This window comes from Parasteatoda tepidariorum, chromosome 6 (assembly GCF_982258835.1).
Source record: "Parasteatoda tepidariorum strain Cologne lab strain chromosome 6, Ptep-v5.0, whole genome shotgun sequence".
Classification (NCBI taxonomy): Eukaryota; Metazoa; Arthropoda; class Arachnida; order Araneae; family Theridiidae; genus Parasteatoda; species Parasteatoda tepidariorum.
The window spans coordinates 15,043,617-15,187,795 of NC_141760.1; the positions used below are offsets into that span (position 1 = coordinate 15,043,617).

The window sequence follows — 144,179 nt, forward strand, 5'->3', positions numbered from 1 at the left end:
CACTTTTATATTTCTGAAGTATTAAATGTTCGTTCTAACGAATTGGAAGTAAAAATTTTAAAACGAGTAGGAGCAAACAAATGTTCACGGAAATGAAATTTCAAATATTTTTTTGTCGGATGTCGAATGCAAACACCCCCAACCATCTCCACAGATGGATAAGAAAGACAAATAACTCAACTAAGTTTTCAAGTTGATTTTAATTCATACAATATTAAATACATTTTTATTTCTATTTAAACTTTTCTATTACTGAATGTTTTCTAAATTTGTAATATTTTTATTTGTAAATACTTCGTATCGTTAAGTTAACCGTTACTACTTATCATCTTATAAGATAAAGTTGAATGACAAGGAATTTAATTAATATGCAATACAGTAAATAAGCGAAGAGATATTTTATAAAAGTATTTAATGAAAAATAATAACAGCGAAAATATATGCGTTTGCGAAGCGTTCTATTTACATATCTGAATGTTGCCACCTTTTCATATGAAAGTTAAACTATTCTCTGCCTTAATAAAATTAGACTTATGCGAACCTTACATTCGGCCCCGCTCAATGCTAAATGTAGATATTTACATTGAAGCGTAAACATTAAGGTTCTAGGACAGATTTTCTCTAATAAGTCTTCCAGGCGGGCGTCGATTGCGTCGCAGATCATAGCGGCTCGATATGATGTTCGGGTAATTTTCAGAATCCTGGATGTTTTCTACTGGATGTAATTCGGAAACTGATTCTTCCTCTTCTTCCGAACTGGATGTAATTCGGAAACTGATTCTTCCTCTTCTTCCGAGCTCCCTTCTTCCTGAGTGACTGGCGTATCTCGCATGTGGTATGGACGAAGATGTTGTACGTGAACAACTTTCAAAAGATTCTTTCTTTGATCCATAGACTTGATCTCGTAGCATACGGCCCCGACTGGACGAACAATCAGAAACGGTCCTCTATAAATGGGAGAAAGTTTATGAGCTCCTTGTTTAGGCCAGTCGTACAAGACGAGATCTCCTGTCTTAAATGAATGTGATCGACGATGAAGATCGAATCTGCGCTTATTATCTAGATGTTTTTCGTACACATTATTTACGGCTTCGGCCCTGGCTAAAGTAAGAAGGTCAAGTTGATCTTCACGTGGCGTGTCATCGATGAAACTTGCAATGTGCAATTCACGTGGAAGGCGTGGTTCATATCCATGAAGCAAATAAAATGGGGATCTTTTAGTTGAATTTTGTCGTGTGGTGTTGATTGCTAGTAAAGCGTTAGGTAATAATTCATCCCATTTTTCTGGATGTCCATCAATTATTTTTCTGAAAGTTGATGCAATGACACCATTGGCGCGTTCAACAATGCTATTAGCTTGTGGTAAATATGGTGGTGTCCTGGACTGTTGTATTCCATACTTTTGTAAAAAGCGCTGCGTGTGGCGCGCTGTAAACGCAGTTCCTCTGTCTGATAAATACATGCTGAGCGGCCCATATCGAAGTATGATGTTGTGATATAGTGCGTCAGTCACTGTATGAGCAGCGAGAGAAGCAGAAGGTGTCGCAATTACATAGCGTGTGGCATGGTCAATCTGAACGAGCATGTTGGTGTTACCAGATTTGGATTGCGGTAAGCAAAATATGTGATCAGCAGATACAATTTCCCATGGTGTTGTAGGAATCGGCAATTGCTGTAATAAGCCATAAGCGTTGGCAGTTCGACGATTAACAATTTGACATTTATGACAACTTCGAACATATAATTTGGTATCCTTTCGCATTTGTGGCCACCAATAGCGCTGCTGCAAGTTGTGAAGGGTTTTCTTGGCATCCATATGTCCGACATCATCATGGCAAGCAATCAATGTTCTGTCTTTCATGGATTTCGGTATTACAACAACAGATTTCAATCCATTGTCTTTAAGTCTTACAAGCGTATTGTTCTCAATCTTGTAATTGGATATAATTGACAAAGTCTTTTTATTAGGGTTATCTTCTTTGAGTAGGCGAAAAATGTACTGACAAAAGTCATCTCTGTTCTGTTTTTCACAAATCTGAGATTCACGGCTTGCAGTAACAGTTACACAAATAGCTGGTTTCGGATAACGTGAGAGATGATCGGCAATAACATTTTCTTTTCCAGGTCGATGAATAGTTGTAAAGTCAAATTGTGCAAAGTCCACCAAATATCGAGCGAATTTCCGATTGAGAGATGATTTCGTAACAACATATGCTGTCGTATAGTTGTCTGTTATCAGCTGAAATTTGTGACCAATAAGATATAGACGAAATTTTTCAGTAAGTGCCCAGTGTACAGCAGCACACTCCAGCTCATTGCTGTGGTAGCGTGTTTCAGCATCTTTTAAAGTCCGTGATGCATATTCAATGATACATCGTTTTCCATTTTGCTCTTGAGATAAACATGCACCTAGTCCTGAATAAGATGCATCAGTTTCTACAAAGGTTGGTAGTCCTTGTTTGAAGTACGCAAGAATAGGAGCGGTAGTGATCTTGGTTTTCAAAGTCTCGAATGTTCGATGTTGGTCATCAGTTAAAGTGATTGTCGCATTACTTGTCTTCTTTTCTAATCCTTTAAGAATATTTGTGAGCGGTTTTGCAACAACAGCATAATTTCGAATGTGCTTTCTAAACTGATTGGCAAATCCTAGGAAACTGCGGACTTCATGAATTGTTTTTAGAGTAGAGTAACGTTCAACTGCTGCTGTGCGTTGTGGATCAGGGCGTTCGCCATCTTGGGAAAGAATTCGACCAAAAAGAGAAATTTCTGATACAGCAAATTGCGACTTTCCTGGATTTAGCTTGAATCCGGCTTTACGAGTAGCTTGAAAAATATTGTAAATAACTTTAAGGTGGTAATCAAAATTATCATGTGAAGTTGAAATGTCGTCAATATATGTATTTACATTATGTTCAGCAAGGTGGTCGTATGCACATTTTATTGCTCTTGTCATCGTAGATGGGCCGTTAGTGACACCAAATGGCATTCGAAGAAATTCATAATGTCCGTCAGCTGTTACAAAACCAGTTTTGTGGATGTCAGATTCTCTGATGCGAATGGTATTGAATGCGGATTTTACATCCATTTTAGAATTAAAGCGTTTTCCTACTGTTCGTTTAATCACATCTTCCATCTGGTCGATTGGGTGCGGATCAATCTTGGTGATGGAGTTGATAGTGCGTGAGAAGTCTACAACAACTCGTCTTGGAGTGCTTTCATGGAAGGGCTGCTCAACGATGAAGGCAGGGGCGGCGTAAGGCGAGTTAGAAAGACGACAAATTCCTTGTTTCAACCATTTTTGAATTTGAGTGTTCATAAATTGGCGATCTGGTTCTGTAAGGCGATATGGACGACAACGAATAGGCTTGTCATGTTGCAATTCTATTTTGAATTCCACATACGGGCATAGTCCAATATTGTCATCGTCAGAATAAAATATGTCTGCAAATTGTCCAATTATAGCATCAAGTTGAGTTTGCTGAAGATCAGATAGTCCTGCAGATTTTGGAATAAGTTCAATTTGAGGAGGATGTTTACTTGGTTTAACAACGTCGTCTAATGATGGTACTGAGAGTTCTCTGGAAGCAATGCAGTTAATGCTAGGTTTCGAAGAGTGAACACATTCGTATAGATGGAGTGCAGACGGCGTAGAAATACATAGTGAACCATTAGAGTCGTAAGTGCATCTAGCTTGCACTTGGTGTAGCCAATCAAATCCCAAAATGAGCGAAAATGGAAGTTCGGAGCAAATTCCAACCTTGGTCATTAGATGGTCAATGTTTCCAACCTTTATGTTTAAAGAAATCCATCCAATAGGGTTTATTAAATGGTCGACGACTTGAAAATGTCCATCAGTCCATGGGTGAATAACAGCATTAATAGAAACGCAAGAATATTGAATAACGGTAATATCTGCACACGGATCACAGAGGGCTTGAATTTCTGTATTATTGTCAATAGTAACAGGTATTAAGGCACGCTTATTTGTTAGAGTTTTAATACAGTTTATAGAATGATCATTTTCATTTGCAGGCTCAGATCTTGTGGGAGGAATGTTGCGATTTGTGTTGCGACGTAAATTTGGATAATTTGAACTGGTGGAGCTGCGTGGTTCATTATTAATGGAACTAAGTGAGTGTTTAGTTGAAGGGAGCTGAGTTCTCGGTTTGTTGTGGGATTCTTGAACGGATCGTGAAGAATTTCGTGATTGAGTTGTAGGTAAATTTCGTTGAGGAGGAGGTAAACTGCACATAAAAGAAGCATGACCTTTTTCTCCGCATCGCCAGCAAGTAATATCTTGAACATCGTCAGTAGCAGGGTTATATTTACGTCTTTGTTCAACGTGCGAAATGAAATTTTTTGACTGATTTTTAGGTACTGAAATTAAATTGTTAGCTGATTGGCGTGACATATTTTCTTGTTTGAAACTTCGAATTGCATCAAGTGCGGCAGCTCTGTCAATTAATTCTTCTACAGTAAAGGAATTCTGAGTAGCTAATGCAATCTGCCATTTTTCTTCTGTAATATCTCCAATTATCATAGAAATGCGATCAGCTTGTGATATAGTAAACGGAGCTTTTTCAAGAAGAGCATCCTTAGCATAAATATAATCAACTAAACTTTCATTAATTTTTAATTTACGAGCGCTCTGATGAGCTAAAAATTCTTGCATTGTAATACGCCTTTTAAATCTGGCAGCGAGGGCAGTTTTCCATTCTGTCCAGTCATTATAAATTTTACCTCGTGTCATTTGCCAATTTTTTGCAGATCCAGCGAGGCGAGAAATAGCATTAGTTAACTTAAGATCATCTGACCAATTAGCTAGTGTCGCAATTCTATCTACTTCTTTTATCCATTCAGAAGCATTATCAATAGCATCTCCTTTAAATATTGAAATGGAATTTGCGGTATCATTAGTGGATGTAATTTGAATGATATTTGGTTGATTTACTTGTCTTCCCAGTAATTGTTTTTGAGTCTCCATAAATGTAGTGAGAATCGCTGCAATATTAGAATCAGTTTGCGAGAGAGGAGGTGAAGGGGGGAGTTGACGTTGACTGCTTAAAAATTCCACTTGTTTCTGAAGTAATTCAATTTTAGTCAATAATTCTGAGTTATCGAAGCAATTTTCTTCGGAATATTGTATATTGTTGTCATTATTTGGCGATTGCATGCGAAGAGTTAAAAGTTCATCTAAAGTTCCATCATCTGTTCTTTTTATATTATCATTAACTATACGCGATATTAAGTCATTTTTATTTCCATTGGGCGAAAGATTTCTTAAACGCAAGTCTGATTTTAACTGGGCGACAGTTAAATGAGTCAGTCGTTCCACATTCAAGGCATTCAAAACAGAATTTACGTCTGTTGACATCTTGGCGGGAAAAGTGCAGCGAATCTGTTTTGGCGATGTATGTTTGGCGAGAAGAAATCAGTATATAATGGAATCCAATTTTCAAATCTTTTTTTCGGTTAAATATGTTATTTTTTGTCAAAATAGGTTTACCTGAGCGAGTTTCAGCCAATGATGAATACTTTTTTGCTTCGTTGGCAGTCAAAATTTCATGGAAAGAATTTAAAATGTAGTGATAGAAGTATTGATGTAGATGTGTTAATAAGAAAGAAAAAACATTGGTATTTACATATTTAGAAAATCTGGGAGCACATCAGCACTACTAATTTAACTTTCACCTATGAAGCCCGTGCTCTTTATTATTTTTATATATATTATGATCATCGTTCCATTTTGTTTCTTTTTGTAGTATACTCAATAAACCATTAGTTTAACTTTGAGATGTTATGTTCAGTTATTACTTGCATAACTCAATAATTTCTACAGGTTATGGGCCCAGCACGCTTCCACTGCGCGTATGCCAAGTCAGGTCTAGTGCCCATCATAAGATACATTAATGCACCGACAGCTTCACGATAAGGAAATACTGTTTTATTTTCTTCTTCAGTAGTGCATGTTTCTTCCTCTTTCAAAATGGGTGTATGAACTGGCCTACAATTACTCATACCAAACCGCTGTAGTATCTTTGTGGCGTAAGCTTCTTGTCCAATTTTAATGCTTCCATCATCAAGTCTATAAATTTCTACTCCTAAAAAATATGATGCTGGCTTGCTTGTAATTTTGAACTGAGCTTTCAACTGATTTATGAAGTCTCTTGACTCTTCTTCGTGAGTAGCAGCAACTAGTCCATCATCTACATAGAGAGCTACGAGTAGCTTTTTATCTTCTTTCTCCCGAATGAACAAACACTGATCCGCTTCATTAACTTTAAAGCCAAGGTTTAACAGGAATCTACCAAAACATTTATGCCAGCAACGAGGAGCTTGTTTAAGGCCATACAAACTTTTCTTGAGTTTGCATACATCGTTGGTGCCATTAGTGTAACCTTCAGGCTGATACATGTAAATGGTTTCCTCTAAATCACCATATAAAAAGGCAGTTGATACATCAAATTGTGTAAGATGCATGTTCTCACAAGCTGCAATACTTATTATTGAACGTATAGTTCCTAACTTAGTAACTGGACTAAAAGTTTGATTGTAATCAATACCCTTTCTTTGATTAAATCCTTTAATCACAAGTCTTGCTTTATACTTATCTATAGTACCGTCAGGATTTTTCTTGATACGAAACACCCACTTACAAGGCAAAGCCTTAGCTTTCTCTGGTAAAGGTGTTAATATCCATGTTTGGTTTTCTTTTAGTGATTTGATTTCCGCATCCATTGCTTTTATCCAACAATTGTGTTCTTTGCAATTGATAGCTTCTTCGTATGACTCTGGCTCATTTGAATCTGATATGAAACTTTCAGCTGCCATCACATAATCTTCAAACCTTTTTGGCTGTTTTAGTTCACTGCGATTTCTCAGTTTCATGGTAAATAAATTTTCTCCATCTTCGCTTTCATTTTCTGAACTCATTTTCTCTTTTAAGTAATTTTGATCAAGCTTTCCCTCATTTTCAGCTTCTGTAGGTAACTGACTCATTGTATCAATCAAAGGTATTACTGCAGAATCTTCACAATTAGTTAGAGGTTTCTCATTAAATATTACATCTCGAGAACAGATAACATTATTGTTTTCCTTTATCCAGATACGATATCTTTCATCACCATCATATCCCAATAGATAACCTTTTATTGCTTTCTTATCCATTTTTCTACGCTTCTGTCTTGGTATATGGACATAGCATGATGATCCTACTATTCGCATATGTTTTATTCTGGGTCTTTGCCCCATCCATAGTTCATAAGGACTTATGTTTGGTAATGAACTTTTTCCTGTTCTGTTTAATATGTACACAGACGTATTTATCAGTTCTGCCCATAATGATGAAGGAAAATTTATTTCTGAATTGGAATTCCTCAAAGTTCTTGCCATTTCTACTAAAGTCCTATTCTCTCGCTCACTGCCGCCATTCTGCTGAGGCGTATAAGGAGCTGTTAGTCTTTGAATAATTCCACCTTTATGCAAGATTCTTCTCACATTTTCATTATCGAATTCTCCCCCATTATCACTCAAGATCTCCTTGATATTGTGCCCTAGATTTTTGGCATATGCTAACATATTTTCAAGAGCTTGGGTAACTTCTGATTTCTTATGAAGATAAAATACATAGCGAAATTTAGTAAAATGATCTTTAAAAACTACAAAATAACGATACTTTTTAAATGATTGATCAAAAGGTCCACAGACATCTGTTGAGATAAGCTCTCCTGGGCTTTTGGTCTTCTGTCTATTACCAAATTTTAATCGATGAGCTTTACCGTATATACATGCTTCACAGAATTGATTGTTAAATTCAACTTTAAGTTCCATTTGCTTTTCAAGAACATTCTTTACATGGCGTTTGTCTTGGTGTCCCCAGCGCTCATGATATAATTGCAGAATAGAATCACTTGTGGTAACTAAGTTCACTTCCACTGGATTGTTTGGAATAAGAACTTGCATATGTGCTTTATTTAAACCACCTCTTACATTTCTTGTACCATAGAGTACAGTTTTGTTACCAATTTTTAGCCAACATTCTTCCGTTGTTGATACGAATTTTCTGTTTTCGTTTCTATCCTGTGCTGCTAGTACTGAAAATAAATTTTTCTTAATATCTGGGACTAACCAAACTTCTTTAAGTTCTTTAAATTGTCTCTCACCATTAACTTTTGTCATAATCTTTAAAGTGCCTCTGCCTATAGCTGGTAGTACCTTACCACTTGCAGCAGTAATCCCATGCGGGGATTCAAAAACTTCAAAATCGGCAAAGAATTTACTATTATTGGTGACATGTTTTGAAGCACCATTATCTATAAACCAATCGTAGCTGCTTTCTTCAAATGAAAAAACTTCTTCGTGAAGAGCTAATAATGAATTATTTGCTATAACATTATCTCTATCTTGAAATTTCTCATTTTGCTTTGGCTTAGCTGGCCTACCATCGGCAATCCACTTTCGACAATTTTTCACCCAGTGACCATTTTGATGACAGTAGTTGCACTTTCCAATTTGTCTTCTACTTTTAAAAATCGGTTTGGCTCTAGTTACTTTTGCTTCTAATGCTTCTTGATTTAATGATTCACTAAAACTTGAATCTTTCTTTATCTCTCTTTCATGAGTACACAACTGTGTTGTTAGTTCATCTAGAGTTCTTTTTTCATCATTCAAAAGTAGCCAACTAGATTTAAAGGTGCGATAATTGAGAGGAAGAGTGTCCAAAATTTTGCAAATTAACAACATTTCTGGTAACCGGTTTTCACTTTTACTCTCAAGACCACTATTCAAATCATTCCATAAATTTTTGAGCTTTGATAAATGAGCTGACATATCATCATCTGACCAACTAAATTTAAAGAATTGAAGACAAATGCTATAGAGCTGGTTGTCAGAAGAATCTTCAAAAATTTTCTGAAGTTCCAGCCAAACTTCTCTTGCGCTATTAAATCTCATTACCTTTTGTAATGTGTCTTCTGTCATGGAGTTGGTTAACACCATCATCGCACAGTTATTTGCCTTATTAAAATCTCTGAGATCATCCTTATTTTTCTTTTTGATAGTTTCAGAAGCTGTTGGCTCAGGCAGTTCTGGCTTGTACATCTTTCCTTCAACAACTTCCAGAGCATCTGCATGATAATTCAAAACAAACTTAATTCTGTATTTCCAAATTGCCCAATCACTTTTACCACTCAATGGTTTCACTTGGATTTTTCCTTGATCCATTACTTAAACTAACTGCAATTGCTGACTTTCGGAATATGAATTAACTTAGCACTAACACTTCCGCTTAACTATCGCCAAACTCAATTATTTCATTATTTTAACTTCGCGTAAATAGCTTGCTGGAGTCCATAACCTGTAGAAATTATTGAGTTATGCAAGTAATAACTGAACATAACAAGCTTACTAATAACAATGTATGTGAAACATCAGCACTACTAATTTAACTTTCACCTATGAAGCCCGTGCTCTTTATTATTTTTATATATATTACGATCATCGTTCCATTTTGTTTCTTTTTGTAGTATACTCAATAAACCATTAGTTTAACTTTGAGATGTTATGTTCAGTTATTACTTGCATAACTCAATAATTTCTACAAGAAGAAGTTCGATGTTCAAAGAAGAAGTTGTAGAAAGGTTCTTTTTTAAAAAGACGGCTGCGCCATATAAGATAAAGTTGAATGACAAGGAATTTAATTAATATGCAATACAGTAAATAAGCGAAGAGATATTTTATAAAAGTATTTAATGAAAAATAATAACAGCGAAAATATATGCGTTTGCGAAGCGTTCTATTTACATATCTGAATGTTGCCACCTTTTCATATGAAAGTTAAACTATTCTCTGCCTTAATAAAATTAGACTTATGCGAACCTTACATTCTGAATCAAAGTCTAACTAATAAAGTATTTGATAAATATGACCCGTTTATCCCCATCATTGGGATGAAAGGGACAAAATACATACTTTTTAAGGGGTCACATTACCCAAAAAATGACTAAAATATCGAATTTTTTTAATTGCAAATATTAAAACTTCAAACATTTTCACATACATTGTAAAAATTTTCATTGCGCTATCTGCATTATTAAAGCAGTTATTAACGATTTTAGGTAACGCTAGGTGTCAAAAATGGGCAGCAGGCAACTAGTTTCGGTTTTCGTATAAGTTGATTCGATCCAACCAATTCTGTCCAAAAGTAATCTAGATGATAAGCCTTACATTTGTTTCAAAAATAATAAATTGATTATCAATTGCACTTCCAATTTCCATGATTTGAAGTGTAATAATCTGCTACATTTCTATCAATTGATCGCGTGATAATTATCGTTTGCGTTTTGTTTACATATTTTATCCTTAAATTTTTTGAATATTTTGGCAAAAAAAGGTCTTTTTTAAAACCATTCTGTTATTTATATTTTAGTTAACTAGGAGGCTTCGCCCCCTGCTCTCTGGCGCTCAACAACCCCCGGAACTGCTTTCACAGTTCATTCCGGATTGCTACGCAATCCAATGCTTGCTTTGCTCGCTCATTGGATACGTTCTTAACGTCTAGTTTTTGTATACTTTTTTGAATACTGAAGTTCCCAAAACTTTTCACTGTAGAAAATTCTTAGCCTGTACATTTCAATATTAATTTGAAATTGCAAACAGTTCACATATTTTTCTTAATCACACTATCCTAAATTTCAGTTGTTGAGAAAAGTAACTGTTGTAAGTTTTGTTTTAAAGTCTTTCCCACCAGAGGGCTAAAGCCATGTGTTGTAAAACAATATGAAATAGTAGTCTGCCACTGAACGCCGGATGTAAAGCATCGGCTTTGATGAAGATAATTTTGTATTTTTAATTCTCTGAAGGGCGCCACCTTAATAATATGGAATTTGTAAAATAAATGTATATATTTTTGATTGTTAATGAAGCCCATCATTTTGTTTTCATCAGTGTTCAGAAGCAGAACAACTATAAGTTTTTTATTTTATCACAAAAAAATAAAATTTATAAAAAACAAAGAAAAGAGTAAGAAAATGAGTATAGTGATAGAAAAAGTTAAAATTATGATATAGTATTTGTCAGTTAAAATAAAACTTTTTGTTTGAGTCATTGCTAACAATTCAAATTTCTCCGAGGCAATTCTAAAATATAAATTAAGGTAGTATTGTTAAGTTGAAACACAATATTTTTAGTTTTGATGCCAACAATACAATTCAATTTTTCACAAAAACGATTGTTTCCATTGTTAAGTTCAATGTCAACAATTCAAATTTTACTGAGGCAACTCTTAACCTCTAAATATTTTTTTTTTTTATGTACACATTTCTAAATCTCAGCATTCAATCACAAAACAAATTAAAGTCCTCAAATTTAGCATGAAGTTGTAAAATGTAATGAAAGAGGGTCATAGCAATAATGAAAGTAGAAGTAAAGTTAGTACTGTAAAATTAAAACAATATTTTTAATCAATGAGCCAAGTTCTTCAAGAAGTAGTTGTAGAAGTAGGTTGTTTATTTAAAACTTTTTATAGAATTTCTTTAAGAACACAATCGTTAATTTGGGCATTTGGCGATACAACACTTATAGAATTGAAGGATTTGTTACGTCAAGCGCTCGGGTATCATAATTTTGATCTAGTTGCGCTCATATGTCATTTTGATTTATGTTGCTAAGTTAACTTTCAAAAAATTCTATGGCTGGCAACAGCATTTTTATTTTTTAAGTTGTTTATTTTTATTTCTTTTAGAATTCATTATTTTTTTAGCGAAATTTTTTTAAACCTAACAGAATTCTTGGCCGACTGTTTTCTCTATGAATGAAGAAAATAAAGTAAATATTTAACTGTTGTGAAAAGAATCTTATTTAGTTGTACAAAAAAACTTCAGCCAAAATTGGGGAGCCACGTAAGAGAATTATATATATTAGATCAGAAACACATCACTAAAAGGCAGATTGCTTTGGTGTTTTCAAAACAAAGCAAACGTTGCCACCGGCGGAAAGAAATGCAGCCAAAATTTGGGAGCCACGTAAGAGAATTATATATAATAGATTATTATATATAAGTTTTAGTTTTTTTAATTTTATTTGTTGAATTGATTTTTTGGCATTATATTACAATGCCAAGGCCTAAACGATCGCGAGTGATTGCGAAGCAAAAAGCTTGCAAACGTTGGTGTCCCAATCCTGATTTATCAGTGGAAAGAAATTCCCCGGACCCTAATAACGAACAAAATAAGAGATAGTCACATTTAGAAGAATTGTGTGAATCTATAATTGTACCTAAGAATGAAGTTTCTGTTCCTCAATATGCCATTGTTGACGTTCACCAACTTTCACAACTTTTTGAAAATGTGTTGTGTAAAACTTGTACGAAACCATCCTTATCTGTTTCATATGGAGAAAAACTTGAATTATCTGTAAAAATAGATCTGTTTTGCCCAACTTGTTGCACATCTAATAAAAAGATATCTTCATCAAAAGATATTTTGCAAAAAGGAGAAAAAGTTATCGATATAACAAGACGAATGGTGCACTCATTTTTGAGTATTGGGAAAGGGTATGCTGCCCTTAGACAATTTTGTATGCATATGAATTTGGATATAATGTCGAGTAGAGCTTTTAATAATCACACGAAAAAGTTGTGCAATTCTAACCGCAAACTTTTCAAAGAACACATTAATAATGTTCATGCTCAAATCAAAGAATCTTATGGTAGTAGAAATTTAGTAAAACCTCTTGACATAGCTGTTTCATTTGATGGAACGTGACTTACACGTGGACATACGTCACAAATTGGAGTTGGTTGTGTGATTGACATTTTTACAGGCTTTGTCATTGACAGTGAGGTAATGTCAAAACGATGCCTTGAACGTGAAAAAGCATGCAATGAGCTCGGAAAAAAGTCATACGAATTCGATTGATGGTATTGTGGTCATCAGGATCAATGTAGTATAAATCATCGAGGCTCTTCAGCAGCTATGGAGCAAGAGTCTGCATTGTTATTGTTAAAAAGGTCAAAGGAAATTGGCTTTCGTTATGTTTATTTTCGATTCGTTTATTTTCGTTAAACGATATAAGAAAACTTAATAGTTGGTCGGATGATGTTGCTTTGTTGTTTTTAAAATCAAAGCTTACTGGCAATGCCAGAAATTATTTTCAAACATCCCCAGAATTTAAATGCGTTAAGTTAGATTTTATTAGGGCTATTGCATCATCTATTTTTTCAAATGAGGATGATCCTTCAACTAATCTATTGACTCTTAATAATAGTATCCAGTTATTGCCGGGTGAGAGCATTAAAAATTTTGGCCACACATTAGTATCAAAGACCTACAATTCTGTCACAGATCCAATAGCTCTGAATCAAATGAAACCCCCACAACTCTTGAATGCCCTACCTTTAAATTTAAAAGAAAAACTTATGCTTCAGAAAACCGACTAGCGCTTTGCTCCTTTCCGTGTGCCTTCTTGGCGTCAGTCGAGGAAGCCACCGTGAGAGAGAAGCATTGCTCTCATTTGTTTAATAACTTCAAGGCGCTTGCCTTCCTGCTCAGCGATTGTCCCTTTTTTTTTACAAGAAATAATTATGGGGACTCATTACGTTAAAATCTAATCAATTAATTTCAAGACACTACCACATTCCATTAATATAAAGATGAGGCTTGGCACGTGTTTCTGTCACCAATGATTTGGCGTGATTTCTATAGCCATGTTGTGCATGCGGCACAATTTAGATGATTTGATTTTCTAAGAACTGGAATTCATCTCCTTTCGAAAGGAAAGTTTTTTTTTTGTCTAGAATTTGACACTTTACCCAGGAGATCCCTTATGTTTCAACTTGAACCCATGATGAGAAGTAAAAACAAAGTTTTTAACATTTCCTGAAATGAACTCTCTTCAATTATTCATATCCCTCATACAGCATCAGACCAGTTACGAAACCTGGAGATCCTTCTGGAACGAAGGATCAGGTAATTAATTTGAACAGTGTTTTGTTTAATGATACGATCACTCTTTTATGTTTTCATTCATTTATTCTAAATTTATTTAAATCGTAACAATACGATATATTTTTGGAAATTGGAAGGAAAACAAAGGAAATTGGCTTTCGTCTTAAACAAAGTTTATGGGGATTTTGAAATAAAAAAAGAAGAGTGTGTTAATCACATAAGTAAGCGACTAGGGACCTCGTTGAGAAATACTGTGAAGAAATGGCGAAGTAGGGGTGTAACCCTATGAGGAAAGTCTCACGGCAGTGTGAAAGACGAAACGATGAAGAAGTTAACCAGAAAGTACAAAAATGCTATAATAAGAAACAAAGGCAATATTGGTGCTATGAAAACCGCAATTTATGCTACACTTTATCATAGCATCTCAACTGACAAAAGGCCGCAGCATTCCAAATGCCCAGCTGGTGTGGACTCTTGGTGCTTCTACCAAAGAGTTATTGCTCGAAACGAAAAACCAGGTCCTCACAAAAAAATTTTTTAACACCCCACTGAACGAAGCTCAACGAAAGCGCAGCCATATCTGCGTGTGAAAAAGATCGGCAATGTGAAGTGTTAATGATAGGCCTCACTGTTCATCCGGGCATTTCATGGCTTGGATACAGTCCACATGGTTTTGTAATGAATTCTGATTTAGTTTTAAGGGGAATAGGCACCTTTAAAAGGTCAAAAAAATCGTAATTTTTTTAATTTCACATTTAAAAAATTTAGATATTTCTGAATCGTTTAAAAAACCACATTAAAAAATTCCCATTAGAACTTGCATAATTCCTTTTTTAAAATACTGAGACAAGCAGGTTTCTGCTATTCGGTTTTAGTTTCTGTTTCATCCACCCAGTTTCTGTTTATTATTTGGATCGTATGAGTGACGTCACGCGTAAACTTAATATTTTTTTAGGGATAATAAAGAAGTATTTTTCAAGGAATAAAAGATGAAGAAACTGGCAGACGGAACCTTTCTTTTCCAGCAAAACGATTGTTTGCAGATTTCGATTTGTTTACATTTGAACGCGTGTTTGTTGTTGAGCTATAAACCGTTGTTTTTCTTATAAATTGTTGCTTAGTAAATTTCTTTTAATAGACCTAGAAAACAAAGGTTTCGTGGAAATCAACACACGAAGATTGCAAACAAAAGTGCATCGAATCGTAAGTTGAGAAATTCTTTTCAACCAGAATCTAATTGTGAAAATTTTGATGGATATACGATCCTAGATAAAAAGAAGTTATACAAGAATGTGTTTCTTGTAAAATTTGTGGTGGTGATGTTGTCATCAGTTCAGAAGTTGTGGCTGGACTGTCAGAGAAAATAAATGTTAATTGCAAAACTTGTGGCACAATTTGTTCTACAAGAAATTCTGTCATTCAAAATGACAAAAAAAAATGCTCCTGAAATAAATATAAGATTTATTTATGCTATGAAAGCTATAGGCTAAGGTTTGTTTGGAGCTAAAACATTTTGTGGCATAATGGATATGCCTCCACCTGTGTCAGAAACTGCTTACAAGAAAATTCAAAAAAATCTTGTGAGTGCAACTTTATTATCAGCTAATAAAAGTATGTCAAAAGCTATTAAAGAAAAGATTCAAGCAAATCCAAATGAATCAATCACCGATTTAACTGTTTCTGGAGATGGCACATGAAAAACGCGTGGCCATTCTTCATTAGTTGGTGTATGTACACTGATTGGGGCATCTTCAGGTAAAGTTCTGGTTATAGAAGTGTTATCATCAACTTGTAAAGGTTGTTCTGCGTGGCAAGGTTTAAGAACTGGAGAGAGTTCTGAAAAGTGGAGAAAAGAGCATGAAAAAATTTGCCGGAAGAACCGCGCAGGATCTGCTGGCATGATGGAAGTTGTCGGTATGCAACGAATGTTCGAAAGATCGGAAACAAAAAACAATGTTCGATATGCAAATTATATTGGTGATGGTGACACCAAAACATTCTCAGCGATAGAAAAACATGAACCGTATGATAATTTTAAAATTTCTAAAATTGAATGTGTAGGACACACACAGAAACGTATGGGTTATAGACTGAGAAGGGACGTTTGACAGATGAAGTTATAAACAAACTTACTATATATTATGGCAATGCTATCAGAAATAATGAATCTTCTGTAAGAGATATGCAGCGGGCAATATGGGCCATATTTTATCACAAAAGATCCAGTGATAAAGAACTTACACATGACTTTTGCCCACCAGGAAAAACATCCTGGTGCGCTTATCAGAAATTGTTGGCCGATAGCAATAATGTACAGAACTTTACACATAAAAATTCAATTCCGGCTCCTGTAATGGAAGCCATTAAAGACATTTTAAAGATTTGTCTATGCCGTCTTTGTTAAAAAGATGTTTAGGAGGGCATACGCAAAATGCAAACGAATCATTCAATGCTTTAGTATGGAAAGTATGCCCGAAGGTGTCAGGTTCGGGCCCAAATGTAGCAAAAATTGCTGCTTATGAAGCAGTTGTGGTAATATTTTTTTTTCATCTTATTTTAGGACAAGTACAATAATCAAACTTTAAGAATTTCATATTATCAAACATTTTACTATTGAAGTGATGGCAACACTATGCTCCAAAACTTTGTTTTATCAAGTAGCTAAGAACAGTGATTAGGCCTAGTTTTGGAACAATTTTAAATGTAAGTGTACACTTTTCTTATATTCATGTTATATTTTAAAGTAACAAACATATTTTCTCAAAATAACTTTATTAAAGCTTAGAATATTTCGAAACTATGATTTCATTTAAGTTTAAATTAACAAATTTTGTGGTAGTGTCAGTCACAGAAAAATGGTATTTTTCTTTTTATCTTCAATTTAATAAAGATTTTCAGTTTAAATTACATCTAGTTCCTGACTATAAGGAATAATATGTCTCATAATATGGATAGAATAAAAATCTATACAGAAATTTATACATTTCTGAAGGATTTTAAAATGTAGTGTCAGTCACACACATATTATCTATTTACTTACAGACTTAAAACAAATTTATTTATCAATTAAATATTTCATTTTAGATGGGTAAAACAGCTGCTGAAAGAAAAAAAGGAACAAATAGAAAGATTAAAGGCTAGTGGAAAATATGAAAATTTTAAAGAAAGGGAGAAAAACAAACTAAGAGAACGGCGCATCCAGAAGAAAAAAACAAATGACTATCGAAGAAAAAGAAGCTTCAAAAGCAAAGAAAAGAGAGGAAATGAAGAAATATAGAGCAAAAAAAGCTCTAAAATTATTAAAAACTAATGATGCAGTGAGTTCTGAATCAAGTTCACCATCGAAAGCTTTTCAGAGTCCACAGTCCTTTGGCAAAGCTGTTTCGAAAGTAAAGAAAAACTTAACCAAGAGTCCAAACAAATGTAAGGCAGTCATTAATAAGTTAGCACAGCAAATTGTGCCAAATATTGTGCAAGCATCTTTGCCAAAGTCGAGAATTTCAAAAATTGATGTAAACAATGAAGAACAAGTGAAAGCATTTTATGAAAAAGATGGCATAAGCTACCAAGCCCCTGGTACTAAAGACTTTGTTATTGTTAGAGATTTAGAAGGTAAAAAAACAAAAGTGCAGAAAAAATATTTATGTACGACTCTTGGAGAAGCTCGTGAAATGTTTAAAAATGATAATCCAGGTATCAAAATTGGTCGCTCCAAATTTAGTGAATTACGCCCTTCGTCTTAGGCATGAAACTCCAGCTAATTTATGCTTATGCATTTATCATGAAAATGTTCGACTTTTGCTTGAAGGAATAAGTTTTTTTTCCAAAGAATCTGATTTTATTAAGTGGACGTTGGAATATGATGAAAATGACAACTGAAAAAAAAAATCGATTTTGAGATTTTTACAGAAATTCAATATTTGCCTTATTATCTTTACAATAAAAAAAAAATTATTGATTTTCGATAATTTTTTACGAAGTTATTGACAATTTTCGAAACCAACATTTCAGCTTGAACGCTTCTAAAGCGAAACTAACTTTTTATCCATCCATTTGATACGTGAACTTGCGGCATTATTTACTAGAATATACAAGCTAGTTACTTCTAAACTGCAAACAGTTGGCGTGTGAATTGAGATATTTGTTGCGATTTTTTATTAGTTTCGGTTTCACCTTAGAAAGAAAACAGCTCTTTTTAGAACTATTATTACTTTTCATCGTTGTTTGTCGCATTTTATTTCGCCACTTATTGCTATTTATTTCGTTATTTATTGCTTTTTATTTCGTTATTGTTAAATTTTACTCTTGTTTCATTTTGAAGCATCGTTTTTGTTGCTTGACAGACAGTGAATTATGCATAGCATAAACAGACGGTGGCATAAGCCAACCTCTCGCAATTCGAAAAAAAAGCAGGCTGCTTTAGCCAGAGTTCAAAAGCATCGGGGCTCAAAAGAACTGGAAAATAGTGTTAAAATTATTTCAAATGAAGCTGTTGCTGATCCTTCTTCATCAACAAATGATAATGTAAATAAATCTGTCAGTGAAAATAAATTACATTGGGTTGAAAATATTACTGACTTATCAATGATTAGTCTTTTTTTTTTAGTGGCTGGCGCAGTATAGCCATGTCTGGCTCTTCTGCCAATAAACTTTAATCAGCCAACCAATGATTAGTCAAGAATAATCATATGTGTTGATGAATACTGCAATGTGGGACAACTTATTTGCTAATATAAAATGCGATGAATGCAACTTGAACTCTTTGACTATTATATCACATAATCCATTTGGATATTCTACAAAACTAGAACTGCGGTGCAACAATTGTCAAAAATTGTTTGGCAAAACTTTTTCAAGTCCTCGTGTTGAGGATTCGAAGAGTTTTGAAGTTAATAAAAAACTAGTCGATGCTTTTCTGCAGATTGGCAGAGGGCATGCTGCTTTAGAAACCTTTTCAATAATCATGGGTATACATGCAATGGATAAGAAAACATTTAACAATTGTCTACAAAAAATATTTCACGAAAAGCAGCATGTAAAAAGGAATATTTTGGCACTTACTAGAAAAATTGTCAGAGAGAAACATGAGGAGCTCAATCCAGAACTAAAAAACCAAGAAATTTTAAACATTTGTGTTAGCTATGATGCATCATGGCACAAACGTGGTTTCACGTCATTGTATGGAGTAGGAACAGTTATCGATGTCTTGACTGGTCTTATCAACGAGCCTTATGACTGGTCTTATGACGAGCATTATATCGGATGGGGATTCGAAGACATTTCTTCATCTTGAAAGTTGTAAACCGTATGGGTCGGTTATAAATATTACCAAAGAAAAATGTTTGAACCATGTCGCCAAAAGGTTAGGCACTGGCCTCTGCAATAAAGTGAAGAATTGGCGGTGCAAAGGTATTACAATCGGAGGCAGAAAAGCTGGGAGCCATAAACCTATAAAAAATAATATACCCAATGTTGATGATATGAAGACGGCAATTTTCGCCTCCCTTATGCATTGCTCCTCGACTGATAGTAAACCGAAGAACACCAAGTGCCCTAAAGGCGAGAAGCCACCCTATCAAGAGAAATTAATATAAGCAGCGCTGAACAATTCTCAAAATCAGCAGAACAAATATGTAAGAATATAACTATATTATATATTCCAGAGTCCAAAATTCATGCAGAAAAAAAAAATCACCTAGATGAACTATGTTGTCCAACAGGAAGTGAAATATTCGCAATTCCTAATACAAGAAAATTTCACTCTTTTATAAAAATTTATTACATCTTACAGGCATCCAACGTAAGTTTATAAAAATAGGCAATTGGATACTTGTTCCATTTTCTGGAAAATGTAAAGTGAAGCATCTTGCTGGTCAGGTACTAGATAAAGAAAAAAATTGAACTAAAGTGAAATTTTGGCAAAAAAAAAAAAAGGAAACTGTTTCATTTGGCCACTTAAGGAAGATATATCATATATAAATCTTGAAACAAACACAAGAATACTGCCTGAACCAAATTTTGATCGCAGAGGCTGTTTCACTTTCGATAACTTTGACTTTTCAAGCTTTAAAATTGGTTTATTTTTTTTCATTAGCTCGTGAAAAAAAATTATAATGTAGTGTCTGTCACAATCTACGTGTAGTGTCAGTCACAAAGAATAAGTGAAATTAAAAATAAAGAAAAAATTCTTAAACAATTTTGCAATTTATTTTCATTGACTACAAATACTTTAATAAAATTATGTTTGAGAAATGATTTGCTTTCATAGTTTAATCAGAAGAAATTTGAGTTTAAAAATTTGTCCAAAAACTGGCTTCCATACTTGTAGTGTCAGTCACACTTACTCAAATATTGTTATAATTAATAAAATTAGGTCCCTAACAATACTTTGTTCTAAAATTTATTTACATTTTTAGAAAAATTTTGATAAAATAAAATGTTTAGCTGTAAAAATATTTCTTTAATGTATCTATTCATCTGTGAAAAATTGTCTGATGTAGTATCTGTCACACGTGGAAATAGCCAAAACTCAAAATGAGAAAGCGCAATTTTCCATGTTTTACTGCAGAAAATATAATGGTGACATCAAATTAATTATAAAATATACTAGAAGTCATACTGCGAATTAAGAAGCATCATGCTTTAAGCTTCCCGTTTAAAAACTTTTATTAGAATTTCGCTCTTGAAATCGATACAGTCTCGTAACTTTAAACAGAGAAGAAGAAAATAAATTCCTTAATTTTAAAAAATAAAAGTTAATATGCTTACAAATTCTTCCAATTTCATACTATATCTTTTAATGTCATTGTTCAAAATATTTATATGTTTTGACTATAACGCCTTGATATTAAATATTTATAAGCAATTTGTAATAATCCTATTACAATATGCCTAAAAATCATTTTTTTAGTAATTAGCTTTAAAGGTTTTTGTCTCCTAGTATTAATGTATAAAAAATTTGCTATTATATATATACTATATATTAAAATTAGGCATCACAATTAATAAACTATTATTATCGAACAATATGTAACTCTAATATGTAACAATATGTAAAAGTACAAAAAATAAGATTAGAAAATGATAATGAAACGATGACGACAGACATTGATAAATTTTTCTAATTTTAAATTGTTATCTTTTAATACCAAGAAAATGTAGGAATACTATACTTCTGAACAGAAATAATTTGTTAGAAGTTTTGCAACTATTATCAGTAAAGTGTCGAACATTCAATAATTGATGTAATTGTATGTTAGAAAAATTCGCAGCGGCAACTTGGCACTTTCAAGATAGTTTTAAACAACAGCTTTGATCTTGGAAGCATTACAAAAATTAACATTACAAACTATTTAGAACTAACAATTAGCAGTCATCTTATTTAACACATCATGAGTATATAAATAATAAAAAATTAACTATAATTTCTAATAGTCCAACTTTTTAAACAAAATATAAAAACTACTTTAAATAAATCACATACAGTTTTATGAAAAATACCGATTAATACAATTTTAAAAGCAATAATTCTTCTTAATCAATTTAAAGTACAATTAGGAGGAAATAGGTTTAGAACAATTTCAGACAAAAATGTTTGGTTTAGAGACAGATACGAAGTAGAAAGTACATAATTAAAATTTTATCTATTTATGAAATAAATAGATAAATATAAATCAGTGTGTTCATTCCTTATATTTTACGGTAAATTAATTTTAATAATTAACTTCATTAATAACAGCTATTTTAAATAAAGGCAGGTCTTTTTGCAATCCTGATATGTAGGATTATATATTCAGTTGTTAGTTATTTTTAATTGATCACCATTTCATTACTTAAAAGTGTTGTGAGAGCCAAGTGAAGTTTTGAACATAAATTTAATGCTACTTCAATTACTTGCTTCAAAAGATTGATGGTAGAGAGATCTATTTGGCTTTTCAGCCGAAACCCATTTTTACATAGACGTGTTTGTGAATACACAGAATTGCCCATTTTAAGCAAAGGAAAATCTCGAAACATCATTATATTAATTCGCCAAAATTCCCAGTATTGGCTACTATTTCCCACAGTGGCTCTTTAATATAAAGAGGTACTAAATTACTTAACCTTTGTTTCTTTGAAATTGTTGTTTTTGAAGTGTAACAATGTCCTAGAATTTTCTCCCTAAACTTAAAATTAGGGTAAATTATTTCCTCCATTTTATCGAAATTTTACAACATTCACTATATGTGATAGTATAACTTTCAAAAAGTTTCTAAATTATTTTTTAACTTGAAAGCATTATGTTCACTTCTCAGGTCCATTTATAACAATTTTCCCCTATGATACATTGATAGATTATATCTATAATATTAAATATATCTTTGACACATTGATGGATACCTAGAATTCATCCTAGTCATTCATAACAAATCATGCAGGGTTGGCAGGTTTTTGACATGTGACAGTTTCTGACAGTTTAAACCATGGTTTAAACTGTCACGTCAAAAACCTCACTGTCAAAAATGTCAAAAACCTATATTCATATGTGAAATTTAATTAATGCATAAAATTTATATATTTTTTATAAAGGATAGTGTTTCTAAATATGATCTAGAAAAAATTTATTTTAAATTTTGAAGAAACACTTATATTTTAAATAGTAACCAAAATCTTGTACTTTTGAAAACTCACATCTTTTGTAATATTATGTATTCATTTTCATGTGTTATTGAAAATCTGCAGTGATATTATTAAGAAATTTATTTATAACCAAATTTAGTGATTAAATTCCTTTTGCTGAATACTATATAGTTTTGTTGAATATCTAAATATTCAGCTGTTGAATAAGTACTTCTTGCTTTCAAGATATACATTATTTGTATTCTTAATACAAGTGGAGAAAAAAAAATAAGAGATAAAAATTGTTTTAAAATGATAAGTGTAATAATTATAAATAAATATAATAAACAATATGAATTATATTTATCATTATTCATAAATATAACTACTTTTAAATTCGAATTAACATACTGGATAATAAAGATATTCGGTCTAACATTAAAAAAAAAAATTTTATACACTTGTATCAAGTTTGAATTTATACAACATAACTTGTAAGTTCCTTATAAATATTAGTTATATGTTCCTTATAGGTCAAAAATGCATGGTAATAAACTTTTAATTTTCTTAAATATCAAAAAAAAAAAAATTTTTTTTTTCATAATATATAAATTTTTAAACAATTTTTGTGCAAAATTTTTCTGCACATGCATTTGAATATTAATTTCTGAGATTTTAAATCTGTTATTTTACCTTAATTTTAATTAAAAAATATTTTAAAGCCTGCTGATTACCTATAGTATAATTAAATTTCAATGTAATGCATGGCAACTGTTGGTAGTTTTGAAGTTTATATATTTTCTTGGCAAACTTCAGTTTTTGACGGTTTAAACCAGTATTATACCCTTGTCATGTCAAAAACCACTTTTTGACGTCAAAAACCCAACCCTGAAATCATGTGATCTAAAAACATTAAAATATTTCAAATTTAATTGATATTAAAAAATAATTATAATCAAAAACTAGTGTATCGAAGAGGTGAAACCATAGGTTACTCTGAATTAATTCAGTTTATCATGTCTTATTATATTGTCAAAACAAAAAAAAATCTCACTGGGGTACCTCGGGAGTGTGATACCCGTATTTACCAAAAGGTAAACCCCCTGAGGAATTGATTAATACAGATAATAGAAAAATACATTCTCACAGTAAAAAAAATAGAATATTGAATGCACTTATAGTTTAAAATACTATAAATCTTTTACAAAAATACTTTTTTTTTAAAATAAATTTAATAAAAATATATACATGGTATCTGCTACATTTTAGATTTTTAAATTCATGACTTTTCATGACTAATTCCAAAAAATTTTCATGACTTAACGAAGTTACTATTTTCTCCAACAAAAACACAACAATAAATTTAAAAAAGCATAAATTCATAGAAATGATTGGTATAACCATTACATCTTCATATTTATAGATTTTAAATTAAAAAAACAGAGCAATGAAAGAGTTGAAGCAATAAAATAGCTGAAAAAAATACAAGAGCGAATTTTTCCTTTTCTTTTTTTCTGCAGAATTACATTCTAAAGATACTTTTCCTGTTCATCGGAAAGGAAAAAAATATTCCTGATTTTTCTGTTCTCATTTTGGGATAAAAAAATTCGCCAGTGACTGGCTTGCCTTCAGCTAAAATTTTAAATTGAAAAAATTAAAATAATAACAAAAATTCTGAAATCACAGAAGTTTAAAAGATAATTCACTCTAGAAATGATGTTTTTTCTTTCATTTTTTGAAAGAACACCATAATTTTTAAAGAACACAATAAAAACACTTTATATTTTAATCAAATATGACTGTGAGTGGGGATTTTGTTACAAATTCAGATTGATTGAATGTAGGGTTTAGTGGCACAAGGTCCAAATGAGGACATGCTGCTCCAAACAATATGGTGAAACAGTTCAAACGTCTAAGTCCATGCAAAATGTTAATTGCAGCACAATTAAAACTGATAAAAACTGTACAAAGTGAATAAAACAAGATAAAAAGTATGAATACAGTATAAAACGAGCTTGGACGAAAGAAGATCCATTTATTCTGCAAGCTAGGCATCTAAGCTGTTTATTGTGCAGCCCTGGAGAATGATGTACACATTATGGCATCGGAGTAATAAATTTGCCCGTTAATTACATTAGAAACATCGAACGCCACATAAAAATCAAACAAGTGTACTCTGACTGCGATTCCTTTAGTGACACAAGTGATGAGAACTTTTTTGGCTCTGTTGCAGAAATTTCAAATAGTAAAATAACAACACAAATAAGCCCAAATAGCTACATTGTTGTAAAGTTTGCCACAAAAAAGTCATTTAAATATTTTATTGCACTGGTTCTGTCCTGTGACAGTACAGATGAGTACACTGTAAAATTTATGAAAAAGTGTACAGCTAATAAGTTTGTATTTCCTGCAGCAGATGACATTGCTGAAGTAAATGCAGATGATATTGTAGATGTGTTGAGTCAGCCGATAATGAATAAGCGTGAACAATACATTTTCAAAGATAATTTAGATACATTTGTCAATTTGTGTTAAATTGTTATAATTTGGTCTTATTTTATTTCTCTTTGTAATGCACTAATTAAATATTTGCAATTTTTTATAAGTAGTAATTATTGTTTGTGTATTATATCACCTCTGTGGTTTAAATCTCACCTCCGTGAAAAAGGTTAGATATATTTCACTATTTATAGGTAAAATAATTAAAATTTATCTGGGCCATTTGTTGTGGTTACTTCTAGTAAATAATAGAATAATACAAAAATGTAAAAAAAAGGAAACCTGAAGTTTTGAAATTATAAAATTTTTTACTTCAAAAGTTACACTTTATGGAGAATGACCCGTATATAAAAAAAAAAAACACATTTAAAGGCTTTAATGATAGTTTGTCACAATTCATGTCTTTCTTAAAAATAAAATAAAAAGATCACTGGGGTACCCTGGGGGGTGTAATACCCGTACTTACCAAAAGGTAAACCCCCTGAGGAATTGATTACATTCTCACAGTAAAAAAACAGAATATTGAATGCACTTAGTTTAAAGTACTAAATATATTTAAAAAAAAACACATTTAAAGGCTTTAATGACAGTTTATCACAATTCATGTCTTTTTTAAAAACAAAAAAGGAGATCACTGGGGTACCTCGGGATTGTGATACCCGTATTTACCAAAAGGTAAACCCCCTGAGGAACTGATTATTACATATAATAGAATAGTACATTTTCACAGTAAAAAACAGAATATTGAATGCACTTTTAATTAACAGTATTTCAAATCTTTTCTTCAACTATTTTTTTTCAATTTAATAAGATATGTATTAAAATGCATTTAAAGGCTTTAATGATGGTTCGTCACAATTCATTGCATTAGACATCTGCAAAAATTTCAAATAGAAATTTAAAAATTTCACTTTATAATGCTAATCGTTTGTGACTGGTATTCTGCTGATAGAAAACAGAGATCAAGAAAAAATTATACTAATAGCATAAATCAACTTTAGAAAGTTAATGAAATGTAAATCAGCTTTTGGCGAAAGAGCCAAATAATCATTTTGTACATTAAGTGAAAAAAGATTTCGTGAGTCACACAATCCAATGTCATTTATATTGAGAGTCAAACAGTTGAGTAATGGAAATGAAAACCCGAGAGTTTCAAAGCTTAAAAAGGCTTGCATTTTATGATTAAAAGCGAAAACACGTACACTGTCGATGACCAAAGCTAATAGATAATCACAAAATTAATAATTTTTATCACATTGAAGCTTGAATCATAAATACACGCACAAAATGCGATTTCACTAGTTTCAGACACTTAACAGGAACTATGGTCACAACGTATATTGAAATATTAAAACAAAAGCAAACAATATCGATAAAGATCATACAGACTAATGCGTTTTTCGAACTTCCTGCTTCAACGCAGCATATTACTTACGCTTGTAACCTTGAACGATTTTCAGTTCAAAGCTTCTCTTCCAGCTCTTTTTGGGAGGAAAAACAAATGCGTCATCTGGTGGTCTTTCATTTAAGTAAAGTAAAGAGCCAAAAATCAATTTAATCTCGTTTTTAAATGATCTTAGGTTCTTTTTACGAATCCTCATGGAATTTTTCAAAATTGATTTTTAAGGTTTTCACTAAGTAAGCGTTTAATGATATGATGTCAAACAAAACTGAAGTATGTTCTTTTTTTTTTTTAAATATATGGTGATTTTTTTTTTAATTATTTAAATCGAATAGAAAAGGAAATGCTTATATTAGGATCTCCTGTCATATATCCATTATAATGGAGAAAAAAAAACTGCAATTATATAATCTTATATTAGGATTAATGTGGGATTTATTTCGGCAAAAGCCAGCAATAATACAATATAGTTAATAAAAAATTATAAAATAAATAACAAAAATTTTTTGCTTACATCGAAATATCTATGGATAAACGAATTTTATAATTGTGTATTAAAATTTTTGCAATTTTCACTTAAATATTTCCAAATATGTGACTAAAACAACATAAAGTGAAATTAACATCAAGAGGTCCAAATTTTCCGAATTGCTCTCTTGCCTAACTATTTCATACTAACCATGTCTTAGATATAATTTTCTTGTCCTCTTTTTTTTTCATTTAAAAAGTATAAATCTTTCCTTTTCTTGTTTTGAAATATATTTTTAAGAATGTGAAAGTATAACAGTCCATAGAAATATCAATATTTGCAGGTGTGCTGATTAAATGCTTTGATTAGTTTATTTAAAATATGTTTTATAACATATTTTAAATTAGATATCCCTGAAAAAAAATTCGATAATTAGTTCAATTATTATCAACAGTTAAATTTAAACTTGTAGTAATACCATTCGGGTCACTTTGCATTCCAGTAAAAGGCACTTATCAGTGTTGAAATTTGAGATGCTGATAATGGCTAATTTTATTTGCGAATCTTGGATCTTTTTCAAAATACCAATTGGTTTTTTATAAAGTAGTTTTTTTTTCATTTTCATATAATCTTTTTCATATATATCTTTTTCATATAATTTCTGAAGTTGAAATTATATGAAAAAGAAAATCAGGTTGTCATATAATATGTCATGTCATATAATATATAAGTTTCCCACAATTGTTATCTTTCGACCTTTCATTAACTAAAAGAAAATGATTTCCTTCGTTATTACTATGAAAATTGCAAGGCTTATACGAAAATAATAGAGGTGTTTGGTTTCATATTACAGCTAGCAAAAAACTTAAAGACTGATATCAATATTTTTTCTTTAAAAAAAAGTATTAAAAACTGCATTTTGAGCAATAAAAGAACATTTTTATTAATGATTTCAATAATCAGTCAAGGAATTTTTTGATAATTACCAAAAATTTTGGGGAATCACAACCAGCATAAAAAATACCACTACATGAAGTGTGTTGAGAATGTCTCCAAAGTAGACAGATATTTTTTTGAAATAAAAAAAACTAATTCATAAAAAGCAAGATAATCAAGAGATTTTGCACTGTATTAGTGAGATTAGTAAATAGTTGTTTTATATATGAAAAATAGACAACTATGCATGGTCTTCGAAATCATTTTAAAATGAAAGATCTTGAAAAACTAAATTGAAAAATGTCAATCAAATTACATTAAACCAATAAACCTCAATCTACCCAAAACATTCCAGCTTCTCTTGTTAACTTAATCATCTAGCTGCGAAAAATTCATTTCCTTGCTGACATTAGGGTGGAATTCAGCTTAATTTTCGTAATTACGATGGCTAAGTTAAGCCAATCAGAAGTCCGTATTTTTGAAAACATATCGCATTTTGCGATGTGTAGGGTCCCGTAGTGGACTAATCGTTAAGACACGGTTCCCAGCAGATCACCGAAGTCAAGCATCACTGACTGCGATCAGTGTGCGGGTGGGTGGCTACTTGGATCAGTCTGAGTAGGGACCGAGGGTGTGCGGTATTGGTCCTTGTTAAACTGTTCTACCGTAAAGTGCTCGATTTCGCGTGCAAGTCGTTGGACTACCGAAGCAGGGGTGCCATCCCCTCTGCAGAGGATCAAAATTGTGATGGCTTGTCTTCGGATCATCCTCAGGGATGTTTCCCAGACCGTCGCCAAATGGCATTTGTGTAGCTCTAGAGCGACGCAAATTAACTACAACAACAACAACATTTGTAAAAAAAATACTTATGATTGGCAGAATTTCTCCATCGTAATTGCGAAAATTTTGCCAAACTCCGCCCTAGAAAACCATGAATTTACGAAATATAGATTTTTTGTGTTCATACGATAGATTAATAAAGAAGCTAACGTAAAACTAACGGATTTCACACTGTACTGACATTTTGTTTAAAAAAAAGTTCATTAAAGAAGGAAACGTAAAATAAACGTTCTACTCGATTTGGGGCCTCTCTGATGTGGGGACCCAGAACTACTTTCCCATGCGCCCCTGCCTTAGTCAGGCTCTGCGTTACATACAAACGGAAATACGAACGGATTCCGTTCGTAACTACAAGCATGAAGCCCGTCCCTCACAAAAGTACCAAAGTGGTTGAAAGAATTGAATCCTACCGAAGAGTGAATGGTGTCTCTCCGAACCCCTTTCAGGCAAATACGAGAACTGGGTGTTGATCACCAGTTAGGGATAAAAGGATCCATTGTCTATATTTCCAATAGCTTGCACAAGCCTGTAGACAGTCTTCCACGCAATGTAAATAATTCACTAACTTTCATGTAAAATTGAAAAAAAAAAAAAAACCTTGCGTTCAAATCCTATTTCATGTATGAACTTGTGAATCCGAAACGGGAGTATGATGCAGCTTACAATCTCCACCAAACGCCATTGTACCAATCAGAAAATGTTAATATTGATTTCGATTGGATGTTCTATATCTATTCAGTCATCAAAAGAATTTAGACTTAATGTCTGAGCTGCATTTAAATATGCCTGCGAAATTGTGTACTGAGCAGTTCAGTTTTAATAGTTAAAGATGTTCACGATAAAAACACAATAAAGTTGCTTTTCCAAAAAAAACTAGACAACAGCCATTTTGCCATTAAGTAACCTGTGATCTATGGCAATCACAATTTTCTTCATTTTGCAGTGAATCGTATTTTAAATTTTTGTTATATTATTATTTTTTTCTACTTTTAATATTATAATTTAATTCTGTGCTATATTTTACGATAAAGTTATTTAGAAAAGGAGTCTAGTCTTATTTGTTTCGTTGAAAATTGAAGTGATAGACCGTATTATTTGGTAAACGCTACAAGTACAATAATATTGGACGGCGTGCTTCTGGCAGGTGTGAAAATCGGTCCGAAATAGCAAATCCGGAAGTCATACGACAAATTTTAACTTTTACCGCCATCTGTGCTAATTGGCTGTTGATCTAGGAATATAGCCCCAAATAAATATTCTTATGAACTGAGGTTACAAACGAAACTTTAAATGCAGTATGTTTTTTCACTAAAACTATTCCATTATTATTTTGGAATTTTTTGAAAATGGTTTAATTCCTAAGTACTCTTCACTTTTAGAGTTTTCATCTCTAATGATGTTATATTTTATTTATGTAAATGTTTTAATTCTTTTATTTAGTTTAGCTTCTATGCTATAATATATTTTTCTAACTTTATTTTCTTCTGTATGTTTACTTAGTCCTAATGCATTTCATTCTTCCTCAGCTCTTTATTCGTAAATTGCTTGAGATATTCGATATGTTACCTGATAAGATTACTCTTCATTGCTTTATTCCTGAGTAATTGTAAACTTGAGTTAGAATGTCAAAGCTAGCAATGTATTAATGTGATATAATGCGTGCAATATTTATTCTTTATTGTAAATAGTAAGAGTTCATTTTTTGTTCTCTTAAACAGTTTTCTTTAGATTGAAAGTTAACAATTTTTGTTTGCTTATGATAAAGTTTGGCTATTGCTTTGGTAAGGTATTTTTAAAGCAGAATTTTTAAATAATTATAATGGTGTGCTATAAGCAATGCTTTTTAAATTTCGCAGCTTGTAGCTTATATAAAAACGATGAAGTTATAATTCAGGTTTACTCCCACAAGATGACATTGAATACTAACTTTGTCATTTTGAATGCAATTGTAGTTTCTTATTTATGTGAGATTTCAATTGAATGAAAATTATGAAACACTTAAATAGCAGTGTCTTTTTAGTTTTCTTTAAATAAAAGTTTTGAACAAAATCTGGAGATTATATACAGGTTGAGGTGTATTGTAGATATATATAGATAAACGCTGTATAAATATCAACAAGTATTATGTATGGCCAACAATTTTTTAAAGCATATACTTTTAATATTTTACAAAATGAAAAATTTTAATTTCATTATGAATCAAGATTGAAAATATGTAAAACAACTTTCAATTATTTATATTTGATAGTATATAATTACAATTATATACACGTATATAATAATAAATGATTTATTATTTGTAAGGAAAATTATATATTTTTTTTTTTGCTGCACCGTAAAAAAGTAGTTTCAGCAGTTTTTACCCATAAAAAATTTGGGTTTTTCTCTGCTGTACTTAATCTGTTGTAATTATTCATATCAAACACAGAATTTCTGGTTATCGATTCATTCTTTTATGTTATTTAATTATGTATTTAAGTTAAAGGAATGATAATTTTTTTAGTAAGTTAGATATTTTTAAAATTTATTCAGCCAATATTTCTTGATATCTAATATGCAATTCACTTCACACACACATGTATATGCATTCTCATTTCTATGTAAATGAACTTCCTCAGGGGGTTTACCATAATGGTAAACACGGGTGTCACATTCCCGAGGTACCCTAGTGATCATACTCCGTTTATAGTATGGTAAGATGCTAATATATAAAATACTTATATATAACATTTAAAACTATTTTATTGCTCTTCATTATTAACTCAAACGGAATATAACATAATGTAGGGAACCTGTGTTAAAGTTCAGGGTGTTAGATCTTTTTGTTAGAATTGAACTAAAATTAAAATTTTTTTATAATTTTAAAAAACGAAGCTATTACAAATTGTATATTTTCTGCATTCCAAAATTTTTTAATTTTACAAACATTTTGAATATTTATTCATTTAGGATCACTTTTGCGGAATTGCCCCACTACCTATTCTACTCCTATCCTTGTTTGAAATGTTTTTGGTGAGACATTTACTTATGTTTCCAGTAAAATATTTGCAGTTCAGTTTACAGAACCCATAAGCTTAGCATTTAGCGCCATTCCATCAATTTCCACTCTCTCGCATCATGCCATCCGTATACCAGTTCTGAATGGAATAAAATTCCTTTGTTCAATCCTAAACTCCAAACTAAATTTTTCGTCTCATATTCAGTATTTACAACAAACATGCAACAGACAACTCAATTTACTTAAAGTATTAACTAACACTTCCTGGGGAGCAGATACATCCTCTCTGAGGAAAATATACACATCTGTAATTAGATCAAAACTACGGCTCTATAATTTATGAGTTAGCAAGAGAATCAGTTTAAGATACATAGGCATTGTCCATTACGAACGAATTGCGACTGGCACTTGTTATACCTCACTAATTTAAAGTTGGTACGGTTTGCACAATGAGCAGTCACTTTAATAGTGCAGAAATAAATTAGCTTTCAACTACTACTTTCAACTTAAAATCTGTCCGATTTATCATCTTCACTCTAAGATTTTACAACCTGAGTATGAGATCCGCTTTAAATAGCAATTCCTACTTTTGTACTGAGGATGTAAAAACTTTTATTAAAGCTAAGTGTTGAGGATTGATATGTTATCTTCTACATTACTACCACCCTGGTTAGATGTTCCTTTACTTGTTGATGTTTTTAAACAACATTCAAAGCAGAGTACTTTATCAAGCATATATAAAAACATATTTCATGTGCATCAAAACAAATATAAGGATTTTAAAGCTGTTTTCACTGACGGGTCAAAGTTTATTAATTATGTGGCATGAGCTGTTGTCTGTAGCAATAGCAACATGTCAGGATAGTCCCTTCAAACTTTTTCACTGCTGAGCGTTATGCATTAATTTTAGCTTTAGATTTTATTTTTGAACAAACTATAAACAGTGAATAATTTATTCAGACTCAAATAGCTGTATTGAAAAATCCTATTACCTATTAATGCTACATACGAACATTTTAAAATTCTCTTTCCTTGGATTCCTGGAATCTTGGAATCTCCGGAAATGAAAAAGCGGTTACCATAGCCAAATTCATTACATCTCACTAAGACTATTTACCTTTGCTGATGTTAAACCCGTGATATGCGACTAATTAGACTAGAGAAATGAGCAGTAAATTTCATAAAATAAAGCCATCCATAGTTCTGTACAAAAGTCTTGACTGTCACACAAACCTGAAAGTTCTCATTAATACATTACTCATCGGTCACACTCGTCTAACACATAAACATCTTAAGGCATCAGCGCCAGTTAGTTCCACATGCCAGGAAACTTTAAATGTCAAACGTATGTTATGTCATTGTCAGAAATTTAAACTCGTAAAACTCTTATTTTAATGCTGATTTTCCGATTTATCATATAATTATAAAATTCAGCGGTTGCAGATTTTGATTGATTTAGCTCTAAATTTCAGGGTTTGAAAAAACCCAACCCACCCGGGTTTTATTGAAAAAAAAAAACCGGGGAAAATTCGGTTTTATTAGAAAAAACCCAGATTTTTTCATTTAGTGCTCGTGAAATTTTATTGTGAAAATATTTTTATTTATTAAATAGTGTTGTATAAGCTTAAAAATAGAAATGAATCTAAACAGTTTTAATAAAATATAATAAATTTAAAAGAAGTTTAAATAATGCACTATCACTAATACATGTTTGAATCTTTATTGTTAAATTCGTAAAGTTTCACAATTTTTAACTGAAGTGCTATAAAATATAAATGCAACAGTAATATAAAAGGAAAAAGTTAAAAAAGACTGCATCTTTAGATTAATTATTTTTTGAAATTATAAAGTTAAAATTTATCTATGAAATTATAAAAAAGCTGATAATAAAACTTTTGTTGGAATAATAAGAAGCTTATTTTTAGAAAACCAGAAAATAAAACTTTAAATTTGGTAATTGTTTAATGTATCACTTAATAGAAATTTTTTTTCGTGGGTTTTTAATTTTTTAAACATGATTAAAAGAAACAAAATAAATTATATTCAAATTAAATTTTAAAAATATTTAAAAAATCTTAAGAAATATTTTAATATTTAACTGTTTTTTTTAAAGGTGATACACTTTCTCCAAATAGTTAAAAATTGTCCGCGAATGTTAAGAGTTAACTTTAAGAAAAAGGTCAATTTTTTTATTTATTTATTATTTTCATACTACAGATTCAAAGTGTCTACATTTCTCTCTTAGATGGTGATACACTTTTATGAGATTTGTAGCTTTATCTATTTCGTAGTTCACACCACACCTAACCGAAAGTTGAAAAGTGTCTTTCGATAGAGACAGAGGATACTGGTGCTGAGTGTTATGAAAAAAAGAATTGGCTGAAATTTTGAATGCCATAAGACCTGGCAGAAATTTTGGATGATGCTTAGAAGGACAGTTTTCTGCTAATTGCTCTTGTTCATCATTTAAAAATTATCCCCTTGCTTTGGGATCCAGGATGCATATGCTAATAAATGAGGTGGCTGAACAGCCTGATGGAATCTTTTTACAAAATGTTTATGGGGTTGTAATTCATCACGCGATAGTGAGTTAATTCATATTTAAACAGCTTCTGAAATTGAAGAGTTTTCTGATTGAAGCGTTTTTAAAGCTTCAGAAACAATTTATATCAGTTTTTCCAAATTTATAGTTTATAAATATTTTTGACATATTATTATTGAATTCATTTTGATGTTCAAGAGCAATCTCTTGATATTTATAGTAATTATTGGCAAAAGTTTCTACGCAGTCTCAATATGAACTCCAACCTAGTATCATTTGGTAATTGAGACATTAAGCAGTTTTTTTTCATTTGCCCATCTATGTGCTTGATGCACATTTCTTTTTCAACCAAAATATTTTTTAACTTCTACGATGTGTTCAATGAAAGTTGTAGGACATACTTCTTTTTCAACCAAATTTAAAAAAACCACCTAGTGGGTTTTTTCAAGGTAGGCACACTTGGCGAACCCTGCTAAATTTAACCTTGCTATCCTGATTTTACACTAATTTAGACCTTGTTAATTTGATTTTTAATAAAGTTGCATAAATTTTAATCTAGTTATTTTGCATTTCACTTGCATTTAGGTGTGGTATAGCCAAGACATGGCTCTTGCACCGAATATTCATATCAATCAATCCAATATTGATGTATTTTCTGCTAGATCAACACCTCCTATGTTTGAATTTTACTTACGAATGAAATAAGGCATTGAAATTAATGTTTCTCACCTTCTCTTCTTGTATCAGTCTCTTCAAACTGCGTGTTTGATGAAAGAGCTATCTCCTTTTTATGATTCTAAAATATAGATGATGTCGGGAGATTCTACAAACTGGTATGATTTTGACATTCTAGTTGTTGGGAACTTCACAGATTTAATGTTTTGCCTCTGCAACGATTTTCCTGCTACATTTAAAGTGCCGCAAGCATTTTTTTTAACGGATCATTCACCAGTGGAACACTGCTGAAAGATCTAAGTAAATATTAAGGTCAGGATCTTTCAGACATTTGCACAAATGCTGAACTACGTCGTATCCTATCCTTTTCCCACTCATTGGTACCTTGTCTTCTTTGCCACAATATATCTCAAAGTTCAAAACACGGCAGTACTTTTAAAACATGCATTAAAGCATCAAAAAGCTAGTCTGGATTTTGATTTTTGATGGGATACAATCCAACATCTTCATTTTTTGTAAATACAGAGGAAATTAGAAATGCTTGGAGTGTTGATGCTTTAGCATTATCTACATTGGAGGCCAATCCATCAATTTAGCACCAGGTTTAACATAGATTTCATCCATCATTAAAATTACAATTTTTTCCCTATCAGCAAGCAGCAAACTTTTTGTTCTAAATATTTGATATGAGAATTTTGAACTCCACTTTCCAATGGACCAAGGTTCTGTATTAAAGTCTTTAAATAATGAGGATGAGGTAAAACAAGTTTTGAACTATTTCGCACAAGCTTATGTGCTGCAGGATGACTAAAATAAAATTGAGCAGCCCATAAAAGAATATGACTGATAACGAGGGGAGAACTTCAAACATAAATCCAGTTAATCTCGAAGGAATAGAAGAGTTTCTTTATTAGTCATCTTCACACTCTTCTAATACTTCAGTAAATGCTTTCAGTATACTATGTAGTTTTATGTCTACATTGAGTTTTATGTAGTTTTATGTCTATATTGTTCAGGAGATGAATAGATTGAGTTCACATTTTATTAGTATTTATTTTACATTTAATTATTAAGTATAAAAAGGGAAAATATGAAAACAAGAGCAGTGCGTCATTCTACAATGGCGGTTAGGATTCTTCTGGTGAATGACAGAGTCTCTTATTTTGTCACTTGAAGAATTGTCTATTGAGAATGTCTCTTATTTTGTTCTTGAATTCTTCGAAATCAACTATCTGATCCTGCAAGCACCATTCTTCAAATTTTTTCTCATCTTGTTGAAGTAGTTCATTTTGTCTCTCCTCAGGAGTTTTCCGCTTTACAGACAATTTTGTTGATAAGTAAGATGGCTGACCTTCAAAAACAGTAGGATATGCCTCTTTTGTTAAAATGGGAGAGTATTACAATTCTTATTATAAAAATTCTATCTTAACTTATTCTAATATTCCCAATTATAACTTATCACTTATACGTAATTGATTTATCAGTTTAAGCAATAATATGAAGCATTTGCTGAATATCCGCATCCCCTTCCTTCATTACATTAACAGGTAATGAATTAATGATTGCATGAGACTCCTCTCTTGCAGGTTTACTTAGCCTACCTCTACGCTTTATTTTCTTTTTTGTGAAATAAAATCGTTGCCTACGTATCTTCTTATGACCTGGTGCACTACTACTACCTGAAGCTTCTAATTTAAAATACTCTCTATTATGTTTACGTTCCATAAAAGCAAAATAAGAAATATCTGCACCTTCAAACAACTTATATAATTTTTTACAATTATCCTTAGAATTGCAAGATTCAACTTAAGTTGTAAACTTAGTTTCATATTGTAAAAGATGCTCTTTCATTGCCTCGATATTTCTACAATTTGTAGAACAGGACACTTGGCTAAAAGAGCATTAATTTCCTTACCTTCTATACTGACTCTATCATCAATCAGAGAAACTACTATCAACACAACAACAGGTCTAGAAAATTTGTTGAAATGTTTACAAACCAAATTAATATGTTTACACATGTTCTATCTGATCGAATTATCATGAAATGTACAAGTAAAGTTGTGTAAACAAACCTTACATTCTTGACATGTCAATGGACAAACTTTAGATTGACAACCTCTCCGCACACTCAACTGATTCTACGTACCAAACATTAGGGTCATCACCAGGATGAACCTTGCCTATATGGAAAAGCATACCTTGCCTGTGCCTATTTCTAGATTCAGACATTTTCGAAGCTATAAGCCTATCTAAATGCTTATCCCTGACAAACAGCTTTAATGCTAAGAGTGATTTGTCAAGTCTTTTAGCATTCAACCCTTTTAAATATGTATACTTAACCGTTCTATGCATTCGCTCCAAATGCATATTAGTATTAACTCCTATCCACTTACGATAACAATATGCCAACATTTGAACCCTATTCGAATAGTTATCGCTAAAATATTCAGCTAACCTTCGAGTTTTTTCCCGCTGTGAAAGATGCACGACTACCTGAGATAATGACATCTCGAATGTGTGAGGGTCACTTTATTCAAGAAGACACCTTAGGATCTTATAGACTTCAGCCTGGACAACAGGATTAGAAATAAACTAAGATATCTTGCGACGTCAACTTCTATCATGTGCAACAGCATAATAGTTTATTTTCTGGCTTACCAAACACGGGACACCAAGCATCATAAAAAGAATTAGCATCATAAGACAAAAGGCTCAACAATTACCTCTGCATCCTAAATGGATTTTTTAAATGAAAATCGCCTGAATGGCATTTTCATCTTGCCTATTATTGAAAATCGGAGCAGCTGGAAACCCTTCATGCCTATCGTCTAACACACATAAAATAGACAAATCAATGTTACATTCATCTTTTCCATGAGTGAAATCACAACACACTACATTACCTCCATAACTTTGAAGCATACTTTTTTGAGTCACATTCATAAGAACTAATAAAAAAATCTTTCTTTTCTAAATAACCAGACTCATCACTTACATCTTGGGGTTTATATTTATTTATTCTCTGGCTCAGAGGTTTCGTGGTTTTCTTAATCCGAGATCTTGGAGTCCGTCATTTCCTTTTTAAGTTATTTGTATTTTGGGCAGGAAAGTCCTTTGCATCCATTTCTTCCATATTTGTTTTTATACAAGGCTTGGAATTTGTTACTGTGAACGAAGTTTAATTTAGCAACCTGAAGAGTTTTACCTTCTTTTCTTGCAGGGGGAGCATCTTTGTTAGCTTTCCTTTTTATTTCTTTAGGCTTTTTCGTTCCTATTTCTTGAATTTTGTCGTTTAGAGATTTATTTTCTTTCTCAATTTTATCTAATTTGATATTGATCCTTTCATTATCCTCTAACAGTTAATTAAAGTAACCGTTGGAGAGTGCTATGAGACGGGAGGGAGGAGTTTTCCTCGTTCATATCTATTAAATTTTCTTTAGGGCTTATAGGTGTGAATTCCTTATCAGTGAGATGGATATTATCAGAATTAAATTCTATAACTTTAAAAGCTGCATCATTTTGAAGCTCTTGCTTGAGATTTGTTAAGTTACTTATTTTATTGCTGTTTTTATCAAAGCTTAAATTAAATTCTCGGTGATATTCGTTCAGTTTATTTATGGTTTCGTTAATTTTGTGGCCATATTTCTCACAGTGGGTCACGTATTTCATTAAACTTATAGCTTCGCTAATGAATGATTCGAAGGGAATAGCTATTTTAGTTATCGCCTTATTCCCCGCCTTATCAGAATCATTATTCAAATTGCCCTCAACTTATATCTCCGTTGCATCTGATTCTGGTTCAGTGTTATCGTCGTCCGTCGATTGAACTTTATTTTTTTAGCAATTTTTGCGTTTTTTCTTTTTACTAGGTTTGTCAATAACCGAGTTATCACCTTCATTAATTGGGATAATAATTTTCGCCTCGTCCGCGTCGTTTAAATCTACAATTCCAATATCATTTTTATCCAAAGTCTGGCTGTATTCCGTTATTTTAGCAGTCGATAATTGCTGGTCCTGAAAAAGACCTTTGGGTGGTGCTAAGTCACGAGGTGAAGCCATATCTCTGGACTCCCCAGAAGAGAAACAAGCACACACTCGTGGCTTCTTTGACACCGGGCAGAGCAAGTCTTCAGGTTTCCACCACGAGTCGATCAATACGTACCAAAGGAGTCATCAAATAAGTAAAACACAAAGTCGATCGCTGTTAGTCTGTATGCCAGACACGCCACTGCAGTCAAATGTCTTCTCCGCTGAGTCCTTAATGAAGACGGTGTATCAGCGACGGAACGCTTCTTGCGAGATCAGGTTAAAAGAGAACCTTTTCCCGCCACTTCTAGAACTGTAACAAACAGTTATGAGGGCAATTTAAAAATTGAAATGTTGGAACATTTTCTGGTTTACATAAATATGCAGCCTAATAGTCTCTATTAGATATTGGGCAAGTTGCAAGCCGTCGAGTTTAGTTTTCTAAATTTACAAGTGCGAAACTTTCACCTTCAGCAATATGTAAACATCCTCTGCTGTGCATATATATAAAATTGCGGAGAAGGCATGCTGCCTGAACAACTTCAATGACTTTCGGGATTTCACGCATTATTGGTGTATGAAATGCTCGGAACTCTTTTGCAAGGCGACTGTCTTTCCTAAACGGATTGAATTATGATTGTGAGAGACTTCTTGTTTATTGATTGACAACATTTACAAAACACTAAAAAAAACCACCTTTTCTGAATTTCCAGACCTGTAAGAATTGTGAAAAATATTTTTGGTTTAGTTTTTTTTTTTACATAATATTAAGTCAACTAATAGTTTGAAATAAATTATAATTGCAATTAAAATATATGCATGACCAGTATTTAAGGAGATGTGGACGTTGAAAAGCAATTTTGTCAAATCATTAAATATTGCTTAAATTTAATTGTTTTGCCTTATATTTAGTTTGATAAAATATTTAAAATTATTTTTGGCAACTCATATTGTTGAATTTTCACAGATTTATTTGTATTCGTAACAAAGGGAATTTTTTTTATTTTTAAATCCTCTTAATTGTCATATTCATTATTTTGTGTACGCTCATAACACCAACATTAGTATAATATAATAAATATATATCATATGGAAACAGGCACATTAATAATGATATACAAATAATATAATAATATGTAATAAGTATGGTCCCCATGGTGAACATAAAATGTTTATTAAAGAAGAATGTTTATATTTGATCACCTTTCATTGGCTGTTAATTGATAAAGAACTTATTCAATTAAATATTTACCATTTATCTAAAAAGAAAAGATTTGATACATATATCTATACTCAAATTGTGTTAAACAAAGAGGTACTTAAGAGCGGCACCATGTGTACCGATGCGAAAATTGAGATTTTTTTGTTGTTGACATTCGTGTGTATTAATCCGGGAGATCACTCAACCATTTTCCAACGCGAGAACTCGCGCTGGGTATCTCATACCCTAGTTCATTTCTGCTACTTAAATATCAAATAATACTGTTTATAAGCAAACCTTACATAATTAAATATTACAAAATGATACATTAAAGAATTTTAATGAATTTAAAAATTCATAACTCACATTTTTAAAGACAGTTTTGACAAATTACATACTGACGTTCAACACAGACTTTTTTTCACATTTTTGGCATATAAATCTTGATTTTCTGTCCTTATTACATGGACAAAATGCACATCGCTTGTAATTTGCTTTGATTTTTTTAGCAGACGGTTCACTGTTAGTGGTTTTCAGTTCCTCAGTGCTTGGAAAAATTGTTTTTCTTTGAGGCTTACGTTCTCTGTGTTGTTCTGACACAACGAGTCCCAGTGTTTTCTAAAAGAAACACCTGTTTCTGAACTGCGTGGGAGGATTTTTTTTCGACGTCAACAGCACTCTTCAACGACATCAATAGCAGCCGCATTTAACATAGAAAATAACATAACCATTGGCCAACGATTTGATATCCTTGCGGTAGTGTGTGCTGCTGCCATTTCATCGACAACATCCACAGCTCCTTTCGTGAGATTGTAAAACGTGATGATATCTGGTGTTTTCAATTCCATCGTGGTTTCGTCTATTTTATCATTTCTATGCATTGTGGACAACATAACTACATTTTTATTCTTTTTCGCAGAATACGAAACAGTTGTTTCATTTTGAATCCAAAGACTGAAGAATACAATTCCTTTTTCACCAAAAACTGGGGCGGTATTTCTCTTTTATTTTGTCTAAGTGTCCCAACAATTGTAATTTTTATTTCAAAAGTTCTTGTGCTAGCTCATATCCCGTATACCAGTTGTCAAGTTACGTTCAGAATTGAAAAGCGGTGTCATCAATCGCATGACAATGGATTTCGAACTACAGTCTATTTTGAATGGTGCATCGAGTTGCTGACCAGCATAGATCTCCATATTCCATGTATAAAATACTCTAGAATCAACTAGTGAAAATATCTTGATGCCATACTTAGCAGGTAGCTTTCTCTGATTCAGGTCAAAATGACGATCTGTGGATGAATGGGTCCACCCTATAAACGGGTGCGACGTATGGTGCGGCAGAAGTCAATTCTTGGCCATGGATGGCGTCACTGGAAAACAAGAACAATCGCTCCCCCTCTGCCTAAACAGGCATACGTCAACAACAACATCTAAAAGCACCTCTCTTTACAAGATAAACATAGATGATCTTTAAATTATACATTTTATACTCTGTTTGATGTTTTCTACACGCTATCATGACTATTCAATTAAGTAATTTATATTTAATTAGACTAGTAATTTTTTTAAGAAAAAAAAATGTGAAGCATAGTGCATTTTTACTTACTATTTTTTAAATTGTACCCGCTTCTAAAAATTTTCTTTTTTCAAACTAAAAAAAAAAACTTCTTTTTTAAGAGAAAGGAAAAGAATCTACTATACAGCTAAAATAATGATTTTGAGTAAATTTATTATAATCAATATCAAGTTTACAGCACTTTTCAACAATTGTTACATACGTTTTGAAATTAATGTAAAAGCAAAAATGAAAACATCTATTGTACTTCGGCTCAAATAAGAAGAGAAAAAATGCAAAAATATAAATAAATAAAAGCTAGTCTTCTATTACAAAATCAAACTCTTCAGCCATTTTCAGAAGCATGTCAATACTGAACTGATGGGTATTTTTTTATTCAAAATGTAACACTTATACCACAAAACTGTAAGAGCTGAGCATTTTTTTCTTCAGTTTTTCATTTTAAATGAGGTAGTATGTAAATAACTAACTTAATAAATATGTAATAAGAAGAATTAAAGAAACATAATAGTTTTTAATACCACTAGAATTTTTCAAAGCTTGTGTTCAACTATTTCTATTGAGATTTTGAAACGTTTTTTAGCTCCTTTCATAATTGTTTCTATAGAGATTTATTAAGTTCATATAATTAATAGCATTAAGCGAACTACAAATAGCAATTTTTTGCTCATTTATGTATATTGAACACTTCATTGCCTTGTAAATTTCAGCTATAACAATCCAAGTTTGCAAGTTCTTTTTAAATATTAATCTCCTATTTTATATGTATATTTTAATTAATTGTCTATGAAATAATTTTAGAAGGAAATTGCAATATAATGCAAAGGAAATACCTTTTCAGTTTTCGAATTAAAGTTACTAACAGTTCACATACATGTTTCTTTTAATGGTAATAATAATGCCTCATCAAAAAGTAAGAAACAAATATTTATAGCTTCCCACGAAATATTTTTTTTATTTAATAATTCTTCATTTCTTATATTTTACCCTTTTTTTCACCAATAAAAAATTATAAGCTGAAATAAAAAAGGCTGTGGTAACCTATCTATTCTACATATAATCGATTAATATTTGGCACATAACTTTGTAAGATTCGTTTGTAGCAATAACGTATCAGAAAGGTAGTTAAATCAAAAAAAGTGCCTTTGTTTGTCTGCACCAGATTCTCAAGAAAATACCGTTTTTAAAATTACTGCTCTTATATTTAAAAATTACACTCTTAAAGAGCTATTGCTATTTATTAAGTAAAACTCTAACTTCGCAAAACTTATTAAAATTCTTGAGATTCAGGAGAACAAATAATTTAATTGTTGAGCAAAATATGTTTGGTTTAGTAACATTGAGTAAATTATTTTAACTATATAGAAATACATACATATGGTTATTAAATTTAAATAGATTTATTTTATATTGGAATAAGCGAGCATCGGCACAACATCAGGGACCCCAGGAGGGGCCAGCAACAGGCGATGGCGGGGTAGTGTGATTGGTGCCGGAGCACTCAGCTTCCTCGCATGGGTTAATATTGGGCGGGGAGCCGGCAGCCTCCTCCTCCCGTTTTTGGAGGATTCGGGCTATCTTGAATGCCTTTTCCATCAGGTCGTCTGAGTGCCCGTGGAAGTTTGGCCCTCTTGTAAGTTCTGATGTCAAGTTCTAATCTACTGCAAAATTGCTGGTGTCGTGCGTTTTGCAGTATTCACAATTAGCACCGTGGTCGGCAATAAATCTTTTCTTTAATCGTTGGATTGATTTTTGGTGCCGATGAGTCTCAATGCCCTCCAGATTTAGGCCCCCAACGAGATAAAACACTGTGAAAAAAATGAAATTAATTATCTATGTTTTTATGAATAGATTTGTTACTTGCGTGTTATTAAAGATATAAAGTGTTACTTACAGACTACGATGCCCATTTTGTAAATTTAACATCATACGATGTGTCCTCAAAATACTTTAAGTGCACTCGATGGAATTCCGGCTGTGAAGTGAGTCTAAAAATTTGATTCGTTTATGAAGTGATTCGGGCCAATTTTGAACGTTAGTTGTTCTTATAACCAGAGGAAAAATTTGCTCGATCACATCTCTGTTCTTAAGTTCTAATTGAACAGTGATGTGACCGTCTAAAAAATCGCGCATTTTAGTATTTAAAACGGAAATACCTACAGGCGTGACGTCATCAAAAACAACAAAACGTCTACCGGTAGCCAAACCAAGCTGAAATCCGCGTCTAGTGTCATCCCTTAAATTAATATTAAATCTTTAAATGCCGCGGCAATAGTTGACTTACCCGCATCATAATCACCGTACATCGCGACCCACCTTCGTTTAATTTTACCCAATTGAAAACTGTGAAATACATGTGTGAATAAATTTAAAATTCCCATACATAACGCGCATTAATTTACATAAAGCATAAATTTCATATTGATGATCCTCGGGTAAGTCAATCAAACTTTTCGAGAATATCTTGCACTTCAGAAACAAGAAATTGTTCGTTTGAAGTGCGAGCCATTCTCTCAGTTTGATACGCGAAAACAACTTTACATGCATTAGACGCCGTTTTAACTCGGTCTGGCATGGCGACATACAAACTCCTCATACAAATGAGAATTTGGCCTACATATTTCAGAATAATCGAAACATAATTTATTTGGGAAGCTAATATCTTGATCTATTGCAAATTGGGTGAAAAGCTCGTGATTAAAATTTTTTTTATCAGGAATTTCGTGTACATCATCATGATTTAAATTAATTTTAACTCGAACAAAATTACAGATGCCGGGAAAATCTTTGACATAATCAATAAATAATGAGGAGTTAACAATCACATTTTTATCCTGTAAGTATTTCCGTAGTAGTAAATCAACTTTTAGATTTTCTTTTAATTCTATTAAAATGTAAGCCAAAGTAGTATTATTCCCGCGAACGTATGTTCCAGAAACCATTTTTTTCCGGAGCATCATCTCCAAATATAATAACATAGCTTCAAGTTTGGCCAAAAGGCAACGCAATATAAAAAATTTGCCACGCCTTTTGTTCATTCCCGAACGAAGAAAGCACCTGGCAAATCGAGGACAATCAATTTTATGGTTAGGGGGGGGGACAAATTTAAATTCTGATTGGTATTTACCTCTGATCTATGGTCAACAGATCTATCCAATTGAGTATCCATTTTGAAATAAAATAAAATTAAATCACAGAGTTAATTGAATCACAAAGAGAGAGAATTAATAAATTAAGAATTAACTCACATTAGAGTCCCCTTGCCGTCCGGCTAACCGAGGGAGGTTTTCGTGATTTTCCTCTCCATGTTGAAATTTACGAAATAATTAGGAGTGTACAACAACATAAACACGATGAAAATTACTTTATTACATGCTAAAAATTTATAAACTTAATAATTATTAAAATGAATATTGATGAGAAGCAGAATGCAGTTCTCATTGAATTGGATTAAGTTTTAAACAATTCAAGAAATGATAGGTGCTAACATCGTTTCATTTCTTTTCATTTTTTTTTCTTTATTGATTTTATTTATTTATTATTATTTTACGTATATGCCCTCTTAAATTAAAGGATTCCCCCCCCCCTTTGAGTTTAACTTATTAGTGCAAACGTGTTCTTGGAGTTATTAGCACATATTTCTTTAGAATTTCAAAATGAATATAATAATTGCTGAAAAGAGCTGTTTACTAATCATTTTCAATGGTTATGAAGTTCACACTAAGCAAATATTCAAGACTTTTTATTAGAAAACTCAAATTCAGTGACAAAAGCATTTGTTTTGTACATTTCATACATTTGTACATGACAAAAACATTACATTTTGTACATTTCCTTGTATATAATGGTAAAATTGTTTTTAATTATTTCGTAAGGGTATATTTCTTATTTCGTTGCGAGAAAACTTTGACTAAAATACGATATAAATAAAATAAATAAGAGATTTTAAGAAGTAAGATGATTAAAATAAATTTATAAATTCAATTTTAGCAAATTATTATTCTACAGCAAGCCTGCACAACTTTTGCCGAGCATTTTCCTAGTAACTCCTTGTTTTGGCTATAGTATGCCAACAATTATTAAATAAAAAGGACTATTATTAAGGACATTTTTATATATATATATATATATATATATATATATATATATATATATATATATATATATATATATATATATATATATATATATATATATATATATAAAAAGAGAGAGAGAGAGAATATTACTAAAAGAATTTTAAGAAACTGGCTTATGAAATAAAATCATACAAAAGATCAAAAATAGTGACACTGTTAAAAACATGATAATTTTTTTGAAATGAAAATTAAATTTTTCTTTTCTAATTGCTTTAAAAATATAAATATGATAGAGTTGGGAAAATATGAATTGTTATTATAGTTGAATATGAATGTAATTGCTATAATAGTTGTGCAGAAAAATAAAACGAATCATATAACTAAAAACAGGTTTAAATTTTTCTTAATACCACAAAATTTTATTTTAATGTCTTTCTGATTTTGTTTCGACAGAAGTCTTTAACATTCCGCCAAGTCCTATGCTATAAACATTTCTCAGATGAGATACACCTACGAATCGCTTCTGCCTCTGGTAACTTGCCTCCTGTTATGTAATGTCCCAAATGTTTTTCAACTGCCTCTTTTTGATCATCGCTCCATATTTTCTTTGGCACTGTTTTTCACTTGACACCTAAAAACAAAACAGTGTGTAGTACATATTTGGCTTTCGAAAATTTTTTTCGTGGCAAAAAAGATTTCATTTTAAAATGTATCATCAAAAAAAGTAAAAGAGTTCTTGTAAACTACATGGATGTAAAAGTATATTTTAAATTGATCATATAAGAATATATTAAATTAATACTTTTTTTATGTCTCGAAATTTATGAAATTATTCATTAGAAACTGAATACGTCTTTCCTTTGTTGTTGTTGTTTCTAATCCCCAAGAGGTCCATCCCAATTAGACCAATACCATAAGTCCAAAAATGTCCAGGAAGTCTAAAAACAGATGAGGTTTTGAAAAAACCTCGTCGATCTTAAAATCGATTCAGTTTAGAATATGCTCGGGCGAAGCCTGAGCTGTCCTACATTTAGTGCAAAGTCCAAAAGTCTTTTGCCCCTGAACATACGAGAGACACCTCAAGTGACCACTTGCAAAGCGAGACAAACAAGTCTGCTGGCTTCTAGGTCCCTCAAAAAGCTAGGCACTTCCAGGTCGTTTTCTGAATTTTAAGTTCATCTACCCTAAACATTTAATGAGTTCACTTCCTAAGTTTTAATGAGATTCAGATATAAAATCCCTTTAATAATATTATTTTATAAAATTATTTAAAAATGTTTTTTCAGGAAAAATTACTGGAAATATATATATAAATATATAATTTTTACACTTATTAGTATAGATTTTGACTCTTATTGGATTTCGTTAGAGATTGAAGTATTATGTAAAAATGCATTTACCATGTTTGGATTTAGGAGGAGAGTATACTTCGTCACTGGTTTCGTTTTCTGAACTTATACTATCTAAAAGAATAATTTCATTTAATTGAAAATAATAATATTTGTATTGATCTGGTCTAAATTTTAGTTCAATCTTACAAAAAATGTATACAAAACATCGACAAAAATAAATTTTAATTTTATTTTAAAACTATTTCAGTTTCAAAAATGTCTCAAATTTAAAAAATCTCCTTATCACACAACATATGATGATCAGTTTAAATCATTATTTTACTATCATCACAAAAAAAAAAAATTGAGTTGCATGTATTAAAAAATATTTATCGAAAACTGCGTACATCAAGAGTGTGCATATTTAAACACTAATTACAAAATCAATCATTGAAAATTCAGATAAAACCTGAATGAATTTTTCGTACTGTTTCGAAATTAATCTCTTTAAAGAAACACGTTTAACAAGTTCTCATCGAAACTAAAAATTTAAAAAAAAAAAAAAAAGATTTTAAAAAACAAGTTGGTTTATTTACCTTTTTTCTTTCCTTCAGAATTTTTTCCTTTTTGAGACCAGCATGGTATATTACTTGGTAAATTTCCCTCCTCTGAATCTGAATTAAATTAAAAAAATGTTACATAAAATTAAGTCTGGAGAAAAATAAATTATGGAACTTTTTACGCAATTGTTTTAACGAGTTTTTATAGAAACTGAAAAATTTAAAATAAATAGTTAATAGTTCTTATAGAAACTGAAAGATCTGAAATAAGTAATAAAAATTAACTTTTAAAATTCAAATAAACTAAAAATTCTTAGATAAATAATTAATCACTTTAACAGTTTAAAATTTTTTTACAGAAACTGAAAAATTAAAAAAAAAATTAAAGAAAATTTTTATATTTGCTTTTATTTAATCCTTTGTTTTTTTGTCCTATACATGACATGATGAATTTCTCTCTTCTATATCTGAAATAAATAATAAATGATAAAACTTTTATTTAACTTTAAAAATGCAAGCCTTAAAAAAATGGAACTTGATGGAACTGGTGCCATCTGCTCGTCTTGTAAGTGGCTCTACATCCTTCGATGACACAGGGTGTAGGGGATCTGATTGGGAAGACCCAGTGGAGAACACCATCCATGAAGCATGATTTGGTGGGACAGTTCTTGTTCCTTAAGATGGAAGGTGCGCCGGTAGCAACTGTATTGTTTCCTGTATTACCGGTAGCTTGACCTGTATTAGGGGAAAGAGTGGTTGTAACATTATCAAAACTAACCTTTCTGCTAGTCGGCTTTTTCCTCCTTGGGTTAGCTGGTGTTGCTCGTTGCCTGGGAGGAGTAATGTTGGTACTTACCCTTCCACCTTGGCCGCACGTATCACCCACTAAGTCAACCTCATCCACCTTGCTGTTAAACAGCATTGGTCTGGCATTGTGGGTACTACGTCGTTCTCCTGGGAACAAGAAGTCGTCATCCGAGTTGTGGTTTGTGGTGATGCCACTCGTAGATGGTTTGCTAACAGGTGGGGAGTTGGATGGAGGTAATTTAGCAAAGATGTGAGCAACATCTAGATGTGTCTCAAGGTCCCTAAGGGAGAGGAAACTGACCCCGCATTGCTGGCTTCCGAACCTCTTAGTAGCGGCAGGAGGCAATGGTGGGAAGTCGTCATCCAAGTCAATAAGTTTGGCCTGACCACCTTTGAAGGGCCTTAACGTTGGAGGAGATGATTGCGAGGAGGAGACAGAACCACCAGGCGGTATCAGGACAGGAGGAGAGAGACATCGATCCAGTTTGTGTGTTGGTAGCACTTTGTCAAATTCGGTGCCGTTGATGCCAACCTCAAGCAAGTGATTTGCTAGGGAGCCATGATTCCTAAACAACCTAGTGCAGTGATGGCAGCTAACTGGTATAGTGGCGAGCTGGTCGCTGTAGATGTTAAGTAAGGCCTCCTCGAAGATTGTCATGTACGCTGTAATCTCATCAAGGGGAAGCAGGTGGGCGGCGAGGTGAACCTCAAGCAAACCAAAGTCGTGGCAGGGTGCCTCGCAAATGTAGCACTTGATGACCCCAGGAGGAATGGAGATCTTCTGGCTATCATGCACTGGCTTGTTGGCTCTAATGGATTGAAGCTCGGCAATAACCCTGTTTATAGAAGCTGCTTCTTGGAACTGCTCCAGTTGCTCAATCAGGAAGTGGTCGATGTGCACGTCGCTTAGGTTAGATAAGCTGTTCTCGTTGGTTGGAACATCCACCTGATGAGTGGGATCATCAACCAAGCAAGAAGTAGTTGGGGGTGCAATCGGAACAGCATCACTGGTAGGTACATCCTCTATGTAGCTAGGGGGATCGTTTACCGTGAATAAGTAGGGGGCGCTGTCGTTGGCAGGTACTTCCATAGTATTATTCATGGGATCGTCCGCCGGTGAATACTGTTCCATTGCGGGTGGAGGGCTGTTTGCCCTAACCGGGGAAGTAGAGATGGTTGACTTGAACATGGAATTAGTAAAGGTCAACGGTGCAGCATTGATCGTTGAAGTGTCAGGACTCATCTTGGGAGCAGGACTGTCATCTGGAAGAACAGCAAAAGTAGTGGGGCTGCCGTGTTCAGAGTGGTTGCCAGCCACGCAGGGATCAGAGTCACTCCCCTCAGAGCTACCCGAGGTTAGATCGGATGATGAACTTGCACCATCGGTAACATCAGGGGACCTGTGTGCAGAGGATTTGGGTATCTTCTTTCTTTCGCTGAAGCAGAAAGAAGGCGCAACAAAACTCGCAGCATGGCACAATGGGGGAGCGAACTTATGTTGGCTACACAGTTCAACCACAGCATCAAGATGTTGATTATATAAGTGAAGCGATATAAGTCTATGTGAGTCACATCTGTGTTTGCAAAAAGTGCAGCAGAAAAGAATGCCCTTATTGGCATTCGGGCGATTAGCCAGTAGCTCGTTAATAGTAACCACGACACTGTTATTATCCATAATCAGGCAGTTACACAAAGCAAAACAAATTAATAATGACAATAACCAAAAAGGAGAGAATCAATCTCCTTCCTCATCATCTCCTTCTGAATCTGAAATAAATATTGCTTGATTTAATCTAAAATTCAATTTTTTTCTTATGACTTTTTGAATTAAGTTTAGAGTAAAATTTAATACCGTTATCCTAAGAAAATTGGATTTCATTCAAGGTTTTACCTCCCTCTTTTTGCAGGTTCCCTTGATCTAAGGAAAAAAGTAGCTTCGATGTCTTGGCGATTTGGATGATATCGTTAGGTAACCGGTAGAATTCTCTATGTATTCGTATATCATGCCCCAAGAATGACGCAAGGGAATCCTTCTCATGTTTTTTAAATTAATTATCTGCGAAAGTGAAGCCACTTGTTTTCTTAGTTTAGTAGATCTTAAACTATCGGGGCGCGATGCTTCACATTCTTCAAAATAATTGCAGAGACAAGCCGCTCCCCAATAGTGCAGCAACGCAGAATTAGAATGGCTTACAAATAAGTAGGGGTTGTTTTTATTAACCCCTGTTCGATCTCTGTTCTGCAAGCACACTTCAATCGCTTTACGGACAGACGGTGTTAGCAAAACTGTGACAGTTCTATCCCCTTTCCCTTGGATTTCCATCCTTGTCAAGATTTTACATTGAGCTCTTTCATTTTCTGGAAGATTCTTCTCTATGTCAGACCTTTCGGCTGGGCTTTTGATGTTTTTAAAGTCCTCTATTTTGATTCTTGACACTTCTCCCTCTCTCCTTCGATTGAAGACTATGATTTGTGTTAAAGTCACTTTTTGCAACTCCGAAAAAGCGGAAAGTATTTCGTGGTGGAGACTGTCCTTTTCTTCTAAAATATGGAAGCATTTCTCCGATTTATTTTTCATATAAGAGCTCAGTTTCAGGACATCTGAGCTAAGAGGAATAACCTCTTCTTTATTTCTCTTAGATTTATTTCGAATTCGCTTGGCTTCGGTTGTAAAGTTCATATTGAAGAGGGTCCGAAAATTTTCCGCCCTCTCCCGTAGAGCTTTATCTCCTCGCTCAATCGCCAACCCCACTACAATGGAGGCACAGGCTTTGATTTGAATGCCCAACTTTCGAGCTAAATCAGGAGTTGATCTGCAAGATGCAGAGAAGCTCATTCCTGATATTATTTTAATAGATTCAACTATGTTTTTAAATTGGGCTGGATCAATTACCTCCATTATGGAGCATGACTTTTTATTTATTACTTTCCTCATCTGTAAGAGGAGTCTTCCTGTCTCCCACGCATTGACATTCATTTATTTATTCTTTCCGCATCATTTTTTCTTGAGGACCCGGCAGAAGAGAGGAGGGGGAAAGCACTTCTACTCTTTGCGGAGAGACGTAGCTATCTACTGTCACAAATGATCCGTGAGTGACACATTTCTGGGCTTACTTCACCGACTTTTAAATCGTGGCGACATTCTGAAGAGAGTAGGTCCAGCAAGAACAGGCTATTCCAACCTCAGGAGATTCACGTACAAATCATGGTAAATAAAATCTACAAATAGGTTCAAGACGTGCTTGATAGCCAGCGGTCGATGGGTATTTCATCTCGACTTCCAGGATAAGAATTAGAATATTGATTATTCATGAAGAATTATAAAGACAACTACCTTTCGTTAACACCGATTCCACAGAGATATATAAAAACAAATGTCTGCTGATTTAGGGACAAATCATTCTTTACATTTTCGAAGAATTTTAGGAATTGTTACAGATGAAAGCTAGACATATTCGCACTAAAAGTGCTGAAGTCAAGACGACGAAGAAGAAAAATGGAATGAAACATTTTACAGCTACATTTTCCGACTGTTTTTCGAGCAAGTCACCAAGAGAAGTGATGACGGCGTCCCTTCAGCGCGGGAAATACGAGTTGTGTAGGAGGAAGAGTGGACGACAGTGATTGGATGGGGGGATCACAAGATAATTACGCCAAAACCAATCAGTGTGATCAGTATAACCATATCATACCAAATAAAGTATCAAAAGGAAGATGTTACACTTGGAAGGCGAGATTACACCATTTCTGGGAATTTCGGAATCCGGATTGGAATTTTCATAATTGTACAAGTGACTTGTTGTCTGAGGAGGAAACGATAGATAACGATTGTTATCAAAAACTAGTAGTGACAACAGGGGAGTCATGTAGTTATACATGTGACATTCCATATTTCCAGAAGTACCTGCATAATTTTTTTGACAAGTCTTATTGTGTCCCTCTTTCCACACGCAATATTCAGCACTTTTCTCATTTAAATCTCTTTTCGCATTTGTGCATTCCGGACAATATTTGAAGTCAAGTTCAAAGTCAATTATGAGTCCAGTTAGCACATCAATTACTGTACCTATGCCGTACAAGGAAGTGTGTCATCGCTTATGCCAAGTGGCATCGTAACTAACAGTAATGTTTATGACATTTTGCCCACACAACGCTGAATCCAATTCTTCGTGCTTTTGGCGAATGATATTTCTTGATATTCTCAAAATATCACTTTTTACATTCTTTTTTTTCCTCTGCAATTTTATGCATGCATAGGCTAAATGTTTTTTTATCCAATGCACGACTGCCCATTACCATAGAAAAAAATTCTAGAGAATTCTAGAATTTTTTGTTGACGTCAAAGCACCTTGAGTTCTCAGCACGAGGTCTTGAAAATGTTTGTCCAAATGTTTTTCCACAATTCTCACACAGTAATTCCAGTTTTGTTAAATATCCAAATGGATTGTGGGAAGTAACATTTAAAGTATTTAGGTTGCAACCACAAAATAGGTTCTTCCATTGGTCTGTACTCATAAATACATATGAAGGTTCCTTTGGTCCAGTTTTCTGAGACAAATTTTGTTCTTGTATGAATGGTTCTGCCAATGTCAGTTTCCTTTCACTGGCACTTAAATTATTCATAGTTTTGGAAGCTTCATTTTCAGATGTTTGAGTCTTAGCTTTATCCCAATGAGCTTTAGCTCTTGCTATAGCAGGCGATTTTTTTTAGATGGATGGGTTATTGGTTTGTGGTATTTTCCACTGATCATGTGCATGTTGATGCAGTAGTAAAATATTAACGATAAACTAATAACTAAAGAAAGCAAATAAAAATCAACAAAAGTTCTAAAAAGAACTGCTTTTTTATGAAGTAATAACTATCAAAAGATGAATCAAAAATGAAAAAAACGATATCAGTTGATTGTAAACAAACAAATGCTTAAAATGAAAGTTAAGAGAGTCACAGTTTTTATAATCGCTCAGATAAAATAAAACATAAAATAGCAAACAATATGCAAGAGTTGGAAAGTTTATTATCACTAACACGTTAGTTTCGCTTTCCGTTGATGCGGAAGTAGTCTGCAAATTTTTGTTTCGGTTTCTGAAATTACCGAGAACTTCGCCTAAAATGATCGCATATGCGTAATTTTTTTTTTATTTGAAAGGTAATGATGCGAAAGTTTCATTTTTGAAAAAATCTCAAACTCGAATTTTTTGAAAATTTTTGGCACTTTCAACGTCCACTGTGTCCTTAAAAATTCATTGGGATTTTGTGTCTTTCCATGGAGGCACTTTTGCAAAAAGTCATGGTTGGCTAAATCTTCGAAAATGGGTCTTATTGCTTCCATAACAGCTGCCGGCAAATTATTCTTTTGGTCATAAGGCACCAAAGCCTTCTGGTAACCACTCCAAGATTCCATTCCAGAAAGGCACACTTCTTGTTGTGGTTTTTGATCCGTGGAAAACTTTTGAAAAAATATAGTCCACGCTGCTTGTCGCATGTCATCTATATTTCCAGCATTTCGCCGGGTAGCTAATCCATAATATGTTTGAAGCTTATCAATTTGAGAATCTGTAATAAGATTTCTTCCAAGTACTTTTTTATCGCTAAACTTTACATCTTTTTCACCAGACGACATCCCATTCTTTTTTGCACATGGCCAATGCACTCTTAACTTCTCTACTGGATATTGTTCCCCCTATACATTTTCTTTTTCCATACTTGAAAAAGCCTTCGAGTCTCCGTCACCTAAGTTCTTGAGATATTTTACTGAATGAAATTGCTCGCTGCTCAATTGCGTTTGAATATGGCTAAGGCTCCATCCACTTCCATTTTACCACTGTTTCCCTCGAAGTTCTTTTTGCATGTATCAATGTGATAATTTTTTTTTTATCTGAACAAACACAATGTTTTGAGAGCACCTCAACATCTATCACTTTCCCCGTGTCAACACTTGTAGCAGAAACAACTCCATTTTTTCGACGAATAACTTGCTTCTTTTTTACCATGTTCCATCAATTGTGTTGTATCGGTTTAAATGAAAAAAGAATTTAACGAAAAGGCCGCACTAAAATATTTGATCGTATAGTGTTTTACTAATAAAGATACAACATTAAGGAATGCAATTCAAACGTGATTACAACTAATGAGAAAAGTTAAGCTGAGAAATAAGAATATTAAGTTGAAAATAAAACAAATCCGTTAAAGAAATAAATCATTAAGTTTATTCATTTTAGAAAAACAAAATCATCTTGATTATAAAATATTTAAATGAATTTCACAAATTGCACATGGCTTTACTAGCAGTGTTTTGGAATACATGATTAAATTGGCACTAACTTTTAGATTAATATTAACAATTAAATTTTAAGTTTCATTTAGAGATTAAATTTTAATTTAGCTGCAGCTAAAAAGAAAAATAAAAGAAAAATATAAACTTATCGGGACAGCATGCTTAAAATCGGGTAGTCGCTAGCGACCAAACCTCCAAGGCTCGACGTCTCCAGTTGATGCTAGAAAAGGTCAGAGTGGGAGAAAATGGTTTTTCTGCCTTAGTTTGCAGGCGGTGGCGCTGACAGCGGTCCTCTCCAATTGGTCTAGACAACAGGACTCAACCATCATCCTGGAGGGGTGAGCATTTGGTGTCGCCCTCTATTGATGATGAACCGAACTACTTAAGCTTGTATTATAATTACCTTGGTTATTTAAAAGTGCCAATAAATGTTAATAAATATGAAGTGCCAATAAAAGTTAATAATTAAGCATACAAAAATATAAACTGGCCATATTACAAAAGTCTAACACCCATCCTAACATTCCATCCGGGCAAGGAAGAAAAAAAAAATCAAAGATTTTTTTTTTTTTTTTTTTATTAAATAAACAAGCAACCAATTGCTTGACAAAATCCATTTACTATTTAATTTTTTGAAAAACTTTAAAATTCCAGATGGAAAGTAAGGGAACAAAACTTTGGTTGCAATAGAGTTTAGTAGGTTGAACACTCACATAACAAAATTTCTTACCAAACTGCCTTTCAGCCACACTACAATTTTCTTCGGTTTCCAAAACCACGTAGCCAACTGTTCCACAAACTAGTCTTTCCTAAACTGATGCTGTTTTTCAACTGTCAACCAACGGTAATGGCTTTAAAGTATGTGTTACACTGTAATGGTTATAAGTGTATGTGCCAGGTTGATGCGATACACAAGGTTTGACTCGCAGGAACCAACCGCTGAGACTGGAATAATGGCAACTGGTCTGCTCATGCCTGTTGTGGTGATGGTCTCCACGTCTTTAACAACCTCAGAGACGGCAGAGGGCCCTTTCTGCTTGGCTACTGAAGAAGTTATTGGCTAGGATGTTACTGGCAGAAATGAAAGCAGGCTGTCCAAGCTTGGTAGGATCAGACTTACAACTCTGAACTTTTGTTGACATTCGGCAGCAATAAACCGGACTGACCACACACACCCTCACCGCACAGTTTCACAACATACTAAAGCACTTCAACTTTTTCAACTTGAAAGTTCATATACACTAATCTCATCCTTCAAAAGTTTATAACAAGGAACACACATTTTGGCTGAACACTATACTTGGTAAAATTCTCACTATACTTGGCAACACACTTTGAACACATTTCAAAAAAAATTTAAAATTTTTCGCTCAACCCAAAACTCCATCACAACCAAACACAGAAAAAATTATAATACAGTACAGTTTGTAAACAGGGGGACAACCGCAACTGCTACCCCAACAATCAAACATTTGTACCAACAAAACATTTGTACTAATAACAAAAAACATTTCGACTCAAGGAAAAACATTAAAAGGTTGTTTCTATATATAAACAAAAAAAAATTTTTTAGAACTTAATTTAATTTAGATTTTCCTTTAACATATATTATCAAATTTTCCTTTAAATTAAATAATTAAAATTATTAAAAACTTTATCTTCTAGGTCTTAGATTGTATCTTTGCTGTTGCTGCGGTCGAGGTGTTATTAAAAAATACCTTCTTTGTTTACGTGGAAATTGATTAGATTTTGGCAGTACATCGTCCCTCCCCAAGGAACCACCCGGAAGATTCAAATTTCCATCTAAAACTAAATAATTCTGAATATCATCGTGACGTTTTTCCACCCGTTTAACTCTATCTATATGAACTCTTTTAACACTCCATCGGGCGCGTTGATCTGACAGATACAGGCGTGTCAATATCTCTGCTTTTGTCCCCTAAAACATTTTCTTACGACCTTGACCTTATCAGTATCTGTCCATCTGGCCCCCTGCTACTTTGGAATGCAGTAGTGACCAGTTCGGTGTAGGAGTATTTCCTGTTTCTAAGCTTGTTTGAAATTTTGTATCTGTTGGATACACGCGCCCGATAACGTTTGTCTCGTGCAGCTACATGGAAGTATCGAGATTCCCTGAGCGTTTTTGATTTATCTTTTTCCTACGATGAGTGCTAAACGCTTTTTAGATTTGAAAAATCAGAAAGACCTAGAGCTAGTTCATAGTATTCTATTTAGTGATGGAAATGAGGAATTAAATGCTGAAGAATTTGATGAAAGTGATGCTGACGAAGAAGATATTTTAGAAACACGTGAAGTTGATTGTCATGGCAGTAAAAGTGTTTATAATGACTCAGAACTCGATGATGATGTTAATAATGATGATTTTTATGTAGGAAAGGACAAATACTTAAATGGGCAAAACAGATCGGAAGAAAAATTTTGACTTAAATTTAGATACGGATTCAATTATAATAATTGATTTGTCACTTTTATATTATGTATTATTTCTGCATAACTGTCCTTTTTATACTTTTTCAACAGTTTAACATGTTTAATTAAATGTTTTTTACAGCATTTAACTTTTGTAATAGCGTTTGTGATTAATAAATAAAAATTATTATTGGAAATATTAAAAAATATATAGAAATTAAAAAATATATAAAAATTAAATAAAAATTAAAAATATACATAAAAACTAATAAAAGGTCCGGGTGTAAAAGCCTGGACCTAAGAAGAGTAAAAATAGGAGATTTAAAGTAATACATATTAACAGAAAACACACAAAACAGAGATGTATCTGACAGATACATCGCGCCCGATGCCGTAAGTTTCGAGACGCGCCCGACGGAGTGTTAATGACTTTGTTATTACTTTTTAATTGAATTTCCACATTAACAGGGGATAAAATCTTTGTAATCACAAAAGGACCTTTATTTGGTTTCGATAATTTCTTAGATAAACCTGGCTTGTTTGTGGGCTCATGTAAAAATACTAAATCATTTACTTTTAATTCCTTATTTTTAGCAACTTGATTTCTATATCTTTCCTGATTTTGTGCTGCAGTTACTAAACTTTCACTTACAATTTTAAAAGAGTCTTTTAATCTTCGTGTTAAATCATGGGCATAGTCTTTGTATTCGGCATAAGAATGTCTAGGTTCTTCAGTTAAAATCTGATGTGGCAATGTTATCTCACGACCATACAATAACTGAGATGGTGAAAAACCTGTTGTTACATGGTTAGCTGATCTATGAGCCATTAGGGCAAATTCTAAATGTCTATCCCAATCAGTCTGGGTTTCATTAACCAAATGACTCAGGGCATTTATAAGTGTACCATTTAACCTTTCAACAACTCCATCACTTTGAGGATGATAGGGGCTTGTGGAATGCTTTTTAATTCCCAATTTAGAATAAACTGTTGAAATTGACTGTGATAAAAAATTTGTTCCTCTATCTGAAATTAAATGATTCGGTACACCATGGCGACTGATAAAAAGCTCTAAAATTCTAGAAACCGTATCACTTTTAATATCTGCAGTAGCATAAGCTTCTGGCCAACGTGTGAAGTAATCTGACATTACCAGGATATATTTATTTCCAGAATAAGTTAAGGGTAATGGACCAACCGCATCAATAGCTACATATTCAATAGGTTTTGAGGCAATAGGCATTCGCTGTAATGGGGCTAATTTTGCTGGTAAATGAGCTCTTCGCTCGTTACAAGAATTACAAGATTTAATAAAGTTTAAAATATTACAATACATACCTTTCCAAAAATAATTTAATTTAATACGCCTTAAAGTTTTACTAAATCCTTGGTGAGCCGTTGTAGGTGAGTCATGACATAAAGTTAAAATTTCGGGTACAACAGTTTTTGGAATAACTAACCTATCTTTCATTTTATTATCAGAATCGTCAAATTTAGGTTTACAATACAGAATATCCTCCTTTAAAAAGAATTTCAATTTATGTTCAGACATATCATCTTTTGAATTAAGGTTTGTCACAATTTTAACACAAAAAGGGTCAGACTTTTGTCCTCTGCTTAAATAATCTGCAGTTATGTTTAATTTTCCTGGCTTATGTATTATATGATGGTCATATTGCTGTAAAGTCATCACCCATCGAGCTATCCTAGAAGTTGGATCTTTTAATTTTAAAGTTTGAGAAAGACTAGCCTGGTCACAATAGATTGTAAATTTACGACCTAACAGATATTGTTTAAAATAACAAACACCATACACTACTCCTAATAGTTCTTTTTCTACAGTTGAATAATTAACTTCAGCTCCCTTTAATTTTCTACTGGCATAAGCAATTGGATGTAAAAATTTATCTTGGTCATATTGACATAACATAGCTCCTAATGCATATTTAGATGCATCAGTACTCAAAACAAACTCATTTTGAAAATTTGGAAGTATTAAACAAGGAAACGTTTTAAGACAATCTTTAAGTTCATTAAATGAATTCAATGCATATTGATCAAATTTAAAATTAGCTTTTTCTTTAGTTAATTGTGTAAGTGGGAGAGCTTTCTCTGCAAAATTTGGAATAAATCTCCTATAAAATCCCACTACACCGAGAAAAGATTTAACCTCAGACTTAGTTTTAGGAATTTTAAAATTGTTTATTGCAGAAATATTTGAATCATCGGGAAAAACTTTTCCATTATTTACTTTAAATCCTAAATATTTAATAGTAGTCATAAGAAATTTACACTTTGATGGTTTTAACTTTAAATTATGCATTCTAAGTCTCTCAAATACTAGCTTTAGTTTATGTAAATGTTCCTCAACATTATCCCTGGATGCAATAATAATATCGTCTAAATAAACACCTATCTGATAAGGATTAAGTCCTGACAAAACAATTTGCATTAATCTTTGAAACGAATTAGGGGAGTTTTTAAGTCCAAATGGTACTCGACACCATTCATAAAGACCGCTTTCTGTGGCAAAAGCTGTTTTATACGTATCTTTAGGATGAATTTTCATTTGGTTAAAACCACTACAGAGATCAATGGTCGAAAAAAGGAAAGAACCTGATAAATTATCAACTAATTCAGTTATGTTTGGAATAGGGAATGACTCTGGAAGAGTTTTTAAGTTTAATTTACGAAAATCGGTACACAGCCTATAACTACCATCTTTCTTTTTAACTAAAATTACAGGAGCGGCATACGGTGATTTACTTTCTTTAATTATACCATTCTCTAATAAATCTTCAATTTGATTATTTAATTCAATTTTTAAATGATGAGGAGCTTTATAATGTCTTTGCCTAACAGGCACTTGATCAGTTAACTCAACCCTATGTAAAAGAGTATCGCAACCCGTTAAATCTCTAAGACCAAAAGCAAAAATATCTTTGTATTCACCCAAAAAATTTTTAAGTTTGATTTTATTCTCCTCATTAAGGTGGTCATATGAAATTCCATTTTTATCAAAATCAAAATCCTCTAAAGATTGTTCAATACTATTACATTTTAGAACTGGTACTTTTTCTAAACACTCTAAATAAGCAAGTTTTGAATTTTTGTTTAAATGGTACGGTTCATTATTAATATTCATTACAGTTATTGGATATGAATTTTCCTGACACTTATTGTTTACAGTCCTATTTATTAAAAGACCTTTTGAAAAAAAATTTTGGTGAGGCTGAATCAAAATTCCTTCAGAATGATTTTTCACTTCCCTACATGTTCTAACAAAAAGAATCTTTTGGGAATTTGGTGGAATAACACATTTACTTTTTGTATATAAATTTACAGGGTTTTCTCTTATACACACATTACAAGTATCAACTTTCTCATTTTCACTACCCAAAAATTTTGTAGTCACAATTTTATTTTCTAAACAATGGTTATCGAAATCAATTTTAAAGTTATGCTCTTTAAGAAAAGATGTGCCTAAAATAGCGAAATAATCTGACGATCCTAAGCATGGGGTGACATAAAAATCTTCATTAAAACATTTATCTTTAATCCAAAATCTAATTTTCACCATTTTGTTGATTTCAACTAAACCACCCGTAAAATTTTGAACGTTTAAATTACATTTTTCAACTTTTAACTTACAGTTTAATTTAGGTAAAATTTCCTCTGAAATTAAATTAAGGGATGAACCACTATCAATTAAGGTTGAAAATTCAACTTTATTTACACTAACATTAACTTTCGGTAAAGATACCCATCTATGATCTGCAAAATTTACATTTGAAGTCGGTACTAAAGGGGTCTCCAAGGGAGAAACGTGTACTACTGTTTTCCCACCCTTTGTTAGTTTAAATTTACGCGACACCTGTCTGTGGTGTGGCCAAATCTGCCACATCGTTGGCACATGATAACAACGCAGTTTCTTGCCAAATGACCTTGCCTGCCGCAACGGAAGCAGTTTCCTTTATTATTTTGATTATTGTCGCGGCGCGAAGTTTGTGCCCTTCTATTATACTGCTGTTCCCTACTTGTACCTGAAAAATTATTTTGACGGTTAGGCCTAATTTCATTTTGGTGACATTGATTCTCCCGCTCTTCCAATTTTAGAGTTAATCTCTCAACCATCGATCTAAGCTCCTTAACTTCGTCTGATGGTGTTGACCTTATAGCGCTAACTACATCCACGGGTCTTGCAACGGCAATAGTGTCTACGTAATTTATGGCATTTCTTTTAAATTCATTATAATTATCCGCACCTGACGCTATAATCCCTCTCAAAATTTCACCTTTTACTCCCTGTTTAGCAGTTGACAGCAAAAGCTCCAATCTATAATTCTCAAAATCTCGCGCGTCACCCGGGACACAACTAAAAGATAATCCCTCAATTCGTGAGAAGAACTGTCTGACCGACTCTGTGGGAAGCTGATATGATGATGTTAACCTAGAAATTGATGTCGCAATCGACGTCGCATTTGTTAAATCTATTTCTTAATTCAACCACCACTTCGTCAAAATTATTATTTCGTCGGATGTCTCTTTGAGAATTAAAAAACTCAAGCGCTTCCCCTGTCAACTTAAGTTTAAGGACTAAAATTTTATCTCTATCCTCCCAACCGCAGTAATCAGCAATTTCATTAAGTTTCTCTAAAAAAATTTCAATAGGTGAATTTCCACTAAAACTTGGGATAACTGGCAAGAAATCCGCTAAATTGTTCGTGACAATCATTTGAGGACGCAATTCGTCAGCCATAACTGAATTAAGTTTGCAATAAGCAAAAAAAAAAAATTTATTTATCTTAAATTTAAATAGTATTAACAGCTAAAAATCCTCAAAAATAATTTTAACTCAAAATTTTCGACAATAATAGTCTATACACCTTAACATCCTCCAAAATATCATGAAAATACATAAGAAATTTGCAGTGAATAAGAAAAAAAAATTTCATGAGATAAGTATCTCCTCAATTTGTGAAAATAAACATTCTTAAACATTAACGAAGGAAAACATTCAATTTTGAAAATCAACACTTCCAAAATTCTAAGTCCCTAATTTTTTATAATTAAAAGCAAATTTTACAAAAAGTCTAAATAAATTCCCTTAGTGAATCATAAAATTGAATTACTATTTAAAATCATTACTAAAAATATAAATAACTTAAATAGATGCTAAAAGATTTCGTTCTTAACAATAACACGCTTTTTGCTCGCCATTTTCAACAATTCTTATCATTTTCAAAATTTTACTAGAACACAGAATAAATACTATCAATATAAAAACAATGTGGTAAGCAGTTGGAAAAATTTGGGTCTATGGCCTTACAATTAACAAAGCTATCGAACCATGTGCATGGAAATTAACGAACACGTGGCATCAATCCACCGCAAAAATCAAAAATAAAATTTAAGTTCCTTAGCAAAGACATTAGAAAATTTCATCAATTACTTAAATTAATAAAATAATTACTTCTCAAAGAATTTAAACCGCAAATACAAAAAAAATTTTACTGACCAGAACTTTCCTAACATATTAAATTTACCGCGTGGGCCGCTGGTCACGGCACCATTTTATGTTGTATCGGTTTAAATGAAAAAAGAATTTAACGAAAAGGCCGCACTAAAATATTTGATCGTATAGTGTTTTACTAATAAAGATACAACATTAAGGAATGCAATTCAAACGTGATTACAACTAATGAAAAAAGTTAAGCTGAAAAATAAGAATATTAAGTTGAAAATAAAACAAATCCGTTAAAGAAATAAATCATTAAGTTTATTCATTTTAGAAAAACAAAATCATCTTGATTATAAAATATTTAAATGAATTTCACAATTGCAACAGCAATGTTATGGTAATCATTCTCCTCAGAGTTTTCAGGAATTACTTCTTTCGCTGCTCTGCTCACTGTATCCGCACAAACATCTGAAACTACTGATTTCAGCATCACATTATATTTTCCAAATTTTGTGGGAAGAGATGGAAGGTTCAATAGTCCACAAAATACTTACAAAACATTTGTAATCTCACAGCCAACCCACATATTTTTCCAACAAGATTTATTTTGACTGATTTATGTCCAAAGTCCTTGCAAGCAACATTTTCAAATGCTCCTGATAAGAAATTAAGTTTTATAAATTAGATTTTTTGATGTTTGTTCATCCTTCAGACTTTCAAACAAATCACAGCTACTTAGCTTACGGCTAGAAGTAGAACTGTCTGACATGATTCTATCAACATGGTTACGATGTACTTTTGATTCATTTTTATTTAAATTTGGTATTAACTCCGAATAATTAAACTGTTTTTTTAATATTCAGTCTGAATAAAACAATTGGTGCAAATTCAGATATCAAATTTACCTCAATATTTAAATGAAAAAAATTAAATTGAAAAATAATAAATTTAAAAAATTGAATTTTTAAGAATTCAAATAAATTTTTAAGAATGCTTTCAAACAAAACAAAAAATCACTATACTGTAAAAGCAATAGAAAATAAAATAGACAAACATGCTCATATATAAATATATTTTTAAAAAAATTGTCTTACCTGCTTTAAGTCTTTCTGCTGTTGATAGTTGATGAAAATCAAGAGACAGCTGTTTGTAGACTTCCTCCCGGCTATTTTTGTAGTCTATCCAAGATTTGTCGAATAAATTCGGCCTATCTCTTGTTAACTTTATCAAGTTTTCTGTAAACTCGGAAGAATCGAAATCCATAGTTATATTTAAAAGAGACTGAATATCTGAAATGTCGTTGAAGCTTCAACACAAATGGTTAGAAATCATCCAAATGTTATGGTTAGTTTCTAGAAATTTTCCCTGTCTATTCCTCAAATTACCAATCAATGTTATTTTTTACAATGGGAATCCTAAAAAAATTGGGGGGGGGGGTTACCTGGAAATGTTCACACCCGGAAACACTTTAACATAAGCAAATCGTGCCTTAAAAGAAATACAAACAAACATGAAACATCAGGATCCCTATCAGTTAACTAGTGTGCTGTTTAGGGTTGGGTATTGAAAAAGTACTAAAGAATTTTTATTTGACAAGAAAACCAAAAAAAAGGTTGATTTAAAGAAACACTTGACAAAAGTAAACTGTAAATATGGCACATGATCTGACAGTGGAGGTACATATTAAGAGGCGTTGTTTAACCCAACAACACTGAATAAAAACAAAAAGAAGACACATACCTAATAAGATGTTGATCGAGAGAGTAGGCCCATTTATCTAAAGAAACTAAGAGTTCACTAAAAAAGAGTAATGTGTTGATGAATAAAGTTCGTTTTATTGAATATTTAGCTTAGTGGCGGCATCAAAAACAAAATAACAGGCGGTACAGCGGATGGTTAGTGAAGTGGTCAGGAGTGACTGGGAGTTTCGTGGTTTCCATTCAGACTGAACTAGCCCCAAGCAAAACACAGGAGTGGATGGATATCAGATCTTCAGGGTAACATCAGAGCGGAGTTGTATCAGCATTCATCGTCCAACAAGTGGATAAGCTCAAGAAAAGTTAGCCGGCATGGCTTCAATTTAATACTTGCATATGGTCGTCGCAAATCCATGGTCAGTCCAAAATAATTGTATTTACAATAGTATTCAAATTTTCCACATTAAAATGGATGCATGATTAAGCATAAAAAAAACATTTTGTAGACCAAGTCATAGCATGGCAGCTCACAAGCTGGTTGTTAGCATGACTAACATAGAGAATTCCAAAATCCATTTGAGAAAAAAATAAAGATGGCGCAAGGAAGCCATTTCTCCAAAAAAAGGTTCTCCGCCTCAGGGAGGAGGGAGCAAAAATAAAAAACTCCGTTAAGCGGAGGTCTGCAAATTGTTGACGATCAAAATATCGAATCCCCGGTCGCCTTTCGCGCTCTCCCTTTAATCCTCTTGCTTAAAGTTAAATTACTTATTTTCAAAAAGTTGAGATGTGAGATTTTATCACAATTATTTTACCAGCGTTACGGTTAAGGAACACATCTCCGATATTGTAAGGCACGCTGACATAAAAGATACCGGCAAACATCTGTATTTTTTCTTAGAAAAGGGGTAGGGCTAAAGGAATGTGAACGTAAAGTCAGGGGGAGAAAGTCCCCATTACTCTACAGATTAAGGGGCGAGAAAAATTAGATCAGCAAATAAGGATTTGTATCATGAATTAGCGAAATTATACCAAAATTAAATTAACTTTTGACTTGATGTCACAACTATGCTATTGTATTAAGAGGCCACTGGATTTTATTTGGATATTATGATGCTTCTCAAGTGCAACAAGAAGTTGGCTCTTACTAGTATTGTAGTGATTGATAAAATAAAAAAAGCCTATCCCTTTATTGCATTTAAAAAAAAAAAAAAAAAAACAGATCGCCAGAAAATATTTAGAATGTTATATCGCCTACAATTGACTATCTAGTCTTGGAAGTAGTGTGTTAATGTAACCAATCTGACCCGTAAAATTAAAAACTCAATATAATATGTAAAACAGTGACACTGACGACAGTTATTCTGTTCCATTCTATATGGCATTTTAAATAAGAAAAATGTATATTTAGAAAGGCAATTTTTATAAATATTTAGAAGAATTGTTTTTTTTTCCAAAAAAAAAAATATGCTCTTTGCATTAAATCTTGACAATATTCATCATCTCGTTCTACCCATACCTCAGCAATTTCTCTATTCTTTTCACAGTTATTTACCACAGAAAACAATCCTCTAGACTTGTTAGCAAACAACATTTGCAATAGCATTTTGCGCATAATGTTTATCTGTATGCATGTTGTTTACAAAATATTTATCTTTAGTTTTTTCTGATGTTGGACACTTAACTTCAACAATAAAGTCTGTGGCGATACCATCTGGTGATGCGTCAAAGATGAGATGTTCAGGCTGTGTTAAGAGGCCACTGGGTTTTATTTGGATATTTCCTATAACTTCGAGGCGATGACCCCTTTTTATCGTTTCAGTTGGTCTAAATTTCGCTCCAAGAAGCGTTTCAACAAGACTTCCATCAAAAGTCGAGCACGTTGAAGCTTCATATAGTTTTGATGCAGATTTTCTAGCATATCGAAGCTCATATCGAAGCCAACCGATAGTTGTGCTACTTTGTTTAAAATATCGACATTAACCTTGCTCTTAAAGTAATTTTTAAAAAAAACGTCCGCTTCAGTGTCCGTCCCCTCCATAGCTAATTCCATTATCAGAATGGACACCTTATCTGAATCACTGAACTCGGAGAAGTAATTGCAGAGTTGCATATTTCTAATATTTTTTTCATTTACAATTTCCATGCATTGTTTCAAGATGGGAGGAAGGGAGATCTTAAATAATTTTTTCCCTAAACTTGATGCTTAACTTTTCACTACAACCAACTGATGTTCACCAACTTAACACTTATTTAGATATAAGAGAAAGAAAAAGATTTTTTTCAAACTACTTTTTGGAATTTGATATTTTAATGCAAAATATAATTCTCATAATTTAACAGCTTTTTTTGGCATTTATTAGAGAATGTTTTTATAATTTAAAATTCTAAAATACATTTTTGCTAGTAATTAGAACATTAAAAATATATTTATCAAGGGGTTAAGCAACAAGTAGTTTGTTTGACAGTTCTTCTACCCCCCCTTCTTAAGACTATTTAATTATGCATTTATTTATTGTCTAAGAGTTTCCTTTTGCATGTACCCAAGAATATTTAATTTGAAGAAATAGTATTGTGATTATTCTTTTAAAACTATTGTTTTAACATTTTTAATTCAACACACCTCCTCTTAGACTTTTAAACTATCTTGCCGTACTGTTTGGCGCAGCATGTCCTCATTTGGACCTTGTGCCACTAAACCCTACATTCAATCAATCAACACACCTCCTCAGAAATAAAATCAACTTAAAATTCACTTACATGAATACAGATGTATTTTGTGTTGCATATTTAGGCTATATTTTGAGGCTAATAGCGAAATGGTTATAAAGATAATTAATTGAAATTTTCTTGACAATACTATTCGAGAAATAGTTTAATAAAATCTTTGATTCTAAAAATAAAATGCTTTAACCTTAAGTTAGGAAATATAGTATTTAACTTTGCAAAAAGAGAGAGAGAGATGTAGAAACAAATCGCTCATGGGCTGCAATAGCGGCACAACTCAAAAAATCAAGTTTTGAGATAAGTGGGTTTAAAGTTTTCATTGCTAACCAAAATGCATAAGAAATGCTTTCGTTTGCGTAAGCGAAGATTACTTTCAATGTGAATTATGAGTTGTGCTAGTATTGCTGCTGAAAGAATGTGTATCTTCTTCTAGTTACACCTGTTCTTAGTCCAAAACGTGTGTTTTTTGAGTTGTGCCACTATTGCAGCCCATGAGCGATATGAATAACATTTATTTTATAGAAAATATTCTATAAAAATTAAAGGAAAAAATATGACTTAACTGTGTAAAAATATGTTATAAACAGAATTAGTAACTATTGAAACATCAAAACTTAATAAATTTTTTTGAAATAGTTGTAAGGAATGATGTAATGCTATCTTTGTGTTTACTATTTTCATCTCATTCGGTGATATGAAATAATCTTGACCAGTTTTTGTTTGTACATCAAACTACTTAATGATCTGTGTTTTATTTATTTTCGATATCAAAGGCTTCTGTAGGTACAAGTTCAGGGTCCACGAGGCTCTCGAAAACTTACCTTAACTTCTTCTGCGTTTATATTTACATCTAAATCACATCCTACCACCATTGGCTGTCCTGTAAAACAGTATTATACCCATAGAGGAGATAAAAAATCAGTAGATTCCAGAAATCATACACGAGAAGAAGCGCGCTATTTTCAAACCATATATGTAGGAAATTTCAGTGATTTTTTTTAAAAAAAATTTATAAAACAAGGCAAACAAAACACCAAAAAATGGAATTGAAATTTTGAATTATCTGATAAACTCTTTACCTGCATACAGTTATATAAGTATTCTTTATAAATTATTAAAACTAAAATCATATAGTTGGAAAATGGAACAAATAAAACTTTCATTTTATGAAATAATTAAATACAAAATTCTTGATTAAACCAGTATATAGTGGATGTACAAATTTTACAATGTAGATGGATTGTTTTTAATGTAAGTTGCAGATTTAGCCTTTTTCGAGAAATCATTAGAAAAAGTTTGCTCAAAACATTTTCCATTTGCAGAGCATTTCATCAGCAGAAAATGTTCTAAATTGTCATTCGATATTGAAGAGCGAAGGTTAATTCGAATTTTACGAATCTTATTGAACAAGCGTTCACATTCTACATTACTGTGTGGTGTGGATAATATATTTAAGATGATGCTTGAAATATCAGTAAAAGGTTTCTCCTGCAAATTATTTTTGTTGTCCTTAATAAAAGACCATTGATAATCAGCTCTTTCCTCATTTAATATATGGTCTGATAGTTTAGTCAATTGCAATTGACGAATTTGTAATTGGAGATCATCCACAGAACAGTTAATCACTTTATTAAAGGTTGGAAAGTTTTGCAAAAAATAATTTACACTTGAAAAGGAGCACTTCTGAATAATATTTAGGTTGCAGACCTCTGCATACTTTAAGGTCAAATCGTTTAAAGGAATTTTTTGACCATATAATCACATACTTTCACATAATATGATCTAATGCTATCAAAAAAAACAGGTTTCTCTTTCTCACTTAGTTTCATCACAACACTGAGTAGGTCTTCATTCTTTTTTTTTTCTTTTTTTCTTTCTTGGTTTCACACAACATGCTACCGCTACAACATGCGAACATGTTAAGAGAAAAATTAAATCAACTTGCATTTGAACCAGATTACACTCAAGAATTTTCTCTACTTTTGAGTTACATTTAAAAAGACAGACCAGTAGCCAGCGTACAATAAAATATAATATAGAAATATTACGTATACAAATAGTCTTATATCTGCATCCTAAAGAATACGCAAGCACCAAATTTTTTTTAAAATGTCAGTCCGTAAGTTCACCAAACTTCAAATAAAACTGCAATTTTGTTAATTGAAACTTTAAGTACTCGTACAAGAAATTGATACTCTTAAATAGAAGTTTTTTGAATTCCTTATGATGAATGAAAACGGAAAATGAAATTGTTTCAAATCTGATATAAAAGTGTCAAATATTATCATGTATGTCAAAAAATATAAAATAATAGATATGTATTTGCTCAATATATACAAATACATTAAAAAGAATTGGAAATACAAGTTTGAAATGTACTATATTTTTATTCATATATATATAAAAAAAACTAAATAAAATGAAGCACCAAAACTTCTGCAATTTTTTCAAAAGCATCAGCTTTCCTCCTCTCAATTTCTTTCTTTCTTTCTGCTTTTCACTTCTCGATGTCATTTCGCTCTTGCAATATATTTTTAATGTTCTCAAGAGTGGATGTCGTTTCCCTTTGTGCAGATAACAACTGCTGCACCTTGTCCGGAGACAATAATTTTTAAACTTTTTGTCGTTTTCTGCCACGAAACTCACACTTTTGACTTGTGGTATCACCTACTCTTTTTCAGTTTGGTGCTATAAACACCTGTGAGTTGGTGATGCCACCGGTGAAAAAAACATCACCCTCTCCTTCCGAAAATTGTGGCGTGTTCGGAATAACAAATTGAAATGATGAAGTTGCTCTTAGAGCGGAAGCAGATGTTGAAGGCAAGACAATTTTAGTAAACTATTTTTTTAAATGTAGGAATTACAATTTAATTACAAAATGTAGTTACTATTTGACTACTTTTAAGAGGCAAATTTTACAAGAAGATTTTATTTACACTCATGTTAAAAAAAAAAAAAAGGAAATTGAAAACTGACAGAAAACATTTAACAAAAATTAATTTCTGAAAATAAATTTACTTATGGGCAAGAGGCAGTAAAGAACTATCTATTCTTGTTAACGTGAGAAAATATATTACTGTTAGCCATTTTTATACAATTGTTTTTCTTTTAAATTTTGGTCTTTCTTAACCTCCTCAGACCCGAGACAAAAATGAAAGCTAGATATTTTGTAAAAGGTACTTAAATAGTTGCTTAAATCATTATGAAGAAGGAAACTACAATTTTTTTTTTCTTTTGTAAAGGCATGGGGGGATGTATCACATGTGATACATGAGGACCGAGACACTACGATTAGAATCTTTTTCAAATATCAAGTAAGATTGTTTAAATTACTTTATTTAGACTTTTAATTACACAATATACCATAATTTCGCGCAGAAACGCCACCCTGGTATACAAGCAGTGCCCTCAAAAATTGGCTAAAAAATAAAAATTTTTCGTCGGACACGCCGCACCGGAATTTACTATACCAAAGCAGGTATTGATTACAGACTTAAAACATGTTCTATGTACGCATATATATATATATATATATATTACTTAAATAGTTAAATAAGATTCCAATAAAAAGATATTAAATATACAAAAAAAAAATTTAAACAATCCTACTATATAGCATGGATTTCAATAACTTTCTAAGTAAATATTAAGCATTTTCTAATTATAATTTCAAGTAACCATTAAAATATGAATTAAATAATTAATATAACAAAAATCATTAAAATAAGTATTAAAACTTTTAAAAATAAAACGATCTTACTTTTAAATTAGCAATTAACGATAAATGCAAAATAATTTTGTTCAAAGAAAAACTAAAATTTATTCAGATATAATCACATATTCAGATATCAAATATTATTACATATGAATCCAGCGGTTTAAAACCTTCAAAATCGGAGCAAAATAAGTTTATTAGTTCATTGTTTATTTCAGGCTCATCCCCGTCACTAACACTTTTGGTTTCATTTCCCCCGGATATGAATTCAGCTTTCTTGAAACCGTATCACGGTTTCTTTCTTCACCGCTTTCCACGCTTGTGACACCCATGCGGCGACCTCATCATAATTTGCCCGCCGCATGTGTCCAGATTTAGTGTAGGAGTGGATGCCGCGCTGTCCAGATATAGTGTAGGAGTAGATGCCGCGCTCACTTCTTGTTTGAAAACCCCCTTGACAGTCAGGTCAAGAGATTGCAGTACCTTTGTTAGGCCACCAGGGATAATAGCAAGTTCCGTGGACATTTTTTTTTGCACAAATCTTTGATAGAGTCCACTTTATGGGAGCGCAGTGAGTAGTCGAGGATTAATAATCCGCGTGGCTGGAAAAAAGCACCTTTCCTCTTCCGATATACCAAATCCAGCCACTGCAGCATCATATTCTCGCACATCCACCCCTTTTCGTTGACTCTCACGTCTCTCTTCTTTACGTCTTGAGGAAAATTACCTTTCGGTATGGTTCTCCTTTCAAAGATCAGCAACGGGGGAAGTTTCTCCCCCGTTGCGGAACATCCAAGCACACAGGCGATGGCATTTTTTCGTGGCCAGTGGTTACTTTGGCCACGGATTTTCTTCCCGTTTTTTCCACAGTCCTGTGTGGAGGGCAGTCAAAGGAAAGCGGAACCTCATTCATATTAATCATTTGTCCGTGATTAAGTTCACGTTCCTCCATCTTTTTAGATACAAAAGTTAAAAAAGAAGCCATTTTTTTTCAATCCAATCAGTTGGCAATCGTTGACCTACTGTGGTTTTTTGCCTCACAGACAAGTTCTTTCTTTTCATGAATCTGAAGCACCAATTCGGGCCTCCTTTAAAATCTGGAATTCCCATCTGGGAAGCATTTAATTTCGCTTGCATGCGAATTCGTACAGTAGAGAGGGACAATCCTTTGGCCCTCTGCTCCTTTATCCATCCCGCCGCATTTTATCGCTGCGGTTGCCACACTTCCCACATTATACTGGCTAATGGCATTTGTTACAGCCATTTCTAGCCGACGTTTCGAGACGAGCACATCTTTTGAGCATAGTTGCCATATCACACTATGCAAACATTCGTTGCATTTTGTGTTTGCCCTGAGGTACAGCGCTTCAACTAGTCGTCACAAGCTTATCGCTGATAGACAGGCAGAATTTTAGCAACAATACTATAGGGGAGCTTTCATTTTGGAGTGACTTGATGCTTTCTCACCAAGAGCTTTAACTCGGTTGAAGGACCACCATGAAGTTTCACCTTGTGGGCACTTGAAGTGTTTCGGCTTACTGTCGGTGGAAGAGCAATGAACATCTTTTGAAACATATTAAATTCCACCACTTTAAAAAAAAATTTGATGACAATTAATCCTCTGTCTAAGCTAATATGACTGCTTATTATGTGAATTTGACTTATACCTAAGAACTGTTTGAATAAACTAAATTAACCTTTACTAGAAACACATTTCATTTTAGTTGTTACATTTTTAGTTATTACATATACAATTAGAATTATTATTGCAGGGTTAATTGTGAGCCTGACTCAAAAATCTGGAAAATTTCGGGATCGGAATGCATTTCAATAAATTAATATAATATAATTTTAAATCTTTGATATTTTCAAAAAATGAAATTCTAAATAAATTATACGGATTGTAATCTAAATGTATAATTGTTTATAAGTTCAGTCTTATCTCTAATTACATTTATTATACTACTAGGTGAAATGTTTACAAATGCAAGATATGCCCAGAATAAATTCTACTTCTAATATTTCTAAGCAAAATACTATACAAGAATTTAGTGTGATCAGTGATTACACTTATCCAAACAGGAATTATTGTCCGATCTTAAAAAATAACCATGGAAGATACTTTTTATTTATTACAAAAACAAGTTGTAACATCAAAAATAAAAACTAGTCTATTAAATTTTTGCACTATTTAAAATTATGTTTAGACAGATCTAGTTTCCGATTATATAAAATTAAAAATTATTTACAACACTATGTTACAAATAATTACATTCAAATACAAAACTGTTTAGAAATAATTACATACAATATAAAAAACTATATACAAAATTAAAATAAAAAACAAACTATAAAAGAGCAATTTTTTGTTACATTTCATTTTATATGTATCATATGAGAAACTGCGTCAAGATATTCTTCCAGACTTCTTCTTCCCATTACTAGTTCTAGTTTCAGATTTGTTAATTGCTGATTCAATTGCTTATACTTTTTTTTGTCTGGGAGGCATTGCTCTTCCAGCTATAAGCATGTTCATCTTTCCTTCGTTTTCCACCTGAATATCTTGCAATAATTCAATCATGGCATAGATATTCAAGTGGTTGGATGGCACCCTCTTGTTCAATTTTGAATCCCTCAACGTGATTATTGGTTCTTTAAGTCCCGCTATGGAAGTTATTCCAAATTTCTCTGAAAACATTAGAACAATTTTTAAGCTTTATATTTATGATAATAATTATAATTTTACTTTTTGAAAAATTTAGACTGCATTAAGACTCTTATTTAAAAAGTAAAATTTTTATTTTGCATTCTATAATTAGACTTCTACATTCTATTATTAGAGTGGATTTTTCAAAAAACTATAATTGTTAGAGATTCACTTACCATGGTTAAACATTATTAATGATGTAGCCTTTCATTTAAAAGTCTATAGCTTATTAAAAAACTGAAAAAAAATTTCATCATCTAGTTTACCTCATTGTGGAATTGAACTTTTTAATGCTTATTTTCTCATAAATTTTCAGTTTAAACTACCAAAAAACATCATTATCAATTAATCATTTTCTTTAAGGTTACTTCTTTGAAAAAAAAAGGGGATTGCATTTCAGTTATCTTTAATTATTTTTTATGAACTGTGAATTTTTTCTTATTTTGATTATGAATGAGAATTACTTTTTGAAATATGCACAAGAAATAGTGCAATTAGTGTTTTAAAAATTGTTAACAATTAAATTCTGTTAATGTACAGCCCTACACATTTTGAATAATTTTCACAATGAGTGCCTTTTCAAACACAAAGTGCCATTTTCTGCAAGAGAGCACTCTGCCAATTCAAAGTTTAATGATAAAAATTAATTATATAATCTAAAACAATTTAAATAATTGTTCTGTAACTAAATTTTTATCCATATAGAAATACAATTTTTTTTTAAAAATAAATACTGAGCTTTAACTTCAAGACAATTCAGCAAAATGAAATGAAATGTTGCTAATATATAAAGAAATACTCGAGTTTACTCTGCTAAATAGGAGAAATATTTATAGATCATGAGCTCACTTTTCAAATTTGTGTGTCCATCTCGTCAAGGTATACGGAATGTAGATACTCGTACATATCTTGGGTGTTGACATTTGGAGAAGGGTCCTCCACTTCTAGATGCAAAAAGGCCTTGCCAACTTCCTCAGGTGGCACAAGAGGAAGAGCTGCTATACGCCTGATCCATTTTCGTGTTGTTGGATCAACACGGTATTCAGCCACCAGACTCTGAACCTAAAAGAAAGTAAAATATTTCCTTGCAATTTTATTAGGTGTCACATTTGAGTTCAATTATTTTTGTAAAAGTATGACACAATGTTATAAATGTCAACATTAAATGACTTTTAAATACAAAAATAGGTGAAAAAAAAAATTTTTTTTTTTAAAGGATGAAAAATGTTTCAGGAGGATTTTTAAATGAAACACGCTTTGTTATTAAATTAAAATTTCGATAGTAATCAAACCTTTGGGCATATTTTGTAAGAAAATATTTATTGCGTGGCAGGTAACAGCTGTTAGCGTGTTTTCTAATTCTATTTAGATCAGGGTTTAGGACAGAATGGTTTAATCCATGGTTTATAACGTTCTGTCCGAAACCTTTTACTCAAATGATATCTCAATTTTATCTCAAAATTATATAAAAGGTGAAAAATAAACATAAAACTAATAATCCGGGGTGATTGTGAGCCAACTCAAAAATGCAGAAAATTTCTTGAGTAAAATCATTAATGATGTATTTCAAAAATTTAATGTCTTGATAAATTTAAATCATTGATATCTCAAAAACATAAAATTCTAAATGAATTATACGCTGCATAATTTAAATTAATAATTACTTATAATTTTACTTTTAACTCTAATCACCTTTATTATACTACTAGATAAAAGGTTTACAAATGAAGAAAATGTCAAGATGTTTTAATCACAATCCATCACATTTTATTGCTCATGTTTTAACCGTCATCGTCTAATTTTTTTTGGTAGTTCTATTTTAACACTGCAGGATTTGTTAGGTGACTCGCATCATCCTAACATTTTTGCGTTTTTACGCGCAATTGGTCTTTTATACTGTATATAACTGTTTTATCCTATTTACAATTTTATGTGATTTTATTCAGCTTTAAATGCAACTGTTTTATGATACTTAACTACATTAAAGTTTTATCTTGTTTTACTCTCTTTTGAATGCGTTGGTTTCGTTGTATTCAATTTTATAAATTCTGTGTGATTTTCGATGGGAAAAACTTGTAGTATACTTCAACCTAGGATTTTATTTTAAAACCGTTTGTTTGGCGCAGCATGTCCTTCTGTGGACTTTGTACCATTAAACCCAACATTCAATTCAATTCATAGAAGGTTGCCGCTTCTGTTTTCAACCATGTGGTAACATGTTCTTTCAGCTCGTCATCATCGCTGAAGTGTTGACCACCAAGGAAGGATTTTAGGCGTAAGAAGAGATGAAAGTCACTAGGAGCGAGGTCAGGGCTGTACGGAGGATGATCAAACACGTCCCAGTCAAATTCCTGTATGAGTTATTTTGTCACGTTCACAGTGTGAGGTCGGGCATTATCGTGTAAAATAACACCTTTTGACAGTAATCCTCGGCGCTTGTTCTGTATTGCACGGCGCAATTTCGTAATGGTCTCGTAGTAAACATGTGCATTGATTGTTTGGCCTCGTGGTACGAAATGAATCAGCAAAAAGCCTTTGCTGTCCCAAAAAACGGTGCACATGAGTTTTCGAGGTGTCAAGATTTGCTTAGGCTTAACTTTCGTTGGGGACGAAGTGTGCCTCCATTCCATTGATTGCCGTTTAGTTTCTGGGTTGTCGTAAGATACCCAAGTTTCATCCCTCGTGACTATCCGAAAAAGAAAATCATCACCGTCTTCATTGTAGCGTGTCAAAAACTGAAGTGCTCTGCCCAGCCGTTGTTTTTTGTGTTGTACAGTAAGAAATTTGGGTATCCAACGTGAGCAAAGTTTTCGGAATTTCAGTTTTTCAGTAACAATTTCATGAATTAGTGATCGTGAGATTTTCGGAAATTCGTTAACGAGAGCACTAATTTGAAACTTACTGTTTTGCTTAAGATTCTCTTCAACTGCATGAACCAGTTCATCAGTAACCAAAGACGGGCGTCCACATCGTTCTTCATCGTGGACTTGATCTCGTCCTTCATTGAACTGTCTGACTCATCCTCTAACCATTGAATCACTCATAGCAATTTGTTGGTAAACCTCGCAGATTTGCCAATGAATTTCACATGGTTTAACTTTCTTTGCATTTAAAAAACGAATCACAGATCTGATTTCACAAGCGGCGGCATTCTGACATCATAAAGAAGCACTTCAAAGGACACATCGGCAGCAGCGATCTGAATATGGCGTACATTTCTTCCGCTTGTGTTAGAGTAACTGGCGAGCATACTCGGAACTGCGATCGCAGCGTAGCTGTGGATAGAAATAGAAACGGAACTTACTTTGTGGATATACCTCTATTTACTTTTCTCCAAATGAACTGGGTATAATGAAAAAAAACACCCTTTCACCGAAGAAGTTGGCAACTCCTCTGCCAAGATGTTCATAACACCACGCTGAAAATCCAGGAGGCATGATTCAGGATTCATACTCAACTGAAGTCTGCTGGCTTCGGCTTTAATGCTCTGAATCATCCTCCTGTGCATATTTTTCTTATTGTCGGGCAGGAGACAAAACACTAGTGGAAATATTTCGCCTCTAAACTGTGCATGGATAGTATATAATTGTCTAAACAATCTAGGAACAATCTTAAACGTCCCATCCATCCACAGTTTATTGGCAGAAAAACTTTTTTTACTGACACATGCATACAATTATAAAGAATATTTTTATTGGCTTCATTCTTGATATGGCAAAAATGCCTTTTTCCTACAATTTTGCTTTACAGATGCGCAATATTGCATGCACCATGCATACAAATGTTTATTTTTTAAACATTGCCTCCTAAGAATTTAAAGCTCCTTTTTTACAATATTTCTTATATTCTATAAAAATGAAGAATAATTGTTTTTATCTGTTGATTAAAGAAAATTTACACTTGAAATGTTTTCTAATGATTAATAAATTATTTCTCAGTTATCAACCCTATCAATAGTTATTGCTTCCTCCAATGAAAGTACATATTATTAACAGGCCAAATTAAAATTGCATATAATGCTTTTTGTTGGTACTTGTAATTGTGGCGTAAACCAGGAGCAGGACTGCTTATCTACAAAAAAAAAGTTTTTCTTGAAGAAAAAAATTTTTTAATTTTATATTTTTGTTTATATTTATACAATTTATAAATTTAAAATGCAAAATTCATTATTATATTGTAACAAAATGTTATTTGTTGCTTAAAGCAAGTCAATTATATTTTTTAAAATTTCAGTAATTGCACATAATTAAAACTTTTGAATCATTTACAGTGGGATGAAAAATGACTTAAAAATCAAATCTATTTGAGAAAGCCTAAAATACCTAAGTTTATAAAAGTAGCTACTGCCAGAAGATATTTTTCAAAATGGCGTAAAACTATGCTGACTTAAAAACGTTAACCATATCATAAGAACATGTAAAATTACTCTGCTGATTTACTTTAACATCAAAATTTACAGCAATGAAAACATTACATTATAACTACTCGGTTTTTAAGGGAACATTTGTTTTTAGATATTACTTGATGATCGTCTTATGTAAATGTACATATTTTCAAATGGTTGTCATTACGAAAAGTTATTTGTAAAAATTTTTAGTCTTATTAGAACCCTTTTCTGTTTCGGCAATTATTTTTGAATCCTATTAAAAACAATATATCCAACAATTAAAAACAAATCATATACGCAGAAAAATTTCATTGTGTAACTCTAATTTTATTACTAAGCATTCAGAAACCCTCTGTGACAAAAGATATATTTTACTAACAGTTAAAAAAAATGAATTGCACAGTTTTAGTATAGTTGAGTTCTAATTATAATTATTTTACTCATATAAGCTAATAAAATGTACACTTTGTTGATTTCTCCATTCATACCCTTCCATATATGAACAATAAAATATAATCCAATCAACAAATTCTCTTTCCTTTATAATTATCTACAAAAATCATTCCGCCTAAACTAAATTTAAAGAAAAAAAAAACTTTCTAATTTATTTATAGCTCACAAAATGTGATTGATTTATAAATTTTAATATTTACCAATAGGCGGTCCTTTCCTGAACCGTCGTCCACCATCAAAAATTTTTTCTCTTGTACATACTGCCATTTTTCAGGCAAAACCAAATCGTGTAAACTCTGAGGAAGCTTAGGCCTTTCTTTATGTCTGGCCTTACACAAACATTGCTTTATCGAGTCATATGATGGAAGATTGGCAGCTACTTCGGCAGAGGTAGCTTTCTGATTTCTTCACTAAAATTTCAGAAAAATACAGGAACATGTACAAATCAGTTTAAAGAAAAATAACGCATGCAAATGCGAATTATATGAGATACCAGCATAATTTTTTAAACTTAGAATAAGTTTAAAAGTTAAGTTTCCAAGGAAAAAGAAATCTAAGCATGCATAAATATTATACTAAATAATACCTCATTATAGACCTTTTAAAATGATTTATTTAAATCAGAATTGGATTTTTGAATATTTATGCCACAATGAGGTATGTTTAATAAGTAAAAATTAAACATTGACAAATCGCTATTGAATAATCAGGAATAATATATATATTGTACAAATAACGTATTATATGCTACTAAAATGGGAAAAAAATTTCCATTCTACTTTGTTAATCCATATTATTTTATAGTGAGTATACTTATAATTTATATTGTAACGCTTTCTTTGTAATTAAATAATAATTGTTTGCTATAAATTATAACCTTTTAAAAAAATAGCTAAATGCAATATAGTGCTTTCTTCATGCAAGGAAAAAATTATTATCAAAAAATAAATATGGAAATGAACAACTTTTGACTGTATAATTACAAAAAACAATCTAATTTTCAACACAAAAAATATATATTCTAGCCCAATGAGTAAGCTTGGTTAAAAATATTTATATATATAGAATTTATCCCATATTATTGTAGGAGACATAATTTATGCATTTTTAAGTGTAGATGTTTATAATCATGTAATGAAAAAATTGCAATTGGAAAAAAAAACCTTCACAGTTTCTTGCCATTTCAGATTAAATTCAATTTGTTTATATCACCTACCCTTTTAGTTATGAGATATTCCGCAACTTAAATATATCTATTTACACATCCATTCTAACAGTATGGATACGTAAAAAGATATTAGCACTCAAGATGTAGGAAAGGCACAAAACATTTGGCACATAAATATTTTAAAATTGTTTAGTTATTTGTAATTTTAATCACTCACTACGCAAATTTAAAAATTGTTTAAATTATTTTACAATGTAATTTCTATTGTCGAAATTTGTGAGAAATATGAATTGCAATCTCAAAATTTTAGCTTGAATAAATAAAAATACGTGTTGTGAATTTTTTTCATAAACAATTCAATTATTTTATGTATGAAAATTATTTCCGAGATTGCATTGTTTACAGCAAAATATTGTTACTCTACTATTTAAAATTTTACAATCACTATTAAAGTAAATAAAAATATGTGTTAATTATTTTTTGCATTAATTTATTTATTTTATTATATAAGTGCAAAATATAAAACTAACATTAATGGGACTAAAATATCTAAAAACAGTTGGCTTAGTTGCAAAGAAATTAAAACTAAATTTGAATTTTTACAAAAAAAAGAATTATATTATTCAAAGGCGATATATATATTTACATAGTTTAACTACATACATAAAAACTGCTAAATTTTCAGCTCTCGCCTTTTGAATGACTTTCGCAAAAACATTAGAATCATTAAAATATTAGAAACTTACTTGTGTAGTTTTGGTATGGGAGTACCAGTTTCCACGGTTTGCTCTAGTTTTTAAGTTTTCTTTAAAACTCCGAGTTGTTAATTTGCCTTCACTTGTAGAATGGTTGCGGTATACGGCTCGTGACTGAAAGATATCGTTTTTAAAAAAGTTACACGTGCAGTGCACGCACATTTCCAAAATTGTATGTAGTCTCCCCTACTTTCTTCATGATGATGAAAATTTCCTCTTCAAAGATTAAAATTCTACCTCCTCTCTTTGAGGGCATAAAATAAAAAGTATTCGTATCCATTATAACTAAAAAAAAAATTGCCTAAAAATGAACTGAAAAAAATTATGTCGATTGACGATAATATATTAAGATACATATTAGTGAGAAATGCGTAGCTTATAACTTACAAGTAACTTTCTTTAAACAAATACTTATAGACTAATCACAACTGATCTAGTATTTCGATTTTTGGTTTCCGATTTGTTGAGCATGCGCAGCTAATTTGTGTGTAAGAAGGAAGGCTTAAAATGTATAACATATACAACTTATGTAAACTTTTCACTTACAAACATGGCATTCAATTTATATACATTACGGTTTGATATATATAATTTTTAATCAGTCTTGGAAATTACATTTGGAGCAAATAATTCACATAATTTCCCAATAATGACATTTATAAATTTTAGTGTTTGGAGATACAACAGTTTTAAGTCCTTTATTCTAATATAGATAATTACAATTCAGTTCCAAATTGTTAGCTACGTAAATTCATAAACATAATTAAAATAAAAAATATTGAACTTTGATCATTAGTGTGAATTTTTCACTTTCAATCCTTCATTTTTGCCATATGTATAGCTCATTTTAGTTGCCTACGTGACAACTACAAAACAGAAATTTTATATTAAGGCGCATTGAATATTGGTTTCTGTTTTTAATTGCATAAATTGCTGATCCCCAACGTGAAGATGAAATGGCATGGGTTCGGTGACAACATAAATATTATACGCGTTATGTTGTTATATATCGCTCATGGGCTGCAATAGTGGCACAACTAAAAAAACACGAGTTTTGGACTAAGAACAGGTATAAATATGAAAATAGACATTCTTTCAGCAGCAATACTAGCACAACTTATAGTTCAACCTAAAGGTAATCTTTGTTTAAGCAAACGAAAGCATTTTACTTATCAATGAAAACTTTAAACCCACTTTTCTCAAAACTTGATTTTTTGAGTTGAGCCGCTATTGCAGCCCATGAGCGATATAGAGTTTATCTAGCATCATTGACATACTGGCTGACTATATGCTTATAATACACAAACCGACTATGGCAACCATTTGGCCCTCCTTCAAGTACAAACTGCCTTGCGGTTCCACATACTTGGCTGTTCAAATCATAAGAGCCGGAATCAGCTATTTCGCGGCTAACACCCCCTGAGGGGGTTTACCTTCTTTAGGTAAACACAGGGAGTCACGCCCCGGGGTACCCTAGTGATCTGTCCTCCCTTCCGTTTCCTCTCCCTTTTCTCTCACTTTCTCCTTTCTCTTCCCCCTTGTCGTGGTTACCACATTAACTGGTGAGGGCTTTTTGTCTGTGTTCGATTACCACCCTGTTGTATCGGACTCAGATGGGAAGAGACCACCCGCGTGTTTGCCATGCGTGGAGACCCGTGTCCCTGGAAAACGGGATCCTGGCAGTTGAGGGGCATCCTGGTACCCCAATACACTGCTTCGGCCCGTGCTTCAGGTAAACGGGAGGTGCATATTGGCCTGTATGTATCAACCGGCTAGCCACGTACGTCACCTGTTGGTTAGGGTCAAGTCCGGAGTCACTTACTGGGCACCTCGTTAAGGGTGGAGGCTGCTTCAGGGGTGACTCGCGGACGTATAGCTATTGGTTAGCATCGGTGTCAAGTTACTCATTTTTGTTACTTGCATCCCCCATGTAGGACTCCGTGGTGGGTGATGCCGCTGATAGTGGAAGTATTTTGAAATTTTCTATGGCTGAAATGCCGATTGCTCTGCGGCTCGCAAAGAGAAGCAGAGATTGTGGAACATCTTCCGTCGCTATCCAACAAACACTAATTTTGTGACTTTTAAACGAGCTAGAGCTTTCTTTCGTAGGACAAGGCGCCAAAGTCAAAGGGAGTCTTGGAAGCGTTACGTTTCATCTATCACATCTACAACGTCTCCCAGACAAGTCTGGTCGAGAGTTAAAAAGGCGAATGGTATGTACCGTGAATTCCATCTTCCGGTGTTTGAAAGACACGGTACTATTTACTCAGATATTGTAGATGTGAGTAACATCCTAGGTGAAGCTTTTGCTGCCGTCTCCAGTCCTGACAGTTACAGCCGAGCGTTTCAAAGCCATAAGCCCGTTGCGGAAAAAAATAAACTAAATTTTGTGACTCGACAGCAACTGCAGTATAATCAACCATTTACTTTTACAGAATTACTACGAGCAATTGCGAAATCTCCCAATACAAGCCCTGGCCCCGATGGAATTACGTATTGCATGCTACGCCACTTGAATACTGTCTCCTTGCGCAATATTCTCGATCTTTTCAATCGAATATGGTTAGAACAGATATTTCCAACTAATTGGCGTGAGGCAATTGTCATACCTATCTTGAAGCCAGGTAAGGATGCGACAAATCCGATGAACTATCGCCCGATTGCGCTGACGAGTTGCTTCTGCAAAACTCTCGAGCGCATGGTAAATTCTCGACTTGTCTATTATCTAGAGAGGAAACATCTAATCCCCGACTTTCAGAGTGGATTTCGCAAGGGCAGATCGACTATAGACAACATTGCTGCTTTGGAATCGCGTATTCGTAATGCTTTTGTTCGACGTAGTCATTTTATCTCTATCTTCTTTGATATTGAGAAGGCGTACGATCGAACATGGCGTTACGGCATTCTAAAGGCTTTGTTTAACATGGGTCTTCGAGGTCATCTCCCTGCATTTATTGAAAACTTTCTGAGACAGAGGTATTTTCGAGTCAGACTGGGTAATACACTCTCTGATGTCTACATTCAATCTGAAGGTGTTCCACAGGGTAGCGTTCTGAGTGTCATACTTTTCATCGTTCATGTATCTCTCATCTTACATATTTTACCACCTACAGTTTTTGGTTCACTATACGTTGACGATCTCAACGTCTCATGCTCAGGATCTGACATGCGAGTGATTGAACGTCAACTTCAACTTGCTGTGAATAAAACCATCAAATGGTGTGATGAGAACGGGCATACAATTTCCCCCTCCAAAAGTTCATGCATGCATTTTTGTCGGTTGCGCAGGCTGCATAATGATCCCTTCATACATATTAATAACATTGCTATACCCGTAGTTGAAGAAGCTAAATTTTTGGGAGTGATTTTCGACAAGAAGTTGACATTTGGCCCTCATATTAGACAGTTGCGAAAACGCTGTGAGAAAACTATGAACATGTTGCGCGTCATTTCAAATACGCATTGGGGTGCAGATCGTATTGCCTTACTACGGATATATCAAGCACTTATTCTATCGCGTATTGATTATGCTTGTGCAGTATATGGCACTGCCTCAGCTTCTCACCTTAAAAGGTTGGATACAGTGCATCATACTGCCTTGCGTATATGTAGCGGCGCATTTCTTACTTCTCCAGTTGAAAGCCTGTATGCTGTGTGTCACCAATTGCCTCTAGATTTGAGACGCATGCAGCTCAGTCTAACATATTATTTTCACGTAGTCTCATCCACATCACACCCTCTTAAACGTGAAACACTTCCAGTAAGTTTAGAGCGGATTTATGATGCTCGACCCTCACATGTTCGCCCTTTTAATGCTCGCTCAACCAATCATTCAATATCTGTGACTCAACTACACAATGTGTCGATCACTCGCTTATTCCACCTTGGAACGTTTCACAATATCATTTTCATTTTCCATTCGATGTACATAGTAAATCTCATGTTGCGCCTATCATTTTTCAGCAACTATACAAAGCTCATCGTCATCAATATTGTCAACATGTTCCGGTTTTCACAGATGGCTCAAAATGTCCTGGCTATGTAGGCTGTGGTATTGTTATTGCTGACGACACCTACAGTTATAAAATACCAACTATGTGTTCCGTATTCACCGCTGAGGCAGTTGCAATTCTGTTGGCATTAAGGCTTATTTCAGCTAGTTTGAATAGAAAATACTGCGTTTACTCAGATAGTATGAGCGTGTTGCGCCAACTCAACCATTTTGACAATGAAACTCATCCCATTTTGTGTTTTATACAGCATTTGCTATTTAATCTTCATAAAAATGGTTTCGATATTTTATTTTGCTGGGTTCCAAGTCACGTTGGAATCCCAGGCAATGATTTAGCCGATACAGCAGCGCGATCTGCTACTACTACTTTAAATTTATCTATACCATTCTCAGATGTAAAAATACATATTAAAAAGTATATAAAATCTTTATGGCAGCAGCAGTGGGATAACCAAGTGAATAATAAGTTGCACGCTCATAAGTCAAATTTGGAACCCTTCCCTGTGTTGCGACTACGTAGTGCAGATGTTAAGCTTATCCGTCTGCGAATCGGACACACCAGACTGACCCATCTACATTTGTTGTTTGGTGAACCACCTCCTCAATGCAACACTTGTGATGTTTTACTTTCGATTCACCATATTTTAATCACTTGCCCGTATTTTAACAGACATCGTCTTGCCTTTTTTGGCAGTTCTATTTTATCTATGGGAGATTTGTTAGGTGACTCTCATCATCCGAACATTTTTGCATTTTTACGTGCTATTGGCATTTTAAATTGTATATAAGTTTATTCTGTTCATGAATTTATTCATTTTTAGAAGGATATTCTTACTTTTATACTATTTTTCTGTGTTTTAACTTTGACGTGATTTTATTTCAATATTACCGTTGATTGTTTGTATATGATTTTATCAATTTTTAATTATATTTAGGAAAATAAGTATGCACTTCAATTTTGACATGTATAAACATATTGTTTGGCGCAGCATGTCCACATTTGGATTTTGTGCCATTAAACTCTACATTCAATCAATCAATCAATTCGCGGCTAACACCTGGCGGTAGTGAGTTATTCTGCATTACTGTTAATTATCCTATAATTAAAATTGTCGAAATTAAACTCTTAGGTTTTTCAACGAATCTTATAAATTCCATATTTTAGTTTTGCAATTTTATGGAAAGAGAGAGTTATTGATAGTGACTCAGTGAGTGAAGATTTTGCGTATTGTCTAAACAGTTTGTTATAAGCGTATAGTCAATATTGATTTTCCTAATGCATAAGTAAAAACACAAATATCTATACATATTTAGAATGCTGAACAGGAAGATGAAGAAGAATTAACTGCCACACCAATACAGAAAAAACCCAAAAAAGTCCCTGACCACATGGATAAGGCCATATCTCTTTTACAAGGAATTTCAGACGAGGCCCGTGAGGAGATGAAGGAAAAAGAGCCTGTGGATGAATTTTCGCACTTTGGAAGAAATGTTGCGAGTCAACTGCGGCAACTTCCTTTGGATGATGCCTTACAGTTGCAAGTCGATATACTTCAACTTATTCGCCAACGACGAGTCAATCAAAACATATTAGAAAAGGCAATGGATTGCCTCAACGAATAATTTTTATTTAATTGCTTTTCCTAATAAAAGAATAAATATGGTTTTGTATTTAGTGCATATTTTAGGTCTCTCACTTGTTTTAGGTTATTCTTTGGGAAAGATTTTTGTTCCTGAGAAGAGGAAGAAAAAAAACCTTAGAAGCGCTATTTTTCTTTAACAAACTCAAAATTTTTAGAACTCTACCGAACCTCATAAATTTCATTTTTATTTATATTGACCCTGATAATGCGAACAGAAGTGGATATTCTAATTTTATTCCAAGTTGCAGTTCTAAATAAGAAGTTTTCAATTCGAATTGAAACTCAAACAATCCATAAACCTTCAACTTTATGTGCAACCGGCTGATCTTGGTGCAATGCAGGTATGCAGGTGCAATTTTATTCCAATGCAGGTGCAATTTTATTCCAATGTTGGGAAAATTATGCACATTCCAAACAAAATTAGAGCAGAATATTATTGATTTTGGAATTTATAAACCAAAGAACTATGACAGAACTATATGCAAATAAAATAAAATAAATATAAATCATAGATCATGCAATTTGACTCTTAAAATCAATTCTAATCAAGGAAAAATAAAATATATATATATTTACCACTAAACAGTCTTTTAGTGCTTCGTAAATTGCATCAAGAACCGACGGGAGGAACTTCGATATTGTGCTTTTGGGCACTCTGTAAAGGGCTTCAAGACTTGAGAAATTATCACCAGAAGCTAAATACCTCAATGTGATTTGTAATTTTACAAACGATGGAAGAGCTTTTCTCATACTTGTATCCTCCTTCCTTATCAACGGTTCAACTCGCTTCAAAAGTTCGTCAAATTGTTCCGGTTTCAGACGTAAATGATTTTTAAAAGTTTTAGGATCTTCAGCTCTTACTTCAGACAGAAAATGAGTAGAAGCTCCAAAAGCAGCTCTGCGATCAATCCATTTTCGAACCCACATTTTACTCTTTTTTTTAAGGTTTTCCAAATCTTTTACTAGCATATCCACTACAATAGCTACGCTTTCAAATACGTTCTCCATTGCATGAGCAACAATAACCAAAAAAATAGTAGGCAACGCTATAAATAAGAAAACCTAACTCTCGTTCCAATAAACTTCTGATTTTAAGATAACTCTCACGTCGACCATCGGGGGGGCACAAATTTTCATACAGTGGAGTGCCAACTTTTCTTTGGTAGAGGGGGACGAGATTTTCTTCATCTGATTCACAGAAGAAAAACATGCCTCATAATAATATTTTTTTTTAGAAATTAGATATGCTTTCTAAGTTTTTTTCGTCATAATATGTAGTTAAAAAAGAATATTTTAAAAATAGGTACCAGTAATAAGTCATGTATATATATTGGTTGCTACACAATTTTGCCCCTGAACTCTTTAATGTGAGTGTAGCAAAGCAATCATATTAATTACTAATTTTTATTAATAAATTAACATATATATTGAGTTAATGAGCTAATTAGCTTAGTAATTTATTTAAAATGCATGCATATATTAATAAAATAATAAATGTATGTTTTTAAGTGTCTGTAGTTATGATTTAATGATAGTGGAAGTAACTGCAAACTTTCAAAGACAAGTGCAACAAAGGGGTGTGATGTCTATTTTTCCTTCCCCATATAAATCCATGTATTCGCAGCAACAACAAACTAAATAAAAAGAGTTGAAAATAGCAAAAGTTTAAGAAATCCACTGTAGAGTTTGGGAGAAAAATAAAGGGTTGAGGAACGAAAGGGTATGGAGTCTATTACATTAGGGCACTTATTTACTTCAGGGGCAACAGGGTGGATTCTTTTGACTAAAAGGGCAGTAGGGTGCTGCGCCCTGTTTACCCTGCTTAAAATGAGCTCTGATATATTATATTTCTTTTATCCCTCTATAATTTTTAAGGTTTCATTAACTAATATTTTTCTTAAAATCGCATGTAAGCTTTAATGCAGGATTTGGTACATTTTTATAATTGTCAAAATCTGTTTCCCATAGTGTCAGTAAATATGGGCACACACAATTAATTTAACTTATAAAATGAAAACCCTACAAAAAAAGCTTTTAATCCTATGTAAAAACATTACTTTGTGTTTATATTAAGTGACCTGAAATCTTTAGCATTCATACATACAGGCTATAAGGCTCTCAACATACTTGGCCTCTAACAGCAATGTATGCACTGCTTTAAATGTAAATAACAAGTAGCAAACAAGAAAAAAATTATAAATTAAAGTAGCATAGAAAGTTTCAAGTTAAGTTTAAAAATGTTTGGCATTTAGACTGTGGTAATTGGAACTCTAAATTCATGTATATTTTTATAAATTGATGTTCGATAAAAATTACATATCATAATAATCTTAATAAAACACAAGTAAACTACATAATAATGCTAAAATGAACCAATCAATCTGCCGCCATATGGCAGAACTGTGGAAATAATTAATTGGTGACAAATTTTAAAATGGAAAACAGCATTAGAATAAGTAACTAAACTTATTTAAGTAAATGAAACAATGTAATCTAAGGAACTAATTTAAATGGAATTTGCTGAAATTCTCAATAGGCAAAACTCTTAGTATGGCTTCATGTATCAAATCACTGTGAAACTTATAAAAAAAGTACATAATTGTTTTTATTTAGATTTTAATTATAAGATAATAAACTAGTAAGAGAAGACAGTTAACCCAAGTTACACAAGACCCATTTATGGTCCCATTCTCATCTGCTTCAGCCCTATGTTTTTTTAAAAACTTCCAGCAAATCATTTTTTATATACCTGTGTACTGCATGTAGGTCACAATCAACTGATTGCATTTTATTAACTACTGGTTCCAAATATGCTGAATATCTAGAAATAATTGTTAAACATATTACGAAAACCACGCAAGAAGTTGCTAAGTCTAACTGATGAACTTAGGATCTTGTTTCTTGATTAACTTCTTCATCAAAACTTAGATTCTTTTAAGATGTTTGGAGAATTGTTTAATACATTTATATTTTTCAGTCCATCTTGTGTCACACAACATTGGAATATTTGATGCTTTTTTCCTCCGTATATGCTGAATATCTAAAAAAATTAATGACCGTTTTTATTGTACCAATGGTGTTTCGTACCTCCGCTAGGTTACTCAAGACATTGACGACTAAATTTAGTCTGTGAGAAACACAGTGAAAGAATATAGCTTTAGGATATTTCTGTCGTATCCTTTGTTGCACCATTCTTAATTAATAGTTAGCCCTAATTAATTAGCATATTTGAAATCACCCTCAGGAACCATTAAGATTGACACTTAGTTCGTGAAAAACCGATCATTAGAACAAAAGTTATTCAGGGTGATTCGTTCTTTTCTTTTCTTTTTCGGACTGTACATTAAATTACATTACAGTATATGCAACTGAAACTATTTATATTTCATTCATCATTTTATATAAAACACTTTTCATAAGTTTCCTCAAATATAAAACAGACATCTTTTGAAAATTTCTATTTTAAATGATGTAATGGGAGCTATCCAGGTTACTTCTCCAACTGATATCAGAAATGCCTCATCCACCTGGCTCATGGGTACAAAAGGCATTGCCATCACTCGACCAAACGGACGTCACGGTGAACGTTGACATCACTGGTCTAATAACTAGTTTGTACTCTATATCCACGCCCTCTAGTGAACTGCGGTGCTTGTTTATTGCAGCTGTACATAATTTGTTCTTTTTTTTATTTGATTTTTATAAGTTGTAATGATTAATAATAATTGATAACATTCAGTCTCTTTGCCAGAAAAATCTGAAATTCGCAAATTTTATGACAAATTTTTTTAAAGATTTATAAAAAAAAAACTAATATGTTTTTAAAATTTAATTCTTTATATCATTCTGAAATTCAAATATTTGAAATAAAATAAAACACACAATTTATGTACTTACAAAAAATAAATAAAATAAAGAACATTTTAGTAAACATTCCAAGCTAGCCTGTTAGCGTACAATTAGTTTGCTAGTAAAGCGTTTTCTTGGTTTTCATTTGTGTGTAATGGAAATTCTAATTATTTTCATTCAAAAAGTTTTTCAAAGTACGATTTTACTCCTCTATTTCAATAACAAGGTACTTTGAAACCTGGGTCATGTTAAAAGTTAAAAATATAAGAAAAGTATTTCACAACATCCACTAAGATGACAAATTGTCTGTCAAGGATGATAAAAAAATTAATGGTTAAAAAAATAATTCATTGAGATAATGAACATACAGCTGTAATGTTATTATTGTTCAGTTATCTAAAAGACTTTTTCGTGGTTTTCCTTTGCATTTAACGCAACATTTGATTTGTCTAAATTTTAATTTAATTTTAAATAATATATAGGTTACTACAAAAGCTTTTATAAACATGATTTTACTCTGATATTTAAATTGCAAGTTACTTTGATATCTGGGTCGTGTTAAAAGTTAAAAATATAAGAAAAGTATTTCACAACATCCACTAAGATGACAATTTGTCTGTCAAGGATGATAAGAAAATTAATGGTTAAAAAAATAATTAATTGCGATAATGAACATACAGCTGTAACGTTATTATTGTTCAGTTATCTAAAAGATTTTTTCGTGGTTTTCCTTGCATTTAACGCAACATTTGATTTGTCTAAATTTTAATTTAATATTAAATACAATATAGGTTACTACAAAAGCTTTTATAAACATGATTTTACTCTGATATTTAAATTGCAAGGTACTTTGATTTCTGGGTCGTGTTAAAAGTAAAAAGTGTTTTACAACATCAACTAATATGACAATTAGTCTCTCAAGGATGATAAAAAAAATTAATTGTTGAAAAAATAATTCATTGCGATAATGAACATTTAGCTAGAATCCTATTACCGTTCAGCAATCTAAAAGACTTTTTTGCGGTTTTGCGCAAAATTTGATTATTTCTATTTAGTCTTAATTGAAATAAGTTATTTTCATAACTTTAATGATTATGATTGTACTCCAAGTAACTTATGAGTAATTTTGATTTCTGGGTTGAATTAAAAATAATAAGGACGTTTCCTTATATTCACAAAGATGTTAAGCCATCTATCAAGGATGGGAAGAAAAAAAATTATTGATTATTTAAAAATAACTTCTTTTAGATAATGAACATTTAGCTGGAATACCTATTACCGATAAAAACAATCTGAAAAACGCATTTGTAGTTATAATAAACGCATTTGTAGTGTAACGCATGTAACGCAAAATTTGATAATTTAAATTTATTTAAAACAGGTTATTTTTATAACTTTCATAAGTATATAATTGTAATTCGATACTTAAATTGTGGCTTATTTTGTTTTACTGGTTGAGTTAAAAAGAAGAGCTTTTCGTTTATATTCAGCAAGTTGATACCTTATCTATTTCATAATTTTATAACCGTCGTCGAACAGCCGACCTAATTATGTGCTTACGCCTACTCATGTTTAACTCCGTAAATTCAATTTTAAATCATATCCAAAAGACAGGGAAAGTCCTTTATAAAGTATTGAGAGAAATTTGCCTCCATATTGGACTTCTTGATGGAACTAGCCCGCATTTACGTTACATTTTGAGGAAAACATCCCACGGTTAGCCTGACTTCAAGGAGACTCCTGATCTTCTGAACCACAACGGCTAGGCCTGATTAATAATAAAAAATGGCTGCTTATAAAAAAATAATTTCATTGAGATAAAGATGAACATTTAGTTGAAATCCTATTACCGCCAAGCAATCTGAAAAACATTTTCTAGGTTTTCCTTTGCGTGTAACGCAAAATTTTATTACTTTAATTTCAACTTAATCTTGGTTAAAATAAATTATTTTTATAACTTTTATAAACATTGTTTTACGTCGATATTTAAATTGCACGTTACTTTGATTTTTGGAATGAGTTAAAAATTACAAAAAATATGAAGAGCATCTCGCTATATTCACCGAAATAATTGACTGTCTGTCAAAGACGCTAAAAAAATTATTTTTTATATAAAAAAAATTCAATACGATTACTGAGCATTTCGCTGGAACTCCTTAAGTGTCAAGCAATCTGAAAGATATTTTCGTGGTTTCCCTTTACGTGTAACGCAAAATATGATTGTTTGCTGCCTTTATGAATGTTTTTTTAAAGAAATGTTTAAATATTTACATAAATTATGAATTATTTTATCTATATTCCTTGTAAATCAAAACAAAATGAAGAGCATTTGATTGTGGGCAATTAATTAGCAAGGTACATAGTCTTACGCGGACATTAAGTAATGAATTGGGAGATTTTGATACTGATATATATATATATATATATATATATATATATATATATATATATATTATAATTATTTGTGCAAAAGCATTACTAAAGATCGGAAATTAATAGATAATACAATCGAGTTCATAATAAATACTACGAATAATTATTTTTATGAAAAAGATTTTTATTTTTAATTCTCATCGGAAATTTTAACAAATTTACAGTTGCATGGCTTTAAAAAAATGTGTCATTGATGTGCATTGTTAATTATTACGATTTTAAAGCAATAATAGTAAACTTATAAAATTCAAAGGATTTTAGTTTCGAACTCCTTCTGTTAAATCATATTTTTAAATATAAAAAAAAATGCTAATATAAGCATCTATACTTCAGTTATAATAGAACCAGACGCTTCAAACTAATAACTATGGTTGGATAAGTAAATACCCTTCCTTCGGTTTTAATTAATCTAAGTTCTGAAAACCAAAACTAAACAAAACCGAAACTATAGTATATAATTGCTCGTAATCTGAATGATCTCTGCTTTTAAAGCTTCAATAAACAAACAAATAAATTATGAGTAATGAATAGACATCTTTAAGCAATATACAAAATAATATACTGGTTTACGGAAATGAAAAAGTTTTAGAATTTAAATTAAATTGCTTTTTAATGATCAACACTGATTACGCGCAATGCAAAGGTACGGCGGGGATGTCAGAAAATAATCACTACGACGACGCGAACGCCACTTTTTGTGCGTAAAACCGGTCTGTCAAAAGCGTGTTGCTTTTCTAAACCCCCCCCCCCCGGGAAAGTTAAATGTCCTTATCCCCTATATTAGTCCCTGGAAATGGGATACCAGTCCCAACTCTTGTACCTGGTAAGAATTTTTTTTTAACAGCTCTAAAAGTTTCAAGAATTTTTATATCTATCTTACTAATATTTTTATTAATATTATATATTTATTTGCTTAATTGTACTTTTTTTACATTTCACTAAATTAGAATCTTATAATTGAATAGAATACCTCCGCCTACTCCATCAATCATTCCCCCTCAAGGGGTTTACCTTCTATAGGTGAACACAGGGTGGCAGGACTCAAAGAACAACAGCAAAATCAGAACATGTTGTCTTTATGAAATATTTCAACGCCATCTATTGGCGTTAATTTGAATTGAGGAATATTAGTGATGGAACATGCCGCCCACCTTGAAATAGTATTTCAGCAGTGCTTGAATAAACAAAATTTAAATATATATGTAAAAAATTAAGCTTTTTAAGAATACAAATAACTTTATACACAATAACACGTTTTACAAAACAAAAAACATAATTTTGTGACATTACGTTTATAAGTCCCATCGGAGGTTTTTAGAGTTACTACCCTAAATATGTTATCAAGACCAGGGTGCAATTGTACGATTATGGTTTATGGTTTATTTAAAATGTGTTAACTAATTTATTTAAAGACGGAGATAAGTTCAAGAGTTATAATTATTTTTTATATCTATTTATAAACCCATTTTGCTTAGTGCATTTTTTTAGTATAAAGAGAAATGAGGTATCTTTAGTATAAAGTTTTTTTGGCAACAGTGTAAACATATTTGTTTGTGTAACACTTTTTGATGCTACTTAAGTATTATACCATCAACCCATTCAGAAAATAAATTTATATGTGGTTCAAACTATAATTTTTTGCATGTAAGAAGTTATCTTCGTATTTTATTTTACTGTTTATGATTCTAATACTTACAAGAGCAGAAATATAAAATTTATTATGTATGTAACATGAAATAAAATTAAAAAACATCATAAGATATGATTAAACACTATTTAAACTGTACGATGATTAAACACTATTTAAACTTCTTTGTCATGTCTATGAACGTATAGACATTTGGATTTGATGGCACTCATCTACGGCTTAATTTGGAGTGCCACCCCTCAACATGGTTGTTTGTCCGTACATTGTCACGATTGTCGAACTGATTCCAAATGTGCCTACAAAATAAAACACTGTTAAAAACGAGGTATATCTAAATAATGGTGGAATATATTGTAGTACTTAAATCTAAAATGCAATATAATATTTTTCTTCAATTGAATATAGTTCTTTTTGGGACATTCTAAGATGATCATTGTATTTTTAACCTGTAAGAAATTTGTTACCTAAATTAAAAAAAAAAGAGTTTAACAAAATTTCACTATTTTGAAAAGTCAGAGTATTAAAATCAAATACTAATATAAGTAAATAAACATATGTTTGTAGTACCTGAAAAATGTTGATTTTTAAAAAAAATTATACTTGCAATAATTTTTATTTTAAAAAAACAAATGTTTAATTTTATGTCTTTATAATTGTTTATTTCATTTTGTATCATACTGTGTTTCAGAATGTTAAAATTGTAAATTAAAGTCATTTGATACAAGATTGAGGGAGATTCAATAAAATCAGCCTGAAAAATTTCAGAATTTTTTTCTGTGTGTGCGTGGTTATCTTATTCAAATAAACTGCAGTTTTAAGAAATTCATTAATAAAAAAATTAAAGTACGTATAAAATTATTTGTAAAAAAAAAAAAAAAAAAAAAATTATAAATAAATTCAGCATTTAAATGTTTTTCCTGAAACATTTTTCAAATGAATAACAGAACTTTTCACTTTAAATTGATGCAATTTCATGAGGTTTTTTTTTTTTTTGAATCTAATCTAAATTTTAAATTATTCAACAAATTATTTGTATAAAAATTAAGAAGTAACTGAAATTGCTTTTTATTTGGAATAATAAATAGAATTGCACACATAGTTAAGAAGCTGTATCACTTATAAAATCTGCTGCATGACTTGCGGACTAAACTGAGCACCAGCATCTACCCGTGTAATTTTCATGTACGCTGTAAAATTGTTAATTTGGCGGCTTGTTGGAGCATCGCTTGTAATCGTCATGAAGTTATCCCCTATCTGGTGGATAGGTACAAGAGGAAGGGCTGATAACCGCCGAATCCACCGCCTTGTGTCTTCACAGTTTACGTAAGCGGATACCAGACCTAACGCTTGAACCTGAAATAAAATTTTGACACTAAAGTGAGTGTTAGTGATACTATTCTCAATTCTTAAAATTTTACTTTGAATTTTTAGTCTTTCTAGTGTACATGCAGGGACTAATTCAGATCAATTTTGGTACCGTTCCTTGGAACCTTCACAAAAATGAATCAAAACGGCATCTTCCAGAAATTTACTAAGAATGTCGGTACCATCTAAAAAAATCTACCAGAACATCGACACTTGACAATATTCTACCGAAAATCGACACGTCCATTATCATTTTATAACAAAAGAAAGGAAAAAAAGGCAGTTTTATATTTGTACTTTTTTCATTTAAGAAATGAATCGACTTATCAAGCTTCAAGACATTATATACTTGTTTTTAGTTTTTTAATCTTTGGTTTAATATTTCTAATAAGGAATGTTTGAGTCTTCATAAAATAGTGTCTTTTGTTTTCATAATATAGTGACTGAGTAATATAGTGTCTTCATAAAATAGTGACTGAGCTCAAAAAAAGAATCAAAGGGGTTAGTATTTTAAAAGTTGCGATGTGTTTTTTTTTTTTTTTGTATCTAATGTATAATTTTTTAATCGTATTTATTATGAAAAAAAAAAACCTTTAAAACTAATTATGCCATTGATTTCAAATTCTATGTCATTCAATTTAGGATGTGATATTTCATAAAAAAAAAAATTTATCTTATATTTTCAGATGGGCCCCTACATAGCGCAACAAAAAGTGCACTTGAAAAGTATAATACTTTTTATACGTGAAAATACTTGCAAATTTTGAACTGTTCTTTCTATAGTCTGAATAACTTCATTCGATTAAACATAAAAATATAGATAGGAAACAAACCCTCACTTGTTTAGATAGCCATGCCAACTGCTTAAATCGCTACAAATACAGAATTGTACTTTTTGTGCATGAAACCCTTTTAAATTTTAGAGTATTAGTTCGATCATATTGGTGATTGGTTTCATTCAATTCAGCGGGGGGGGGGAATGTATCGGAAGTAATGTCTTTCTAGCCTATCAAGAAGAAATTTTATTCTCTGCTCTAATCATCCAGTTTTCCTCTGAAAAGGGGGGAAAGCAGAGAGAAGAAAAAAGGAGTTTTCAGGCATAATTTGTAATGACAAAACAAAATTAAAATTTTAACCATTTGTTTTATTGTAACAACAACCGTTACAAAACCATTCTTTGCTTCTAGGAGTGGACTTAAAACCGGCACAGAAAATATGGTACCATGCTAAACACGAATCACATTGTAGAGAACATTTTGAATAAATGTCTTCCTGGCAAATGGACTTGTGTCTTACATCGAAAAAAAGCGTGTCATACCAGATTTTCAAAGTGGCATCCGTAAGGGCCGTCAAGTTTAGACAATATTATTGAACTGGAATCCAGAATTCGTAACGCCTTTGTCCGGCGGAATCATCTTGTCTCTGTCTTTTTTGATATTGAGAAAGCATACGATCGGACTTGGCGTTATGGAATTCTCCAGACACTGTTTGACATTGGACTCCGGGGTCATTTGCCAATTTTCATCAAACATTTCTTGCTGAGGCGTTATTTTCGTGTTAAACTAGGATCTACATTTTCTGATCTTTGCGTTCAAGCGGAAGGTGTCCCACAAGGCAGCGTTTTAAGTGTCACATTATTCATCATGCATATTTCACCAGTTTTAAACTTCTTGCCCCCTACTGTCTCTGGCTCTCTCTATGTCGATGATCTACACATCTCGTGTTCAGGATCCGACATGAGAGTCATCGAGCGACAGCTGCAATTAGCTGTGAACAAGATCTTAACTGGTGTGATCAGAATGGTCACACGCTTTCACCATCTAAAAGTTGCTGTATCCATTTCTGCCGTAAACGCTCGCTTCATAATGACCCTGACACCTCCATCCGAAACATTAATATACCAGTCGTGCCACACACGAAATTTTTAGGAGTCATTTTCGACAGTAAGCTGACTTTTAAACCTCATATCAGGCTATTACGTAAACAATGCGAACAGAAACTGAACATTTTGCGTGTACTGAGTAATATATTGTGGGGAGCTGATCGCTTAGCCCTGCTACGCATATATCAAGCGCTGATACTTTCACTGCTTAACTATGCATGTGCAGTTTATGGCTCTGCAACCGCCTCCAATCTACGTATCTTAGATACCGTACACCATGCAGCTCTTCGCATTTGTTCGGGAGCTTTTCGTACATCCCCCGTTGAAAGTTTATACGTTGTCTGCAATCAAATACCATTAGATTTGCATCGCATGAAGCTATCTCTCAGTTATTACTTTTCGTATCATGTCCTCTAGATATCATCCACTAAAGCATTATGTAATTTCATCAAGCTTGGAGAGATTATATGCAGCTAGATCTTCTCACGTCCGTCCATTTCATGCTCGCATGCGTTTACTCATTCAAACTTCTGACATTTGCAAATCACCATCGCAATCAGTCGATCATCTTCTCATACCTCCATGGAACATTATACCATATCAATTTTATTCCCCTTTTATGATGTATAATAAATCTAATGTTGCACCCATTATCTACCAGCAACTATTCATTTCTCATCGTCACCAATATTCAGAGTATGTACCTGTGTTTACTGACGGATCAAAATCTGCGGGTTATGTAGGCTGTGGCGTCATTATCGCTGATGATACCTATAGCTACAGAATCCCAAGTATTTGCTCCGTCTTTACTGCTGAAGCTGCTGCCATCCTCTTGGCACTGCGGCTGATTTCCACTCGTTCTAGAAGGAAATATTGCATATACTCCGACAGTATGAGTGTTTGAGGCAGTTGGAAAATTTTAACAGTGATTGTCATCCGATTTTATGTTTTATTAATCACTTGTTGATAACCCTTCACAAAAATAGATTTCATATTTTATTCTGTTGGGTGCCGAGTCACGTCGGTATTCCAGGGAACGACTTGGCTGATTCGGCTGCAAAATCTGCTACCTCTGTTTTAACTCTATCTGTACCTTTCTCGGACACAAAAACTTATGTTCGACAGTTCATCACATCTGTTTGGCAACAACAATGAGATCTAAAAATTTATAACAAGTTGCACTCAATAAAAACAGATTTTAACCCTTATCCTGTACTGAGTCTGCGGCATGCAGATATAAAATTAAACCGTCTCCGAATCGGCCACACTCGGCTGACCCACGTACATTTGTTATTCGGGGAACCTCCTCCCCAATGCAACACCTGTAAAGTTTTACTCACTATTCATCATATTTTAATCATCTGCCCATGTTTTAACCGTCATCGTCTAATCTTTTTTGGTAGTTCTATTTTAACTCTTCAGGATTTGTTAGGTGACTCTCATCATCTTAACATTTTTGCGTTTCTACCCGCTATTGGTCTTTTATACCGCATATAACTGTTTTATCCTATTCACAATTTTATTTGATTTTATTCTTCTTTGAATGCAACTGTTTTATAATGCTTTACTACGTTTACATTTTATCTGATTTTACTCACTTTTGAATACCTCTGTCACGTTGTATCTAGTTTTATAAATTCCGTGTGACTTTTAATGAGGAAAATCTGTAATATACATTTACCTTTATTTTAAAACCGTTTGTTTGGCGCAGCATTTCCTTCCTTGGACCTTGTGCCATTAAACCCTACATTCAATCAATCAACCCACTTTTACAAACGTATCACTGGCGAGATTTTTGACTTCATATTGTTATGCCAAATATCAGTCTGATGTTAACCCCTGTACATGTTTTCGATGTCAGTATACCTACCTCAGGGGTTCTTTTCATTCTGTTGGGGTGGGGGTAAAGACCATAGGTGATACGTTCGGTGAAACACACCCAGAACCCCTTAACAAATTTTCAATTACTGATTTTTTTCTCGAAAAATTGTTATTTAGGACGGTCCTAAATATTGAGCTTTTTTTCTCGAAAAATCTGCATTTGTTAAGGTTTAGATGCAAATTAAATTCCCGTAATTTTTCTAATACTCTAATCAAACGTTGCTGGCAATAGTTCCATCCAAATCTTGGACAAACTGATCAATAAATTTATGGAATTCATTTACTGCAGTTTTTATTCCGAAAAATAATCTTTTTGCTAAGTATGTACCTCTATGAGTAGAAAGAGTCTGATATTTTGCACTTTTATCATCGACTTTCAAATGTAAATAAGCTTTATGATTGTCGAGCGTACAGTAATATTTTCCATCACGTAATTTATTGAAAATGTCCTCAATTCTAGGAATTGGGTGTCTGGCATTTGGAAGCTGATTTTTGATTGAAACCGTAAAATCTGTGCAAATACGAACTATGCCATCGTGCTTTGAGACAACTACTAGGGGTGTCCTAGCTAAAAATAAACTGCTGAAAATTTAAAGAAAAACTGCAGTTTGAAGACTGCGGACTTGGCCAATTCCGCTACAGAATTTTTAAAGTCGAAGAACTACAAAATTACTACAGAAATGAATTGGATGGAGGTGTCCTGATCCCTTTGTTGGGGGGTGGGATATCACTGTGATAGCCACGTGATGGCTATGACGAACAATTTCATAAAATGGATCAAGCTAAGGAAAACTATTTTAAGAGACTCCATTCTTGTTGGTTTACTCACTCTTGCTGCACGCTTAAGTTTTTTTTTCTTCCGTAGAAATCTTCCGTATGCCTAGATATCTTTTTATTAGCAGGGTCTTAACCAACACCTTGCTTGCAGATAAATTATTTCTGATCCCTCTTTTACGCAACAGAATACCAGAGAACGAAACATCTACCACTGAAAACAACCTAACTTGGTACACTCCTCTTTAGAAATATATGACTCCATATAATTTGAAAATTTATCTATGTACTGTGACAAGTGTTTTTTCAATCACTTACATTGTGACAATTTTGGAATGTTGCCATTTCACCCATATGAACACCTATCTCATTGAATTTCACTCAACATCAGACAAAGATAGAGATTGTTAGATCTACAAACCAAATAAATGTACTTGCACATGTTACACTTAATGGAATTGTCTATTCGCGTGCATGTAAAATCATCCAAACAACTGTTACAGAACTCACATTGCATAGAACAAGGCTTAGTTCCACACCTGTTGTATCTTCTAGCCTCATAAAATTGACCTTCTACACTGACTGATTGTACATACCATTTGTTGAGATCCTTACTGGGCACCACATTTGACAAGTCTAAATTCACACTGTTCCAGTGTCTTTGCCTGGAGGTCACCATCTCAAAAATTACCTTTCCTTTATGTAGTCCTTTATAAATCTATAAAAACGTTTGTCTCGCACAAATTGTGTTAAAGCCTCTTTACCTGTAATCCACCCAAATAGATATACTTTTTAGTCCTATGCATGCGTTTTAAATGCATGTTTGTGTTCACACCAGACCATTTGCGATAACAATATGCCCACTTTTCGACTTTCCTTTTTTTTTCCTATAATACTCTGAAAAATACTTGAAAAACCTCTGCTCACCTGCACTTGCAGCAAAATCTGACATAAGAGAGTGAAAAGTCTTTTTATCTGTCTCTTTTAGTTTACGACGCCAACTCCTATCAACATGCCAAGAACACAGTAACTTGTATTTTGGGATATCGAACACAGAACGCCAAGCCAGATTAAAAGCATCTGCAGCATCAGTCATGAATACCTCAGGCTGTATATTTACCCCATAATTTCTAATGGATTTAAATGCAACACTGAGGGCCTCCTGAACTTTTCTGTTGCTGAGGATTATTGCTGCAGGAAACCCCTCATGTCTGTCATCTAGCATACACAGAATACATCAATCAAAACCATACTCATTGACACCATGTGTAAAATTACAACACTAACATGAAATCTTTTATCATTAAATTACCTTCCTGTAATACACCCTGGGGTTATAAAAGCGTACCACAGACCCTGATTTTGGGGAGCCTAACACTCACTTTTGTCATCTGGGTCAAAAACCTGATCTAATCCAAATTGCTTCTGGATGTCGAGAATATCTTTCCTTGGTGTCAAATGTGACCGGGAAAGTTCACCACTTATTGGCTCTCTTATATAATTCAGTAGTTCTTGAATGGGCCTTTTATTACTCAACTGATATGCAATACTCTCTCGCTCTTCCTTAGATAAACGGGGACGACCTAAATCACACTCATGGCCAACATGTGTTTCAGTGAACTCAACATAATACAGACCATCTTTAACTACAACAGAAATCATAGCAGGAGAAATACCAGGGATCAGGCTAGCTCACCGAGTTGTGGCCAGCTGGAGTGGTAGCCAGACGTGGACTATAGGGGTAAGGGTTTTGCAAACCTGGGTACGTGCCCACGCCTGGAGGAAAGGAAAAAGGACAAATACGATCTATTTTGTTACTACCCATTTGTTTACTAAAACGCATACCAGAACGATGGCAACTCATAACTTTTTTTAAAATTCATAAACTCTACTTCATTTTCTTTCGCTTCTACTTCACTACCTTCCCCAAAAACTGTTCAAAGCTAACTCTGTCACTTGGCGCCTCCCTAGTTTTAAGCGCGGTATAGCCAAATCAAGGCTCTTGCTCCAAAAATTTACATCACTCACCCTCCCTGGGGTCAATTCGATCTGATCAGGATCGAGCCTAATCCCTTCTTTAACCTCGGTTAGGCCGGTCAAGTTCCGGATAAGCATCTTTTATCTGCACTGTCCTGACAGTTTTCAGTAAGATTTTTGGCACAGGTCCTACAGAGAGGAAACATCAACTTATTTTGGCATTTAACTAGTAAAACGGGATGCAAAAGTTGACGCGGTTAGTAGTATTTTGCATTTGACAATACCAGAAAAATTATGAATATCATCAAAGCTACTAGTAATGATCTTAGGGTGCTCAATGGGGTACTTGCAATATTTATTCACCCAAGGGTATAAGCTGGTGAAATCGTAATATTTTGCAGCCTCTTCATTATAAAGAACTGCAGCGTTTGTTCTTCCCCCAAAAGAGGCATCTGTTCCCATTACAGTTGTTTTGTTTCGTCCAACATGACTGGTGATTGCCCTGAAAGATAATCCACAATCTCGGTAGGCCACTATCACTCCTCTGTTGAACTCGGATACTTGATCAAAAGATGATCGCTGTTTTCTATAAGGCATAATCGTTCGTTTTTTGAAAAAACCACAAGAAAAACACAATTGCCCAACTTGAAAACGTCGAAATCTCCAAACCTTAAATAGCGCTTTGAAGTCGCACGTAATGTGCGTCTGCGCTGAAATTCTAATCATTTGTATATCTCACCTCCGCTAATACATATTGTAGATTTCATGTTATTTGCATGCTTCCTTTGGGGTGTTGCATTTACTGCGGCCAGCAGTGTATATATATTTTACATAATGTTTAAATTTCATTACCAAATTCAAAAATGATTTTCTATTTCTTGATTACTGATGGTAGAAATCTGTTTGCACAGTCAAACTATGAAACTCTGGGCACGTACGCATCTTCGACTGCAGCTCTTGTGCCTTTTGATTCTTTAATTTTTTGTAACTCTTGTTTAAAAGTTGTCCTAATGCTGTTTATCTTGTTAACTTCAGCCGGTCCAACTACGGGAATATTTATAGCTTTCGCTATTCGCAATAAGGCTGAGTTCCTGGCATCTTTGTGTTTATAATCCTCATGCCTCACATTCCATAAGACTTCTTTTTCAAATAACTCAACAAAATCTAATGTTTGTTGGTCATGCAATTTCCTACGACTTACTTCTATTTTGAACTATCTAGTTTATCTATCCTACAGCACTTTTTCAAGTTTAAAAATGAATTTTGGAGAACTAGGAGGAGATCTCGATATCTGGTTGACAACACTTTCTGCATCCATAGAAAAAACATCCTTAGTACTGATAAACAGTGTTGCTGGTTGCACAGTGTAGGCTGGTATTTTCCGTCATCAGCCATGAGCAGGTAGAACTCTTTCTTGTTGTAGTCATTTACCACCTCAAGGACTTGGTTAATTTCTCAAAGATTGAAGTTGGTGGGTCATGGCGAAAGCAGATAGTAAACTGTTCATGCTTCAAAGTAAGTCCAACTGTTGAAGGGTAGTAGCTGTCACCATAGCGGTTAAACTTCCTGATGTGTTTCGCAACTTTCTTTTAGTACTCGTTCGCCAGCACAAAAAAAGTTTTCTCCAATGGGATAATAATGTTCAGTATAGCACCCCTCTTTAAACTGTCCTTTTCTGTCTCCTTCCTACAAATGAAAAAACATTTTTTGAGTTATCAAGAAACCTAACATAGTAACTAGTAAATAATTAAAACTTTTAAGTTACTTTTTTATCTTCATGTTTATTTAACTAGTAACAACAAATAAAAAGTTAACTTAACAAATATTAGTTTTATTAAGATATTGTAATGACTGGAAGAAATAACTGTTCGCAATATAGAAATGATTAATTGAAGTGAAAAAAATAATTTCAGTTCTTTTGCTTAGATGAGGATGCCAATTAACGTAGCTCAGCAGCTTTATAAATAATACTATTTAGCATAGTTATAAAATTTTAATAAAACAATGAGTATTCACTTGAATATCATCATGCTTTAGTATTGCGTGTCCATCCATAACGAAGAAAAGAATCTAAGGGAACTAACTATTTAGTGAACATAGAAAACTGAGAAGATAAAACCTACCTATAAACTTAATAAATTTTAAAACTTAACAGTATTAAAAGACATGCTATTACTTGATTGAAGATTGATTAATTCAATCCACATACGTCACAGATGGAGCCCTCCCTTGTTTAATCTTGTCCAAGCCGGACTTGTAGTATCTGCTTTGACGTCTGGGCGAATCCGGTACATCCCCTACCGTATGGTTCGATTCAGCGATACACGTGCATAAGATTTATCGTTGCTTAGATGAGAAAAGTAATAACATGAAGGTCAGCAGAAATACGAAATCGGAGAGCAGATAAGTTTCAAGTGAAAATATATCGATGAAACTAGGGGGCTGTTATCGTTATCGAACCTGTTCTGTTCACGCATGTGATTTTAATACAAATTTTAAACTTAACGCGGATCGTACCAAGCACCCGCAGGGTAGTTTTCTGTGCTTTAGACAACAACTGACATAAACAGTATGATTCTGTGAGGAACAATGTCATGAAAACTTTCAATAATACTTTTACCTAACCTTCTATATTAATTTTATAAGTGAAAAAACTATTCAGTAAAGAAAATTACAAAAATTACATTACAGTAGAGCCCCGATTATCCGAGTTAATGTGGACCAAGACTAACTCGGTTAAAGCGAAAAATGTAAATTAAGATAAATCGTGTAGGTTTAAATGTATATTTTAACAAATACAAAGGTTATACTGATACACCACATGCTATTCATATTTTTACGATAATTAAAGAGTTCTTACTTAAAAAAGTCCTTAATTGTTTTTTGTATAACTTTACTTTGGTGTTGCTTCTTCTTGTTGTTCTATGTATTCAATAGCACTTTCGATAGCTTTTAATCCATCTGTATGTGAAATTTTCATATATCGATTTTCATCCTCACTGTCTTCATTACTAGATTCCTTTTCCTTATTCACGGTATTGACGATCATTTCATCCGTAATTTCTTGTTGCTCGTCAGCATTTATCCAGTCACATACATCCTTTTCGTTTATTGGCTCAGCTGGTGGCAGTTTAATGAGTATGTGGGAACGAGGCATTGCGTTCTCTCATTTTTACGGAGTTTTAAGACAACATCAAAACAATCAGAAGATAAAAATAAACATTTTTATTTTCCGGAAAAATTATAGTCACAAAAGCTGCGTGACTAACTTAAAATAAAATTAAAATTCAAAATAATGTAAAACAGAGTAGTAGTATTGTGGTTTTACAGATGCATATATATACTGGAGAAGATGTGCGATGAATAATTATGACATCAGTATCCTGCAGTCAGTTGCAGTTAATTTCTGACAGCAGAAAGAATATCAGGATGAGAGGTCACAGGTTCGGTATTCCGATCCGCAGGTCTGATCTAGCGAACTCTACAGTACTCCCCTTCCAATCTGTAAGACGTTAGTAGATGAGAAATTAGAGTTCTACGCCAGGGATCTGTAGGGGGTGTGGTCGAATGCGGGATCCGTAAGGGCTCGGTGGGGGGAGGGGGAGGAGTCGCACACTTGGAAGGGGGGTGCAATTTTAAAAAATTAGAATGAAATGCAATTATTTCAAATGATTATTTAATTAATCTTATTTTAAATGAGTATTAAATTGACTTTTATTTTTAATGATTATTTAATTGATCTTATTTATAATTATTGTTTAATTGATCTTATTTTTAATGATTGTTTAATTGATCTTTTTTAAATTATTATTAAATTGATCTTATTTTAGATGAGCATTTAATACTTTTTTATTTATTATTTTAGTGGAAAAATAACGAAGATGAATAAAATAACTCACGGGGGAATCGAAAAACAGCTCAGGTACAAGATAATACAATTTAAAGCATGTGCGATTTTCCCACGATACTACCTTTATATGGACCCCCATAGGTTCCTATGAACGAGCGAAAACAAGATTTCTCTCTTGCAATCCCATGAGTCATGGAACATGTTTTATCCTGGTTAAGCGGGCTTGTATGCGCTTGTTCATAGGAACCTATGGGAGGTCCATATAAAGGTGGTATCGTGGGAAAATCGCACATGCTTTAACTTGTATTATCTTGTACTTGATGGACTGTTTTCATTGTGAGTTATAAAAGTAAAGGTGATGCGATGACATCATTGCCTTCAACCTTTCAGAAGCTTTCACACAGAACTATAAAAAACCAATCGGAACATACATTACGTTTTACGCATTGCATTCTGGGTAGTTTTGCGAGTATAAAACTAGCTGCCTTCGCTTTGGGAACTTATTTTGATTGTAGGATTACCTCTCTCAGAGCGCTCTTAGCTTCGATTCTATCTTTGATATTTTAGAATTTACGTTTCTATTAGTACTTGTAAATTGTTGTTATATTTCTATTATTTGTAATTTGTTGTTTTATTTCTGTTAGTTACAATTTGTTGTTATATATCTGTTATTTGCTGTTAAATTAACAGTTAAAGTTTTTCGCCAATTGTTTATTGATTCAGTATTTATTACTTGATATATTTTCAATTTCTTCTGTAAGTTGAAACATTTTCAACATGAGTCAAGTCTTGAATCAAACGTTTCAATGCCAGTGAATGATGAACTTTATGCTATCTGCGATTTTGGTGACATCACGGTTACTCAACTAGATAGTATGCAAAAGCAAGACCAACTGGATGAAGCAAAACTACCTTGCCCTCAATGTAATAAAGCTTTCGTATCTCGCCGGAACATGCTGCGCCACCAGAGATCCATGCATTGGGATAAACATCTCCTATGTCCGGAATGCCCCAAGACCTTTGCTAGGACAGATAAGTTAAAGTGCCATTTGAACATTCATAAACGGAAAGCAACTGAAGACATCGCATCGCTCCCCGCCAAACACTCCCGATCGGATATTACCTCATTACACCAGCTTCCTTCTCAGCTAAACACTACTGTCTCAACATCTCGTGCTGGTCCCTCTACATTTAATGCTGCATCAACAGTTCCTCCTTCTGCCGATAACCTTTCTGCCTTTAATGGGATATTGAAAAATGTTTGTCTTTCCAATGATGATCACGTTAAAGACATACGTACGTTTCACAAACTGAAAAGGGAAGATTTTCACCACATCATCTCGTCTCACCTTACCCGTTTCGAATTAAAAGTGAATGCCCGCCTATTGTGCCGATATCAGAAAGTAACTCCTAGTGGTATCGTTAGCGACGAGAAGAACTTTAAGACGAAGAACGCTATCGTCACTGTTTCTACCAACCTTCATGATGTCTACACTACAAAAATAGACAAACTACTCGCTGAAGCGGATGATTTTGAGGGAAAAGAATCTGGATGGACTCTTGTAGAAATTCTCACTTTAGAAATATGGTTGAGTAAGTATTGTCCTCTCAGAGGATCATCCTACATAGACCTACCCCCGTCTATTAAATCTAAGAAGGCCATCATCAATGTGGATAATAGAGATAATCGCTGCTTCATGTGGGCAGTTCTGTCCGCCCTCCATCCTGTACAGAACTACCATCAACATGCCTCCCGCTCGTAACTTGACGGAGGATCAATTTAAATTGATCCAAAGATATTTCTCATCTGACCACCTTGCTCTACTTCTCCGAAAGGGAGTGTACCCGTACGATTACGTCAACCACGCGGACAAGTTTAACGAAACGGTCTTACCTCCTCAAGAAGCCTTTTACAACCGCCTGAATGAGACGAATATCACCGCGGAGGATTACGAACATGCTCAAAAAGTTTGGGAAGTCTTCCGTTTGGACACCCTTGGCGAGTATGCTGACTTATACGTCAAGTCTGACGTATTACTGCTGGCAGATATCTTTGAAAATTTTCGGGATGTTTGTATGAAAACGTACGGGCTAGATCCGGCCTGGTATTACACTGCCCCAGGCCTATCATGGGACGCCATGCTGAAGAAGACCGGAGTTCAGCTGGAGCTATTACAAGACTATGATATGCTACTTTTTATAGAGAACGGGATTCGAGGTGGAGTTTCCCAATGCTCCCATCGATATGCAAAAGCCAATAACGTCTACAGGGAGGAGGAGTATGATAAAAACCAGCCATCAAACTATATCCTCTATTTGGATGCTAACAATTTGTACGGCTGGGCAATGTCACAATACCTTCCTCTTAAAGACTTTCAGCGGATTGATCCTGCCACAGAAGTGTTAAGTACCCCACCAGGTAGCTCCACCGGATACATCCTGGAAGTCGACTTAGAATATCCATCAGATCTCCACGACAACCACTCCGACCTTCCCCTTGCTCCGGAAACTGCCATTCCGCCTGGCTGCAAAGAAAAAAAGACTCCTAACCACCCTGAACAACAAGCAGAGATACGTGCTGTACTATCAAAACTTGCAACTTTACCTTCAGCATGGCTTCAAACTCAATTAAGTGCACAGGATTTTACAGTTCGAGCAAGCCCCGTGGTTAAAATCATACATTGATTTAAGCACCACCCTACGAACAGCTGCAACTAACGATTTTGAAAAAAAATTTCTACGAAGTGATGAACAATGCAGTCTTCGGAAAAACAATGGAGAACATTAGGAGTAGAGTGGATGTAAAACTCTGTGGTACTGCTCGTAAGGCAGAGAAGTTGATAGCGCGATCCAACTTTCAAAAAAGAACCATTTTCTCCGAAGATCTTGCAGCGTTCCACATGCGACGGACAGTCCTGACTTTCAACAAGCCGATTGCTGTCGGGATGGTCGTACTAGACGTCTCCAAAACGTTAATGTATGACTTCCATTACTCGAAGATGATACCAAAATATGGTAGTCATTTAAAACTTCTGTACACAGATACCGATAGCTTCATCTACAACATCGTGACAGAAGATGTCTATGCCGACATGGCGCAAGCGTTGGAGCTGTATGACACGTCTGATTATTCGCCCAACAACATCTATGCTCTTCCCTTAGTTAATAAGAAAGTTCTTGGGAAAATAAAAGACGAGACCAAGGGGGAAGTCGTGACGGAGTTTGCCGTTATCAGGTCCAAGGTATACATTTACAAATCTGGAACTAAGACCGTGAAGAAGCTGAAGGGGGTCAAAAAGGCTGTTATTGAAAAAACGATCTCCTTTGAAGATTATATGCAGTGTCTTTTCCAGCACAAGGAATTGATGACATGCATGAACCTAATCAGATCAAAAACGCATCAAATTTATTCCATTACTGCAAACAAGATCGCACTGTCACCACATGATCAAAAGCGGCACGTCTTGGTGGACCGCATCAGTACCTTACCATTTGGCCACTATTCCTTGAGGAATGGCAATGAGTAAGCAATATAAATTTAAAAAAAAAAAAAAGAAAAGAAAAGATCGAGGAAGGATTTTACAAAAAAAAGAAAAAGAAAACTGTAGAGAAAAAAAAATCTACAAAATTAAATGAGCATGAAATTCTATTGGATTGATTGTTGAGTTTAATGGTACAATTAATGCTCATTTCGACTATAAATAGGAGTGTAGAAACAGAAATATCCCATTTATCATGGATTTTTTAAAATTAAAGCATCCGTACACCGCGTTCCTGGCAGGACCAACTAGCTCGGGAAAAAGCCACTTCATTAAGAAATTGATTGAAAACAGAATGATACAGCCTTTTCCTAAGTCTATAATATGGTGCTATGGTGTGTACCAAGATCTCTATAATGAAATGAGTGATGTTATTTTTCACGAAGGACTTCCGTCTGATTTGAATCATTATTCAGATGCTCTGATTATAATAGACGACCTCATGAGTGAATTTGGAAGTGATCCTCAACTGACAAAGCTATTCACAAAATTTTCACATCATAAAAATCTCAGCATTATCTTCATCGTCAACATTATCTTCATCGTCAGCATTATCTTCATCGAATATTTTTCATAAAGGTAAAGAAATGAGAGAAATATCTTTAAATGCTCATTATCTTATATTATTTAAAAACAGAAGAGATCAATCGCAGATTATGCACTTAGGACGTCAATTGTATCCCAACAAACTGAAGTTTTTTCAAGAATGCTATGCAGGCGCCACATCTAAACCTTATGGTTATTTACTCATAGACTTAGAGTGTGATACCGAAGAATCTTTGCGCATGCGTACCGGAATGTTTCCTGGAGATACTTATTATGTGTATCAACCGCGTTAACTTCATTTCCTGTACCCCCCCAGGGGCACACCCTTGTGTGACGGGTACGGCGCACCCGGGGCCCCGAGCCGGACCTGAGCATTTTTCCATTTCTCTCTTGCGACGGTCCTGTTTTGAGTTTCCGACTTTTTATCAAATATTTATAATGACCTAGTGAGCGAATTTTATTTCATTTCATTCAAAAACACTTTATCTTTTACAGATCTTTAGATTTTTGTTTGTGTTTTACTGTTTTTGTCAGGTTTCCTGATCTATCATGTTTCACCTATTTATTTTAAGTAACCAATTTTCCTCTAAAGCTTACAGACTAACAACGTTAGCTTTTGCTGACCAGCACGTTTGCCGTGTGCTGCGTCTCGTAAGGTGGAAAGGGGGAGCCTGGAGCTACCTGTCTGCTCTCTCATACGAGTGTGGCGCCCAAGGGGGCATTTCAATCTCGGAGTTGGTAGACTGCGTACTCTTTGGCCCGAGCTTCACTGTAGACGAGTGGAAGGAGGTTAGGTCCCCCTCTCTTTCAACCGGCTGGTAGGGCATGCTTAGCATCCTGCTAGGGACTAGCGCTGCATAAGGAGAGTGCCCCTGAACTCTGATAGTTTTGGCGGATACACACTCCCCTGGTGTAGTACTATATCTGACACTACTCTGGGCAGAGCACCGAGGCTGAGGTGTTCAGAGCCGGTGTTTCTACCCCCCTTGTTGGGCTCGGTGGTGGGCGTGAGAGTGTTCAGACGAAAATTATCTATTGCTATGGTTTCAACAGGTGTTTCACCCAGTCTCAACAAATATCCACCTAGATTTGATCTTTCCAAATGTCCAAACTTTGATGCTGCAAAATCTAGATTCTTAATACTTAGCTCACCAGAAAAGAAACTCTCCACCATGTCCCCATTTATAGTACAAAAATTTCTAGAATCACAAATAGGAAATCCGAAAAATGTGCGTCAAATGCCATCTGGCGATTTACTAGTCGAAACAGTTTCTAATAAGCAAACTATGTCTCTTCTGAAATCAAATAAAATAGACAATACTCCTATCATTGTAACTCCTCACAATTCTCTTAACATATCCAAAGGTGTTATCACTGTTAAATCTCTTCAAGACCTTTCTGTTACTGATATCGTTCAAGGACTCTCTAATCAAGATGTAATCGATGCTCGCCATATAACTATTAAAAGAGGCAAGGACATTATAACTACTCAACACTTAATCTTGACATTTAACTCAGCCACGCTACCTACCGACATTAAAGTAGGCTATATCAATTGCAAAGTGAGACCATATATACCAAATCCATTGCGCTGCTTCAAGTGCCAGAAATTCGGTCACTCAACCAACAACTGCAGAGGAAAATAAACATGTTCGCGTTGCAGTCAACCTAATCATACATTTAAAACCTGTACACTCCCTGAGCAATGCATAAACTGTAACGAACCACACTCTGCTAATTCTCGTCAGTGTCTGAAATGGAAACAAGAAAAACAAATTCTAAACATAAAGGTATTACAAAATTTATCCTCTGAAGCTAAAGCTAAATTCCTGAATTCCCAGCCCCGACAAAATATTTCATATGCTGCCGCAGTTTCTAACACAAAAAGTACAAAATCTATTGGCATCCAATATGATATCAACGAAACAGAGCCACATAATGAAAAACTAAAAACTCTATCACCAAGACAAACAGCTAGCAAATCAAAAACAATATCTTCCCAATCTCATCGACAAACACAAAATATTGAAAAATCTATAACACCTTCACAAAGCACCTCAGAAAAACAAAAATACTTGAAATTGACTCCAAAATTAGTAAGTGTACTACAACAGAAGCTAACCCAGTCTCCATTAGTTTCCAAACACAAATACATACCAAAAAGCAGGCAAAACAGATTTCATAAAAACAAACTAAAACAATCTAAAGATCAGCAAGAACATCAATGTTCCCAATCTGATGCAATGAGCACAGATGAAAATACTGCAGATGAACTTCCAAACCCACAAATGCAAATCGATGAAGGGTTGGATACTCCACCAAACCTCTGTCCGAAAAATACAAAACTTAAAATTAAAAGGTAATGGCCAAAATAATATCCTGGAATTGCAGAAGCTTTAACTCTACGAAACCCGACGTCATTGACATTATTAATAAATTCGCACCATGCTGCATTTGTATTCAAGAAACCTCCTTAAAGCCAAATCAAACAACCAAACTTCGCGGCTATAATGTAATTAGAAAAGACAATACAGACAATAATAAAGCATGTGGTGGAGTCATGATCATGACTTCCACTGTATACCCATCCCGTACAATCACAATTAACACTCATTTACAAGCAATTGCTGTTCAAATTTCCATTCAATTTCTGCTTACAGTTTGTTGCATTTACCTCCCTCCTCGAGATAACGTGTCTCAAACTGATTTAGATAACTTGATCTCTCAACTTCCGCAACCCTTTATAATATTGGGAGATTTTAACGGCCATAGCCCTATTTGGGGAAGCTCTGATTCCAATAGTAGAGGACTCATAATTGAGAAATTTATTGACGACCATCGCTTATGCATTATGAATACAGGAGAAAACACTCATTTCCACGCACCTTCACGATCATTTCATGCCATAGATCTAGCTATCTGTTGTCCATCTCAACTTCCATACTGGTCATTTCATGTGCATGACAATCTCTTCAATAGTGACCATTTTCCATTAACACTTACTCATACCGCCTTCAATAATTACCAAATTCCCAGAACTCCTCGACTTAAGATGAACACCACAAATTGGACTAAATTTACATCATGCATACAAGTCGAAGAAGATTTGATAAATCAAGCTAGTATTAATAATGCAGTTGAATATTTCACAGACACATTACTTGAAGCAGCTAAACACAGTACAAAAATGTCATCACATAAATTGCCCAAACATCCAAAACCGTGGTGGAACGATGATTGTCAACAAGCCCAAAAGGTACAAAAACGACAGTGGCAAGTTTTCCGCAGACACCCTACTATTGATAACCTCATAGCATTTAAAAAAGCTCGCTCCGTAGCTCGTAGGGTCCGACGTAACGCCCAAAATATATCCTGGAAAAAATACGTTAATTCCATAACATATAATACGCCCTCCAACATTATCTGGAATAAAATTAAAGCAGTATCCGGTAAATACACTCAGCATAATATCCCAATCCTCAAAAGTAATAATGTAACTATCTCGCACATTCCAGATATTGCAAATGCTCTCGCCGATGCTTTTGCTAAGGTCTCTAGCTCATCTGGTTATCAAGAACCGTTCGCCACAACAAAAAGAAATAGTGAAAAAATTAAATTAATGCCTAAGAACTCAAACAATGATTATGATAAACCTTTCACACTTAATGAAATTCAATATGTTTTAAAAAACACCCATTCAACAACGCCTGGTCCCGATGGAATTCACTACTCTATGCTACAGAATCTACCAAATACAGCTTTAAACCAGCTTCTGCAACTATATAATCGCATATGGACAGAGAGAATTTTCCCCCAAAACTGGTCGACAGCTTTTGTGATTCCCATTCTCAAGCCTGGAAAAAATCCCGAAGAGACCTCAAGTTATAGGCCTATCGCATTAACAAGTTGCCTTTGTAAGATGTTCGAAAAAATGGTCAATCGACGTTTAATCTATTTCCTTGAAACCCGACACTGCCTTACTCAACATCAAAGTGGCTTTCGCAGAGGGCGAAGCACTATTGATAATTTAATTAAATTAGAAACTGATATTCGCCTTGCCTTTTTAAAAAATCAACATTTAGTTTCAGTTTTCTTTGACATGGAGAAGGCCTACGACAGAACTTGGCGCTACGGAATACTTCGGGATCTTATCAATTGCGGTATTGGTGGAAATATGTTTCATTTTATTGAAAACTTTTTATCCAACAGAACTTTTAGAGTAAAAATAAATTCAATTTTATCTGACATTTACCCTCAGGAACAGGGAGTTCCCCAGGGAAGTGTTTTAAGTGTGACGCTTTTCATTTTAAAAATAAATGGCATTTTAAATCAACTTCCTGCTTCAGTTTATGGCGAGTTATTTGTGGATGACTTCCGCATTTCATGCCGATCAACAAATATGTCACTCATTGAACGACAAATGCAACTGGCTGTAAATAAAATTTTAAAATGGGCAAATGAAAATGGTTTTACTTTCTCATCTCAGAAAACTCATAGTGTGCATTTCTGCCGCAAACGTGGTCTTCATCCCCATCCCGAAATCACTCTAAATAACATCGTCATTCCGGTTTTCGAAGAAACAAAATACCTGGGACTGATTTTTGATTCTAAATTAACCTTCAAGCCACATATTAATTACATCAGGAAAAAATGCTCTCAATCACTGAATATGCTAAAAGTCCTCACAAATTGTTCCTGGGGTGCTGATATGGACTCAATGATTAAAATTTATCGTGCAGTTATACGCTCGAAACTAGACTATGGCATTCCTGTATATTCATCAGCTCGTCAATCTGTTTTAAAATATCTCGATACCATCCATCATCAAGGTCTTAGAATCTCATCAGGTGCATTTAGAACCTCACCAGTTGAAAGTCTGTATGCGTTGTGTTCTGAGCCATCTCTTCATTTTCGTAACCTTAAACTTTCATTGGATTATTATTTTAAAATTAAATCGAGTCCAAATCACCCACTGTATTCAACTATTACTGACCCACAGTGCATCACTCACTTCTCTTCACGGCCCTCTTACATTCCTTCATTTGGAATTAGAATCATCCGCATTTTAAATGACCTTAACATTTTAAATTTCCATGTTTTTACTAATACAGAGACAATTCCACCCTGGGTTGATCTTTCAGTTTGGATTTTAGATGTTTTTAATAATTTTAAAAAAACTGACACGAGCTCAAGTGTTTTTATTCAAAAATTTTATGAACATCGTAATGATTATATTGATTTTAAACCGATTTTTACAGATGGATCTAAGCACGATAATCATGTTGGTTGCGGTGTAGTCATAGAAAATTTGACTATATCTGAACAGTTATATCATAACTCATCAGTTTTCACTGCGGAATGTTATGCTATTTTGTTATCACTTAATTTTATTTCAAACCAAACTTACCGCAAGTGGATTATTTATACAGACTCTTATAGTTTCATCTCAAGCTTTTCCCACATTGGAAAAAGCCCCGTATTACAGAAAATTCAAAGTTGCTTCACAAAATTATGTGGTGAAAAATACAGTATTCGTTTTTGCTGGATACCATCCCATGTTGGGATACACGGAAATGACCGCGCTGATACCGCGGCTAAAACCACTCAAAACGTATGCAGGAAAATCGTAACACCTTTGGATCTGAAACGAATATGTAAGTTTGCAATACAGTTGGCTTGGAAACAACACTGGAGCGAACAAAAAGACAATAAAATGCATGAAATTTTTCCCTCTCTAGAAGACCACAAATTAGTATCCGTTGATCGCAAAACCAAAGTTATAATTAATAGACTGCGTATTGGTCATTCCCGTTTCACCCATAAACATTTACTGACTGCTGATCCTGCACCTTGTTGTTCTCTATGTCAAGTCGACATAACTATTAAGCATGTTTTAACCAATTGCAAACGAATTGAACATTTGAGGAACAAACTCTTTGGCAACTCTTGCCCTGATCTTAAATCCTTAATCGGTGACCCTATACATCACAACCTTATTACGTTTGTTAAAAAAATAGGACTTTACTCTCAGCTTTAAAAATAAAATAATTTTTTAACCTAGTGGCTGGCGCAGTATAGCCATGCTTGGCTCTTGTGCCAATAAACTTTAATCAACCAACCAATCATTTCCTGTACAAATTTCAAACAAGCAGCATGCCTTCTCTAGTAATCGATTTTGAGGGGTTTCAACTTCCTTCAGGACACTTCATCGTCAAAGAATTTGCATTCCATGCCGTAAAGGGCAATCCCATCACCGGACTGTTACCTTTCAGTCACCGTTCCCTTTCGAAGAACTCTCAAGACAGCTGGATTACAAGAAACATTCACGGTATAGGCTGGGATCAAGGAGAGCTACCTTTACAAAAAATTTCGAAATATTCTGATGTTTCTGAGCGATGCTTATCCACATATTTATGTAAAAGGTTTCGAAAAACGGAAATTTCTTGAATTTTTAACTGGAAGACCCTGTTACAACTTAGAAGATCTTGGATGTCCGAAAGTGGAACAGTTTACATCAAGAAACTTTCCCTCCTGTACTGTGCACTCACTTAATTATAAACACTGTGCTCTTGTCAAAGTGAACGCGTTTGGAAAATTTTTACAAGAAGTATAAAAAGACTAGATACTTGACATTCTAATCATTCAAAAGAAAGATGTCCAACTGTGATGAACGAACTTTAGAGCTCATAAAATTGATCTCAAAATCTAAACATTGCAAATCACTTATAAAAAAAGTGTTCAAAGCGTGAGATTAAAACTCTGTGTGAGTGTGTTTTGAATGCTCTTTGTGGTAATATACCACTTACAAAAACTCAAAAAACCCGTTTATCTCCTCACAAAGAAAGTTTAAGAAAACTTGCGAACAAGAAAACACCATTATACAAGAAGAAAAAAATTCTTGTTCAAAAAGGAGAGGGATTCCTATCAATTTTACTGCCTGCAGCTATTTCTGTCATCAGTTCTTTAATTCATGAATTATAGTAAGGAATTTGTGCTAGTTCCAGAAGATAGAATGCAAGTAGCAGAACATCTATCTGAACTGGATCAACTGATGAAAAATATTCTTCTAAACAAAAAGTTATCAGATGAAGAAAAAGTGACTTTGTATTTACAAGCGTTACAAAAATATACACATTTTTCAATTCAGAAGCCTAATATAGAAGAATTTGAGTCACGTCAAACAGAAATTCCAACAACAGGACCAGCGAAAGAAGAACCCCTACAAATAAAAAATGAAACAGGAGATCTGGAAGAAAGAATCCTTAGCGTAGTTCCGACTAGATTTCAAGAAAATGCCAAAGATATGTACAAGTTTTTGAAAAATCAAAAATCTCTCCTTTGGAAAAATAAAGGCGAAATCATTTATAAAGATGTAACGGTTCCACCTTCATTTGCCCTAAACCTCTTTTCACCAAACCTGTCAAAATGGAAAAAAGGGGTGCGGTCGTGCAGGTGTGGCAATTCGAGGGGTAAGAAAATAATTTTGCCTTTTGAAATAGGGAAAACGAGTGAAGGGAGAGAGTGAGTTAGGTATAAAAATGGGGATTTTTATCTACATTGGAATCTCCTTCACCCTCCCGCAGAACTTGTTTTGCGGCCAGGGTGAAGATACTCCCCGCCCCTGTAAAAGGGATGCGAAGGATAAGAGCGAAAAGATGAGGTTTCTCTTTCCACGGCGATTGTAGCGCCACCCCCTCCTCCTCTGATTAATTTTAAAGAGCGCTATGTTTACACTTTGTGTTTTGGTTTCTTCACTGGCTGCTTTTGACATTTCGCTTAATATTTATCGAATGGGTGATTAACTTTAACTTAATTTTAATATAATTTAACTTTTAATCTCTTATTTTATTTTTATTTAACTTTTGCTTGAATATTATGTTTAACTCATTACAATCTCCTGTGATTGTATATCTGGGAATTTGTCTCCTACTTTTAATTTGCTATACCAATTTTTTAAGTTTAATGTATTAAGATTTTTATTTTATTAATATTAACTTTACGTAAACTTAATTATTCTGTCTTAAGTGCTTTAATTAATTCTTGCATTTAATTCAGATTAGATAGGAGGTACTGTATCCAATACAAGGCACTCCAAATGTTTGTGTTTAAGTTAAAGTTCTGCATTGGAACACTACAAAAATTTGTTCACTTGAGGATCTATTTATTTATAAACATGTTATACTTAAAAAGAAACTTCTAGGGATCTTTGGGAAATGTTTAACGTTTAACATCTCTATTATAAGTAAAATTAGTTTAATTTTTTTTTCTCATGTTTCTTTCTTTCTTTTAATAATTATTTGCATTGCTTGTTAACTTTTTCTTTTTTCGCTTTTAAACATGGCATAATTCAAAAGTTGAAGATAATATTCGAAGTTATATATTACTTGGTTAACATATAAAATATTTTAGCCAGATTTAATTATACTTTGAAAAAATAAACACATTGATATTCATTTCGAAAATACGCAGAATTTTTATTAATTGAACTTTTAGGGTTCAAAAAAATACCAAAATTTGCAACTTCAAGGAAAGAAATAGAACTTAATTAACTATTTGATATATAGTATATTTTTCATATTTCAGCCTACTTTAATGCATTATTTTTCTAAACGAAATTTTATTTAGCGCATTGTATAACAACACATTTACATGTTGAAATAATGAATCGTATTATAGGTAAAAATTTAAGTTTTATTTCGTTGAAAGAGATTATTTTTCGAAACTTTTATCACAAAAACTTTCTTAAAGTAACAAAATTCATTTATAGAATTAGAAAGTTTAATTTGATTTAATATTTAAATGATGCGAATGTTATAATATTGATTACAATAATCAATATTACAAATATATATATATATATATATATATATATATATATATATATATATATATATATATATAGCATTACGATCGAACTTAATAATTATTTATGCATAATAGTACAAGAAAATATTAATTTGTAATATTGATAGAAATTTGACTTTCTGTGCCTAACAAGTAAATGAAATTTAAAAATACTATATCGCGATGCAAAACTGACGATGCATCACGATATATAATTTCTAATATCGCCCAGTCCTAATCCGAAGACATGCCATCACAATTTTAATCCTATGCAGAGAGGATGGCACCTCAGCTTCGGTAGCCTGACGACCTGCACGCGAAATCTTGACGTAAAAAGACACAAGAAGATTATGCATTGCCAAATGGCAACATTAAGGAAACCCAAACAGTAACCAAAACACAGAATGCCAAAAAGAACTTCTGGATAGTTATTGCGCGAATGTCTGGATAGTTATTTTGTAGCTTTTATTATCAAGGAATTACCAAATTAAAAATAATTATGTTTCTTCTGATTATTAACTGTTTGATGGAAATATGTTTGTAATAAAATATTAAAAAAGTATAAAGGTTAAGTCAATATTTTGATGCTTAAAAAAGTTTTGAAACCTAATAAATGTGTTGTACATTTCATGATGAAAAATAATCTTATACTTGGGTTAATTCTGCTATTTTTAAATAATTATTCCTAGTTAAACATGGAAGATCAATTGTTGGCTTTAAAACATTTTGCTCTTAAATATAAAGCTTAGTGCTCTAAATATCAAATGGAACACAATTACTTTCTTTGGCAAATATTTTTTTATAAAATTTATGTTGAATAAATCTCCTCTTATAGAGCTATAGCGTATTGAATTTCTAAGATTCTTTGTCTTGGATTTCGGATTTGAAAGCTTTATTATGAATAATTAAATATGTATTAAATAATTTAATTTAAAGAAAGAGATAAGTTCAAATGTTTTTCTTTTTTTTGATATCTCTTTATAAACCCATTTTGCTTGGTGGCTTTTTTTAGTGTAAATAGATGTGAGTTATCTTTATAAATTTTTCTTGGCAACAGTATAAACATATTTCAAATGTATTTGTGTAACATTTTTATTTATGGTACTTAAGTATTATACCAGCAACCAATTTAACCTATTCAGAAAGTAAATTTACATGTGTTTCAAATTGTAATTTTTGCTCATTTTTTGCATGTAAGAAGTTATCTTTGTATTTTTTTTCTTACCCTTTCACAATAAATTACTTTCTAAAAATAAATTTGAAAGATAACGAAGGCACAGTGTTGGTGAAAATGGTTGACGCGATAATACGTTAATATTCTCTCAGGATTCTAATATTTACAAGAGTGAAAATATAAAATTTATTGAGTAATAAACAGGAAATAAAATTTAGAAACATAAAGATAGGAATAAATAAACACTATTTAAATTGAACATAATATGCTGCTGCATCCATATAGGCTTTAAAGGCATGTGGTTTATTCTCGTTTTCAATGCAGTTAACCTTTCATTCGAGTGCTTGTATTTTTTTTCTGCTCTGGTGGGTTCTGTGCCCCACACAGCAACATTATTTTTTCTGCATCATTTTCGTGGTCAATTTTTTGATCATATCTATGAATATATTAATACTTGGATTTGATGGCACTCCTCTACGGCTTAGTTTGGAGTGCCACCCCTCAACATGGTTATTTGTCCGCACATTGTCACTGTTGTCAAAGTGGTTCCAAATGTGCCTACAAAATAAAACAAAATAATATTAAAAACGAGTAAATTAAAGTACATTAACAATTATAATAAAAAAAATTGAGATTTTAATGTTTTTTCTAAAACGTTTTTCAAATGAATAACAGAACTTTTTTCTTTAAATTGATGCAATTTCATAAGTTTTCTTTTAGATATTATGATTATTTTACATTCTATGTTTCATTTTACTTATACTTTTATCCCTGAAAATTAATTTCTCATAAATTTACTAATTATTTCATTAACTCACAGTGGATGTTCCCTTATACACTGTATGTTTTTATTCATTTCATTTTATTCTATGTTGCCCACCATTGATTTTGCATGGTACCTAGTGGTCACTTTAAACAGTTGAGAAATGGTATTCTGTCTCATTCATAAACAATATTGGATAAATAGAAAATAACTATTTAGTTCGCCACTTTTAATTATATTGCTTAAATCTGTATTTGGATCTAATCTAAAGTTTTAAATTATTCAACAAATTATTTGTATAAAAATTAAGAAGTAAAGTAACTGATATTGCTTTCTGGAATAAATAGAATTGCACACATAGTTAAGAAGTTGTATCACTGCTACGATTTGCTGTGTGACTTACGGACTAAACTGAGAACCAAGCATCTATCCATGACGTTTTCATGTATGCTGTGAAATTATTGATTTGGTGGCTTGTTGGGGCATCTCTTGTGATCGCCAGGAAGGCATCCCCGATCTGGTGGACAGGAACAAGTAGAAGGGCTGATAACCGCCGAATCCACCGCCTTGTATCTTCGCAGTTTATGTAATCGGATACCAGACCTAACGCTTGAACCTGAAATAAAACATTGACATTAAAATGAGCATTAGTGATACTATTCTCAATACTTAAAATTTTTCTTTGAATTTTTAGTCTTTCTAGTGTACATGTAGGGACTAATTTTGATCAATTTTGGTAATGTTCCTAGGAACCATCACAAAAATTATGTGAACCAAAATGGCATCGTCACCAAATTTACTGAAAATCAGTACCATCATAAAAAATCATCAGAACTCTACACACTTTATAATAATTCAACCGAAAATCGACACTTCCATAATCATTTTATAAAACACGAAGAAAGAAATAGACAGTTTTGTATTTGTATTTTTTTCATATTTTTCATTGAAGAAATGAATAGGCTCATATGGTAAAGCTTCAAGATATTATATACTTGTTTTTAGTAGTTTTTTAATCTTCGGTTTAATATTTCTAATAAGGAATGCTTGAGTTTTCGTAAAATAATTTGGGTAAATTAGTTACCTAAAAAAAGTAAACTTAAGTTTTTTATCATGTGTTATAATTATAAGAAATAGTTCCTTAAAACATTTTTCTTAAAACAAATAAAATATTGAGCTTTATTCAATCAAAGTGTTTGTTAAATATTCTTTTCATTAAGAAATATTAAATATATAATGTTAAATATTCTTTTGCATGAATAAAGCTGGTTTTTAATAAAGTAATTTAAGTTATTAAAAGACGACTCAATCTTTACGTACCTTCCTCCAAATCGATTGTGAGAAGTGGAAATAACCTTTAATGACAATCCAAGGGATGACTTCCTGCAGAGCGTTCATTGCGCCAGCTTCAAAATCCATCATGGCACATTCTGGGTTAAAAATATACCCATTATTCCAAGCGATATTGCTGACATGTTGAAACAAACGTAAATAAGTATGTTTCGACTTGTCAGGCAATAGGCTATAGACTAATGGGAATATTTTTCCCATGAATGGTGTAAAGCTGGCAAAAGAGTTTCGGCGCCATTTTGAATGTGCCATCCAAATAAATTTTTTTGCATTGGCACAAAACCTCCAGATTTTCTTTCGTTCGGAATATCTGAAAATTAAATAAAAAATTTTTATGTCTTTAAGATAAATTATGCAATAAGATTATTTTTTCATTTAAATTTCTTTCTTTATTTTGAGAATTAATGCCAGGGAAAAGTAAGTTAAGTGCCTAGAAATTTTCTTTCGCCAGGATGTAATAAAAGAAGAAATATTCTGTGTTAAAGGCTTATTCAGTATGAATGGTTTAGAGTTTCTTTATTGTTATAAACCTGAGCTTATCTATAGCATTCTTCTCTAATTGCAGCGTGGCCACCCACCTTGAAAACCTGGAATTATCAGGAAATTTTTTTTATACTGGAAAAATCAGGGAAATTTGGATAGAAACCTAGAAAAATCAGGGAATTTTAAAGAAAAGTTGGAAATTTTTTCTGTGATATTTTTTTAAAATTTCACTAGTTTAAATTATTTACTAATTTTCTTAAATTATTTACTAATTTTATCCATTATACCCCCATTTTTTAGACTGAAATGCATTGCCAAACAGGTGAAAAATTATTACCTTGCCAATACTTTGTTTGCATCAAAATTTGCTTCATTATAACCCTGTTAAACTAGAATGTGACATAAATTTCTCCCATGGTTGCTAAACGATTGTAGAAACCTTTGACTTCTTTGGAGACTATGGGACTGCAATTTGGGAAGGGGTTGGGATATTTGCTTCGGTTTTTAATTTCTATGTTCGACACCATGGAATTACCCAATTGTAAAAACAAAAACAATTGACTAATCTAAACTAAGAAACCATGTGGTTAGATTGAAATTCTTTAAATATTCTAATAAGAAAAAATATGTTTTTCTACAGAATATACAACAAGAAATTTGACAATTTTGCCTTTACGAATACTGGATATTTCGTAAAATAATAATGCTAATTCAACACAAACAACATTATTTAAGCATTTGACTTTGGATATTGGTTTAAAGAAAATTATATCAATGTATTTTATAAAGAGCACTGTTTGGATCAAATACAGTACAAAAGGGCTCTATATTGAAATGTAAATAAATATAAAATTTATTAATGTATAATACCATGGAATTATTTTCTTTTACTTAATGAAAATATTTTAAACAGTACTCATCCAAGGTTTTTTAACAGTACTTATCCAAAGGTTACTCTGTATTTGCTATCTCGTACATTTTGTGCAAAAACTACTTAACAATTTTTAAAAAAAATTATTCATTTAAAACAACATATTCTACAATACTAAACATATTATTTTCTCCACATCTATTCATTATGATATATTGAGAATAACATTTTAAATATAATACTTCATAATATATACACTTTTTTTGTACCCACCTACAATTAATGATTAAAAAAAATAGCACGCTGACCTGGAAATTTTAAGATTTTTTCTGGAAAACCTGGAAAAATCCGAGAATTCTGAAATCTGATTTGAGTGGCCACCCTGATTTAGTGCATTGTGTTTATGAAATAGTTGGATATTAAATAGCAGCAACAGCTATAAATGTTTTGTTATAGTTTAATTGACAGCTGTGTCATTTTAAATGAAAAGTTCTCTGACATATTCTAAATTTAGAAAGCACTTAAGCTTTTTTGATTGAATTTTTACATGTGGTAAAAAAGAAAAACGATTTATTATGCAAAGTTTAAGATTGAAGATGAAACTCATTATTTAAGTTTATTGTTATTATATATTAAATTCACCTTAATGTTAGACCACATATTAGCCAAACATTCACATTGCTAGTGCTGTGTAGAGGATACTGTAAGATTTGGATTGTAATTATTTTTAATCGCCATACTGGAGATCTAGTCTCTTAATTATTTTCAGTTAAGTGCTTCTGTTTTTTTACGACAATTATATATTTTAAATATGGAAAAAGGGAAGTGAGAAGAATATATGAAATTTCTTTTAAATATGTCTTTTCTATTAAATTAATGCAATTGAAAATATTTCTTTTCTATTAATATATGAAATTTTTAAATTTAATTTTTACAAAAATCTTACATTTACACTTAAATAAATTGAGAATGCATATACATGCATAATAAACATATTATTGGATGTTCTGGCAAAATAAAAATTGATATTTCTACAATACTACTTTATGTTACTTATGTATTACCTACTTTATGTATTTTTTACTTGAGAAAATTATTCTTCTGAAAAGTGTAAGCTGGCTGATATGATTAATAGCAAGTTCATAAAGAAAACGTACAAATCAAAATTCTTTCTCCAGTTATTTGGTCATCAACGAGGAGAAGGTCTCGATTGTCAATGGTTTTTGCCCATTTACCATTGATTTCGATTCCTGCCAAAGTGTTTGGCAAAGGCGGTAATGTCTTTGCCCTGGCTCTATACATAGTTTGACAGGCAGTTTTTATATTTGGCATACTGACTGCTATATCAATGATTCTGGCTGCTTTCCCTATTTCCTCCCTGAAAGTTATACATCCAATTATGATTTGAATTTTTAAAATAACCATATGATAACTAAGAGAACATTTTTATGAACATGTACAAAGTTAAAGAATGCATTTACACAGTAAATCCCTAATTAGGAAAATTTATAACTAAAAATTGGCTGTTTACTAATATGTGTTATGTTATTGACCCTCATAGCAACATAATATGACAAGCAGCACTACTTATTCAAGTTGAGCACAATTTTCCTCTGTAGTTACTGCCGAGTCTATTGCGAATGAGTGTATATAGTATTATCTTAAAAATTAAAAAAAGAAGCTAGATGAAGTGGAAAGAACTAAAAATAATAAATGAAATTATGTAGTTATAAGTACAACAGAAATAAAATTCAATATATTGCATGAAAATTAAATTTAGTTTGTTTTTAATAGTTCTTTCGTGACATCCATATATTGATACTTCAAATATTAATGTTTCTAACATCAATACTCTAAATTTTACTTAATTATCTATTAATATTTTAAATGCAAATATTTTTTTAAAAATTTGTAAAAAAAAAAAAAAAAAAATTCAATTAAAAAATTTTTTAGGCTCATTTTTTAAATTATATTTACTTAATATTTTTTTGATAAGTTATGTAAACATAAATTCTGCATAATAAATATTAATTTAAAATACCTCAAGCATTTTATCTAGTATGTAAAATATATACTATTTTTATTTGCGAAAAATACAATGGATTAACAGTTATTCTAGGCATAATTATTATGTTTGTTAAATTTAATGCATACATAAAGTTGGCATAGGACATAACGTTAAGTTAAAAGTGTTATAAGTACAAAACTGATCATAAACTTGAGTATAAAACTGTTAAGTAAGACAAGTAATTCTTTTAGTTTGAAAAATTTATAAATTTTATTATGATTTCCAATTCTAGGTTTTTTTTATTTTCAGTTTTATATTAATGATGAGTAACTATAACTAAAAAATCAATACTAACTTTAACTTGATTAACTTTTTTTGTTTGATATGTTTGCATCTCTCATTTTTCCTTTTTAGTTTGATAGAAACTACTTCAGTTTTTTCTTTTTAATATCATAGAAATCGTCATGAAGCCATCTTCATTAGAAGAATTACTTGTTTCATTTTTAAAAATGCAAAACACTAAGTATCTATCTTTACCACTTTCTTAGCAGGAATAGTCACAGTTAATTAGCTGTAAGTCTATGCAATATTTTCTAAATTAATTTTTTTTTAATTTTGTATTAGCTTTAGAACAGTATTTATTAAATTATATCTTTCAGTTATGATATTTAACTGTTCTCTAATTATTCAAACAACGTACATTAATTTACAAATTGCAGGGAATTATTTCTGGCCTTACCATTTCTGAGAAGAATAGATTATTATATGAACTAAACTGAGAATTAATCTTATATTTTCTAAAAGAATATATTTTATTTTGAATAAACTTTCAAAGTTATAATTAAATTTCAGTTTGATTTTTAAATTGTATTTATAAATTTACTGGTTAAATGTTTAAATTTGCATAAAAATTTGTATTTTAAAATTGATATAAAAATAATTTTATTAATAAATTAGCAATACGTTTAATAGTTTAAAAAGTTGTTTTGAATGTCTTTTTCCTGTATAAAATGAATGAGCGATTTTCTTATTAAATATGTGATTTATAACACAAACTCTTGTTTACGGCCCTAATCAAATTAGTTTTTTTAATTAAGTTTTCACTTTGTTTTTATATTTGTATCAAAAAAATATTATATCAAAAATATTAAGATGAAATTAATGTTTAAATAATAATAATCGTATAAATTCGGTTGTAAAATTTTAAAAGCGAATTGGATGTATAATATTAAGCTGGGTATTATAATGAAGATAAGAATATTTATTAAAGTAAATTAATTACCTGTATATTTTTGGTACTGCCTCCGACAATTCTTCTTTTGACCTGTTCTTCATTGTGTTGCAGAATTCCTTTCTCCTAATTTTATCAAAATCGGGTGCATGCCCGTGGATTTCAATTGATTTTTTTATGAAGCCATTTTTCATAATTATTTTGGCCTTACAATTACTATCTTCGCAACGCCAATATATTGTGTCACTTTTATATTTACGATAGATATTCTACAGATAATTCTTGTACAGCAAAAGATAACCATTTCTGGAAGATTTGATATATTTCAATTGGGACATTTTCGAAAATGGCTCCAAAAAAAAGGGGTGAACTGTATATGTTAACGAGAGTATAACTGAACGATGGTAAGGGAAAAATGTTTTTCCCTTTCAAGTTTTCCTGGAGAAAAAGGATTCTGTCCCCTATATAAAATCCCTCTATGGAAATAGTACCCTCCCCCTACAAACGGACCCTCGGTGCCACAGGTGCGCATCATTAATTATCTTTTAGGTCTGAAATGGGTTAGGTGAAAAGAAATCAGCTCCCGAAGAGAATCCCTTTTTCAGGAATCAGCTCCCGAAGGAAGACATGTATTTTTAAGTGCTTTGAATGATGTTAAATTACCAAAACATTTGGATGTAAATAAAAAATTGTATAAAGAAAACAAAATTGTAAAAAAACGTGTAATGTATGCTCGCAGAAATGCATGTTTAAAACTTTGAAATAAATGCTATTTTATGTATTTAAATTTTCGTCTTTATTGATACTTTTTTTTTTCAGGTATAAATATTTTAACTTGGTTAAATTAACGGAAAAATAATAAATGCTTTTTTTTTTTAAATAATTATTTTTTTTTCCTTCAATAAAAAAAAATTTAAAAATAAACTTTACAAAATATTTTTAATCTAGAGTAAAAAAATTTTAAAAAATGAAATTTGTAAAAAATATTTCTTTTTAAGTAGAAAATTTTTTTAAAACAGTAATTTCTAAAAATAAAATAGATTGGAAAAAAAAATTTCTGAAAAAAAAATTTTGAAAATTAAATTTATGAAAAAATTTTTTTGTATTGAAACATTTTAAAAATAATTTTTTTTTCTCATTTAAATAATAATTTAAAATATAAAAGTTTCAAGAAATTTTGTATAAATTTTCTTAAAAGAAACAAGACACAAATTATTTAGTTAAATTTTTTTTATTTTTTAAAAAAAAATCTTACACCGTATCGTTTCTTTACAAATTGAAACATCAAAAAATCATTGATATACAATCGATTTAAAATATAATACGTAGAATAATCTTGACATCGCTTGAATAAAAAGAAAATACAATACTGTTCGCATACATTGGACGTAAGTGATTGAAAAACTTTGGAATTCCATTGTACATTTGAATAGGAAGAGGTATTCAAATTGTAAAATTCGGGAGGTCTCCCATAGGAGTTATAAAACTCTAATTCCTTTTTATCATTCATTATCATTTTATCATTTAATAACGCTAGCCAGTGAGATCCTGGTTGGGATGAGTCATCTGAATTCATGATAGCACATGTATTTTCTTGTAGATTAGGAATTGTATCTCTTGAAAATACTCCTTGAAAGTAAGGTGATGTTATCTTCTTTCGTGATAAAATATAAAACAATTGTAATCCATCCATTCTTTAATTTCCGAAATCGTATAAAATATTTCTTGACTTGTTAATTTCTATTAAATTTTCAAATTCGGCAAAAATAATTACACACACAGTCTGCTCTAATGATTTGCTGAATTTCAGTTCTAATCGTAAGTTGCTGTGTTTGATTAGATTTAAATGCTCTCCAGAACATAAATCGGGGGAGAGATCAAATCCAAATAAAGTATTTCCTTTAACGTATTCTTCTCTCGAAATAAATATTCCTTTATCTTGACCCATTCTTTCCGTACCCACAAATAGAGTTTGATAGGCACGAATGTATTGACTTTTTGCAAAATCTAGTTCCAATGGATTGTGAGGTACAGGTTGTCCATCTATATACACTCCAATAAAATTTAAATCAAAGTGATTAAAATCTTAGGGAGATTTCGAAAATTTTCCATGAAAAGCTTAATGATCCACACAACCTATTATAACTTTTTTCGGCATAGAACCTGAAAATACGTTATCTTGGATAAAAGACATACTTCCCTTAGGAATCGAATACACTTTGCATTGCACTCGATTGATGGGATATTTGGCACTCGTTTTTTCTAATGCCTTTGCATGACCAGGTATCACTCCTGGATTCACACGAACTTTTCGGATAAACAAAGACACATGATATAATACTACTTTAAATCCGTCAGATCCTTGTAAGCAAAATTCTGGCTTACTTCGTATCAATTTTATTTTCACATCCACCAAATTGAGTAACAAACGCTCTTGGTGAAATAAATCGGAATGTATACACCCAATCATATACACAGTAGCATTCTTTGGTACTGTGGTCTTCTCACAGTAGCAACAAACGTACGGTACACTCATCTTGACGTCTTCTCTTCAAATGAATGTTTGAAAAACGCATTGTACTATTTATAGTATTTGTTTCATGCGTAAATGTAAAACTATGATCACTTTACCACTTTCATAACGTACGAAATCACCTGAATTCAATCTGAGCTCCATTTGAATAGTTTGAAAGGAGCTCCTCATCAAAGGTAAGTATTGAGGTCTATCATAATACTGACTGATTGTTTCACCATCATGTCCTTTTATTCGAACCATCCGCAGTAAAGCTGCTTGTGTATCTGCGACAATTTGAGGTGAAATAAGATCTGTGTACACATAGAAAATTGAAAAATTAGACCACGCGTCAGCCACGAATTCGCTTTTCTGGTTACCCGTAATCACTGCATCGCGTCGAAATCCTAACAATGCACCTAACTTTTCTAAATGAAGGCTGCAACCTTGAACGGCGTTAATTTTTAATCGTTTCGTAGGTTTGTTATAATTTAATGTAAAGCAAGTTGTATAGCTGATACAATATCGAACATTGATTCATAACACCCCAAATCAATTGTTTGCTTAACAGTTGATACGATATTACCATTACTTATCTTGTATTGAAAATAATTGTTACTTTCATTTACGTTCAGCCAAGAGTGGGGATAGATGATTTCAGATAGGCCTACTTCCCATTCACCGTTTAGATTAACTGGTATCGGTAACTGTGTTTTAAAGTGAGAGATTTTGTTGTTAGGAAAAAAACTGCATGGAGCTATCAGAAGGTAACGTCACGTAGAAAGACATTTTCGAGAATGAGCCTTCAGAGGTTAAGTTTCACTATTTATACTTTCTGAATATCACTCACCCAGGCATTAAACTCTTCAGGATAGCCTAAAAATTTCACGAAATATTCTGTGATTCCTCCCTTCTTTCTCTTTTTGATCACTTTTTCTACCGGATAAAAGCCAGAGTCTACTACCTTTTGCAATTCTTCTTTATAAAAAGTACCTTTGATCTTGTAAGTCTTTTAATCTATAAACAACTGGAATTCGAAGAATAGTTTCATAAATAGTGAATATTTCCCGACTCCAGTTGTGTTCGTATCCTTTTTCAAAATGACCTTTCTGTCTGCTGATTCATACTTTATCTCCTACTTTAAAAACAGGTGGATTGCGTTTTAATGTCTTCAAATCTCCATACAAATTTTCCAAAACCTCACTGGTATTGCTTTTATTAACGGAAGCTGGTTCCATTTTAATACTGCTCTGTCGAGTATGATTGTATCTCCATATTAATTGATCAATCACGTCGATGTAATTTTTAGTATTGAATTCTGTAAAGCACTTCCACATTTTTGTCTTTAATGTTCTATTAAATCTTTCCACAATACTTGATTTCGTAGAGTTATTTGTTGTAAAAAATTTAATCTGCATGCTTTTCAAATAGTATTGAACTGTTTTATTTTTGAACTCTGTTCCATCATCCGATTGAAGTAATTCAGGCTACTTTTACATTTTTTCCCGTTTTATCTTTTAGCGGTATGGCCCAAGCATACTTTGCGAAAACGTCAATACACGTTAATAAGTATTTATACCCTTTATTGAATTTAGAAAGAGATTGCTTGTCGACTAAAACGACTTGAAATTGCCTATTCATATCACTCATCAAAATACGATTCCGTTGAAATTTGCGTTTAACAGGTTTATGCAGTGTATAAGATTCTTTAAAAGAGAGCCATTGCTTAATAGTACTGAGGCTCTCTTTACCATCTAAGCCACGATGTATTGCAGTCGCACCGCTAAAACTAGCTGGTTGCTTAGGTTATTTATAAAATGATTGCATGCTATCTGAACAAAGTCTAACGAGTAAATGGGTAAAACATTAGATGATCACTGTTATTTATGAAAAAAAAAAGATACCAAGTTATAAAGGAAATCTTAAACTATTTATTTAATCAAAACTGGTACAAAAGTCAGTCTTAGCAATTTGAAGTATTTCAACAAGATCAATAGTGTCGAGAAAACGAGCAGTTACAAAATTTAACAGATTTTCTTGTGAGACAGGATGACGCATTTCATTTTTAACAGTATTATAAAAACTTTTGACAAACATATGAGGCTTTAAGTTCAAAGCAGATTCACAAAACAGGACTCGAGTATTACTTGAAAGTTCTGAAGGGCTTACTTTCATAGGATTCAATAAGCCTGTTTGATATGCTAGCATTTTGTAAATTTCAGTCTTCAGGAGGTGTCTTAACACTTTGGTGATAGTCCCATCGTCTTCAGGAGCTGTTGATGGTGCTGGATGTTTTAATAGATCTTCAAACATTTTCGTAAAGTCCAGTTGGTTATACTTTAAATGAAGTAGATTATCTAGTAGAAAATCTCCAAGGGAAAATATTTTGTCCCATTGGTCATCATTCAAAGATATGCATTTCGTGTAGGTATTTCCATTTCGGCAAGTAGTAATTTTCTTGAGGAAGACTGCTTCATCAAATTCAATCATCACTATATTGTAGCACTTCTCCTTGTCTTGAATACCAACACTTTTATCAGAATGAACGGTCACTGGATCGACTAGACGTGGTAAGTTGAGGAAATACTCGCATAACGGATGATCTTTCTTCTTTTCTGTCAACTTTTCTCTGAGAAATGAGCTGTTGACTAAGTGGATGAACTGGTAAGGTGTTAGAGTCACCCCCTCTTTCTCCATACTTTTTGTATCTTCTCAGACTAACTATAATTTGATTGTTGAAAATGTAAGTGGATATAAAGACGTCTTCTCCTAAATGAAACATATTCGTTGGAATACTACTTTCGAGAAAGGTACCTTGATGACTCTGAAAAATAGAAGCAACAATCAGATTGCCAAATGTTAATGCAAAGAAATGGATTGTAAAATAATATTAGAAAGAATACTTACTATATTATCATCATCGTTACTCAGCTTAAATTTTTAAAGATTCTTAAACAAAATTAATAAAAATCTGATGATTTTACCTAAAGCCCGATCTTATATACCTTTTACATCTTATTTGTGATTGGCTATTCGAAAGTCATAATCTTATTGGTCGAAAATCATGTTGTACTTCTGTTTGATTTGGTAACAGATCTGCACCAGAGCCCCTAGTGGTGAAATGAATAAGCTTGAAGCGCTTCGCATTTCACCATTTTATGAGTCATTAGCATGATCAGTTTTGCGTTATCGTGTTTAAACTTGATCTTGCATGTGTATGTATGTGCATGCGCTTTCTTCCCATGAATCATTATCCTCTTTTTCCATAATTCGGTTAAAAATAAATTTATAATTAAATTAATATTCATAGTTAATAAAAATCAATTATATCTTAACTAAAAAGATGAAATTTCCCTTCATATAATTTGAAAGGCTGACACTTGATCGCACCTCTTTTTTAATACGACATTTGAACAACTATTAAATGCTTAGACTTTCTTTCTTTTTTTTTGGCCCTAAAAAGGACCCTTTTTTTTGCTCATCGATTATTCACCTCCAGAAAGAGTCACTGAAATCCGGCAGATCAGGATAATCAGGCACAAAGTCCCCGACATCCTGATACGGTACTGGAATATCGTGATTCTGTTCTGCAAGCTCCACCACTTGTGGTGGTGAATAGTCAATCTCTCTTCCTTTGACTGAAAAAGGTTTGATCAGAGCAACTGGTAGTGATTTCTTTTTTGAGCTGGGAGCTTCGAAAGAGCATGTGCATTTTCGCTTAGTCGCCATTGCGTCAAAAAGAAGTGACAATAAAATTAAGCATATTAACTTGGCTTTATATAGTATACTCAGCTTTAAAAAAATCTTTTTACACCAATGAGAAGTTAAGGGTTTTTCTTAGTACTGATAACCAATTAGCATTTAGAACAGTCCAAAAGAAGTTTAACTATTCGCAACAATGACTTGATATTCGATGACTCATGGGATTGCAAGAGAGAAATCTTGTTTTCGCTTGTTCATAGGAACCTATAGGGGGGGGGGGGTCCATATAAAGGTGGTATCGTAGGAAAATCGCACATGCTTTAACTTGTACCTGAGCTGTTTTTCGTTTCTCCCGTGAGTTATTTAATTCATCTTCGTTATTTTTCCAATAAAATAATAAATAAAAAAATATTAAATACTCATCAAAAATAAGATCAATTTAATAATAATTTAAAATAAGATCAATTTAACAATCATTAAAAATAAGATCAATTAACCCTTTGGTTGCGGCTGGTACAGCATATGTACCGGTAGAAAAAACTTCTTTTATTGCGGCGCTGGATCAACAGTTGTAACGGTGGTTCTCTTCCCCCTTTTCTACTAGACCGTCATCGCTCCTGTCATTTCTTCAAGAACCCCCTGTAATTTGCTCCTATTGTTGAAAAAAGACTTCACGTGTGCTCACTTTCGATTCGAATTGGCTGAAATATTTTTCTCTGTTATTATCAGTTGGCGAGTTTCGAGCTATGAGAATTTCTTTCATACCCTTTGAAAGTATAGTGATTTCATTCGTGATCTTTTCAGCGATATTTAGCGAATCCTAGTTTATTGTTTTTCGATTAATTTCTTTGTTAGTTACGTTTATTTCTTGCTTACGTTTTTCTTAATTTTTTTAAGCTTTTGCTTTGATGTTCTAATTAAATTTTTATTTACGTTTTATTTTTTAATTTGTTACTTTCGTTTTGCATTTTTTTATTCTTTTTACATTAAGGTATCCGTACACCTTCGATAACAAATTTTTGAAATTTCCAATTAAATTATCATCTTTTGTGATTTTAATATTGTTTATGAGTAAATAAAATAATTTTAAGAAACAAATTATAAGATTTATTATTATTTTTTGAAATTTTGATTAAAAAAAAGTAAATTTTACTAAAAAAACTGTCTTACGCAAAACGTGATATTAAAAAAAGTTATTGATATTTTTTCACAAAATTAAAATATTTTTATTTAACACTAATACAGGTTTTGAACTAAAACAATTCAGATATGTCTGCCTAAACTATTTTGGCAGCCAAAAATATGTGTCAACACTCCAAAAACGGAAAAAGTCTAAGATCAAAAGAATTATAACAAGCTGTAAAACATTCAATTTTTATTATTTCTTCATGATTCTTGTTCAAAACCTGCTTTATAATGATAAAAAACTATGGTTAAAATTTGGAAGCAATACATGGAAAAGAATTTAAGTTTTTACGTTTTGCGTACTTTCCAAATCACAAAAACAAAAAATTTTTACAAAAATAAAGTACAAAATAGCATTATTCATAAAAAAACTGGTTATTTTTTAGTAACATAAGCATTTTTAAATAAAGTTATATACTTTTTTAACCATATAGTTGCAAAATTAATTATTATGATACAAATAAGTACATTTCATTACATAAATACGAGTTTACTAATTATAGCATAAGTGTAAGCATATAAAAACCATGATATAAGTATATTAAATAAAAAATTTTATTAAGAAAGAATTTTTATACTGATTACAAACAATAATACTAGCTTCATATTTAAATCATAACAATTTGATATTATAAATTTTATTGATAGAGCTAACTATTATGTAGTTGAAAAATTAAATAAAATTTAAAGTTAAAATTGGAAAAATAACTGTCAAGTGCAAAACTGAGAAAAATATTTGAATAATTTTTTTATAACATCTTCATGAAGAGGAGAGAAAATTTGAACAACAATTTAACTGAATCTTTTGAAACTTATTAAAACATTAGGCTGTTTTAAAATCAAGGTTCGGGTAAAATGAAAAATTGAGAAAAACACATTTCGAGAAAAATTAATACTAATGTTTCTCGCAGGCAATTATAAAAATTTTACAAATTATAATTCAATACATATATCCTTTAAAAAGTTGAAAAGAACTAAATAAATATGAAAACAATTCAAAAAATGAGATCTCTGTTATGTATAATGTTTATATAGTGTCGTGTCCTGAAAATCCGCCATACTCATAGATAACACCTTCCTTCTTCTCTCTCAACACATTCTCTCTCAACACATTTTTCCTATTAGCCCTTAATATTTTTCTACGCTTTTTAGTTGATGGTGTTGAATGAGCTTTCAACAGTTTTACTGAATGCAGATCCTTTTATTAAATGCAGATCTTGCAGGTGGTGGAGGTAAATTTAAAGTTGCACAAAACAATTTTGCACCAGAATGTCCTTTGCCTATCTGTCTCATGCCATATACAAATCTCATATTTATTTCGGAAGCATTATTTATTTTAGGTGATGAAGAAAATCCTTCAGTAAACTTACACTCATGGCACTTTAAAACGAGATTACTGCACAATACTTATCTTGAATCCTCTTCAAAAATAAACCCCAAATTTGAACACTGAGGACATGCTAGTTTGTTGAATACCAATGACAGCATTGATAGATCAAATATTCTGTTACCAGAAAAATCCTCCTTTCCATCGGAATCATTATTGTTCACTAATGAATCATTTAATTTTGATGAACTAGCTGTACTAGAGTTCATCATACTATCATTAGTATGACGATTGCCGTAAAACTGCCGCTTCCTCTTACGGGCAATTTACTTCCCCATTATTAATTTCAAAATAATGTAAACAAAAACAAAGTCAAACAAAACAAAACTTATTCATAATAAATAAAAAATAATAGCAAATTTAACAAGATAATAACAAAATTAACAAATTAATAACTATAAATTGAAGATCTAAATAAAGCGCAATCACAAGTATCAAAGATAAACAAGGATCTGATTCATTTCTTATTGTTTCGTTGCCAGGTTAAAAACTTATAAATATTTAAGAAAAACGTTGCCATTTCAAAAATGTAATAAAAAAACTGCTCTTAAATGAATAATATTCAAATATACGTAAGAAATCAAAACGAAACTAGCAGAAATCATTCATTTCCTGTGTAAGAATGTGACTTCCGGTTTCACAATTTTTAAAGAGATGTTTCGTTAAAATGCTATAACTCGGGTTATATTAAAGCTAAAAACAAAATTTAAACAGATTTAGAAAGCTGAATGTTTAAAGCATAATAAAATGTTAAAACCAAAAAATCGATAATTTGTTCGATTTTTATAAAAAAAGGGTGATTGGATACCTTAAAAGAATTTTTCGCATCTTTAAGATGCCACGTAGAGGGAGACCACTCACTCAAGATGAAATCGATAAGATAATGAATGATTTCGATGATGAAACATACGCTGATTCTGAGTGTGAGGAGGAAGAAGAAAAAAATGAAGTGGATGAAATTGATAGTGAGGATGAATTTAAGGATAATTGTCAATCGAATTCTGTAACTTACAATTTAAAAGCAGTAGAAAGAGTATTTCAATGGAAGGAACCATCTTTTGACGATAAAGTAAATGTTTTGCCGTTTACTGGAAACGTTGGGTTAAATGAAAAACATAAAGATTTGAAAAGAGAAGTCGAATTCTTTGAACTTTTCTTTAGTGATAAATTGTTCAAAATATTATCTGATGAAACAAACAGATATGCGGAACAAATAATGGATGCAAGACCAGAATCATCAGGCAATAGAAAGCATCAGGCAAGTTGGGTGCCAACGAATCCCGGTGAAATAAAGAAATTTCTGGGAATAATTATGCTGATGGGCCATGTATACTTAGATAATATTTTACACTACTGGTCAACAGACGAGTTAGTGTCAACACCTCTTGTAAACAAATGCATGCCTAGAGATAGGTTTATGCTAATATTAAAATTTCTGCATTTCTCCGACAATAGTTTAAAAAAAACACTACAATGATGAAAACTATGATCGCTTATGGAAATTAAGAGAGATATTTGAAATTTTAAATGATTCATTTAAGTCAGTGTACCATCCAACAGAAGAGCTTTCAATCGATGAAGTGATTGTTAAATTTAAAGGAAGAGTTCTTTTCCGACAGTACATCCCCAAAAAACAAAAACAGTGGGGAATAAAAATTTACAAAGTTGCGGATAAACCTGGCTATACATATGACATGAGCATATATTTAGGCAAGGATAAGCTTAAAGACGCTCCTACGGTATCAGCGGCCTACAATGTAGTGAGCAAAATGACAGAATGTGTAAAAGATAAGGGGCATAAGTTGTACATGGACAATTTTTTTAGTTCACCGGAACTATTTTGCGATCTGCTGGAAAAGAAGAAAATAAACTGTTGTGGAACTGTTAGACAAAACAGAAAAAAATTTCCTAAAGAACTCAGTAAGAGGAAAGTGAAAAAAGGTGAAACGATCACTAAGGTCTCTAACGGTTTAGTTGCCTTATGTTGGAAGGACAAAAGAGAAGTGTTAATGTTGAGCAATATCCATTCTCCGAATGAGGCACAAATGTCTGGGGAAAAACCAAAAATTGTAGCTAACTACAACGAACATATGGGATACGTGGATAAAAGTGACAGAATGGCTAACAGCTATTCTTTTGGCAGAAGAACTTTAAAATGGACAAAAAAACTGTTTTCATTTTTTAGATCTATCTGTTTTGAATGCTTATTTAGTGTGAGGGTCAACCCTGACACATAGGGCATTTAGAGTTAATTTAATTAAAGAACTGATGAAATGCCAGCATGAATATGAGCCAATTTCTCCATCTACACATAAAAGACCCAGAGCATCAAACTTTGGACACTGGCCTTTGAATGAAAAAAAAGACGAAGATGTGCAAACTGTTCTCGGAAAGGAGAGCATCGACGCTCTACAATAATTTGTAAGGCTTGTGATGTAGCTTTGTGTTGCGATAGAAATTGTTTCGAGGAATTTCACAATTTCCAAGTTCAAAACCAATAGACTGGTAATCATTGTCCATTTGTGTAACTTCATCTGCTGTAACTTCATTTACGTCATAACTAGACAAAAAAAAGTTACACATTTTCTTACAAAGCACTTAAAGTAAGAATTACTATTTTTTATGCACAAATCATATAATATAAATGTTGTTGATGTATTTTAAAGTTACAGCTTTGAAATATTTTGTAATTAATTGTTAAAAGAAATATTAATTTTTGCATAGCATGATTGAGTAAATGAAGTTTAATTATTTTTTGTATTCCAGTTTAATGAAATATCCTGTTTATTAAAGTTCATTTATTAGCCATTTTTAAGATTTTTTTCTAAGTCATCAAAACTCGGACTGTGTTCATTATTGTATTCTACCGAGAAAAAAATTAGGGACCAAGTTCAAGAATTTGAACGTTATCTGATCATTATTGTGTCATCTATTATAAATATATTATGTAGTGCATGAACTTAACATTAACAAAAAAATATTTAAAAATCCTATCTTTAAAAGGATATAAATTCCTGGCTTTGGATGTAATGTTGAATATTTGGTATTGTAAGCTAAAAAGTACTTTACAGTATTGGAAAAATTCCATATTTTGATGTATCACAATATTTTTTAATATCTTATACGTTTATTTTAAAAATGTAGTAACATTATTAAAAACATATAAATACACAATTTCAATTTTATTCTTTATGTAAGATAAAATTGAAATATGCAATATTTTTTAATATCTTATGCGTTTATTTTAAAAATGTAGTAACATTATTAAAAACATATAAATACACAATTTCAATTTTATTCTTTAAAAATTTTAAAACCAAAAATAGTTCATGCTACCCTGTCTAAAATAATTATCTTCTAAGTATTTAAATTATTTTTCTACTAAAATAGCACAAAATTATTATGAAAACGAAGTATTATAGGTACACCTAACTGAGCGCTGGATGGAAGTTTTACTAACAGTTTTGTTGGGCATTCGCTCAAGTTTAAAGGAAGATATTGATTGTACAGTCAGCAAAAAAAAAAAAGATATCACCCTGAATAACTTTCGTTCTAATGATCGGATTTTCACGAACTAAAAGTCAATCTTAATGGTTCCCGGGGGTGACCTCAAATATGCTAATTAACCTTCCGTTAGTCGTGCACTTGTTTCCGACATGGTTAATCGCGTTGCACCTATGAGGTGTTTCTGATTTTTTGAAAGCCAAATGAAATTTAGTCTCGTTTAAATAGTTAATTGTTACCAATTTAAGACTCTTTAGAGAGATAAATATCAAAAAACTTATTTAGCGAAGTACCGAAGATAAATTTTTCTTGCTCCCGCGTCGGATCTCTTCCTTCATCACAAGATGTTCAACCAATTGACGCAAGAAGGTTCTGCGGTTTTTTACTCCGTAACCATTTTCTGTGTATATAACTTGACCATTTATACCTGCTACGTTGAGAAGGACAGAAAATGAGATAAAATATATATATTTAATTCATAGAAATATTATATCCATAATACTTGCGTCAATGGTCGCGCTGCACCAGAGGGGTGATTTGAGCGGTTCCAACTCTCCATCGACATGTTCTAAGGTCGGTTTTACACGGACATTTGAGTAATCTAAAGTTAGGAACATAACATTAGGCTCGACCCCCGGAAAAATCTATTGACGGCAAAGGAGGTGGAAGTGCAGTAGGGATGCACCTGTGAGGTGCGCGCGACTAACGGAAGGTTAATTAGTGCTAACTATTAATTAAGTTACCAAATCAGACACAAAAACGTACTTTCTCTGAATAAACATGTATTTTTTTTTACATATTTGGATTCCTAACCATCACAATATAGGGGGTAGCCGCAATCTGGGAAATGTGGTCCCCATAGTTTGGTCAGGAGAGCGATCCTAAGTTCGTACCCCTTAATGTTAATTTCGCTTTTTGCGTTTTCAGTCATATTTTCAAAATTAATGAAGCAATTCAAAAAAAAATTGCACCCACTCATAAAACTCATTTACCCAAAGATAATTTCATGAAAAAAATAATTTTTAACAATTATTAATTATTTTTTATTATTTAATTAAATTGAGGATGAAATAATTTTGAATTATAAGGTATGAATTTTTTTATACCATAATAATCTACATATTTTTCAATAGAAAAATCTAAAGTTTCAACTGTTTTTATTTATTAGAAGCTGAAAAAAATTGAAATTAATTATTTTAAAAAAAAATAATTTGGCGAAAATAAAAAAATGATTAAATGGGGCGATTAATATTAAAATGTGATAAACTTGCGAGGAACTTGACTTCGCGTGCGTAGTGTAAAATTTCATTCATATTTTTTTCGCTAATAATCGTTTGCTAATCTTTTTATTTCTTTCAAACTATAAAATACGATGTTTCTTTTTAGTCATTTAATAATTTATTTGTAATTTAGTGAAGAAATTATGAATAAAACATTTTGAATAAAAAACACTTTATTCAACGAATGTCTAGTTTTATAAAGGCGTGCTTCTGATAGAATATGATTATGCACCAGATTGTGCTTACTTAATGTGATTATTTTTTAATTTTTGATTTTCTTTTTCAATAACTGATAAAATTTCAATAATATACATACGTATGCATAGATTTGGAATAATATATTTATCAATTTCTTGAATATATATTTTATAATTATTAATACGAATGCGTAGTCAAAATTTTTAATCATCTTAAAACTTCGCCCGGTGGCTGAGAGGTAGCGCTTCGTGCTGTCGTTCCTCGGGCCGGGCAAGGCTGACTCAGCCTTTCATCCCTTCAGTGGGTCGATAAATAAGTACCAAGCATGATTGGGAACTAAACACTGGGGGTTCCGCTTTCGGCTGACCACCTGACCGGAACATCTGCTCCTGCACCCCAGAGCCCTAGGTCCAGAAAACTGAGATGGGCACAGTAGGCCTTGGCCCTCCATGGGCTGTCGTGCAGCTGAGTTTAAGTTTTTTAAAACTTCTTTACATCTTATATATCGCCTTTATCTTAAAATAAATTTGTAAATTACCTGTCTGTGCGTGTTTCGCAGAATTATTTTTCTAACTTTTTTATTGAATTTTAATGCAATTTTTTTAAAATTCTATTATGTATATTTTTTTCCAATAATATACTAATCAATCGTTTAAGTACTTTAATTTATGTTTTTCTTTAAAATAAAATTACTTTTTAAATTATTGCTAAGTTCTTATTGAAAGAAAACTTAGAATTATTGCCAGCTATCTGAGAATTAAATCTTGTTAAGAAATTAAAAATATTCTACTGATCACACACAATATCATTCGAAGCAGAACAGCTGACTATTTACTAAAAAATACTATTGTTTACGAAAAATGAAGATAAATTATTAATTTTTTTTTTTATTGCTTCTTATTTATTCGAGTAATGAAAAGTAAATGCGTATGTGCGCACAGGGGAAAAATTTAACAGATTGTTTTGTTTTTTAAATGAACAAAAAACTATGGGCATGCAATTTTAATTCAACATTCAAAGTTAATCTTGTGCGCTAACCCTTTTAAGTTACCCTTTTGTCTTAAAAAGTTGAAAATATTTTCTTTAAAAGTTGTTTGTATGATTTCTCAACTTTTGCACAGTTCAAAAAAATATTGCTATATCAGGAAAATGTTCGATATGCCTTGTTTTGTTAAATAACTACTAAAATAAAAAATTGTAAAAAGATTTGAAAAACGTGCTATTTTTAGAATCATCATCTCAAAAATTGTTCTTTTACTCCATTTGACTTTTTTCTTCTTAAATAACTTATAATCATAGTTTTAACACACGTTTTGAAGAAATTATGTATACAAATTTCTCCTAATATTTCGTAATAAAAAAACAAGAATATTAATGATTTATTTATACAGTGAAACCTGCCAAGTTGACCACACTTGTAAGTTTTACACCTGAATAAGTTCAATTATCAAGAACGGAAATTTTCCTACATAATAAAGAAGCAAAACCTTTGTAACTTGACCACCTGTCTATCTTGTATGTTGACCACTGAAATAAGTTAATTTTGTCTAGGAGTATTATGAAATTCTATTCTAAAACCCTCATAAGTTGACCAGAAAAAAAAATTCAGAAAATTTTCTGTCATTTTGTAATGTATGTTAATATTTCACTTGTTTGGTGAAATAGTGTAAAAAGCTAATCTAAACCTTATTGTGAGTTGACCATCTGGGGAAACTGTAGGGAGTCAGCTTTTGACTATTTCTTTCATTCGTTCATTGAAAACAGGTGTGTTATCAAACGCACTACAACACTGCAGTAAGAACGCAGTTTAATACAAAACCCCTCTATTTAAGCTTTTAGCTCAATTTCCGCTTTTGGTTTCATATTTTGTAATGTGGCAATCTTTTTCGAAAATATTTTAAATCATTCTTTAAAAATTTCACGTTCATGTAATAAGTTCATTTGAATTCGCAGCTCGCTTTATAGATTTCGTTTCATGTTTAATCTGTTTCTTCTTTATACTTAATTTTCTGTTTCGCTTGATATTTTTACTTATTGTGTTCCATTATATTTGTAATTTTTTTTAAAGTTTTTTTGAGTGCTTCTCAAACTATTGCATTGATATATTTTACTTTGGCTATATTGATACAATAATAGAAAGTACTATTTTTTTGCTGATATAATCGTGTAAGCTGATGAAAAGATTATATCTTTTATTTTCCGGATATTTTTAGAAATTTTTTTTCCCGGTTTCTTGCTGTTTTATTTTTAATTATTATTTTTCTTCCCCCCTTTTCTATTGTTCTGTAATTTTTCCCAAGTTTTTTCTTCATTTTGAACTTATTTACTTATTTTATGAGTTCTATTTACTTGCAGCTTATTTTTTTAATTTTTCGTAATTTTCTTCGTGTTTTTTTTTTGTTTTTATTTATTATGATTTATATATATATATATATATATATATATATATATATATATATATATATATATATATATATCAAAATGCTTTTAAAATGCCATATAACATTTATTAAGTTTAATATTTTTATCGAAAATAAATACAGTGATTTCTATAAAATTTTGAGATTATGCATCAGAATAGCTATCTTTTTTCAGGTCCACCTTTTCTTGATCACTTTTTTTTCCTTTCCTAAGAAACTCGAAGTGAGGGGCAAAAGCATTTAACCCTACAACTCTTCATAAATTTATGATAACTTATGAGAATTTGGTTTTAATTCAAAACTGTCATACAAATTATATTAAAACAGCTTTAAAAAAATAAATAATGTCAGATAAAAATTCAAAGATTCTATAATCTTGGAGAATCAAAAATAATTTATTAATTTATTTAAATTTCCTTTTTAAAGGAGATCTAAAAAAAAAAAAGCCCAGAAAGCAACGTGAAAAATTCTTTTGGTTGCTTAGCAACGAGAAGCACTATCTTTTCCCATCTTGTCATTCATTCAGTTTCTTTATGGTTGTTATAAATTATTTCCCCTTCTATGGCGAGGTAATTTGGCATATTTTTAAACCATCGCCAGATATATAAATCCTTATTGCTACCCAATTTATGACCCAATTTTTTCAAAATTTTGTCTACCCCCCCTAATTCAAGTGTCTAGATTCCAAATATGTAAAAAAAAATGTATGTTTATTCAGAGAAAGTACGTTTTTGTGTCTGGTTTGGTAACTTAATTAATAGTTAGCACTAATTAATTAGCATATTTGAGGTCACCCCCGGGAACCATTAAGATTGACTTTTAGTTCATTAGAACGAAAGTTATTCAGGGTGATATCTTTTTTTTTTTGCTGACTGTACACCAGTTGAAATGGTGTATGGTTGTTCGATACGTCTTCCAGGCGAATTTTTTCGCAACTCTTTTTCTAAACCTGTAACATCTCATTCTGATTTTTTACAGAAACTTCGTGAAAAAATGAGAGATATGCGCCCTGTTCCTCTGAATACTCGTGGTGCCACACGTCCAATCCACGTTTGGGAGGGTACTGTAGAGTTCGCTAGATCAGACCTGCGGATCGGAGTACCGAACCTTCTACGCAAACCAAGATCTAGTTCTAAACGCTTATTGCCGTAAGTTGAAATTTTAGAACCGTTTGCAGCATGCAAATTTAATTCCTGAATTATGTTATTTTTTGTTAAATTTTTAGGAAAACAGCTAACTGCAGCGCCGCTGTCTATGAGAAATCTGAAACCAAATATTTTATCATAAACAAAAAGGCGACTGTGAAACTGGCTAACATCTGCCGTCGCTACATCAGACAAGCCGTTTAGTTTTCCGAAAATTGGCATGGTTGTATGCACTTGTGTGCTTTATTACCAAAACGGTTATGGTACCAACATAATTTACCGGTACGTAGATTGTCAGGAGTACGACTACGTGAATTTAAATGTCTGTATCGACAATTACGTTGTCTAGAGGATCTAGATAATCTCTCAACGTTAGCGCTAAGAATCGAGAATTTTTAACTTCAGATACCGATTGGAAACAAGATATTTCGCATATCTTATCGGCAATTAAAGCTAGTTCATTA

The 144,179-nt window shown here is 32.4% G+C and overlaps 3 protein-coding genes across 3 annotated transcripts in view; 2 read left to right on the top strand and 1 right to left on the bottom strand.

The window, feature by feature from the left end:
- The first annotated feature begins 29,752 nt into the window (after window positions 1-29,752).
- Window positions 29,753-86,475, top strand: LOC147807609 (uncharacterized). Its single transcript, XM_087166590.1, has 3 exons — window positions 29,753-30,101; window positions 31,637-31,699; window positions 85,586-86,475. The coding sequence occupies exons 1-3, from the start codon at window positions 30,081-30,083 to the stop codon at window positions 85,892-85,894; spliced, it is 393 nt and encodes a 130-aa protein (XP_087022716.1). The 5' UTR covers window positions 29,753-30,080; the 3' UTR covers window positions 85,895-86,475.
- A 24,223-nt stretch (window positions 86,476-110,698) lies between these two features.
- LOC147807610 (uncharacterized) lies at window positions 110,699-111,304 on the top strand. Its single transcript, XM_087166712.1, has one exon. It carries the CDS (start codon window positions 110,699-110,701, stop codon window positions 111,302-111,304), a length of 606 nt encoding a protein of 201 aa, XP_087022838.1.
- Window positions 111,305-144,031: 32,727 nt separating this feature from the next.
- Window positions 144,032-144,179, bottom strand: part of LOC139427257 (uncharacterized) — a 612-nt gene continuing 464 nt past the window's right edge. The window contains exon 1 of the mRNA XM_071188309.2: window positions 144,032-144,179. This exon is cut by the window's right edge and continues 464 nt beyond it. Coding sequence (XP_071044410.2) covers window positions 144,032-144,179 — 148 coding nt within the window.

What these genes read in the sequence shown, in the direction of transcription:
- LOC147807610 (XM_087166712.1), top strand. Translation starts at nt 110,699, where the DNA reads ATGGTTTCAACAGGTGTTTCACCCAGTCTCAACAAATATCCACCTAGA.
- LOC147807609 (XM_087166590.1), top strand. Translation starts at nt 30,081, where the DNA reads ATGATGTTATATTTTATTTAT. An exon ending in TGATGTTATATTTTATTTAT is followed by an intron (nt 30,102 to 31,636) that starts GTAAATGTTTTA and finishes TTATTCATTTAG; the next exon opens with GATCACTTTTGCGGAATTGC. An exon ending in CCTTGTTTGAAATGTTTTTG is followed by an intron (nt 31,700 to 85,585) that starts GTGAGACATTTA and finishes ATACATATTTAG; the next exon opens with AATGCTGAACAGGAAGATGA.